Source organism: Biomphalaria glabrata, chromosome 14 (genome assembly GCF_947242115.1).
Source record: "Biomphalaria glabrata chromosome 14, xgBioGlab47.1, whole genome shotgun sequence".
Classification (NCBI taxonomy): Eukaryota; Metazoa; Mollusca; class Gastropoda; family Planorbidae; genus Biomphalaria; species Biomphalaria glabrata.
In genome coordinates, this window is record NC_074724.1 from 5,022,368 (window position 1) to 5,137,712 (window position 115,345).

The 115,345-nt window shown below is 36.1% G+C and overlaps 3 protein-coding genes and 2 long non-coding RNA genes across 9 annotated transcripts; 1 reads left to right on the forward strand and 4 right to left on the reverse strand.

Moving 5' to 3' along the window:
• Positions 1–24,980: 24,980 nt before the first annotated feature.
• On the reverse strand, positions 24,981–37,291 carry LOC106063178 (uncharacterized). The gene is made up of 3 exons (XR_008774896.1): positions 37,117–37,291; positions 25,399–25,895; positions 24,981–25,153 (listed from the first exon to the last, which is right to left on the reverse strand). It is a non-coding gene; the product is annotated as an uncharacterized LOC106063178 (long non-coding RNA).
• Positions 37,292–41,610: 4,319 nt separating this feature from the next.
• LOC106069161 (medium-chain acyl-CoA ligase ACSF2, mitochondrial-like) lies at positions 41,611–60,978 on the reverse strand. Of its 2 annotated transcripts, XM_056010139.1 has the most exons (10): positions 60,824–60,978; positions 58,441–58,764; positions 56,717–56,925; positions 53,560–53,798; positions 50,344–50,585; positions 47,577–47,670; positions 46,270–46,386; positions 45,900–46,144; positions 44,805–44,957; positions 41,611–44,043 (listed from the first exon to the last, which is right to left on the reverse strand). In XM_056010139.1, exons 2-10 carry the CDS (start codon positions 58,735–58,737, stop codon positions 43,945–43,947), a joined length of 1,695 nt encoding a protein of 564 aa, XP_055866114.1. In that variant the 5' UTR covers positions 58,738–58,764; positions 60,824–60,978; the 3' UTR covers positions 41,611–43,944. The 2 variants fall into 2 exon arrangements, with proteins under 2 accessions (XP_055866114.1, XP_055866115.1); XM_056010140.1 differs by lacking the exon at positions 60,824–60,978 and having other exon boundaries at positions 56,717–56,992; positions 58,441–58,549.
• A 2,317-nt stretch (positions 60,979–63,295) lies between these two features.
• Positions 63,296–79,217, reverse strand: LOC106055270 (ankyrin repeat domain-containing protein 17-like). Of its 3 annotated transcripts, XR_008774698.1 has the most exons (5): positions 78,951–79,217; positions 77,057–77,200; positions 74,477–74,558; positions 73,568–73,693; positions 63,296–63,465 (listed from the first exon to the last, which is right to left on the reverse strand). XR_008774698.1 is itself a non-coding variant. In XM_056010136.1 (4 exons), the coding sequence occupies exon 4, from the start codon at positions 73,486–73,488 to the stop codon at positions 71,002–71,004; it is 2,487 nt and encodes an 828-aa protein (XP_055866111.1). In that variant the 5' UTR covers positions 73,489–73,693; positions 74,477–74,558; positions 77,057–77,200; positions 78,951–79,205; the 3' UTR covers positions 68,826–71,001. The 3 variants fall into 3 exon arrangements, 2 of the variants coding, with proteins under 2 accessions (XP_055866111.1, XP_013066913.2); XM_056010136.1 differs by lacking the exon at positions 63,296–63,465 and having other exon boundaries at positions 68,826–73,693; positions 78,951–79,205; XM_013211459.2 differs by lacking the exons at positions 63,296–63,465; positions 74,477–74,558 and having other exon boundaries at positions 68,826–73,693; positions 78,951–79,205.
• A 2,197-nt stretch (positions 79,218–81,414) lies between these two features.
• LOC106055254 (medium-chain acyl-CoA ligase ACSF2, mitochondrial-like) lies at positions 81,415–95,389 on the reverse strand. Of its 2 annotated transcripts, none has more exons than XM_056010138.1 (10): positions 95,068–95,389; positions 92,751–93,055; positions 92,379–92,587; positions 91,095–91,333; positions 89,608–89,855; positions 87,428–87,521; positions 85,556–85,672; positions 84,822–85,066; positions 82,384–82,536; positions 81,415–81,682 (listed from the first exon to the last, which is right to left on the reverse strand). In XM_056010138.1, the coding sequence occupies exons 2-10, from the start codon at positions 93,045–93,047 to the stop codon at positions 81,584–81,586; spliced, it is 1,701 nt and encodes a 566-aa protein (XP_055866113.1). In that variant the 5' UTR covers positions 93,048–93,055; positions 95,068–95,389; the 3' UTR covers positions 81,415–81,583. The 2 variants fall into 2 exon arrangements, with proteins under 2 accessions (XP_055866113.1, XP_055866112.1); XM_056010137.1 differs by having other exon boundaries at positions 92,751–93,074.
• Positions 95,390–99,199: 3,810 nt separating this feature from the next.
• Positions 99,200–103,262, forward strand: LOC129922696 (uncharacterized). Its single transcript, XR_008774601.1, has 2 exons — positions 99,200–102,558; positions 102,596–103,262. It is a non-coding gene; the product is annotated as an uncharacterized LOC129922696 (long non-coding RNA).
• Positions 103,263–115,345: the final 12,083 nt, after the last annotated feature.

Consider the following 115,345-nt stretch of genomic DNA (forward strand, 5'->3'; position numbering starts at 1 on the left):
AGTAACAACAACAACAACAACAACAGCAGCAGCAGCAGCAACAACAGCAACAGCAACAGCAACAACAATAACAACAACAACAATCGGCTAAATGTTTAGGTTAGGTCTGTGTTGCCAACTACATTTTAAAAGACATGATCTGCAAGCGGAAGAACTTGATTTTGCAGTTCACAAAAATGCACAGCAATTATCATACATCTTTGACAATTATAGCTCTTCAACACTTCCTTTATTCTTTACTCCGGATACACCAAAACGCTAGCTATTTATAGTTCTACCACCATAGACAAAATGTTTTCATTATCTACTTATCGCGTCTGTAGGACAACTGTAGGCACTATACTGACATATACTAACAATATTTTTTTGGCGCTCATAACTGGCATAGATGAAAACACCTGGCAACAGAAATGGCTTCCAAAAGAGACGGCTGGAGAACTCTTACAATGACCGTAGGATACACACTTGAGACTCAATCGACAGTTGTTGCCGAAGACAGGAGTAGACGGCGAAAGGAGGACTTAGATCAACCAACAGCAGACAACGGTTTTGTCTGAGTTGGAGGCGTCATATTGTATAGGTCACTGCTAGGGCGTATTGACATGAAATACCGCATTCCCCTTTCTGTCGAAAAGAACCTGTTATAAATGTTTAATGAATGGGGTTATTCCGTATCTCTGACCTACTTTAAGTTAAGTCACGTGGTTATGCCTTCTTGGAATTAGATGTAGACATGGGCGACTGGGTGCAAAAAATAAGCCCTGGCATTACAAACTATCGGACTATATCTTGCTTGACTTGTGATAAGTATCAATTCGTACCTGACATCATAAGTAACGTTTCATAACTCATTAAAAACTGAATTCATGCATGCAGGGCCGGTTTTAGGTCGATTTGACCGATTGCTCCTATTACGTTTGAGTTGCTTCCTATGTATTTTGTATAATAACTATTGGTAGAAAGATCTAATTAATAGTTGCCATTAGTTGAAAAAAAACTTGATAAGAGCCTCGCAATCATCCATTAAATTGGTCCCCGCAATTTGTAAGGCAGAACCCGTGGCCATCGAGACGAATATGATAACTATAATACGTTTTGGTAGCCTAGATGAAATTAAATAACTAATAACGTTATGTGTGAGTACGGCCGCCCAAACGGGGTATCGTTCCCCCTCCCCCAACTGTGTTACAAACAGGCTCCCCTTATTTGAATCTTTCTTCTTGTTGCTACTCTTCTTGGTTATGTCTTTTGCAACAACCAAAAAGAAAACAAAAAACAACAAAACCACTCACCTAATATTAACTCTCGTAACCCAATCTTATTTGTATCACACCATCACGCTAAGAGATCATCACCTCTTTTTACCGTACTGTATTGCACCATCACACTAAGAGATCATCACCTCTTTTTATCTTATTGTATTGCACCATCACACTAATAGGTCATCACCTCTTTTTACCCTATTGTATTACACCATCACACTAAGAGGTCATCACCTCTTTTTACCCTATTGTATTGCACCATCACACTAAGGGGTCATCACCTCTTTTTACCCTATTGTATTGCACCATCACACTAAGAGGTCATCACCTCTTTTTACCCTATTGTATTGCACCATCACACTAAGAGGTCATCACCTCTTTTTACCCTATTGTATTACACCATCACACTAAGAGGTCATCACCTCTTTTTACCCTATTGTATTGCACCATCACACTAAGAGGTCATCACCTCTTTTTACCCTATTGTATTGCACCATCACACTAAGAGGTCATCACCTCTTTTTACCCTATTGTATTGCACCATCACACTACGAGATTATAATATCTTTTCACCTTATTGTATTGCACCATCACACTAAGAGGTCATCACCTCTTTTTACCCTATTGTATTGCACTATCACACTAAGAGATTATCACCTCATTTTACCCTATTGTATTGCACCATCACACTAAGAGGTCATCACCTCTTTTTACCCTATTGTATTGCACCATCACACTAAGAGGTCATCACCTCTTTTTACCCTATTGTATTGCACCATCACACTAAGAGGTCATCACCTCTTTTTACCCTATTGTATTGCACCATCACACTAAGAGGTCATCACCTCTTTTTACCCTATTGTATTACACCATCACACTAAGAGGTCATCACCTCTTTTTACCCTATTGTATTGCACCATCACACTAAGAGGTCATCACCTCTTTTTACCCTATTGTATTGCACCATCACACTAAGAGGTCATCACCTCTTTTTACCCTATTGTATTGCACCATCACACTACGAGATTATAATATCTTTTCACCTTATTGTATTGCACCATCACACTAAGAGGTCATCACCTCTTTTTACCCTATTGTATTGCACCATCACACTAAGAGGTCATCACCTCTTTTTACCCTATTGTATTGCACCATCACACTAAGAGGTCATCACCTCTTTTTACCCTATTGTATCGCACCATCACACTAATTAATGATAAGAATTATTCCGAGGAGGCTCAGTGGAAAGCGTTTGGCTTTTCCGAACCGACAGGCCTCGAGTTCGAATCTCTGTGAATGCTGATTTTTGGGGGGATTTTTAGGACGCTCGTGAGTCTACCCAACTTTAATGGGTACTTGACATTAGTTGGGGATAGTAAAAGGGCTTGGTCCATATTTTCGATGGTCGTAGGCGACCCCTAGCAAATCGTCAATCGATCCCCACGGGGGTCACGATGTATAGATAGAAAAACCCTTGATATATAGAAACGTCTTGAAAAGGAAGATTATTTGGTCCTACTTCCTACGCATGCATGATGTGTGAGCTAGTGTAAGCTTAGTTGTTCATGCTTGTAAGAACAACACTGTTCTCGGAATATGGTTATCGTGGCTGATCAAGGAAATTGTTTTTAAGCTCCACTTTGTCATTTATTTTTTCCTTGTTGATTAAGACAATCAAGATTAAAGATCACTTAGTCATCAGTTGTCCTAGATGTTTCAGATGTTCAGTTTTCGATGAATAAATCGTCGGTGCATTTCTAGAAGGAAAGATTTCCAGATTTCCAAATCTTGTATCTATTTATTTTTTAATCTGGTGCTGCTTCGGTTGTTCCAAATACTACAAAGAAATCTGCAAATTGTTCCATGAATAATGCAATAAAAATAAAATTAGAATCAGTAGTCGGCCAACGACTTCAATGAATTTACTGTAGACTAATTGGTGTTGATATAAAGACATATATGACTACAGATTAGGCCTACTTTGTACGTAATAAATGTATAAAACCTTCAGGATAGAAAGCTCGAAAGTAAAGTAGCAATGATACATAAAACACTGAACCATAATCTTCAAATACAAAAACAAAATTGAATAAAACACTCAGAAAGATACAAAGATAAAAGCACATTTCTCATTCCATATGCTAGGACAAATTTGTACAAATACTCCTTCTTCCATAGTGCTATTAGAGCATGGAATGGGTGGTCTGACCCAGCCAGGATAACCAGTGACGTGGCAGAATTTAAGTCATTGGTTAACATGAATGACTAGATGCATGACGCGTAGGACGTAATCATCATCGTTTTTTAAGTAACGTCTGTATTATATCATATATATTGCAGTGTGGGTGGCATTAATTAAAATAGTGCAGTTTTCTTTATCAAACTTTTAAAAACATTATCTTTTTGGTTGACTGTATCTGAATACTGTTTCCCATGATCAAATATTAAAGTTTCTGAAGCTTTATATGTGCGAATAATTTATAATGTTGATAGATCTGCGTATTACATCCAGTGTTTGCTCATTTCTTTTCTGTCAAATAGCCAATATGGCTAATGTGTGGGGTCTTTTTCGTTTGTTTGTCGCTGACGAAGACCTCGTAGCCCCCTTGCAATATTTTACAGTTTTCGGTAGACTCCCTAATTAGACTATTATACTTTTTAAAGAATTCAATTTCAAATGTTATTTCCACTGATGACTAAGTCATATGTATTTATTATGAAATTTAAATTAAAACAAAGCAAAATAAGGCTAATACAATACCAGACAGAAAAAAAAAAACTACATATAATGGGTTTCAATATTGGTATTTTTTTTTTAAGTTAGGTTTAATAATAAAACATCATAAGTTAGTGATGTCCCTTTTTTTGTTTCATAAGAAGACTGGAAACTTTGTTAAAACCTGTATCTTCCTTTAACTTTGTTGCAATAACTGGCCCATAGGCAATGAAGGAGGAATAAATCCAAATTTAAAATACTCAACACTGTATTGTCTACGTTTGTTGTTGGATTTGACCATGTTTAATGTTGGTTTCAATGTTGTTTCTATGAAGAGAGCTAGCTACTTTATGTCCCAAACGGCTCGGGAAGAACTAAGTTTAACTCTAAGTCTAATTTCAAGCTATTTAAATAAGATAAAAATATAAAATAAAAAAAAAATCAAGGTAAAAATGATGTGTGTAAGAGTCGATCCCTAAAAGGGAAATAATAGTTTGGACGCTGCTTAAATGAGATCCACTATCGTGGACCCCCATTTACAGGTCATAGACCCCCAATTTATTTTTTCACTCTTGAAGACTCCTTGGAAGTCTTTGTAGACCCCTGAGGGTCTATATAGACAACTTTGGGAATCACTGCTCTTGTTCAATATATGGTTACGGGCTGTTGATAACTGCACGCTTCAATCAGTGTGTTCTCGACATCAGCTGCATGGAGAGGGGGGGACTGCTGTGTGGGTGCCATGGCTCCGACCATAACAAATATCCAGGCTTTCATCTTGTTTTTATGATCCATAGTTGTTACTCAACTGAATTAGGCCAGAGTACTGTTAGCTCTAGAGCTTACTTTCCCTAAGTGGGGTATAAGTACCCCCAGTGGTACATAAAACACTGAACCATAATCTTCAAATACAAAAACAAAATATAATAAAACACTCAGAAAGACACAAAGATAAAGGCACATTCCTCGTTCCATAAGCTAGGACACCTTTTTACAAATACTCCTTCTTCCCTAGTGCTATTAGAGTATGGAATGGTTTGCCTGAGCCAGCCAGGAAAACCAACGACAAACGTCTGTATTTTAAAAGATAAGATAAGAAGGTTGTAGGGCTACAGGTGCACCTCACCTATTTATTTTTCCAAATATCCATTTATTTATGTTTAGTTAAACAAAATAGAATATAGAAATAATACATTTTGAATCACATTTGCTATTGTTTCATTTTAGATGTATACAGACTGAAAGGCAACTTGTGTAATTTTGTATTGTGTATCCGGTTATGACAGTACAAAGGTCTGAAATACATCTTGCCTTCTCCCCACTTCACAGGGCCGGTCCTAGCGATTGCGGGGCCCTATGTGAAACTGATTGCGCGGGGCCTAGTTTGTGTCGGAATAAGGATAAAAAGCGAAAATTAAAATTTTGTATAAGAAAAAAATTCGACTTTGAATTTTATTCATTCTTTACTAAGTTAAAAATTGCAATCTGTACTTTACGAACCTTGGAACCAATGACATATTTAAATGCCAGTGGCTATAAAAGTAAATAAAGTATTGGAACTTCCGATTAAGGTAAAATTATTATTATTATTACATTTTATTACATGAAAGCTGACAATGCTTTTTTTTTCTTTTATCGCGCGTAGGATTGGCGTTTTCTGCAATGAATGACACCCACATATGACAATTTTGTCTATTTTTTTGGAGATTTTTATGAGTTTTCAGGAGATTTTAATACATTCAGGAGATTTCCATGAGTTTTTAGTATATTTTTTTGCAATTTAATAATTACACCTTGAATTAGCGCGGGGCCCACTGCGGCCGAATAGGTTGCAGTGGCCTAGGACCGGCCCTGCCACTTCATATGTATGTAAAGTTGCCTCTTCAGCATTTCTTGACATTTAGTCGAAAAAAAAAAAGGTCACAGACTGCAAGACGTAACATGGAACAAAGTTATCTTGATCGAAACGAATGTATCATTCTCATTGATCCAAATCATTTGTATTTATAACTTCAATTTATATTTTATTTGTTTCGTTTTTTTAGCGGCCCCGAAAGGGGAAAAGACGCTATTGGTTTGTGTGAAATGTCTGTCCTTCCGTCTGTCCCGTTTATATCTCGTAAACTAGAAAAGATAGTGAAAATCCGACTTCATAATATTTTAGACCAATCAAAGTCCTGATGCAACGGCTACTTTTTTCTTTTCTGAAAGCGAAAAAAACTAAATTTTTTAAATCACTTATGCCAGCAGGTTTTTCATAAAAATACACCACTTTTACAATTATTCACTATTAATAGTAACAAACGCGGAAGATTCTTTAGTAGGGGACATGACCATTTACCATATTTTTAACACATTTATGCAAATGGTTTTAGATTTTTTGTCAAAATTTGTTTTTTTTTTTTACAATTGTATTGCTAAGCTGAGTATGTTCTGTCATGTTAACTACATTTACACACAAAAAAGTGTACATTTTTTTTAAAAAGAAAAAATCTATTTAGTATGCATGTAAGTTAAGCGTAAAATAAAACAATTAATAAGTAGTTTTTCATATTATCGCGTGGACTGTAGTACAGCATAGCAATCACAATACTTAACTAAAGATTTTTTTTTCTTGTGGATTTGAATAAGGGATTGACCCTTTACAAAACAATTAGATCAATCAGATATATTTATTATAAGACATCAGGTTCACATCTAACTTTACATTCACTTTCACCTATCCTTTGGACCGCTGGAGCACCACACAAGATCTGTCAACCTTCTTTTTCCACTCTTCTCTGTCATTTGTCTTTGATAGAATTTCATTCTGATATTCTTTCTGTAAATATTGAAACCTGCCTTTTTATCTGCCTGGGTGGACCACTTCGGGGGCCGATTTTGAGTTTGTGTTTCACACAAACTGTCTTTGTAACCTTGTTTTTTTGTTTTTTTTTCATTTATTTTGTGTATGTAACTAAAAGAGTAAAACAAACATATTTTGATTGTACTTTAAATTTGAAATAAATCATTTTTGGGTGAGGGAAATGCTACTTAGTGTTACCAAAATCATAGAAGGGGTAGATACAAGTCAAAAACGTGGGAAACACTGCAGCCTTGATACCCGGTACTAAAAGTAAAGCTGATTGATGGGTTAGTGAAAGAAACGAAGTCTTTAAGAACAGGATAAAGGGATTTTTTGTATTTCAAGTCAGGGGGAAAACACACTTCCTGTTTAAACATAAGGGATATTTTTAAAATGATTTCCTGAAATACGTACAACTTGATTTTCAAGTGAAAAATGGTCAACCTACTCATGGCAGAAAAAAAAGCTGAAAGCCTTAGACCTCCGATGCCTTAGACGGATCTTTAAAATAAAGTGGCAAGATAAGATAACCAATGAGGGGGTGCTACGAAGAGCAGGGTGCCAGGACATTCGCTATGTTATCAGCAGCAGACGCCTTGGCTGGCTTGGCCACGTTCGTAGAATGCCAGTAGGTCGACTTCAACGAGACATTCTGTATGGCGATCTAATAGAAGGCAGGAGAGCCGCTGGTGGCCCACTTTTACGTTATACGGATGTATGCAAACGCGACACGAAGCTCTTCAAAATCGGCACTGTTGTGAATAATACTTGATACGCTTTGTGGTGTCAAGGTCAATCAATATAATATACTTTAATTTCCAACAACTTTAATAAACCATCTGTCGAGGGCTTCATTTCTTGATAGCTACATCCCTTAGCTCACTATTACCAAATAAATCAGTCACAGAACCAGACATTCTCATAGATGGCCAGAAATTAACAAACCTCAAAAACTTTGTCTATGTGGAAAGCACCATATTAGCAAACGCCAACCTAGATGATGAGGTTGACTTCCGTGTTGCTCGTGCCAGTGCTGCTTTTGGCAGACTTCAAGGACAAGTGTGACAACGGAGCATATCCACAAAACTGAAAGCCTACAGTGCTGTAGTCCTCCTGTCACTCCTATATGCATCAGAGTCCTGGACACTGTATTCCCGTCACACCAAAAAGCTAAACTCCTTCCACCTACGCTAAGGAGTATCCATAAGGTGTGTTGGTCCGACCACATACCAGACACAGAAATCTTAAAAATGTCCAAACATGTACAGTATCAATGCGACAGTAAAAAGTATATTATATTGATTGACCTTGACACCACAAAGCGTATCAAGTATTAGTCACAACAGTTAAAATGTTAGCACCCATGCAAAGGGGAATAACTGAAGTAACGACATAACATTAATGATGTTTTTTCTCAAAATTCAACGTGTGAGTCAACAAAATAGACGATTTAATAAAGAAATAATTTAGTGAAATCATTTTTGAAACTTTAAATCACTACATTTTAGAACAGTTGACTACGCTACGTCCATAAATAAGCAGAGGAACTCAGTTAACCTGGCCAAAGGGAGGTAATTGAATTTTATGAGCAATATTTATTATCACGAACAGTATGTCAGAAACTTGTGTCTATCAGCATGTCACCAGATAACAGCCTCAAAAGGACATGCACATCTATGGTAAAATAGGTAATTAGACACACTTAACAAAAGTTTGAAGATGAAAAAAAAATCATTGAAGAGTTAGATCCTATATTTTGTATTAGTAATAATGTATATTTTATATAAAAACCACAACATATATTTCCTCATGGATAATAAATCTCATGCATTATAATTTACAAATCCATTGTGTTTGTATTGCTCTTAATATGAAACTAATTTAAAAAAGTCCAAAGCTTTAACACATCTATTGATGTATGGTGGATTGATATTTTGCCTCTTGTTTATGGGTTTCAGTTACTGGGACTATATGGTACTAATTGAACAGGCCTTACTGATGTGTACTATCACATGCACAGATAAAACAATAAAATAAAAACAGAACATGTCATTTTAAATCTCATTTCATTTATTTGTAAAAAAGACAAAGCTTAATCTTAATATATAGTAATTAAGACATACTCTGACAACGTGGTCAACACATGATATTTCAAGCTAAAACATGATCTTTAAAAATGGTTAACACATGATATGTTAGTTAAAACATAATCTTAAAACCTAGTTAACACCTGATATTTTAGTTAAAACATAATCTTAAAACCTAGTTAACACCTGATATTTTAGTCTAGATCTAGACAGCGGAGACACCTTCTAGATATGGAGATACATTAGATTGTTACTGACTTACAAATTGTATTTGATCTACATGTTACTTTATTTTGTTTTTTTAATTACTATTTAAATCAGTAGATCTATTAAATGTAGCCTGAGTAGGTTTAGCTATAAATCCTATAAATGGTAAGATACATAATCTAGATCTGTAACATATACTTTTGATTTTAACCATACAAGTAAGTGATACCAGTCTTCGAGATTCGAACCTGGGACTCCAGGTTCCACTAAGGGCCTCTTTTGAATGAATAGATCTACAATTTTCATACTAACAGATAAGATAATAATAAATAATTTACAAACAAATATTTCAATTCATTTCTTTTATTTCCACAAATAAATGAATACATTATATGATTTGAATAAATATATCTATAGATTAAATTATATAAATATTAGTCATTGGATAGCTTGGATATAATACAGGTACAAAAAAAGCACTGTCTCACATGTACATATATATATAATTTAATTTAACTACTACTATAATTATGAAGGTACACAAGTTATTTATTTAACAGACATTATTTCAAAAATTCTATGTGCAAAATGTGAATGATCCTGAGTAGGTACATCTATTTTAAGTATAGCCCAAGGGGTTTCATGTTGAAAGTGCAAACCAGAGAATACCACTGCAATGTGTAATCAAACCGCTGCAATGTGTAATCAAACCGACAGAAGGGATACCTTCACACTCATTTTAAATAAAGATATCGCCCTGTTTCATGCAATAGCCACCAGCTTATATTTGTGTGTAGGCAGACACCTATATGGTGTGGGAAATGCCTTTGGTGTACAGACTTATAGACTTGTGTATTATCATCTGGAGATGCAAAAAAATGTGTGCCTTGAAGGAGACATGAATTGTGTATATTGTACTACAGTGATATCCTCAACACTATCAACTAGAGAAAGAACTAGTCAGTATGACCAATGAACTGGCCAAGATGAAAGAGCAAGAATCAGTGGCACCTTTAGGTTTGTTTTGTCCTCCCCCCCCCCCTATTGGATGCTCAAGTCCATTGGAAAGACAGACTTAGAACAAAAAATAAAACATTTTTAAGAGAAAAAAAAGGAGGGGGGGGGGGAGGAATTGTAAGACACTTTAGGAACACACTATAGTAGACCGAGTTTGAACGCGACATTTTCTAGTGACGGACATAGGCATTGGGTTAGTGACTGAATCAACTGTGGCCCATTTGGTCTTAACCCTGAGTAATGAGGGGAAGGGAGGGGGGGCTGGACAGGGTTTTTCTATTGAATGCTAGCTAAAAAATACTTACAGTGTTAGGGACCGGGGGGAACTGGGCAATTCGGTCAAGTACATGGTTTAAGAAAAAACAAAACAAAAAAATTTATATTATAAAACAAAACATTTTATCTCCACTCTGTTTTTAAGCGAACATTGGAAAGAAGCAGAGAATTATATACAACTTGATACATTTACGGGACAATGCACACCTAAAAACACAGTGGCTATATGCACTCAGACAGGAGGGACACTTCTAGTATAATATTTGTAAGAAGTAAAATGGTAACATAGTCCAGAGAGAGGAAGGACAGATTTTGTTCTCAAACTATCAAAAGAGTAAACAGGTTTTTAACTTTTTTAAAGTTCACATCTTTTAGTTTTCTGAACTGTCAGATACAAAGACAATTGTGAATGGACAATTCTATCGTTGCCCAACTCATAAGGGCAAAAAGTTATCCATCAGGGAAAGTAGCTTTCTTTCCCAATCTCAACTTTCTCGAAGCGAATTCATATGACTTGTACCAAACAATTTTTTTTCTTAGCAGTTTCAAGTCCGATAAAGGTGGTGGCTTCAACATCTGAATAATCGATCGTCATGGAGAACGGTGAAGGGGGTCGTGAACCAGACGATGATGATGCTCCATTCGATCCAGTTTTATATCAATTAAATAGAGAAATGGACATTCCCCTTTGCCCACTGTAGTTAGTGAGTCTCGTTTAAAACCATAAAACAAATTATGGAAGGCGTAGACGTATACACAACATGCATTAATACCGACTTTGCAAATGGTCCAGTTGTGTCGTCTCTTCCAGGTATAATCACGGCACATTCCTCATCATCATCTGCCGGATTGGTAATACAACCACCAATACCATTACCATCATCACAGTACCATTAACTTGCAGATGCGGAATCCATATCATCTATTGTACCAGCGATTATAGAGAAAGAAATGAATGCACTATTGTGGATGCAGAACCATGACCTAACACAGACATATTGAGCAGACATTCCAGCCCGCACTGTCTGTAACTCCATGCCGCTCAGACCTTTGTGTCATATTTGTTAGCTTTTCCTTATTGTTTTATGGAAAATGCCTTGATGTTATCAATATAATTTATTACAGAAAAAAAATACAGTGTCTTTGAGACATGTCTATTGCAACTTTGGGCAACATGTCCAATTAGATTTTCTGGCCCGAGAAGGAGAGTCTCAGAAAGACAATGCACAGATAAGGAGAGTCTCAGAAAGACAATGCCCAGATAAGGAGAGTCTCAGAAAGACAATGTCCAGATAAGGAGAGTCTCAGTAAGACAATGCCCAGTTAAGGAGAGTCTCAGAAAGACAATGCCCAGATAAGGAGAGTCTCAGAAAGACAATGCCCAGATAAGGAGAGTCTCAGAAAGACAATGCCCAAAGAATTTATTCGTGCTTTTGGCAGGAAAGTGACAGTAATAAATGACTTTTTGAAATTTTCATTGAGAAACCTAGCAGCGTTAAAGCACAGGCAAAAACCTATTCTTCTTATAAGCACAACAACACAATACAATATTTGATTGGTATAACACCTCAAGGTGTTTCATTTTTATCTTGTGGATGGGATGGCCGTACAAGTGACAAACATATTGTTGAAAATTCATCATTAATAGACAATTTGGGGATTTGGTTTTGGCTGACAGAGGATTTGATATTGCAGCAAGCATTTCCTTACAGCATGCAGAAATAAAGATCCCTGCTTATAAATGACTGTTTTGAATTTTTCATTGACAGACCTAGCAGCGTTAAAGCACCTATCCTTCTTATAAGCACAACAACGCAGTAAAATATTTGATTGGTATAACACCTCAAGGTGTTTCATTTTTATCTTGTGGATGGGATGGCCGTACAAGTGACAAACATATTGTTGAAAATTCATCATTTTTAGACAAATAGGGGATTTGGTTTTGGCTGACAGAGGATTTGATATTGCAGCAAGCATTTCATTACAGCATGCAGAAATAAAGATCCCTGCTTATAAATGACTGTTTTGAATTTTTCATTGAGAGACCTAGCAGCGTTAAAGCACATATTCTTCTTATAAGCACAACAACACAGTAAAATATTTGATTGGTATAACACCTCAAGGTGTTTCATTTTTATCTTGTGGATGGGGTAGCCGTACAAGTGACAAACATATTGTTGAAAACTCATCATTTTTAGACAAATAGGGGATTTGGTTTTGGCTGACAGAGGATTTGATATTGCAGCAAGCATTTCCTTACAGCCTGCAGAAATCAAGATCCCTGCTTTTACTAAAGGAAAACAGCAGTTAACTGCCCTGGACGTTGAGCAAACCAGAAAACTTGCCCATCTGCGAATCTACGTGGGACGAGTCATTGGCAATGCTCTACAGAAATATAAGATTTTACAAGACACTGCACCTATTGATTTTCTTTTATGCTAAACAGATGGTGTTCCAACTCTGGATAAAATTGTTCGTGTATGCTTCTGCCTAATCAACCCGTTTACCGTGAACGCATCCCCAGATGAGGATGATGATGTAAGACACGTCAAAACGCTGGAAGAAATGGGTATAGATTTAAATATACTGATGATACCATCTTTGGAGGGTAGCTAATCTTTAGTTAGTGAACGAGAGGAGTCGGCAGCAACAAACTACTACTACTGGAGATGCCACCACCACTGCCGCCACATTCTCCTCCTACAAAAATGAGATTGAAGTGGTTCCGTTTAATGACATTAGGACGAATGAAGACAGCCCTCAAAAAAGAAAAGAAGAAAAAGAAAAACTGTGACGACGGCAGCAGCAGCAACAACAAACTACAGCAACAAATGACACATACGGTGCCTTCATCGCAACAGCAACCACTATGACCACCACCACCACGAGAAGTATTGGTATAAATACGGAACCAAATTATTTATATAAATGTCCAGGAATCCCATCGGATTTATTTGCTACGTTCTATTTCATCGCATTAGACAGGAATCTTTAGGGAGTATTTCTTTTTGCTCTTTTAGTCCTAATAAGGTTCAGTGTAGACCATCCTTGTTTGGTAGGGACTACCAGATCACTTAGAATTTGTTTGTTAAGCCGTATAGTTTTGTTTGTACAACAGTAAGAGTAATTTCTCGTTATATTTACATTGTTGTTTGTGTAAGTCTTGTTATTACATGTTTGTAATTCTCTTGTCACAATTCTTCTATTTATTCATTTCCTTTATAGCGAGACTGTGTTATACATGTTTTTGTGTTCGTCACTTATTCTTTATTTTTTCCTTCTTACTATTATTAATTTAATTCTTTTTTCATTTCATTTTTCTACTGCACATTTGAGATGTTACAATCATAGATTTGAAATATAGTGTACATATATATATATATGTGCTACTACTTGATTAGAGCTTTTTTTTCCTGAGCTCTTGTACTTGGATTATTTATTATTAGCTATGTCAACTCAGCAGCAACTATTGAAACCCATGGACATGAACAATTAACATTCATGAACTCATCAACACTCCATCATTTACAAACGGGCTGGACATAAACGCATCACGAAACAGTAAAATTAAAGCTGAAAATACACATGACTCTAGTACTTAGCAAGCTACACATAGGGCAGCACAAGATAGAATTGTATTTATTATACAATATAGGATACAACACCCATCACTGACATCAGCAGAGCTTTAACTGAAACAGAAATCAGATACTCAGTCATAGAGAAAGAATGCCTAGCCATAGTGTGGGCAGTAATAAAACTAAAAAAGATATCTAATTGGCAAATATTTTGTAATTAAAACTGACCACAAACCATGAATAGCTAACTAAGTCTAAAAGATCAGCAAATAGTAGGATAAACAGACGGATGTTAACTTTGTTGGACAACAAATTCAATATCGTTCTTTTTGTTCAGAGAAAGCAGGATAGAAAAAAGCTGAGAACAGTCCTTATGGCTGCCTCACCAATGGTAATTGTTAAAAATGACAAAGGTGTTAGACTATGTTGCGATCATAGAAAAAGAAGTGAATGCTGAACATTTACCAAACACAGACAGTATATCAAATATGCTAAGTAAGGCTTCCATATTCACTACTATGGACCTTAATAGAGGCTTTTGGCAAATTAAGATGGATGAAATATTTATATGCAGAACCATTACCTAACACACTGTATTAAATATGCTAAGTAAGTCTTCCATATCCATTACTATGGACATTATGGTAACTGCGAAAGGGAAATGTGGAAAAAAAAACCTGCACGTAGAAATGGTGTAGTCAGCCTGTACATAGCCCAATGCTTTGGAGTAACATTTTGACAACTGCAATCATTATTTCTGGATTGTTCCCCATAAACATATACAAATGTCTACTACATCTACCTTTCTATACTGTTTATCCTTTCCACAACTATAGAAGTTTATATACACAACCAGTATGAAAGAATTTTCAGGAAAAAAGCAGAATCATTTAGCATAGCAAGCGTTGAAGACAAGAAGCTTGTGTTATTACAGGAGATGCTCGATATGATTCATCAGGGCACTATGCTGATTCATCAGGGCACTATGCTGATTCATCAGGGCACTATGCTGATTCATCAGGGCACTATGCTGATTCATCAGGACACTATGCTAAGTATGGTAGTTACACATGTATTGACAAAACTGGTTACATATTAGCTTGTTCAATCTAATGAGGTTAAAGGCTCATATCATATGGAACTCGAGGGCTTAAACCACAGACATACTGAGGGCTTAAACCACAGACATACTGAGGGCTTAAACACTGACATACTGAGAGGTAAAACTACTAACATACTGAGGGGTTAAACCACTGACATACTGAGAGGTAAAACTACTGACATACTGAGGGGTAAAACTACTGACATACTTTTCTTGTAAGTATATCTGAAATTGTTAGTGATAAGCATGAGCAGATAAGAAAGTTTTTAAGAGATGCCAGTAATCAAGCACACTTTTCATGTTTGGTACATATCAAAAACATATTTAAAAAAAAAAAGCTTATTAAGATGAGCAAGCAGAAAGGCTGTTCAGTCAGAGGACTGGATTAAATGTCTCACAACTATGGATAGCTTGAGTTGCAATGCTAGTCAAAAGTTCAAATGCCTAAGCTTTCAAAACCACATCAGTAACATTCATGAACATTAAAATGACATTTTGTCCAAAATGTTTGCATGAGCCTATAAATAAATAAAAGGAACAAAAAAAAAAGGAAAAGGGATAATCCGTTTGAAGAACTTGAGGTTATGAAGGCCAAAAAAAAAAGCCAGATTTAAAAGAGATGTGATAAGCCTCACTAACTCTACAGACAAGCTGTCAGAAAAGGCAGAGAACACCAACAGCCACACATTTCTCATAGAGTCTAATGCTTTGCGTCGTTCTGCTAAGCTTAAGAAGAAGCAGATAGGAAAACTCATTGGAAATTGACACCGAAATGAGAGAGTTAAGTGGACTTTGAAGACCCCCACCCCCCGAAAAACAAGAGAGGAAACCACTAGATATTGAGGTAGTTTTATCCTCAGTGAGTAAGGAGGTATATTGAGTATTTATTCAGCAGTTTAATTCTAGTCCAGAGAGAGGAGGGACATATATTTTTCTAGTATATTATTTGTAACAAGTAAGTGGTAACTTAGTCCAGAGAGAGGAACGACATATTTTTTCTCAAACTATCAGAGAGTGAACAGGGTTTTAACTTTTATAAAATCAAAATCTTTTATTTTATTTTTCTGAACTGTCAGATAAAAAGACAATTGTGAATCGGCTATTCTATCGTTGCCCAACTTATAAGGGCAAAAACGTTATCTCTCAGGGAAAGTAGCTTTCTTTCACAATCTCAACTTTCTTTAAGCGAATTTATATGGTTTGTTTATTTTTGGTGCAAGTCCAGCCCCAACATGATGGTGCTGGGGACTTTGAAATTTTCCAGTGCACTGTGGAGGACTGGTTTGATTACTTTAAGAGACATTTGTAGAAGATATCTTACTCTCGATCCGGTTTGTATTGGCGGAGTTGGACATATTGTAGAAATAGAAGAGTCTATTGTGGCCAAAAGGAAAAATCACGTTGGTCGTCATATGCCTCCAAAATGGGTCTTTGGGGGCATCGATACGACCACAAACAAAGGTTTCAATGGTATTTGTTGAGGATCGTTCAGCTAATACTATGCTCCGCATTACTCAGCAGTGAGTACATGGAACCTCTAACAATGATCCATCCGAATGCATGGGCAGCCTATAATGGAATCACTTATTTGCCCGCCCCCCGTATCAACACAACATCATCAACCACACAACAAATTTTGTTAATCCGCAAATCAGTGCTACCACTAACCACGTTAAAAGAACGTAAAAGTCAATGAAACAGAAATTGAAACGGATGAGTGGTAATCTGATGACCTGCTGCAGAGTCATATCGATGAATCTCTGTGGAAAATAACGAAGGGGCAGTACAGGTGATGATGCACTTAAAAACATCCTTTTCGACATAGCTACTTTCTATACATTACACCGTACCATAACGTAATTCATGATTCTGTAAACTGTTATTTTATTTTGCTTCTTGATATTGATTACAAAGACTTTCATAATTCATTTAATTCATTTAATTTTTTTTTAATTGTACGACAATCTTTATTGACTGACTGACAATCTTTATTGACTGACGATGTCTCTAGTGATTTAATAGGAAGTGTTGCTAGAGCAGAGTGATTTAATAGGAAGTGTTGCTAGAGCAGAGTGATTTAATAAGAAGGGTTGCTAGAGCAGAGTGATTTAATAGGAAGTGTTGCTAGAGCAGAGTGATTTAATAAGAAAAGTTGCTAGAGCAGAGTGATTTATAAGAAGGGTTGCTAGAGCAGAGTGATTTAATAGGAAGGGTTGCTAGAGCAAGAGTGATTTAATAAGAAGTGTTGCTAGAGCAGAGTGATTTAATAAGAAGGGTTGCTAGAGCAGAGCTATTTAATAAGAAGGGTTGCTAGAGCAGAGTGATTTAATAAGAAGGGTTGCTAGAGCAGAGTGATTTAATAGGAAGGGTTGCTAGAGCAGAGTGATTTAATAAGAAGGGTTGCTAGAGCATGATTTAATAAGAAGGGTTGCTAGAGCAGAGTGATTTATAAGAAGGGTTGCTAGAGCAAGAGTGATTTAATAGGAAGTGTTGCTAGAGCAGAGTGATTTAATTTAATGAGAAGTGTTGCTAAACCAGTGATTTCCAGATTCCATAAATTCAATATCAAAGAAGAAACATTAGAAAATTATTTGACTCAATTTGAGCACATTGTATCAACATATAGCTTAAACAATGAGGATATGGCAAAACATCTTCTAGCCAATCTATTAGGGGAGCCCTTAAATATAATAAGTACACTCACAGCTGAACAGAAAAAGGACTATACAGCTGTTAAGACTAGACTTTTAGAGCACTTTGGAAAGATTGAGGATTTCTATAGGAAACTTTTTAAAAACATTAAGCTAAATAAAGATAGAGATTTCAAAACATGCTTAAATGGCTGGAATTAGCAAAATGTGACATAAAGGATCCAAATTAAATTCTAGACATGATTTTAATAGATAATGTACTGACTAATGTAACAGACTTAGTATTTACCTTCGTAAAACAAAAGAAAAAACAGAATCTAATCTTATTACAAATCTAAATCTTTTCAAGGATAGTCATCCTGGTCATACCATGGATAATAGAGAGATCCATCAATTAGCAGCAACTGTAAATACATCTAACAACAATAACAATGACAAATTTAGATTCTCTAACACAAAAACTTGTTTTAATTGTGGTAAGAAGGCCCATGTCAAAAATCAATGCAGACAAACTAATACTAGCAACAACTTTAGATATAGAAGCTATACTAACTACCACAACCCTATCAACTACAACCAAAATAACTATCACAATCCTAGCAACTATAACCAAAATAACAATCACTATAGAAATTACAGATCAAACGAGAGTGCAAGCCCCAGAGAAAGAAGAAGCCTTAGAAATTATAACTTTCAATACAATAATTATAGTAACAATAGACAGTCAAGGGGAGATACATATAATCATCAGTCTAACTACAATTCTAACTATCAAAATAGAAATAGAGGCAATAGTAATAATGGCAATAACAACAATGTCCAAAGGGAAGAGAATGTTGCTTACTTACAAGCAGAAATGACAAGAGTAAATGTTTTTCCTTATTACGTGAATTCTGTAGAAATTAAGGCGATGCCCGCTGGTTGATGAAACTCCTCAGGCCCAACCTTACCGCCGCCTACCACCTTCTGAGTTTCAAGCTGTGAAGGAACATATAGAAAAACTGGCCTCCTGACCTGCTAACAGAAAACTGGTGTCAGAAGTGGGATTCTATGTTCAATCACGTCAGTGAAACCCAAGTCATCATCTGACCAGGCAAATACATCTCGGAAATTGCTAAGTAAGGACGCCATTTCAGAGCGTTCCCCTTCAGCTAGCGCCTCTGAGAAGACATCTGCTCGAAAAACTGAATGATGTTTCAGAGACCACTTTTTTGGTTCTCAGGGACACAGCCATTAGGTGGGCAGAGGATGACCACCACACCCCCCAGCCCACCACAACCAAGTTGGTCTGCCAAGAAACCAAAGTAGAAGGTCAGTTGGCGGCACTCACCAGACAAGTGGAGGAACTGTCGTCTCAGCTTCTACGGCTACAGGCAGCTAAAACACAGAGGGCAGGTTGCCATTTATGTGGGAGCCTGAACCATCTAGCTAGAGACTGTCGTCAAAAAGGCAAACCACGGGCCAACAGTGGACGTAGCAGCTCCATGCAATGTTTTAACTGTGGCAGCCCAAATCACTTCGCCAGGGCTTGCCCAAAAAACGCCAACCCACAGTAGTCAGGAGTCGAGCTACTGAGGGGCTGATCATAGACTCAGGCCTAGATAAAATTGCTAGAACCTGCCCTATGGTCGAGGTTTTTATAGAAGGAATACCCGTGCTTGCCATGGTAGACACGGGATCACAGGTTAGCACAATTAAATGTGACCATAAACTATAGTTAGAACTTAAGAGAAAAGAACTAAAGAAAAACAGAATAAATAGATGGTCACTCATTTTATCTGATTACAAGTTTGACATACAGAGTATACCTGGTCATGAAAACATATTAGCTGATTTTTTGTCAAGACATGTAGAGCATGAAACAGACACAACTGAGAACAACTTGATGACCATTGGATCTGCACAACTAACACACCGCGTGGGTCTCGAGGACCTATAGAGGCTGGAGACGAGAGCCACACGGTAATGCCACTCTACATCGGAAGACTCTCAAGTCTAATGCGTTTAGGAACTTGTGCTAGTCAAAGCGGCCTCCTACACGAGGGCTGGCGTGTTTTGTTGCCTGAACGTAGATCTCAGCAGCTCTCCACACATTCCCATTGAAGGTGAGTCACTCATCACCCTCGACTATAACTGAAGGCATTCCAGGCTGAAGTCCCAGGACCGTCTGCACCCACTGCAGGAATAAGTCCACTGCGTCGCATCCTCATTTTCATCACACTAGTACCTGCCCACCCGCAGGACATCAAATGACTGGCTACCAGCACAGCGGAGCCCCAACTCGCCCCACCACGAAGGGGAACCTTGGATACAGATAAATGAGAGACAGTGGAATAACCAAACCATACTCGAGTTTTATGAGCAACATCCCAGTGATGATATTATCATCAAAGGTTATCCTAAGTAATATTGTACACCCCCTCCCCCCGCTCCTCATCGATTGTATTTCTTCTTAGTTATTCTTTATTAAATATTTGTTTCTTCCTCGAAATTGTTAAGCTTTGGTTCTTGCTTGTGCCTGTCAGCGTGCCTATACAATACCAACAAATTATTTATTGTGTTGTGGCCCTAAGAATTTCCCCGTAGGAGTCACAGGCCATCATCCCCACGGGAAGTGTAAACTGAACGATCGGCTGGCATATTCCACCACAACGCGGGTAAACTGGGGGCCTGTTGGGGATCACAAGACCCTTATTTATTCAGTATAGGTACAAGGCAAAAAGCGGAACGTTTACAAATTTCCACCCACTATACCCTATATATATTGATAACAAAGATCTAAATATTGCTCAGTATAGTCTGATTATGTCACTTGCTGTGTAGTAAATTGTATTAATTATATATTTGTTGTAACACACTTATTTAATAACACAGGTGAAGACATAATTAATTAGTATTTGGTTAGCCTCTCACCCACAAACATGGCTGAAAGCACTAGATCGAAAGCCGAATCAGCTAAATCTACAAAAGTTCGCAATCTCAATGAATTGGCAGACCAAATAGGTATCAGGCATGACCTTAGAAGGGCTTGATGAAGGTGTCAGAAGGGTATGGGATGTCCTAACGGTTGGAGGGCGTCTCCTACGATTCGGAGTGAACGTTACTTTGCAATGGATGCCCGCCCATTGTGGGGTGGTCAGCCACGACTTGGCTGACCAGCTCGCGAAAACCGCAACGGAGTGTACGAGCCCTAGTCGACAAACGCATGTTGACAATTTGGCACGATGGCTGGGATTCTTCGGACAAGGGACATGAGCTTTACTGGGCAATGAGTAGACCAGACAAAAGAGATGCATGGTGGCAACTTAATCGTGTGGAACAGGCGGTCCTAGCCCAGTTTCGGGTCGGACACTGCCCAATTGGTGCTTACCTCGGACGGTGGAAGGAGAATTACGACACACAGTGTCGCCATTGCATGGAGGACGACGAAAAAATAGACCACATTCTTTACGAATGCAGAGATTGGGACAAGGATTAGATAGAGAGATGACTGGTTCATGGCCGACACAGAGGCTGTCCTTGTACGGGGACAAGGCAACCTTAAGACTCACTGCTCGCTTCCTCTCACATGCTCTAAGGGAGTAATTCCCAGCATGTTGTTTGTTATCAATGGGGTTTCTGAATCGGTATCAGGCCTAACGACAGTCCAACATTCATCCTAGCTAAATTTGAGGAGTGGGAAAAATTTGAGAGGGAAAAAGAAAAAATAGATAGCGAAAGGGAAAAGGAAGCTCATGCGTTCCGTATGAAAGAAAAGGAAGTAGAATTAGAATCCCGCACCACAAACGCTGCTAATCAACCCCCCCCCCCAATTGCCACACCCCTTACTTTAACCTACTTACTTTCGACAAAATGAAAGAAAGTATTGAGACTTTTTTAGAATGGTTCCAAAACGTAGCTAGCAACAACCAGCTACCAATGGGCAAATGGTCATTTAGAGTGTCACAAGCTCTGCGGGGTAAGGCCTATGAGGTGTATGCTAAGCTCCCCTCACCCAGTAAAAACGGCTACTCCGCGCTCAAGAACGCACTGCTAGTCCAGTTCGACTTGACTGCCAGCTCCTATCACAAGAAGTTTAGGAACTCTCGCCTTGAAAGGTGTGAGATGTATTCCAGTCTCTTCAATAGACTAGAGAAATACTTGGACAAATGGTTATCCTTGAGTCCCTTCACACAAAATTATGAAGGCCTAAAGGACCTCATACTGGTAGAACAACTCCGTGAATGTATGACCCCTGATCTTCATAGATGAAATACTAAAAGTATTTTAAACCAGTGATAAGTTTTTGTTGTTTTTTTATTTGTACACTAGCCCTCAGAAGCCCATTGGGTCACGGGTGACCCACTCAGTAAACCTTATTTTATTATACTTTAAAGATCATATTTTATGGGTTTTTTTACCACCACGACCCAGAGTGGCCTATGAGGAATAAAAGGGACGCTACTACGATAATTTGAGTTTTTATTTTCATAGTTATTCTCCTTGAGCAAGTTGGCATGCTTACATGTCTGCCAGCTTACCTTACGATCACAATTTTTGAAATACAAACAATTTTGCAAGTCAAAGGTAAGTAAAATGTTTTTATATTTAGTTTTTCAATATCTAAAGAAACTATAAAACTTGTAATTTAAAAATCGTGTTTTATTTTCATGCTTTGTTGTATTAGCGGTTTAAAAATGAGTGTACCACCGGTGACCCATTTGTATCCAACGAAAATAGACTAGCAGATCTAGATCTAATGATATAGTATCATATAGACCTAGTATAGAATCTAATTTTCTTTGTAATTATTATTGAGTTAAATAATTCATGTAATATAGATCTAATTAAATCTAGTTTATTCTAGATCTAGTACTGTTTGTTTGTTGATTTTACATACAAATGTGTCTACTAATGAATAATAAATTTAAAATTATCTACATTTTGTTACTCTACAGAACCAGAATGGCAAGATCAAGAAAGTACACAGCTGAACAGGTTTTAGACATTCTAGAATTTATAGATCCAAATGAAAGTGATATTGATAATGATTCTACTGATGATGAAGACTATGTCCCAGACCCTCTACAAACTGGTAGATCTAGACAAGATTCTAGTTTCTCAGAGTCAGATGATGATCAACATCAGATACAACCATCGACATCAACTGCACAATCCGTACCCTCTGGCACAAATAAGAAAAATACCTATTTATGGACAAAAAATGTCTTAAATCCTACAGACTCAGTTTTCAGAGGAAAATATCTAGAACTACCTGATAATTTTCAAATGCCATCACCATTAGAATTTTTCAAACAATATTTAACTGATGATATGCTTGATCTTCTGGTTGCCAATACCAATCAATACAGTATGGAGAAATCAGGAAAACCAATTAACACCTCCAACAAAGAATTGGAACAGGTAATTGGCATGTTTCTCAAAATGGGCCTAGCCAAAATGCCTGGCGTGAGATGCTACTGGGAGACTGACTCTCGTTATGCCCCTGTTGCAGACGTCATGAGTAGGAATAGATTTCAGATGATTCTTTCCTCATTACACTTTGTTGAGGGGAAGAAATGAGATTAGCTATGCAGTGGTCGGGATAACAAAACTTTTTTTTTTAAGTTTCAAAAATGCATTGGGCTAAAAATTTGGGCTAACACAGAAACTAAACACTAATAATAAAAAGAAATGTATACAGCGCGAATTTACAACATTAAAGTCTGTACGTCTTGCAGTATAAAAAAATGGTGTAACATTTACAGAGCAAAATAGGAGCTTAAAAAATAACTAAGATACCAGAAACCATGCCTGCAGTCTTAATATGTTGAATTACTGCAAAGTTGAGCTGATGAGTTGAAGTTCTTGTTCTTGACTTGCTCAAGGGGAATAAATTAACTGGAGTTCACTATCTGTATCTTCTTTTGTTCTGTGTACAAAAAAAAAAGTTTGGTTAAAAAAAGTTTACACATACCACTAAATACAAAATACATAATTTATATCAGTCAAAGAAAAATGCATACTGTTATCATATTGACCTAGGATATGAGCAATACAGTACAAAAACGTAACTTATGCAATCAATTGAAGAAAGGAGACACAGGTAAGACCAAGATCTGACAATTAAACATGTTATGTACACCCATTTTAACTCGCTATAATCTATCTATATGAAGTATATGATACCTTGGTGAGTTAAAATACAAGGTTGCATTCTATAGTAAAATATGTTTCTACTTTAGCGTGTGATAATTGGTTAAGAATAAATGATCTTGAATACACTTCATGGTGTTAAGTTTCTACCTATTGATGTCAACAAGCAATAATATTTTGTTTTTACTGCTCTAATAATAAAGCTAAGATTTTTCAAACAATTAAACAATAGAACAAAGATCTCTAATAAGAGATTTGTTCCTGTGACTGAAGCGGATTTAGCTCATTGTATTTTTACAAAATAATACAACAGGACAGCCAGTAGTTTCTATCTAGAACAAAAAACAATTTCTAAAAGATTATATGAGACCATTTTTAAGGTAAGAAAATTTAATTTTGTCCAAGGTTTAAATTATTAAACATTTGATATTTACTATGTAAAATGCTTATCATACTAAATGATGGGGACCTATAAGAATTGTGTGGCCTCAGGCGTGTTATGTGCGAATAACCTTCACCAGATTTACCTTTCTAAGTCACTAAAATTCATGTACTTTTCACTGGTATGTGCCAACTATATTCGTTATATATAGCATAGATCTAGATCATTTGAAATAGTAGGCCAACACTGTCATGCAGTTTAAGTCACTTTTACAATAAGTGGTCTTAACACGAGGAAGGGGTGTAGGCTATATTCAATTTTAAGCGTAGACTACAATAATAAACTACAAAATAGATCCCCAGAGTGTCTTCAGTTGAAACAATGAGAGGAAAGCAACATTTTTTGGCAGCCTGCATAAAAAAATTTCATGTGAATGCTGGCTCCAGCAGATGCGAGACTAGTCAGCTCACGAACACAGCCAATCATGTTTTATCATAATGCCTAAATGCGCTACTTTTTCAGATTTTTTTTTTTGCAAGAAAAAAAGTGAAAGTATTTATTAATAAAACATTGGATAAAAATTTGAAGAGTGTGGTCAAAAGTTTAGGAGAATCTTGGCAAATTTAAGAAGACTTCATTTTTAGGAGATTTTAGGAGCACTACTAACCCTGAAAAAAGAGCAATATTAAAAAACTATAGGAACAACATACCAACCTACTTACTTTTTGCTGTTTTTAAGCCATTTTAAATTTGTTAGTTTCAACCAATGACCAGCACATACAGTCAGCCATCCAATGTCCAAGCTGTCAAGAAGAGTTACAGACACACAGACATTGCTACCTTTCAACAAGGAAGGTGAAGATTCATTTGCTTGAAAGTCTTTAAAATTTTCAAACTGAAGAGGAAAAAACAAATGGTTCAGTTAATATATAATATTTTAAACTGACATGTAAACAGCAAACTTAACATTACCTTTCTTCTAAAGTTCTGTAGTATTTTTTTTTGTGCAAATCCTATTTTCAACTAAAATGAAAGTCTTTAATGATTCAAATGCTACCAACAAAGTACTAAAATTAAATGGCTACAAAAAATATTAGATTTAAAAACTAAGAATCACATTAGAATTCATTAGATACTTACTTTGGATCTGAACAGGCTGGTGAAATTCTGTACAGCTGAATATATTCCAAAGCAGATAGAGATATCTAACCTGGTCTCATATTAAATTTCATTTCACCTTTCAAACTAGCTTGCACAAGAAGAGCTTAGTTTCCAATAATGTACATACTGAATCACACTGTGTGTACATGTCAGTGTAAAGCAAGGTGCTTGATCCATTATTTGAAAATCATATATCCTTAAAAACTAATTTCATTCCATTTTCATTTAAATTGCCCCCCCCCCCTAGCAGAAGTCAACAGGGTACAACAGAAGCCAGGACTCAACAGTCATACGAAAGCTTGAAATCACTTTAACATGTAGGTACCTAGGGTGGTCAATTTCATTCCTGAGCAGTGTGGTCTTTTCATCCAAGTGAGTGATGTTGAACTTCATAATGCAGTACAGGCAAAAGATGTGAAATTATTGCAGGGACCGCCATGCTTTTATTCTATTCTTTGTTTCTAAAGCTGAATTTTCTGTAGAATAGAAAAAAAAAGTTTTACTTAAATGCTTTAAATGGTTGAAGTTTTAGTTAATATACAAAATACTAAACAGAAGTAGAAGACTTTTAGAAAGCCCTAATCTTCTTGACTTCAACCTCTTAATAATCAAGTCAAAAGAAAGACTTAGTTATACCAGACGTTATATAGTTATAGACTAGTGGTTCCCAAACTTTTTTGTCTTGTCATAGTTTCTGATTTTCCGTAGACCCCCTGCTTAACTTGTATTGCATTATTGCAAATCAATCAACATTTTTTAAAACTAATTTCTAACTGTAGTGAGTCTAAGAGTGAAAAGGCAATTTAAAGCGACATTTGAAGTTCTACAGATGTCATTTTTATTGATAAAATTTACATTTAAACCAATTAAAATAATACTTATTTCTGGAATCATCAAACACACTGGAAATGTTGGGGTTTTTTTTTGTAGGCTCACCATCCGTTGCTACGGACATTATGTTTCATATAGGAATTTGTTTTTCCATGAAACAAATATTAATTAAGTGCTTTAGGGATTCTTGTAAATGTTTTCACAAAGAGCAGTTTCTCTTGTATTTCTTGATCTTTGATGTGTGGCTCTAATATTAGGTACGCAGAACTGTATTCACTAACAGGAGAAGGGGCGAAGGTGAGTAACTGGTGCCAAAACCAGTACGCTCTGGACAGGCGGGACTCATTAGCCTTGGCTTTCTACCCAACCAGCAGAAGGATAACTGAATTCAAACCTCTGCTGAGTCTGCTGCCTTGCAGCTATACTCAAACATGGGAAAGGTTTTCTGAGTCAATCCTAAGGAAAAATAAGGAGCCAGCAACCCTTAGGTAGTTTGCAGCAAACAGCACTACATTCTGTCAGAGCCTTCTAGACCGCTGATTCCAAACTGTATATGTCGTTTGCAAAGAATTACATAAGAAAATTCATAATAACAGATGTAGGTTTGTGTAATACAAGTTTTTAAAACTACAAGGGCAGGTAAAATCAGTGTTTTACCTATAGCGTTTTCCGAGATATTGTAAGATGCTCACAAACCATCATCTTCTCTATATGATGTCAAAGACGAAGACAGATTTTGTGGGTCTGTTCTGAACTTTATCTTTTTATCACAGTGGCATCGTCTTCAATTATCCTCCAGCGTTATTAGTTTCATATAGTCATTAAAGACACTTAGGCAACCGCTTGTTTGACAAGGAAGGAATGAATCCCAATTTTAAATAATCAATGGTGTACAATTTACATTTCTTTTTGTTAAACATAACTTACACCTAAACAAAATTAAGATATTTAAAGAAATATTGAAATTAAATGCAACAATTTTTTATTTGAATAGCAGTATAAATATTTAAAGGATTAATTTAAATGTACATTTATATACTAGTGTAGGAAATAATTACATTAATGGGAATGAAAATTAAAGTCACAAAAGAAATGAAATGCATTATCGTAGACCCCCACGGACATCTCATAGACCCCCCAATTTATTTTTCACTTTCATAGACCCCTGGGACTTGGAAGTCTTAGACCACTTTGGGAATCACTGTTATAGACTAATAGTACTAACACTACTAACTAGATCTAATCTATGTCTCTATGTATGTCTATTAGAGACAAAATCTATAGAATAGAGATATAAAATTAATAGATCTATAGATCTACATATATACAACTTGACTTTACTTAGGCACTCAGCCATACTGTCCATCTGTGAGTATTTATAGTTAATTATAGTATACAAACACTTTTTCCACACACTGTGACACACATACTCATGGATACTGTGTGTCTGTGGTGTCACTCACTGTCAGTGTAATGAATTTTTAGATGTCTATCTTATCTAGCATTGCACAGAATGTGACAAAATATTTTATACAGAATGTGACAAAATATTTTATAGTTTTACCTTGAACTTAGACTTAAGTTGAACTGTTCAGACTTGTCGACCGTAATGTCAGACTCAGCTTCAAGTCAGTTGTCAGACTCAGCTTCAAGTCAGTCAAAGTCAAGTATCATATGATAATAATGATATTCATAGAACCTTTACTGCCAATACAATACTGGTCTTTTACTTTACCTTGCCTTCTGTCTCAGTCGACTCAGTACTCTCGGTCTCAGTCAGGGCAGTCACAGTCACTGAGTCAGGTCTACAACACTGTCTCAGTCAACTCAGTGTCTGAGTCAGTTCACATTGATTAGACTTACAGTAACTTATGTTTATCGAACAAGTTAAGCTCATTCGCCGACATTTTTTATGTTTGAATTTGTGTATCTCCGTAAAAATTAGACCTAGAAAAAAACTGATTGTATCTGTGAACTCCTCATCCATTTTTCTTAAAAAGTAGACATGTTTTATTCTATTACTACTCATAGTTAAACTTATATTTGATGTTAAAATGGGTCAGGTTGATGATTTCAAAAGCTTAAATTATCGAACACTTTTTTACCTTTATCTTATCTTATCGAACATATTAATAACTTATCGAACACACGAGAAGTATGGTGTTTTAAAAGTGTTATAATCTTAAAATTTTGTGAAAAGTATGGTGTTTCAAAAGTGTTATAATCTATATTTTTTTTTATTGATATCATTTTCTTTTTACGCCATGTCAAGAAAGACAGATTTTTAGTCATTTTCAAATGGTCCACATCGAAGGAATCTATCACTGATCAGCTCTGCTTAGAAACTGACGGTGCTAAGCCCAGTAACGCATAACCGTAGTACTTATTTAGGTCTAAGCTATTTTGAGACATAAGGCCATTAATAAATTAAATCCAGATATTATTTATTTGAGGGAGGGTAAAACTTTACATCGCAGGACCCTAGTTTTTCAGGTCAATTATTTGGCAGCTGTCTATCCGCACGTATGATGACGTACTGACGTGACCTCACCTGCTCGCGCGCAGAGCGCGCCAGGTCACTGCCCTCTCTCTCTCTCTCTTCTTTTAGTACGTTAAATCATAGATCTATGTAATATAGATTTAGATTTTTTTGTACAATTTATTCTTGGAATAACTATTAATCTTTAGATGGTATTTTATGTTTTTAATTGGGGAATTTTTATTAATATATTATTAATTAATTACAGACCTACGTATCTTTGCTAAAAAAATAATATTATAAATCTAATCGTGATAAATCTAATCGTGTGTTAACTGTTTTGTTTCTTTTAAATACGTATTGAAATACATTTTTTTCTGCTCTCGTTTTTTTTTTTTTAGAGTATGTAATCTTATTTTTCTACTTTAAAAATAATTATAATTATTAAATATGCAAGCAAAAAATGTGTATTTTGTATATTTTTATGTTTGCGGAAATATAGGCACAGGGTTGACGTACTGCCGTAAATCCATAACTGGATTTTTATATTACGAGTACGCTACAAATGGACATTTTGTTAACCATGACGAAGTTGCCGACCGTAATATGTCTCCTTCTGTCTTGAAAGACAAAGGATGTAAATAATGTACTCACATGAAAAACTAGTTTGTGTTTCTTTTTGAGTCCACGAACAATCGGATCCTACTAAGTAAGCCGATTCCGAAGCGGCAAAGTTAGCCACTGTTCGTATGTCTGAATGCTCCTGTTTTAGGGCTATCTAACAGGGCTGCTTTTTTGTGCATCCCCTTTTTTATGGCAACTTCATTTCTTTCGCTATCGGCGAGGTTCGTACCAGCACGCTCAGTTTGTCCTGTTGTCCATCCTGCGCGATGTTCTCAAACTATTTGTTTATACCTGTAGTCGTCAAGATAGGGACGGCCCAGGAATATATGGTGCCGCAATTTGGAAGCAGATGTCAAGCAGATGGGCAAGACGTGGGGACAGTTGGAGAGAGTCTAACTTGACTCGCTGATTCTTAAGATGAAGGTTTATGTTTCTCATCTTTGCTGCCACTTGCAGTTTTCTCAGTCTCGTAAATGGTCCTGACGTTCCTTGTACTGATGATGGTGAAGGTCGGATAATCCTGGCGCCGAACAGCTGGAGATCCATCTTCTTCCAGGTCCGCTGTTTGGTTTTTCAAGTTCTTTATTGTTTAGGTCAAGTGACCCTAGCATCATATAAGTAGATAAAATTTTTACGGAATAGGCTACTTCCAAATATTTGAGATTTTCTCTACTCCTCGACTAAGCTAAGCCGAAATAAACTAAGATACACGTCCAAAAATCTCTATAAAATGTTTACAAAGCTGTGCGTTTTCTAGTTTGTGAACCTAGTATAAAATGCAAAGGTTTATAGACGCCTACTAAATTAGGTAACTTTTGGTGTGCTTGGAGTGAATGGAAAAATTCAAATCCAGCAGTGCGCGGGGACCTGGGCGGGTGTCTTGTGGGGGGGGGGCCTGAGCCGTAAGGGTAAACTACAGGGTGCGTCAAAAAAATTGTTCAAAGTTCCTCTAGTCCTGTAGCCCAGATGGCCCGCTCTGAGTCAATCGGCTGGTCGAGCTGAGCTACCAGCATAGGTCATCGACCTAAAGGGTCAATCAGGGAGCTGCTGTATCCAGTTTCAAAGCTCCTGATTTGAAACACGATCCTCCAAGAATGACACATTATGGTATAATGCTGTCTAAGCGGGCTCAGAGGGCACTTATAGGATGAGAAGCGCATGGACCACGGATAATAACAGCCTCATTCCATTCAGTGAAGAAGAGGATTCACTTAGATATTGTCTTAACAACAAATGACAGTGAAGAGGAAGAGAAGGATAATATTTACAACAGACTGACTATCATCATACTCGACAGACTTAAAAAGAGAAAGATAGGGACGGCCCAGGAATATATGGCGCCGCAATTTGGAAGCAGATGTCAAGCAGATGGGCAAGACGTGGGGACAGTTGGAGAGACACGCCCAGAACCGAGACGCCTTGAAGAAGCTGGCTGGTGGCCTATGTCCCATAAGGGACCACAGGCAGAGATGTGATGATGATGACCAACCATGTACATCTAATAATAGGCTTGCAATTCTTCAAGCTCCCATACAGGTTAAGTGACTGCAGACAAACTATCCCGCAGCTCTCTGAGCTGCATACACTCTTGCAAGAGACGCGCCACTGTCTCCACCGACTCTCCACAGTGTCGGCAACGGGCATCAAAATTTGGCCGGAACCTGGCAAAGTAAGCACCAACAGGGCAGTGCCCCGTTTTACACTCAGACGTAGGGCCTGGGGTGCTTGCCCCATTAGCTACACCCTATGGCCGCTATTGCTTCTTATCTCTCTTCCATTTTCTGCTTAGCTCTATTTTAAGAAAAACTTTCTTTTGGAAAATTTAGAATTTATACAAAATTATTCAGTATAAGAGTAAAAATTGAGATGAGTTCTGAACCCTAATATTCTTTATCTAGTCGCCTATTTGCAACCTTTACTCAATCTGATATTTTCTATTGTAATTATACATTTGGGACTATCACTCACAATTTATGCTTGAATCCTAAAAATGCCAAAAATTTAGAGTATAATCTAATTGGTCCACTTAATTTCTCCTCCCACATTTTTTTTTTGTTTAGAGCTTGGAATTATAGTTCTGTAACAAAACAAAGTTACAAACAGGCCTGTTGAACAAAATGTATCTCTTACAAATGAGATTATTACTTAGGTGTCTGTGAGGGTGGGTCGGGGTTGGTAGGTGGTGGGGGGGGCTCCATTCTGTCTAGCGCTATGTCATGTCCAATGGGGAGAAATGGAGGAAAGGAACGACGTAGGTATTAAGAGGATTGACCTTAATTACTGGATGGCATAGATATGTTAAAAAAAAAGTGGACAAGATTAGAGGGCGATAGCCACATAGCCGTAAGGAAAGAGCAAACATTCGCATGTATGTAAATAGAATGTATATACGGCGTACCGGCACCTTTTTCAATTTTGGGAAAAAATATTACTTCTCTTGTATTTTAACGTTTATTATTAATTTATTAGTGAGTACCGGCACCTATTTCTTTAGAAAAAAAAAGCACCGAATAGAAGTAAGTATGATGCTGATACCATCCCCTTACCAGGCTAATTGACCCCACTTTTTATTTGGGGGGGGGGTCAATATGTCCGTGTTTTATGGCCTACCGTCTAGCGAGTTTGATAGCAGACTTGAGAAGAACTATTGCGCCGGAGAACAGAGATCCTTTACGTTGGTTACGGTAAGACACAACGCCGACGGGGCAGTAAAGTACGCGTAGCAAATAAATGGGAAATGGTGAAAATGTTTCAAATAACTATACAAATGGGATTTTTATATAGTTTATTTCAATAAACACACTTTTTATTTAATTATTCTAATAATTAGCTAGATAAATAAACAAAATCTACGTATCTCTCTTTCTATGCATCCATTTATCTATCCTCTCTCTAACTTATCTCTCTCTCTCTCTATCCCTCTCTATCTATCTATCCTTTCTCTATCTATCTATCCTTTCTCTATCTATCCCTCCCTCTCTCTCTCTACCTATCTATCCTCTCTCTGTCTAACTTATCTCTATCTATCTATCCCTCTCTCTCTCTCTACCTATCTATCCTCTCTCTGTCTAACTTATCTCTCTCTATCTATCCATCTCTCTCTCTCTATCTATCCCTCTCTCTCTCTACCTATCTATCCTCTCTCTGTCTAACTTATCTCTATCTATCTATCCCTCTCTCTCTCTCTACCTATCTATCCTCTCTCTGTCTAACTTATCTCTCTCTATCTATCCATCTCTCTCTCTCTATCTATCCCTCTCTCTCTCTACCTATCTATCCTCTCTCTGTCTAACTTATCTCTATCTATCTATCCCTCTCTCTCTCTCTACCTATCTATCCTCTCTCTGTCTAACTTATCTCTCTCTATCTATCCATCTCTCTCTCTATCTATCCATCTCTCTCTCTATCTATCTATCCTCTCTCTGTCTAACTTATCTCTCTCAATCTATCTATCCTTTCTCTAACTATCCCTCTCTCTACCTATCTATCCTCTCTCTGTCTAACTTATCTCTCTCAATCTATCTATCCTTTCTCTATCTATCCCTCTCTCTACCTATCTATCCTCTCTCTGTCTAACTTATCTCTCTCTCTATCTATTTATCTCTCTATCCATCTATCTATCTATCCTTTATCTCTCTACCTCATCTCTGTCTATATATCTAAAATGTTTCTTTTTAAAAGCTATACAGTTGAAGATACATGAATCTTTTTAAGTAATAAATGTAGGTTTACATACTCAATACATACAATACATCATGAGCCCGCAGGCCATATAAGACAGATGGACATGTTGCGTAACTCCCTCGCCACATGCTAGACTGTCAACATCCACCCATCCCTTCCTATCACACCCCCTGCTGTTTTTTCATGTAACCCTCACTTAAATGGTCAAATCAATCACACACATTTGGATAACCCACGACAGATTTGCATGATTGGTTTGTTTGTCTTAAGTCACGTGTCCACGTTTTAGTTAGGGCAGTTTATTATCAAGCTATCCAACAGTGAACATCGCATCGTCGCTTTCAATTTTTTATTCCTGATTGATTCGGATACAAAACCCAGTGTGAGTTTCAATCTTTTCAATTCTTTAGTTGTCTCATATAGTTTCATGTCATGACATAATAGATTCCGTTAGCTTATCTGCTTCTCACTTTCCCAACTGATTATTTTTTTCATAGTTTCCTATTCACTTAATGCTTACTTTATTACATTGGAAGTTACAACTTACGTCACTTGACTTTGTCTCTATAAATATTTCTTTGATCATAAATTGGTACCTAGCTGTAATTCACTTAAACATCAGTGTAGAAAATGGGGAGACATATGATATCATTATCTATTAATACAGTTGATATCAATTCACTTCACTGGTTTTATGTAAAAGCCTTAGAGTTGCTTCTAGTCTCACTCTAGTGTAGCTGAAATAAGTATTTAATTTAATTATGACATTTGCGAAGTCTATGTGGACATAAAAGTAGTCGCTATAGTTTAAATATATCATTCTTCATACATACAATTAATGATGTAGCTCGAAACTATGTCTATCCCAAATTAATACCGAGCGCTCATTTATTATCGGTTCCCGAAGACAAAAGTGGACATCATGGTCATGGTAATCTATGTATCTTTCTTTACACAAAAGCCTCTATACAATTAATATTTGAGCGTTGTATGTTTTACGGTGGATTTCACAACTTGAAATAATTTAAAAAAAACATTTGTAGAGATCTGGCAGAAATAAGACCACTGTTCAATGAAACTGGATTTTTTTTAGTTGTGGGGTAAATTTTTAGCGTGTTATTTCCACTGTGACTCCAGTGTAGGCCTACTTTCTTAAATTTTATGCTTGAGAGCCACACGTTAGAACTGAATCACAAATATTCTTATATTTGAACATCTTCTAGTTTAGGCTTAGCTTTCATCTCTTTTTTTTTTATATCTATATTCGTTTATACGGTTTAAATGCAACTGCAACTTATTTCATTTACATCAGCACTGAGCCTTTGTATTGTATAGCATATGTCTCCTCTACCGGCTTTAAATATAAAAAAAAACAAAAAGTTACATTTTAGTTAAAATGCCGGTAACTCCTCCGTTGTCTGGTTCCAAGTCCAGAATGTGAAAGGAGGAGGGGCGAGCATATGTTAGGCTACACACTACTCTTCATAAACATCTAGCGGTATACCCATCTAGCTACTGTTATTGAAAATGCGTGGATTTCAGATAAATATCTGTACTTATAAGGAAACCCATTCAGTTTAATTTAATTTGAAAATAAAATAAAGAATATGTTGCACATATACGAAACCCAATATGATTGGTTTACTTCATAGACTATGGTTTACTTTAAATTTAAAGTAAAATTACATTAAATCAATAAATTAAAAAATAATAATTTAGGTCTGTAAAACATTACAAATGAAAAAAAAAATAGTGTCAGCAAAAATATATAAATATAGGCCTATAACCCGTACATATATAGGATAACGGTACCATACATTTGTGACACAAACAAAAAAAAAAACAAATTAAAAAAATAAAGATTAATTCATTCTCATTATTTATTTTTTATAGCCTTTTAAATATTTTTTTTATTACATAATATAGATCCAGAGTTTTCATATCATTAGCGAATGACTAGATCTATCACGAACTATTAGGCCTACATGATACTACCGACACCGTCTAGCCGGTAGTGACCTTGTGACCTGATTACCGTAGCGATAGACAGCGCGGTGCTGCCACTTGCGTAACATTCTTCATAAGGGTCCTGCGATGTAAAGTTTTACCTGAGGGAGAGCCTAATAAGCTTTGGTAGCCAATAGATAATCCCGCCCTCCCCAAGTCATTGCAGGACACAACAGTTTACTTGGTTGACCTAAAAACAAAACATACGGTACGCGGCCCTACGTAACTAGCCGCCGATCTAGCACGCTCAGTGTATGTAACAGCCCAAAAGTCAGTGCTAGATATTTTTCGATCTGGGCGGGGAAGGGGGGGTGGGGGTGCTGAAAAGCTATGGTAGCTTGCAAGCTGTGTTACCTATAGATGTAGATAAATCCGCCCTCCCTAAACCACCTGGTTGACCAAAAAAAAAAACAAAAAAAAAACCACCGTATTTTAGAGCACGCTTAGTATTTGTCACATACACACACAAACAACATATCTATATATACTACGTATCTATCATGCCTAGTGTTTGTGACCTAATTAGCGGCTTGACCGTAGGTACTCGACTGATGGCTCCTCCCCCTTTCCCCTCAACATTGTCTTACTACAACTTGAACAATGTTTTGGGGCCGTGTTGATGGCCTGGTTTACACCTGTGTGTTACGCTATCACTGACCATTTTTTTGTTGTTGTTGTTGTGTGTTAGTCTGGTGGCTGCGTTTGGATTGAGTCTTGATATTTACGTTGTTACTTTGCACTGAAAAAGTGTGAATGTTGGAGAGTGGAAGCGCGGGTAAGGGGGTGTAGGCAGAATAAGAGAGTGGTTAAATGTGTTATTGTTATTATTTTGTGTATTTGTGATGTTTCAAAGGAGTGTCTTTGTAGCGCATTATGAGCTTTATCATACTTTATGGCAAAAATATATATATATATATCTAGATCGAGAAGCACAACTGACTCTTGTATTTGAGGCTGACGTCAAATTCTAATGGTCGATCAATTATTGATGATCTCTGGATACAGTGTCTTGACTGTTTCTCTCCCCCACCCCCCGACCTTTTTTTTTTTTACCTGCCCAAGACATTTTTATTTCAAAATACCATATATCTGCATTATATACCTCCCCCTTTGCCCTTTCGTTTTATTAATATCTCTTCACATCAAGCACATGCGCTAGGTATTGGTTTATAACACATAATTCAGAAGTTAATAGAATGGGGCAAATTCAGAAGTTAATAGAATGGGGCATCTGAAAAAGAAACAACAACTGGATACATTCCACTCTGTTCCTTACAGGCAGTCATGCACAGTTGCTATTAGCATCAAGCTATAATATATGTGTCATAAAATCAAGCTTTTAAAATGGGTACAATTAGTGCATATCGATGTAAATCTATTTACTTAAAAAAATATAGCACATTTACGGTAAACCACAAATAGCTGATACAAATTGTAACATATGATTAATTTATATCTGTACTTTGCATTACATTATTTTAAAAAATAACAATTAAAAAATATATAATTTAAATATTTTGTCTTCTTTGGGTTATATCCCTTTGATGTTTATTTTTAACATTAAAATGGCGTTCGATATCTTACGAAGCTGAGATTGCTTATATAAAAACTGCTATTATCGAACACCCCCTTTTTAAACGTCAATTTTCATGTTTAGGTAACAAAGGACACTTTCAAATAAATAGTTGTAAATATTTCTCAGCCTAATTAGAAGCGTATTATATAGTTTTTTTGAGCTGAAGCATCATTAGCATTAAAAAATACCCTTAACCCGAGACTCACTCCACTCTTCCCAAGAGTTCAAAAAATGTGAAATTTTTATACCAATATTACCAATGCACTTTGAATATTAGTAAAAAAAAGATCCTCGGGTGAAAATGAAACTAATTATAACTTAACTATAAAGAAATGGACGATGCACAATAAGAATGGACTAGTTTCTTTATAATCATCGAAATAAAGGAGAATTTTAAAAAATACAATGGGGTGTTCGATAAGTACCTTAAAACGAAGGTGTTCGATAGATGTAAGTTACTCTAGATTTTAGATCTAGAATCTAGCTCTGATCTTACCTTCTAACTTATACACATCTAGATCAAATTAGAATCAAGATCTATTCATTCTAAATCTAAAAAGTAAAAGCTGATGCGGGGATTAGATCTAACTCGGGGATTAGATCTAGATCCTATTCTAGGCTAAGCTCAAATAACTCTGAGAGCACAGTCACAGTACACATCGCACGCTTCGACCGAGCACATTTTTTTAAAGTCAATCAGTGCGCATGTGTCAGAAATTATCCCAGGCGTATTTCGCATTTTTTTAACAGAAAGGAAGAAAATAAATAAATAATGTTCTCGAACGAAAATCATAGTTACACCAAAAATTAAATAATTACTTAATTAATAAAACAAAGGCTTTATGAAAATTCTCACACTAGAACTTATATGTTGACTTATCTGTCCGATGTTGTTCTCTATCGAGGCAGAAAAGAGATGAGCTACGCTGGTGTAAAAGCGCGGGAAATCGCATATTAAATTAAAGTGTGCTGGTTGTTGATCTTGTTAGGTTGGAGGGTACCTGGCATGTAAATAAGTTTGTTTTCGATCTGCAGACGGGTGTTTTTGTCATTGCATTGTTGTATGGCAGTGACGAGGAGATCAGTGTTACCTCTATGATGTACAAAAACAATATAGATGAAAAATTTGAACAACATTCACTCACAAAACACATACACATTCACAACTTTATGAAAAGTAAATAGTCAGCCTACTCATTTTATTGACCATTTTTACTGAATCCTGTATCTGCTATATATATCTTTGTACATACACTTATTGTTTCAAGGTCAAGTTTGAAATAATTAAAACTCTAGAAAAGCATATCAACACTTTGTTACTTCAATGATTATTAAAGAGTTTGAACCATAGTTACGGCACCTCCGAACCTGCATATATATCATCAACATCATCAAATCAAATAAACAAACATAATAAACACGTGACGGGGTGGGGGGTGTTAAAGGAATACTAGAATTCACGGTCCAAAAAGTCTGGGACGTGGAACAAATCAAAGAGCATAGCCAGGGCTCTATTCGCAAAATAAGTTATTCATTAATTAATTCATGTATCACTAACTCTCTGGGACTCTCAAACGGATAAAAAAGAACCTTTCTTAAAAAGTTATCCCTTCCCTTTTCAGTTATCATTATGAATTTTAAAAAAATTATAGAAATTAATAAACGGTTTTGATAGATTCGCAATTTATCGCGGATAGTCGAGAAAAAAAATCAAGCCTTAAACTTTGTATTTTTTTTCACCAAATAGCTGCAGTATAGTTGTTTTTTTTTTAAATAATATAATACAGTATAATATAATATACAGTATAATTCTTTAATATGCCTACAAACGTATAAAAAGTATGTTAGACTAAATCTAAATAACAATGGTTTAAATACTGGTCATTCAAATTTAGATAGAGCCCTTCCTAAAGCATTCACAATGATATATAATAAATTAAATAAATACTTTTTTTTACAAAGCTCATATCAACTCTTTCAGTCTGTCTGGTAAAAGTGTATAAACGTTATTTCTCCCTCACCCATTTCTAGATCAAGTTGAAACTTCGCACAATTACTCACTGAGATAGAAAATACATGATGTTTAAGAAAAAAATAATAACCTATTATCTTTGAAGTAGGGCTGTCCTTAATGTTTTCGCGTAAGAATGTTACCGAAAGACCGGCAAAATGAGGGGATGTCCTCTTTTTTTTTTTTTTTTTTGGTCTTGTCCTTAGCCTACCATTACAGGCAAGACATAGAATTATCTACCCTTGCTAAGCTCATATCATGCTGTTTACGCATCTCCTTCAATTTAAGACGTGAACTAGTAATGCTTGTTAAACAAATTAAAATTCATAGAAACTAGATCTATGATTAATTTGTTTTGATTATAAAGCCTTTATGCGCATTTTTGAGAATACAATACACAACCAGCGATGACTTCGTGCGTAGAGGTCTGGACTAGCTCTAGAACACAGACCTATATATTGTGATCAAGAAAATGCCCGTTCTTTTTGTAAATTAGAAATTCAAAATCTTTAACTTCACTGTATCCAGCACCAATGCATTCACAATTCCTATCACTTTTGCATCGGGTAAATACGTTTTTTTTTTACAAAACTTATATCAACTCACTCTGTCTGTCTGGTAAAAGTGTGTAAACGTTATTTCTCCCTCACTCATTCTTTGATCAGGCTGAAACTTCGCACAATTATTCACTGAGATAGAAAATACATGAAGCAATACAAAAAAGTAACCAATTAGACAATTACTTATTTAATGCTTATTTAAATTAGAAACTCACAATTCTTAAAATCCATTGGCACTAATGGTTACCGGTATATAAATTAGGAGTTTTGTTCAATCTATATTAGATGATTGTGGAACACTAATAGATGCTAAGACACGCAAGAAAGATTTCTTTACTCAACAGGTGAAACTAATTCCTAGCTTTCGCTAGTTCCATGTAACCTACACACAACCTGCCTGGTTGTTATCAGCAGGGGCGTAGCTAGGAATTTTTCATAGTTTAGGGGCCAGGAGGATCTTGACCTCTTTGGGGGTGCTTAATTTTGAGTAATATTTAATTTTGAGTAGTAGCCTATAAAAAACACTCATTTCGGGGCCCCTCTCAAGTAAGGGCCAGAGGGAATTTTTAAATTCTCTGCTTCTTCTTCTCTTTCTAGATCAGCTCGTACACCTCGTCTTAATTAAGTTTAATTTGAAATTTATACGACACTATAATGATGTCTGGGGGCTAATGAATAACTGGGACCTGTTATTATTCTTTTAAGTATATACTTTGGTTCTACTTGATAACCAAACGTATTGAGAAAATTGTATTTTGCAAGTAAAGGTTTGGAAGAATATTCCCTGCTTAGAATTAGCGTTAAGTAGAGTTTCTGTTTACGCTTGTTGTAATGCCATTTTTCAAGTTGTTGTTTTTTTCTACAGTTTGTTTTTCTGTCTTCTTCTTAAACTGTCAGGTAGAGTTGAGCCTTCGGCTCTTGAAACTCTAGACCAGCAAAAGTGAACAAGAGCTCCCTCTCTACGGCCTGAATGAGAAATGAGAACAGTGTACACTGTTCTGTCTGACGGGTGGGTCAGACTCGTGGCAAGAGACCGCGTACACTAAGATCCCTGCCATTTTCCTTTTCTATACCAGGCTAACTGTGCTGGACACACCATTATGTAACGGCCCCTTGAGGAACAGTGCCTGGATTGTGACAAGGTTGTGGGAACTTTTTTACAACTCCGCACAGTGCAATGAGGATGCTCTCGCACCCCCTTAGGCTGCCGCACCCCCACGGGAGTCTTGTTTTGCTAGCATTTGCTGTGGTACGGGTGAATTGGCTGTTTAGCAGGTGGACGCTACACATGATGTATTTTCAGACTGTCACTCCCGAGTCTTGCGCCCATTGTCTTGGGGCCTTCGTGTATCTATGGCTTGATGGTAACGTTGTTTTCTTCAGCGCGTGTGTTTTATTTTGTCTAATGTTTAGGTAAGGAGTACGATGTCGTGAGATAAGGTGTAAGTTTTCTTGTTTTTATTTTTGATAGGGAACTTGTAGGGAATTCATGGAGGTAGGATAGGAAGAGGTGGACATTATTGTTAAAGCATAATTACTGCACTGGGCAGAAATGCTTATACTAGGTTTTTGAGCCCAGACAGGGGCGCGTTGTTGTTTGGAGATGGTAGAAGGGGGTTGGACCTTTATGTTCGCGTTTGGCGTTGTCATCCATATTTTTTTTTCTTTTTAGCGCGTTAAGCTTGGTATAGGGTTAGCCAGGTGAGTAGTACGGTTAGCCAGTTATTTTCTTTGCCATTTTTGGTGTTTTGAGAGGTGGGATAGGGGGTCTGAGAGTCAGACAATGGCGTTGGGTCGTTGGGTCATATGGCGTTGGGTCGTTGGGTCATATGGCGTTGGGTCGTTGGGTCATATGACGTTGGGTCGTTGGGTCATATGGCGTTGGGTCGTTGGGTCATATGGCGTTGGGTCATATGCAGTTGGGTCGTTGGGTCATGTAGTGTCTATCCCACCCATGTAGTTTAGTGATGCCTATCAGGGCTAGGAGATGTTAGTGCAAATTTTGTCATGCGAGAAGGCAGTGACATTTTTTTTCTCCTTCTTAGTTACTGTTACTTTAGGTCGAGCGTTTTTTTTTTACCTGGTGTGTCCTTGTTGTATGGATCTCTGGTAGTGAAGTCACAGGGTGACATAGTTTTTTTCGTTTTTTTTTCGTTGCGCCAAGAGTTTTTTTTTTCAGTGGTTCTCGAGTTTTGTTGGGCCTGGTTTCAGTTTTTTGTATGCAGTGTTTTGGTGTTTGTTGATGTTTTGAATGTTAATGGTTGTCTTGTAAATTCAATGTTTACTATTTTGTAAAGTAATTTCTTTAGTATTGTCAACGTAGTAGTCTTTCCACAATGTAGATCTAAATAACATGATTATTAGTCATATTTGAAGTAGGATAGGATACTGAATCATTAAATCAAAAACAATCAAAAGGGACAAGTATGAAATAGATATTTAAAAAAACTCGAATCGATACGAACCAAAATAGAAAATAATTCATTAATAATAATCAAAACATATGAATTTTTAAAATAAAAATACAAATAATAAATTAATTTTAAATTCACTTTTTTTGAATAGTCAACCTTAACATAAAATGCAGTGTAAATAAATAAATAAAAAACCACTATGACTAGTTGTATAGGCGTACATAACATTTTTTACAGAGACTAAAGATCAACTCAACAGATCATTCTTATCGTCCGACTTTGTAGCGTGGCAAACATGTTTGTTAAAGTAGAATTTTGAGGTTTTAAAAAAGGTGAATGTTTTGATTTTTTTCTTACATAATTTTAGTTGGAATCCATTGAATATTTATTTTTATTAGATTATTTTTCTACCATATATGATAATAGGGAAATAGGCCACCCGATTTTTTTTGTTTATGTATATAGGGAGGGGTAAGGTCCCATAATTATTTCTAGAACCCGGGCCCTTAGGTACCTTGCTATGTCTTTGGTCAGAAAATTTTTACCAGGATTTGAGCCCTCAACCCCTCATCAATTGCTTTACCACTCAACCACCAAGGCCCCTCTGCTCAGAATTACGCCGTCTATTTTTTTTTTATCAAGGCATAAAAAAGTGTGTCGTAATGTCAGTCATAATGTATGTTTAATAAAGTATATCATAATAAAGTGTGCCATAATAAAGTAGGTCATAATAAATTGATGTTATAATAAAATATATCAAAATAAAGTAGGTTATTATAAAATATATCAAAATAAAATAGGTCATAATAAAGTGGTTCATAATAAAGTAGGTCATAATAAAGTGGGTCGTAATAAATAGGTCATAATAAAGTGGGTCGTAATAAAGTAGGTCATAATAAAGTATGTCATAAAGTATCTTAATCTTAATCTTAAATGTTTATGTTAAAGACGTTACTTCAAAAAAAAGAAGATGATTACGTCCTACGCGTCATGCATTTAGTCATGCATTTAGTCATGCATATTAACCAATGACCTAAACTCCGCCAAGTCAATGTAGTTTTACTACCATTAGGTATAAATACAAACAAAGCATGTACGTGAATGCAAAGTTTAAAGGCACTTTTGGGACATATATTTAATATCAACAAAATACAATAAAATGAATTGTTACAGTTTCGAAGCTACAACGATCAAAGAGATTCGGTGAACTGTTGAAACACATCAACAGATACACATCAACAGATACACATAGAGACACATCAACAGATACACATAGACACATCAACAGATACACATAGATATCTACTACAGAGGTGAAACAATTTGCTCTTTCTATTTAATTTTAACAACTAATAAAACTCTTCACACGTATAGACACATTTTGTTTTGCTTTGAACAACGAAACTATTGTTACGTATATAAAAACAAGCAAAGTAAAAAAAAATTAGTTATAAAAAGAGCTTACCTAAAGGAAAGAAAGATTGCGTGACGAAAAAACGGTCATTTTAAAACAAAATTACATGTATAAATATATACACAGCAACATAAAAAGTATCTGTTATTTTCCATAATTTTGCTCTCGGGGTAAAAAGCCTAATGGAGGGGCTCTTTGCCCCAGGTGTGGGGTAAAGAGACCCTTTTTTTAACTTCTTACATTTTATGCAATATTTTTTAAATGTCTTGACACAAAATCATTTTTAAAACTAATTTGTAAAGTAGACATGAGTAGACTACTTGAAACATAATTTAAGGTACAAACATATTAATAACCTAGCTTTAACAGTCCATAGAAGCTTAGAGGGGGCTTTTTGCCTTACGTTACCCTATTGTGTCACTTGGTTAAATAAATTCATGCGTAGCCTACATTAGGCATTGCACTTGAGCATTTGTGTACATTTTGTGACTGTACCAGTTAACAACCACAAACTGGATTCGAGTAGTGCTTTCCTGCTCAGTAGAATTTATCGAACCAAAAAAAAAAAAAGTTATTATTACTGGCAAAAAGACTTTAAAAATTATAGTGGAACTAAGAAGAAAATACATGGCCAATGAACGCAATGTACAAAGGCATCTTTTGTTCTATGCACTTTTCCTGAAGTTGGCGGATGGAGAAAATTATGTGGATCTCCCTGGTACTACTAATAAAAAGAAACCACAATTATTTATATTTATTTATTACTAAAGAATCTTATTTTATATGCATTTTAAAAAGACATTTTTTATAACAAAAATATGTTTTATTAATATTCATGCATATTAAGGAAGTTAGTAATGTTTACGTACATGCAGAGCAGAACCACTGGAGACGTTACTCATTCGTCTCCATCAAACTTTATGTTCTACACTTTTTGATAACCAAACTGTTCTTCAGCCAAACGTTTTAATGTGAGTCTGTCTGGTTTGCTTGTTTTTAACTCTGGAAAGTCTTCTTTGAATATCTGTAATGGAATAAAAAAAATAAATTGAGATTTTTTTTTTAATGCTCCCCACATAAGGAAAAAGACGCATTTTTTGTGTGTGCTGTCTGTCTAGTTTAGTTCTCGAAAACTAGAAAACGTATAGAACATCCGATTTTGTGGTTTGCTAACTTTAGATGCAACAAGAACTTTTGATCTTCCAAAATTTAAAAAAAAAAATTCTTTTACTTTTAAAATTAATTAGTCAATTGTTTGTTGTTTTTTTCTCTAAAGAAATACAATTTTAAAAACAATACTTCTAAGACTTGAATGTTTTTTCTGGCTAGAAATGATCTATAGGCGAGTGCGTTGGCTGAGTGCTTAAGTGTTTGGCTTCCGAACCTGGGGTCCTAGGTTCGATTCTCATTGAAGACTGGGATATAGAATTTCGGGATTTTTAGGACGCCCTTGAGTCCACCGAACTCTAATGAGTACCTGACTTTTGTTGGGGAAAGTAAAGGCGGTTAGTCTTTGTGCTGGTCACATGACACCCTGCTCTTTAACATCATACCAATAGATCGCTAGGTCTGAAAGGGAAACTTTACTTATTTTTTAATGATCTATAGAAAACATTTCTTACCCTAAATTTGACCATTAAAAAAATATTTTTGAAAGCAAGTTACCAAGTAGAATGCAGGCCTTGGTGTGTACGCAGACACGAGATTTGGTAGAAAACATTGCTTAATGAAACATTTCTTACCCTAAATTTGACCATTAAAAAAATATTTTTGAAAGCAAGTTACCAAGTAGAATGCAGGCCTGGGTGTGTATGCAGACACGAGATTTGGTAGAAAACGTTGCTCACAGAAAGATTTGATCTCTTCAACACCGACTGTACTTGTGGAAGACAGCTTCACGCATGCGCAGATGTTATGATACAGGACTGGGTCGGAAACCTTATAATGATTATAAAAAAATGTCATTAAAAATTGTCAAATAATTATATTAAGTTGAGCGGCAAAAATGATTTTTTTAGTGTATGGCGTTTTGAATAATGAAAAAAAAATTTGCTACAGGATTTAAAGTAAAATTTGGAATGTGTTTACGATTTTTTTTGCTTATGAAATTGTTAATATTATAATATTTCTGCAGTAATCAATAACGATACTCTAAAATTGCTCCCGAATGTTAAAAAATAATTGATAGTTAATTATTAAAATGATCTAGATCTTTTGTTGTCAATATTTTTACACTAAATGTTATTCACAGTAATCTGCTTTGGTTGACACTTTGATTTTTAAGTTCCTGTTTACGAACGTATATATGAAGTGGTGGCGACGCAATGGAACCTATACAAAAACGTAAGAAAAGGAATACATGATGATTTGGGTCGATTTTGTAGTAAATAGATACAATAAACAATGTCAGTGTTGCCAACTAAAGAGTAAACATTACTTTGTTCTACAAACAAAAGGTTATAGAAATTTGATTCTTAAGTACTGAAAATACACACACACACATCATTATATAGTTGATTGAAATACTTCCCTTATCAAAACTTCTATGTAATGCTATTGTGGAGAGCTTGTAGAACGAATAGTAGAAAGCTTGTAGAAGTTGGAGTTGTACAGAGAATAGAGTTGGAGTTGCACTGCAAAGCTTTTGTACAATAAATATATTGAAAGTGCTACAAAGTAGACTTATCCTTGCATAGAGATTATCAACAGTTAAAAGAACACGCATCATTACAGTTATTTTATATGTTCCTTCTCTATTCCCATGTTCGCCGCTAGATAGGAGATAAGTAACACTTATTATTTATGAAATTTTTTTTTGAAATAAAAAAGCTTATTAAAACTATGATTACGGCGCCAGATGTTTACAAAAGATCTACTCACGGGTACAACGCAGGCTAGAATCACATCCGGATGTAAAGAGATTTGATCCTCCAGCCAACCAGGATACACAACAGCAGCTCCGTAGGTGATGGTGTCTTTGTTTCTGCCCAAAACAAACACATTCCCTTCGTCGTCAAGGTAACCGCAATCCTCCAAATTAAACCAACCATCTTCTGTGAATGCCTTCAACGTGTCCGGGTCTGGATGTTCCAACTTGTTGTAATAACCACTGAATACTCTTTCCCCTTTCAAATAGTTTAAGGAGGAAAATACAGTAAGGTCTATGCTATGTAGCTTTGCTATCTAAAGAAGGTATTTACTGTATTTTTTAAATTGAAAACAAATTTGACAATCACAATATGATAGTTACCTTTCACTTGAATAGTTCCAACTTCCTTGGGTTTACATAATCCATTTTGGTCGCCAACGACACGTAGCATGTTCCCTTTTGAAGGTTTGCCACAGTTATAAGACTCGAAGTTGTCTTCTACAAAAGAAGGTAAAAGTAAAACTGAGACTAATTCTACTTTTATTCTAGCATGCCGCTCAATAGATATTCACATATATTATAATGGATACATAAAGACACTAGCCTAGGACAAATACATGCTATTTTGGACGATAGTTAGGCCTACAGAGCCTATGTTGATATATATATATATATCATATAGCAATATAGGAAGTGTTCATAAGTGTTTAAGTATTTTAAAAGGCTTATAATAATGTATGTTTTGTGCACATTTTAACACTGCACATTTCTCAGTTCTTTCATTTTTTTAAAAACTAAATAGCATTTTTTAGTTGGCAATTCTTATCTTACAAGTAAGCGTCCTTGATATTACTTCGAATGTCTTGGTTTTTCTTTAGGTTACCTTTATTTACTGTACATTTATCGATATCGCTTCTGTTCTTTTTCAATGTTACTGTATGTTATGGCTTAAAGAATGTAAATCAAAATTTAAATGCAAACAAAAAGAAGACCACTATATTTAGGATGATTCGTGCCAACCCCAGAGTATCTAACAATACACATTCAATAGACAAGGAAAAAAATAGTATATTTTTTAAACTTAAGAAAACAACAAAACTTTAATTAATTGTACCTGCATCAATTAGTTTGAATCATTAATATCATTAAATTTGTGCGATTAGAAATATTTTGAACAATTGTTTTTGTGAAGTGTAATTTTGAGCCTTTACCTTCCCCTTACTCTATGATCGAATCACTTGAAAGAAGGGGGTATCTCTTTAAATGTTACCGTGATTGATTTTTAAATGCATTTATAAATTAAATTCGAATTCGAACTCGACGGTTCAAACCTCCTCTAGCCAACAGACTAACCACTGTGCCAGGGCAGTGCTTATGAAACGAGAATGTCTGATAGTTATCTATTGTTAGTTTCAAACTTTCTCTCTACAAAGTATAAGGGGAGTAATTCAGTTTATACCATCACATAAGTCAAGTACAATTTCTTTCCTTTGTTCGATACCGAACAAATTTATTACTTACCAATAGTTAATATCTAATTGGTTAATTTTTGAAATTGATTATTGTTTTGTCAGGTATAAGAAATAAGTGTGCCAAATTTCAGTTTGATCCAAGGTTGGGTGTGGGAGAAATAACGTGTACAAACTTTTTACCAGACAGAGTGAGTTGATAAAAGCTTTGCTATATACCTTGCACGGTTATCCCTGCGATTGAAGACACCTCAGTTGAACCGTAAGCTACAACTACACTCTCTGATAACAGAAACATTTTCTTCACTTGTTCCTGTCACATATAAATGATAAATTTAAACAAAAATCGGAACATTTTTACGCCGTCCCCATTACCCCTAGCCACGAAAACAAAAATCGTTGTAAAACCAATGTATCAATCTACTCAGAGTATATAAAATGTTTATGATAGGCCTTATAAATTCAGTCATATATGACTGTGCGCAAAATGTTCCTGAACCTCTATTTATTGAACAAACGATCAGTCTATTACTGGGAAACCCGCTGACGTTTACTGCACAATCTAATGATTGTGTAGACCTCTAGCCAAATTTAAATTCATTTTTTTTTCGTTTGCTTTTCTGTTGTTTTTTTGGCCCCCATGAAGAGTTGGCAAGCTTATTAGGATAACCTCTTGTATATTAATATCCAATGGTGTGAATTTGATTTTTGCGAGAGTGTGTTTGTGTCGTGGTTCATTCTTGAAGCTGTATTCTTAGGTACCTATCCTGGGAAGTAATGTTTATGTGTGTTTGAGGGGAGAGACGGGGCGAAATGGCATGAGTTAGAGAACCAGCAAGAGAGCAGAGGCTGTAGGACCGGATCTAGATTTGATAAGATCCTAAGCTATTAAAGATATTCTGACATCTAATTGATCCTAATCCTCCCTCTTAGCCCCCCCCCCCAACACACTCACTGGGTACGCCTATGTATACATCAGATTTTTTTTAAGCTTTGTTAAAATTGCATCGCCGGAACACTTTTGGTAGGGGGCCTCGTAGAAATGGGCCTTAAACTATAGCTTTCTTTGCTTCTGCGATTGTGGTGCCAATGGTACTGACGAAGATTAATTTTCTTTCGCTCTTTAGATTTTTTAAAACTGTAATAAAAGCGGTTGACACGTTTTTCCATCTAACCCAGGAGTGGGCAAATTACGACCCGCGGGCCACATGCGGCCCGCCTGGGTGTTTTATGCGGCCCGCGGACACCTACAGAAATCAGGTGTTCCCATGGTTTATATATATATATATAATGTAAAAAAAATTAAAATATGTAATTGTAAATATCTACAGAAATAACTGAAACTTCTTATTCTTATCAATTATGATGAAAGGCTAAAAAAGGATTGTCTCTATATGTCATTTTAAAAAGTTTTAAATAAACGAAGATTACTCCTATTGGGAATATTTTGAAACATTCAGTTCAAGACACAAACTCAAACCAGTATTTATTCAATGCTTTAAAGAACTGTGTTGAAAGTGTTGAGTTGGCTTGGAGCAAGAGGGCGAGTGTAACAACTAATGGGGCCCGTGCTTTTAAATTAGAAAAACAGGGGATTTAAAAAAAAATAATTAATGAACAATAGCCTAACCATTAACTCTAAACGGAAAAGTTTTCACAAAGCTGCATTGAATATGAAACATATTATTGGCTTATTAACTTCAGTGATCAAACTTATCATAGCTGGATTTCTTAACCACAGGCAGTTCCGAGATGTACTTAGAAAACATTCCGATGTTCAGTACCACAGCAGTATCAACTGCCTCGGCATGTGCAAGATATTGAGAGGATATGGAAGCTCAAGGAAGACAGTGTTATGCTCCATGAAGAACATTGACTGTGACTATGTTATTATAATAATACTTCTAAAGAAGAGTGAAAGACAGATCATATTTTTCATTGCAAATAATGCAAAGGGGTGTTTGCACATGAAATGTATGTGTATGTTAAATCTTTTCATTTCTCCAGGCAAGCAAGCGAAGTCAGTTTTTATCATTTTCCTTTGCTGAAATGTGAACCCATTTTTTGTGAAATGGTTGGAAAAGTAGAAAACTTATTTTGATTTTTTCATTGAGGAATTTCAAAGACATCAAGAACTTGGAACCAGTTTTCAATAGCTCAGTTCACCATTTAACGAAGAAGCTGATTCAGCTCCAGAGGACAGTCAATTTTTTCCGTGGGAGTTTCTTGGGTACCAGAAGTTGCATATCCACACTTTGAAAACTTTGCTTCTAAATATTTACATTACTTGGGTCCACATACATCTGAGAACAATTGTTTTGTTCTTGAAAATGAAAAAGTGTAAGAACAGATCAATGCTGACTGACTGTAATTTGACAGCAGTCACCAGGATAACAACTAGTAAGCTAGTTCCACAGTTTATGAACATTATATATATATACCCATAAAGTGTTGGAAGGCTACCAGAAGGATTGTAAAAAGGGAGATATTAATTGTGCTGTTTTTTTATGCCAATTCAGAAATCCATTGTATGCTTGAAAAAAAAACAACACTTGTAAATAAAACGTTCTTACATGAGTTTGTCCCAGGGTGAGGAAAAGGAAATATTCGAAGTATTTTTCTTTATATATTAAGTCTCATTTTAAAGTACTTATAAATTATGCAATTTTTAATTATTAGTTTTTGTTTTTCAATCCTACGTTGTTTAACTTATTCTAGATATTTTCAACTCTTTTCCTTCTAATTGACGGCACCATCGTTGATTTGACCTCATAAAATTAAATTAATATTTAAATTTTTAAAAACTTGGATTTGTGTTATATAAAAAGAGCATGCATTTCCCTTTAATTCTATACCAAATACAACATTTTCTGATAACAAACAACAAAGCTATTGAAGCCCAATCATAACATGGTAGTTATGAGCAAATAGAAGAATTCCTTCAAAACGTGGACAAATAATTACGGAGAGAAAGAGTTAAAACTACCTTTGTCATTGGCTGGCCTATGACTATTAAATATTTCAACTTTTTGGGGAACACTCCACCGGAACTTGTGATGTGAGTAATTCTTTTCTCTACTTCAAGAGGGGCCATGATAGCGAACGTGCAGTCTTCGTTAGTGACTGCGTCCCAAAAATCTTGAGAGGCCGTGGACTCATCCAGTGTATAGCTGTCTTTTAAGACTTTGGTTACCACGGTAGAGGAAAAGGAAAACCCCCCTATCAAACCTGAAAAAAAAAATTAAATATCGCAATAAGATTGAGTTATATAAATTATTTCATTTTATCACACAAAGTTTCATTTAATATATCACTTTCTCTTCTATAATACAAAAATATACTCAAAAAAAAAAAAAAAAAAAAAGACAATCGAATCAACTTTTGTTGGACATAATTCTTATTGGATTGGATTATTATTATAGATTCTATAAAGCGCTACTCTTCCGCTTACAGCCTGCTCAGATCGCATTTCTGGACCAGTTGGGGGGGGGGGGGGAAGGAGGGGGTATCTGGAAGAAGGTTTTTCGTGCTGCCTTTAGGTGCCTAACCTCGTGTCCCCTTCATTGGTAGCCAAGACAAGTCCTCATTTTCCTGTCTGCCTTTGAAAGTATTTCTCCCAACGGTTTAGCGTGGACAGGGAGCCATCACTTACGTTCGATTGTTCCACAATGGCAGCGACCATCACTATGATTGGGTCGTGCCTCATATGTCATGCTCGTAGAGCCACCAGACGTCCTGCAAAAGGAGGCCATAGCAACCTTTTCTGGGCTCGTGTCCTCCATCCGGCCGGCATTAGCCTAAAGTAAGAAAATGTCCGCTTTTTTTTACTGTATTTTACTGCAATGGCAGAAAACTAGAATGCACCCTTCGAGGAATTTCATTCTCTCGCTAGATGTTTCTAAATACATTCAAAGACACTACAGTTGATGAGCTATTGTCTTGCTTACAGTAACGGTGTTCCATTGCTTGACCAGTACCTACTGTGAGTCTGTAAGTTCAAGATATCTCATTATTACCATAACAGAAAGATAACACGTTTTTTGTAAAGCATCTTCATGAACAGTGCTGTACGTATATACAAAGCTCTTATAGTGAAACTTGTTATTCAGGGGTTCTCAAAATATGTGAATTTTTTTCCTTTCATTCCAGGGTATAGTGCCAAATTTGAGAAAGTATGTTTACACAGTGAACATAAGAGACAAATGTTCTGCCTCAGTGAGAGCTATTCTTCCCACGAAGGGCAATTTAATGAAAATTTCATGCAAGAAGATCCACGCATATGATGAAAATTAATTTCTTCTGAGAAATATGAAATTTAATAAAGTTGCATTACATCCTAAGTGGCTGAGCGGTAAAACGCTTGGCTTCCAAACCGGGGGTCCCGGGTTCCAATCCAGGTGAAGACTGGGATTTTTAATTTTGGGATCTTTGGTCGCCTCTGAGTCCACCCAGCAATAATGGATACCTGACAGTAGTTGGGGAAAAGTAAAGGCGGTTTCGTCTTTGTGCTGGCCACATGACACCATCGTTAACGGTAGGCCAAAGAAACGGAGGACCTTTACATCATCTGCACTATAGACCACAAGGTCTGAACTGGGAACTCTACTTTACATCCTATTATTTACTATGTTTAATCAAAGAAAAATATGTTCAGTTTTTTTTTTATAAGTTTACTTTTTTTTTCTCCCTTTTAAGGCCTTGTCTTCCTTTTTGTTCCTTTTTGGGAATGTAGATTTCTGATAACTCTAAAAGGGGGAGTGTGGAAATGACCTGACATCGAACTCATGACTCTAGCCTCCTCAAGCAGACATTCTAACCACTCCGCTAGTGAGGTGTGTATAAAAAATAGAAGATTGGATAGTTATCTTGTGCTTGTTTCAAACTTACTTTAGAGCGGTGACCTATAAAGGGAACTAATTCATCTTATACGATCACTTCAGTCAAGTACAATTTCTTTCCAATGTTCGAATTACAAAACAAAACAAAAATAATTATCAATAATCAATTAACTAATTAATTTATTTCAACTTTGATTGATCCGTGATTTGGAGAAATAACGTGTACAAACTTCAACCAGACAGACAGAGTGAGTGGATAGAAACTTTGACCAGACAGACAGAGTGAGTGGATAGAAACTTCGACCAGACAGACAGAGTGAGTGGATAGAAACTTCGACCAGACAGACAGAGTGAGTGGATAGAAACTTTGACCAGACAGACAGAGTGAGTGGATAGAAACTTCGACCAGACAGACAGAGTGAGTGGATACAAACTTTGACCAGACAGACAAAGTGAGTGGATAGAAACTTTGACCAGACAGACAGAGTGAGTGGATACAAACTTTGACCAGACAAACAGAGTGAGTGGATACAAACTTTGACCAGACAAACAGAGTGAGTGGATACAAACTTTGACCAGACAAACAGAGTGAGTGGATACAAACTTTGACCAAACAAACAGAGTGAGTGGATACAAACTTTGACCAGACAAACAGAGTGAGTGGATACAAACTTTGACCAGACAGACAGAGTGAGTGGATACAAACTTTGACCAGACAGACAGAGTGAGTGGATACAAACTTTGACCAGACCGACAGAGTGAGTGGATACAAACTTTGACCAGACAAACAGAGTGAGTGGATACAAACTTTGACCAGACAAACAGAGTGAGTGGATACAAACTTTGACCAGACAAACAGAGTGAGTGGATACAAACTTTGACCAGACAAACAGAGTGAGTGGATACAAACTTTGACCAGACAAACACAGTGAGTGGATACAAACTTTGACCAGACAGACAGAGTGAGTGGATACAAACTTTGACCAGACCGACAGAGTGAGTGGATACAAACTTTGACCAGACAGACAGAGTGAGTGGATACAAACTTTGACGAGACAGACAGAGTGAGTGGATACAAACTTTGACCAGACCGACAGAGTGAGTGGATACAGACTTTGACCAGACAGACAGAGTGAGTGAGTGGATACAAACTTTGACCAGACCGACAGAGTGAGTGAGTGGATACAAACTTTGACCAGACCGACAGAGTGAGTGGATACAAACTTTGACCAGACCGACAGAGTGAGTGGATACAAACTTTTTTACCAGACAAACAGAGTGAGTGGATTTAAATTTTGACCAGACAGACAGAGTGAGTCGATACAAACTTTGTAAAAAGCAGTAGACGAGAACACCCTGCGTACCTAACAGTCTATCGCTGTACATTGTAATCTTGACGCTCTGCCCGTACGTTTTCCTGTACCAGGCCACGTCTCGCATCAGTAGACAGTTCACTGTATCAGCGTGCGTCCTCGGCACAAGTTTGGAATAGCCAGTGGAGCCGGACGTACAGAAGATAACGGCCAAGTCGGATGGGCTGACTTTGTCAACAAACATTTCCTCGTCGCTGTAGGTCAAGTCTTCCAAAAAAGGTATTTTTGGACTGGAAGAAGAAATATTATATAAAAGAAATAAATCAGGCCCGTCATTATGAATCATTTCCACCCATTGAACTGCATGGAAACTTCAACATAGAAACCATTCATTTGTGAGATTTAATACATTTTAAATGAGATTGTGAAAACAAAATTTAACCCATTAGAAACATAAAGACAAATATATTATCTAAAGGAAAGAACCTCTAATTATTGCCATTTATCAGAAAATTACAGGGTTTAGCTCCCTTTTGGCTAAATATAACAAAATTAATAACTTTGTACTAAATGACTATGAATAATTAAGCATAATTTTAACCTGATCCAAGAATGTGACGTCGGAGAAAAACAAAACGTGTCAAAACTTAATAAGGGGATTAAGTCCGTATATACATCAACATCTCTCATTAAGTAGCATTTATTCCCCTTATTTTGATATCAAACCAAATAATTTATCATCAACTATTAATTAACTAATCAGTTAATTTTTTTCATTAATTCATGTCTTGTCAAGTTCAACGAATAATTGTTCAAAGTTTTAACTTGACCCGAGAATGGGAAATAGGAGATGAAACGAGTTCAAACTTTTTACCAGACAGACAGACAGACAGACAGAGTGACTGGATATAAGCTTTGTGAAAATGGGATGTGGTGGCAGAGTGGTAAAGCGCTAGGCTAAAGGACCCAGGGATCTTGAGTTAGAATTGTTGATGAAGGTTGGCATTAGATTCGTATTTCTTTTTTAGGAAATCCCTGAATCCCCTCTAATTGGTATCTAACTTACGTTAGGTAGGTAAAGGCTTTTGGCCGCTGTACTGTCCACATGATGTCCTTGGAAACCGCCGATTAAATAAAAAGATGACTTTACATCTTTGCCATAGATCGCAAGGTATTTTTCAACCTTACAAACTAATACAAATGTATATCGGCTAGACACACAGTGGGAAGTCAATAATTCTCTTCATAGAGAGATTCAATTTTTAGCGGGGAAAAGACACTATTATTTTTGTGTGACCTGTCTGTTCGTCCGTCCTGTTTATATCTTAAAAAACTAGAAGAGAAAATGAAAATCGTACATCATGATATTTAGATTATTCAAAGTTCTGATGCAACGGCTACTTTTTTCTTTTCCGAAAGTGAACAATCTAATTTTAAAAATTATATATGCAAGCAGATTTTTTTTAAAATTACACCACTTTTCAATGAAAAACTTCAGGGGAGGTAACTTTTTTTTTAAAGGTCAAGAGACCTTATCTTCTGACAGCTTAAAGGTGCGGATTTATTTATTATGTAAACAACAGTATCACATTTAGAAATGAATCATATACGAACAGCATAGTACACCATTACCCGGTAACAAAAAGCCTACTATTCATGATCATAACATTGGCCTAGGTCTAGTGTAAATTCATACGAGTTCTAGTCTAGATATAGTAGAATCTATATCAAGACTTTATATCTAGTTCTAGATATAGATCTAGAATTAGATTTAGCTACACTTGAATCTAGATTTAGATCTAAAACTAGGTCTAGATCTAGCTAGATCTATGTCTAGTTTGTATGACAAATGACAATGGAGATATTAATTTTTATTTTGCGAGGAGAATGTCTGTTCCAAGTAGACCTACTCCAAGTCTTTCAAGTCATTTCTAGCTAGCTCACTACCTAATTTAAGTAGGTCTAGAGTTTTTTTTCTTGCTGCCAATTTATCTATTTTTGTAAGAAGAATAAATCTAATTTAGTTTTTCTTTATTGCATGTAACATGTTATTAATTTTGTATGGATGAATGTATGGATAAGGTTAATAATTATTATTAAAAATATATAAGTGTACGCTAAATGAATATATGGAGATGTTGTGGCTGAGTGGTAAAGCACTTGGAACCAGATGTCCCGTGTTCGAATCCTGGTGAACACTCTAGGTAGACCACTTCGGGGGCCGATTTTATGTTTGTGTTTCGACACAAACTGTCTTTGTAACTTTGTTAACTTAATTAAGGATTGAGGTACGGGAAACATTTATATACATGTAGTTTTAGGTTTACGACTCAGGCTACCTAATTAATTGTTTCTCTAAATTCCCATTCTCGGATCAAAACCTCCTACAAGAAAGCAATTGGTGGGTGTGGGCGGGGTTTAAACCTGGGATCATCGTGAAGACAGCACGAAGCACACATTATACGACAAGGTAGCTATATGGAAAAAAAAAGATGTGTTGACCTTGACATTATTTTATGTCTCGTGACACATACTGGTGACAATGTTTGGATTATTCCGATCTTCAATTACAAGAAAAAAATATTTAATAAATCCTTTAAAAAAGTTTATCTAAGGGGATGAACTCTGCACATACAATTATATCACCCTTTTTTCGATGTCAAACATAAGAATAAGGTACCAATTAATTATAGACTAATTGTTTAATTCTTTAATTGATTTATGTTTTGTTAGATACAATAAATAATTGTTTAAGGTTTCACCTTGCCCCAAGCATGGGTGCGGGAGGAATAATGCTTGCAATCATTTAAGGGGACAAAACCCGACATATTTAATCATATCTGTGAATACTAAAGAATTAATTTCCCTTGGTGGTATCAAAAAATGCAATTACAAACCAGTAATTAATTGACTAATTGGTTAATTTTCTTATTGATTTTCGTATATTTTCTACGCCAACGGATAACTGTGCAAAGTTTTAACGTTTTAAATTCATCCGAGAATGGGTCACATATGGCTGTGAAGGAACTAACGTGTTTACAACTTTTTACTAGACAGACAGACAGACAGATATAAGCTTTGTAAAAAGGGAGTCGACTATATATACTATATAGTGCAAACTTTTTATTTCAATTTGACGTTAGACAAAAAAAAAGGACACTATTAAACAATATTAAGTGACATCAACTCTACACATTGTTTAGCGTACCCAGTCCAGTATCTGGTCACGACGATCGATGACGTCATCTCGGGCGTGTGGTCAATGGAGATTCTGGTGATGAAGTCATCAGTGTCCCCGGCAATGTAAGGCTTAAGGAGTTGCCAGGTTGGACATTGCTTGTTATCAGACATGATTACACATTTACAGCCGCTCTTTCTTGCTGTGTGGTACAGATCAGAGCCATCTACCAACAAGTGCTACAACAGAGGAAAATATTTCCATGCGCTATGAAGGGCGGATTTTCATAAGGAGTGTTTGGTGTATCTGGTGTATAGAAAACATAAATATTTTATAAAACAAAATATATATATATTGCACTTCTTAACACTGCAGTATAACATCTATCTATCTATCTATCTATCTATCTATCTATCTATCTATCTATCTATCTATCTATCTATCTATCTATCTATCTATCTATCTATCTATCCATCCATCCATCCATCCATCCATCCATCCATCCATCCATCCATCCATCTATCTATCTATCTATCTATCTATTTATCATGGGCTACCGGAGGGGGGTTAACTTGCACCACCCTGGATTCTGAGTAGCCAAATTCTTGCCATTTTTTGGCACCATCCAATCAATTAACTTCTAAGTAGCAACTGAACAAGTAGTGCTTCCACTGGCTAATGTAGTAGTAGAAATAAGTAGATTAACGTATGGAATGGATGTCCAACCATGTACGTGCACGCCTTTGAATTCTGAGTAGCCACGTTTTAGCCATTTTAAAATATTTTATAATAAAATACATCTTCCAGATCTTTTTTTTTATTACGTAGATGTAGATTTAGTCAGAATCCAGGGGTGGGGGGTGGGGGGGGGGGTTGCAAGTGCTCCACCTTTATACCCCCCCCTGCGGGTGCCCATGCATTATTGATTCAAGAGTTTAATACGTTAATGTTCAGGAAAATTTTGCGCATCATCTTCTAAGTCTAAATCTAAAGGACTATCATTAGAAAATTATAAAGTGTAGTAACTTCACAAGTGGTGCTTCCACTGAGGTACAGTTGTAAAGATATGCTATAATTGTAACTAGAATAGGCAAATCTGTAATACATGTCCGACCATGTATGATTTATTCTAGACTTGCAATTCTTTGCTCTATAAAAGGATGTCACATATTCTATAGCATGTTAGTCGTGACGATTTGTTTATATTTGCACATAGCTATAGTTATTATGAATGCCACAAGGTCGACTTTCATAAGACATTCTGTATGGTGATTTAACAGAAGGCAGGAGATCCGCTGGTCGTCCACTGCTAAGGTATACTGATGTATGCAAACGCGACATATAGCTCTTCTAAATTGGCACTAACAGCTGGGAAAAAGTGGCACTGGATAGATTCACACGAAGAGCGAGCATTAATGGAAGGTCCTGGATTGCAGATGCCATACACAATAGTAGCAGAAAGAAGGGTGAAAGTACAAAGGATTGGCCACTTTAGTCACACAAGAAGTTGCAAATGGGAAAAAAAATCTATCTATCTATTTATCTATTTATCTATCTATTTATCTATTTATCTATCTATCTATCTATCTATCTATCTATCTATCTATCTATCTATCTATCTATCTATCTATCTATCTATCTACATACCTACCTATCTATCTATCTATCTATCTATCTATCTATCTATCTATCTATCTATCTATCTATCTATCTATCTATCTATCTATCTATCTATCTATCTAACCTATAACTACCTGTAGGTTCATTGTAATACATCCAGCCAGAATAATTCCCAAGTCAGTGATAACTCTTTCCGGGCTGTTTGGCAACGTGTTTGCGATGACGTCCTGACGTTGAAAACCATGACGACGCAATCTGTCTGCGAAGCGTCCAGCCAGCTTGTAAAGAGTAAAAGCTGTATAGGAATCTCTCTGGCCTTTGTGGTAAAATACGAACAGCTCTTTACCAGGAAACATCTCAGCTAAAGACACTGTGCACTTATTGACAGTGTCGCGAGGCTCCCACACGGGGACTTGGTCAGCTGAGTTCATTGTTGTATATGACAATATTCAAGTTTACTGAAACGGTAGCGAAACGCAAATAAGAGATCTAAATATCATTTAATTATTGAAGTAAGCCAACAGATGTACAAAATAAAAGTATCAAAAATGGATGGCTGTCTGAACAGTCGTTCGGTCATCTCTATTGTCCGAGCTCAAATGTTGCACTCTCTCAGCCCCCGTCGTCCTTCTGGAGGTTTGGACTAGGAAGTAGATTATCCTCCACTCGAAGAAACATGTAAAACATCATAATCATGTGTAACATTTTCATTTTACAAACAATTAGAAAGATTAACGACTATGGCTCATCTCACTTCTAAAAACAGCAGTTATCCCCCTTTTTTTTTTCACACGCAGCTCAATTTTTCTTAGCAAGGGCAGGTACGCGATACAGTTTGGGAGCAGCGGCGTAGTTGGGTCTGCCAAGGTGTAGCACCGTGTGCTGCAAGCTGTTTGATGGTCATCGCCTTCTGATTTTTCCTCAGGGTTGATTCGTGAAACCTTGTTCATGCTGGATACAACCCCAAGGCAGCAGATGTTTTTATTCAGAGTTTTCCTTCTCTTGTGTGGGTAGCCAGCCAGCCAAGGCTAACGAGTCCCTCCTGCCTGAAGCTCTCGGGTTTTGGCACCAGTTACTCGCCTTTGCCCGGTTCATATATAGACCTATGTTTTTGTGTCCTTCCCCGTAAGACAAATTTAGTTTTTGATGGAAAAAAAGTAGTGTGTATATTGACCAAAAGACATCTCTATGCAAGTAGTTTTAAATCAGATTTTATACAAATGTAAAGTGTCATCCCCAAGGGCTCGTGTTGGCCCCAATTAGGAATGAGCAATGAGCCCAAATGATAGAAACTCCTACAAGCCATGGCTGTTAAGTCACTGACTGTGGGCCTCTAATGGTCTTGGACCAGAGTTTATTGAACCCCTTCGCGCCATGGATGTTACACCAACTCGCTGGACTCAATATCTAAGCCACACGTGGAGGCGAGAAATTGGACGGGTTGTCAGAGGCTATTTGAGACGCATGCTATTGGAAGCATTTTATAATTAGTGGGTTGCTATAAGATCTAATAACAACATTGCGAAATGAAAATGTTAAGTAGCAAAATATTCAAAAACTACTTTTTAAAAACGTTTTAAGGGTAACAGCTCCATATTTATAAGCGTAGTTCTCAATACTGTAAGAGTTATTTTCTTTTTCGATATCAAACTCAAATGAAATAATAACTACTATTTAATATTAGCTATTCTGTTATCGTCTTTCGTGAATTTTCGTATGTTATCCACATATATATATGTCTATGGTTATCCATTACTGATTCAAGAGTTTAATAAATTAATGTTCAGGTAAATTTTGCGCATCAAAGTCTAGACTGCAGCGGTTCTCAACCTTTTAAGCTCGGCGACCCCCTTTATACAATCCCCACTCTGCGGCGACCCCCATCCACACAGCAATAGAAGAATAGACAAAAACAATCCATATTTTCGATGGTCTTAGGCGACCCCTGGCAAAACGTCAATCAACCCCTAAGGGGGTCGCGACCTACAGGTTGAGAACCCCTGGTCCAGAGTCTAGCTCTATAGGCCTATCATTGGAATATTATAAAGTAACGTAGATCTATCTATACATTCACTTAACCAGGATTCTTTGTCAGGGGGGAAAGGTTGGGTTAAAAATGTTCATTCATTCATTAGTTAAGAGAAAAAAAAATCGTTCGATAAGTTTAACTCTTTCTCCCCCAATCGACGATGCCATCGTTAATTTGACCACATTAAATTAAATTAATATTTAATTTGTAAAACTTTTTTTTTATGTTATATAGAAGGTGCATGCATTCCCCTTTAACCCTACACCAAAAAAAAACATTTTCTGATCACAGCGAACAAAGCTATTAAAGCTTAATCATAATATGGTAGTGAAATAGTAATGAGCAAAATGAAGAATTGCGTCTGAATATGCAAAAATAATTAAGGAGGGAAAGAGTTAAAAGTTGTATAAAGGAGCTTTTGTCTTTTTTTAAAAAGTATTTTTAAAATATTTGTCTTATTTAAATTATTATTTTATTTCAACGTTTACCTTTCGTCCAGATTTAGCAATAACTTTAGATTTTTTTTGTGCCAAAACAAAGTCTACAATTGTTTTTTTTTTTCATCTAGTTTGCAACGCTGGGATGTGATGGAAGAATGATCTACCGCTAACTACTGTCAAACACAATACTAGTAATTGTACTAATGCTTTGGACTACAATAATATAGCCTACACACAGCAAACCTAGTCTAGAAATGCCTAAGATTTATCTGATAACATATATTAAGTGTTTGCATAAGTAGGCCTACAGGCACTTGTGCATTAAAATGGTATTTTTTATAACTCCACCCGTTATACATACCTAAACATTTGTATATGTTTTGCACAGAATATGGTCGAGGCTATCAGAGGGAGATGTATATTTAGTAAGAAAAAAAGATATTCACTAACGTAACATTATACATCCTATTATGTATTATCATGCATGTCTGTAGTAGAGAGGAAATTGTGTAGGCTTACTAATTAGATAGCACATCTGGTACATTGTGATTAAAGGCATATGGCTCGACCTCCGCATGAGAGGAGGAATTCATGACGATGGCTTAAGGAGTCGTGTCTCGCGGAAACGGATGTGACTAAATGAGTTGGGGCCTCCAGACAGAATCCCTCATCCTGGCCATGACAGAGCCTGCGATGCCGCTCATTCAAAACTGTATCTGCACTGGCCGTTCCTTTGGATACATCAGCTGTGTGGAGAGGGGGGACTGATGTGTGGACGACTTCGTTCCGACCATAACTAATGCCCAGGCTAAACGAAATAAACCTAAGTCCTTCCTGACTGAAGGAGGCTAACTATTTCTTAAAACGCTTTAGTAGTGAAAACTTTATAAGTTGACTTTGAAGGAGGCTATTTCTCTTTAGTACCGTAGTAAGAACTTTATAAGTTGACTATTATGTCCGTCTTGGCTTTATCGTATTCACCAAAGATATGTTACGGACTATTAAGTGACAATTTATACCTAAAACACATAAACAATCTAATCACAAACTTAGGTACGCATGATATTATCTAATCATACATTTTAATGAGAGAAAACTAAATATGATTTTTAGTCTGTTACTAGTTTATCATAAAGGTATTTTTTAATTACCGTACTCAATAATAATTGACATTTTTCTGGGTAGTAAGACATGCTCAAATTTAATTCCGGTTTCTGCAATTCGTCTAATTCTGTTTAATGACTTGTCAGTAACGGGACCTAGTCGTATTTTTATTGATTCATACATAATACACATCTGCAAAATCCAGACTTATGTTCCTTAACTAATATAACTAGGTAGCGTAGATTATGTAGTGCAAATTAGAAACAGTAGCTGGCCCAACACTGTTTCTTAAGGTATCTCGAGTTTAATTTTTGTTATTAGCAGCCATTTATCATTTCAGTTTGTTCTCCGTTGTTATAATGGATTAGTAATGTTATAAAAACAAAGTACCGTAAAAAAAAAAAAGGTCTCTATAGAAAGTTTTTTCTGTTGATATTGAATAGAAGCTTAATTAGGTCTACTAAAAACCAATACAAGAATTCTCAGCATTTTTTAAAAATAGAAATGGAATATGAACGTTGTTGGTTTCTTTTCATCGAATATACTAGCTAAACTAATGCAGCTTGTCTTCGAGTCCGAAGATTAATGACTAATGATTAACTATTTCACATGGCTACTTGGCAGCAGCTGCGACCTACACATCAGGTAGCAGTTCTACTCATAAAATAACTAGATCGATTCTCTAAGCTAATTAAAAAGTCCAATAACACATACATAGTAACAGAAATAATGACAAGTTCAAAACGTGAATATCTTTTAAACATTTATTTGACTTTAATCATACTTATACAACACTCAAAGTGTGAAACATTTAAAAAAAAACTTTGTCACAATCCAAATGATAAACATAGAAGGAAAATGATTTAAAAGTACAATCCAAAATGATAAGCAAACTACGATTGATTTGATTGGAACCTACAATCCAAATGATACAAAGTAATTGATTGGATAGTACATCCCTAATGTAGAGACTTGATTTTTTATTTAAAAAAAAAAGGGAAAATTTACTGTGTTTGGGATTATGCACTATATCATGATTAGCACAGTTATAAAAAAAAGCGTAAGCATGTATTTAATCATTGTCTTCAACATCATTGTACAATAGTGAAGGTTATTTTTAAAAATACTCGTTACATGAAGTTTGTTACCATTTCATAGAAATAAATATCAATAAAATAGTAAATGCGTTTTCCACAAAAAATAGACAATATATATTTTGATACTGCTCATATTATTCATTAATTTATTTATTTACATTTATTTTATTTTATTTACATAACAGATAATACCACAGTAAACAAAGGTAATTAAATATTACTCATTGTGATCATACTAATTAAGTTTTGCACTCATTGCTATGATTTTATTCATTTTATTTTAAATAACAACTGTTTGGATTTGTTAATCTATTTTGGCTATTTTTTATAAGATTAAATAAATCTGTTCCAGTGTCACTGAAGAACTTTGAAGGAAGATAATGACAACACCACATCATGCCTCTTCGACTTGATGGATGCCCTGATGGAAACACTTCTTGGTGCTTTACCTCTGGCTCCATCTCATAAAGGTAAAAGTAACAGCTTCATCTCTAAAAATGGAGCTGACAATATAAAAACCCATATATGAACGCCTAACTTCCGACATTCTGCTGGAAATGTGTTTGCAGAGAATGACCCAAAATGTCAATGAGTGCATTACTGCCAGGATATGGGCAAGATGGCAGAAACAAATATTTTGGGGGAAAAAAAGAGTGGAGATAGGTACAGCTTTAGCTGTCCCTGAATTTAATTTGAGAGCTTGGGTTTGAAATTATTCCTGACTACTATTGGTTGCTCCATTAGCCTTGTGTCTATTCAGAAAGACAAGAGGTACAGCTTTAGCTGTCTCTAAATTTAATTTGAGAGCTTGGGTTTGAAATTATTCCTGACTACTATTGGTTGATCCATTAGCCTTGTGTCTATTCAGAAAGACAAGAGGTACAGCTTTAGCTGTCTCTAAATTTAATTTGAGAGCTTGGGTTTGAAATTATTCCTGACTACTATTGGCTGCTCCATTAGCCTTGTGTCTATTCAGAAAGACAAGAGGTACAGCTTTAGCTGTCTCTAAATTTAATTTGAGAGCTTGGGTTTGAAATTATTCCTGACTACTATTGGCTGATCCATTAGCCTTGTGTCTATTCAGAAAGATAAGAGGTACAATTTTGTTATTTTCTGCCATCACAATGCCGCCACTTTGTCCACACCGCTCTGATATTTCTTGTAGTTCTAGAAATCAGATTTGTGAGCTAAAAATTTAAAACTAATACTAGATCTACTATTACATTTCTTATTTAATAAGTAAATCTATCGTCTATAAAACTCAATTCCAACTTTTTAACTTTTGATCTGGGGGGGGGGGGCGGGTCTCTTCTAGCTTAGCTAGCGAGACGCTCTCCTTACTTGTTCCATGTCAACAATGTTAGGTCAAAACGCCATAAAAAAAAAATCATAACTTTCTCACTTTTAAACATACACTGTAGGGAGGTGAAATAATTTTATCTTTAAAAAAAACAACAACAATTTTTCATTAGTACATCATTAAAATACTTTAAAAGTTCAAGTTTAAATTAATTAAAACTCTAGAAAAGCATATCAACACTTTGTTACTTCATTGATTACTAAAGTGTTTGAACCATAGTTACGGCACTTCCGAACCTGCATAGGCCTATATATCATCAACATCATCAAATCAAATAAACATTATAAACACGTGACAGGGAGGTTAAAGGAATACTAGAATTTACGGTCCAAAAGTCTGGGACTTGGAACAAGTCAAAGAGCATATAGTTGGAGGGACGGGCAGCCAGGGCAAATAATTTATTCATTTATTCATCAATTAATTCATGTATCACGAAATCTCTGGGACTCTCAAACTGATAAGAAAAAACCTTTCTTGGAAGTTATCTCTTCCTTTTTCAGTTATCATAATAAATAAAATAAAAATTATAATAATTAATAAACAGTTTTGAAAGATTCGCAATCTAATCTAAGTTGCGAAAAAAAATCAAGTCTTAAACTTTGCAATTTTTGTTTCGATATTTTCACCAAATAGCTGCAGTATAATACAATACAGTATAATATAATACAGTATAATACAATCCTTATAATATAATATAAAACGGACACTTTGTTAGCATATCCACAACCTTTATGTCCTAGTGAGGGGGATGCACCTTTTTGTCTGGCTTGGTAGTACCTGCCAGGATGGATGAGCTCCTCCAGTATAGCTCTGAGGGTCATTGAGGCACGCAAGCTGTCTTAGGCGGCAGGGTATGCGCACCAGGTGACACGTAGCAATCTATGATTGTTGGTAATTACTTGGAAAGCAATCAGTAAATCTAGATAACTAATGGGGACATTGCCTTCCCCCAACGTCAGCGCTTCAGGCTAAGGTCTGAACCAGACACGCAGATACGCCACACATAGTTTGGTTAACGAGACTGGCCAAGGGCTGGTAGGTAGCAAGCAAGACTTTCAACAGAATCCTGCTTAAAAGGGAGCATCTGGTGAAAACTTGATGGAAGAACAGGCCCGAACCAGGCAAGCAAAATTATGTGCAACACTCAGAACAATTGCGTAATTCGGTGTCGAAAGGCAATCTCTTGCTCAAAATTTGTTGACTTTGTTGAATTTGTTGACTTTGAAAAAAGCCATTGAAATTTGAAAGTATCGTCAGTGAAACTATCTGAGCAGTAATGGGGTACTACGGCATCAGGTCCGGCTTTAGACATAGGCAAACTATGCAGCCGCTTAGTGACCTAGTGCTTCCTATTGGTAAGGGCATCGTACAGGACTAGAAAAAAAGTTTTAGAGAAAACATTGGGTAACGTGTAACACATGGCTTTATTCAACTCACGTGTAACACACATGGCTTTATTCAACTCACGTGTAACACACATGGCTTTATTCAACTCACGTGTAACACACATGGCTTTATTCGACAAGATTGCAGTAGACAGGGAACGAGTACAAACACATCTCACACGACATTGCTTAACTACTATGAACACACACTGGACACGACCTTCTGACACCGCTGGACACACGCATAAAAGAAACAACTCAGTTACACTACAATCATCCCGCCTAGAAGTTATAGGAACATAAACATGTAAATAACAGAAAATAAACAATGGAGTCCTGTCCACAAAAAAAAGAAGTAATTTCGGTACACAGTAGGGTAAAAGCTGGATATAATTTTACTTTAAGCCCATGCGTGAGGTTGCGGGACAAGTTTTCCGACAAAATGAATGGACCTCATTCACCAACCGTAAACAAACAACATTTAGCCACGTGGTGCTCTATCTCTTCTATATAATTTATGATCTAATGTTTAATTCATGATGGTTGTCACGTGATAGTTTTTTTCGTTGTTTTATCAATAAGATCACGTGACTAAATGTTGTTTGTTTACGATTGGTTAATGAGGTCCATTACGCATACCAAGGGTTGCGATGACATGGAGGCCATGACGAGGACAGCTCAAACAGGGAGCGTCGTCGTATAACTTGGCGAAACACTTTTATGGAGGACCTAAGAGCAGTGGAAAAGGTCTTCAGACATTGGCAGTGGCAGATTTTATGGAGACAGTTTGCCACCCAATGCGCTGAACGTCGCGAAAGGATCTAAGTTTAAGTAAGTCTGTAGGACGAAGGACAAGACAAAAGAGGACATCCCCTCATTTTGCCTGTCTTTCGGTAACATTCTTACGCGAAAACACTAAGGGCAGTCCTACTTGAAAGATAATATGTTATTTAATTTTTTTTTAACATTGAATGTCAGTTTACTAGATTAATACTCAAGTATATAGGTCCATTAATGCAAATAGAAAAGATTTTTTTCTGGAAAGAAAAAAAATCCCTCTCAGCGCCCCAAACCCTTCTATTCTCAATGCGAAGATAGCACGCCGCACCCCACATCGCAGCATTTGAACGCGGTCACTCCAGCAATCAGTTTGAGACAACGAATAATAGAGCAAGGGAGAGAGAACTCTTAAATGACAACCTCAATATTCATAAACAAGACAGATTTATCTACCCTTGCTAAGCTCATATCATGCTGTTTACGCATCTCCTTAAATTTAAGACGTGAACTATTAATGCTTGTTAAAGAAATGAAAATTCATAGAAACTAGATCATGATTAATTTGTTTTGATTATAAAGCCTTTATATGCATTTTTGACAGCACACTATATATCTCACGATGACTTCTGACACCGTGCGCCTGGACTAGCTCCAGAACACAGACCTATATATTGATATCTAGAAAATGCGCGTTCCTTTTGTAAATTAGAAATTCAAAATCTTTAAATTTACTGTATCCAGCACCAATGCATATTTAAATTAGAAACTTACAATTCTTAAAATCTATTGGACCTGGCACTAGTGATTATATAAATCAGAAGTTTTGTTGAATCTATATAAGATGAATGTAAAACTCCAATAGATGCTAAGACAAGCAAGAAAGATTTCTCTACTCCAATAGATGCTAAGACAAGCAAGAAAGATTTCTCTACTCCAATAGATGCTAAGACAAGCAAGAAAGATTTCTCTACTCCAATAGATGCTAAGACAAGCAAGAAAGATTTCTCTACTCCAATAGATGCTAAGACAAGCAAGAAAGATTTCTCTACTCCAATAGATGCTAAGACAAGCAAGAAAGATTTCTCTACTCCAATAGATGCTAAGACAAGCAAGAAAGATTTCTCTACTCAACCTTTTTTTTTTTACCTTTACTCATCCATTAGTCTGTTGGACCGTTGGGGCACCAAGCAAGACTCGTCGACCGTCTTTCTCCATTCCTCCCTGTCTTTTGCCTTGTTTAGAACCTCTATCAATGGTAGGCCCGTCCATTCTTTTATGTTGCTCTCCCATCGCTTTCTCTGTCTGCCTCTTCTTCTTTTTCCTGGTACTGTTCTCAACAGCCGAAACTAGCTCTATGTAACGTGCACACAACCTGCCTGCTTGTTACCGGCAGGGGCGTAGCTAGGAATTTTTCATAGTTTGGGGGCCCGGAGGGCTTGACCTCCTTGGAGGCCCTGCATTTTGAGCAGGCCTAATATTTAATTATTAATATATAAAAACATCGAATCCACCATAGGATGATCTATTAACATCTGGCAGGAATAAGATGACAAATAGAACAGAAACCGATCTTCCTTTAATCAATACACGATCGATATGAAAGTACATCATTAAAATATAATAAATAATAAGGCTTGTCTTCGAGTTCGAAGGTTAATGAGGAATGCGGTATTTCCCGTGGCTACGCAGCCCCAGCTGTGACCTATATATTTTGCCGCTCTAACGCAGGCATAACTATTGTCTGTCGGTAATCTGTCCTCGGCAGCGGATTTTCTTTTGGACTCAAATGTATGATTGAAATATATATATATATATATATATATATATATATATATATATATATATATATATATATATATATATATATATATATATATATATATATATATCACATAAATATAGGCCTACAGATTTAATATTGTTATTCTCCTTTGTCAATACACTTCCCTTCTTTGTTTAATTAAATGATTCATACTTATTTTATAACTGTTTGGTTTTGTTCTTATTGTTAGCTAGAAATGTGCCTATTCAATGAAATGTAAAATATGAGTGGAGACAGTGCATAGAATTAACGAGCCCAATATGTGAAAACCTTCCCACTTACATATGGAGTAAAAAAAAATATGTATTCATCTTTGTTTCTTTCTGGGTATTTTATTACGTTTTTGTTTTTGTATTTGTAAGTTAAATTTAATTTTGTTCAAGAAGTAAATAGTTTCATTCAATAATTGATTAATATAACTAATTTAATTAACAATCTTTAAAAAAATAGGAACAAAAAGTTTAATCTACTATCTATGAAGAATCAAGAATAACGACTTAACAACAAGAAGATTGTTTTATTTCCCCAGTTCTTTAACTCTTAAAGTGCTGAGCTTTTTTACAATGAGTGCATACAAAATGGAATTACAATTCTAGTGTTTAGACTAGTTTAGAGGCTAAGCTACCAAACGCGTCTAAAGGGTTAATAAATGAGAAAGAACATATAAAAGGTAAAAAAAAACACACAGACAAATATGTAAACAACAAGTAGGCCTAGATCATATATACATGCAGTAATAGAATTCTATACTTAGGTCTATAAATTTAATGTAAACTATGAGTTCGTCACTAATTACTTTTGATGGCCAAAATGATAAATGTATTACAGAGTAAATGCAAGTACTACGCTGCAAATACATTAATGAATACATTGAACGAGTTTTCAGGGTTTTTTTTTCACTGGTGTTGGACGGGAGTTATAAACCATTGATAAAATAACAGGCCGACATCTCATTTTGTAAGTTTAATTGCTAATACATAACAGCAACAGGAAAATATAAAAAAAATATAATGGCAAAACGCACAAGTATGGAATCGATATTTATAAAAACTATAATCGATACTAACCGAAATACAAAACAATTCAATCAATAGTAATCAAAACATATGATAATTTTAAAAAAATACAAATAATAAATGAATTTTAAATTCGCTCTTTTGAGTAATCTTAACATAAAATGCAGTGTCAATACATGTAAAAAACTATGACTAGGTGAATGTTTTGATTTTTTTCTTACACAATTTACTTAGAATCCATTAAATATTTTTTTTCATTAGATTATATTACTACCATTTATGATAATACCTGATTTATTTTGGTTTATATATATAGGGGTAAGTTACCCCATAGTTATATTCTAGAACCGGCCCTTAGGTAGTCCACCTTGCAAGTTCTCTGGTCAGAACATTTTCAACAGGATTTGAGCCCTCAACCCCTCAACAAGTGCTTTACCACTTAACCAGAAAGGTCCCACTGCTCAGAATTACGCCGTCTATTTTTTTTTTATCAAGGCATAAAAAAGTATGCCGTAATGTCAGTCATAATGTATGTTATATTAAAGTATATAATAATAGGGTGTGCTATAACAAAGTAGGTCATAATAAAGTAATGTTATAATAAAGTATATCAAAATAAAGTCGGTCATAATAAAGTAGGGCATAATAAAGTGGGTCGTAATAAAGTAGGTCATATTAAAGTATGTCACAAAGTATGTCATAACAAAGTATTTTATAATAAAGTGTGACATAGTTTTGCTACCATTAGGTAGTGATTAATGACAACAAAGCATGTAGGCGGATGTAAGGTTTAAAGGCACTTTTCTAACATAACTTTTAACATCAACAAAATACATTAAAATGAATTGTTACAGTTTCGTATAACTCGAAACTACAAAGATTTAAGAGATCCTGTGAATTATTGAAACATATTTTGAGTATAGATTTCGTTACCTTATCAAGAGATACACACAGATCTACTACAGAATTGAAACAATTGCTCCCTCTAACTGTTCACACGTATAGACACATTTTTTGTTTGTTTTTGCTTTGAACAACTAAACTATTGTTACAAATATAAAAACAAGCAAAAACAAAACCAAAAAAAAAAAAAAAACACTTTTAAAAAAAGCTTATCCAAGGGAAAAAACTCTATATTTGCATATTTATATCAAATATCAATATCAAATAAAATGAATTAATTATCACTATTTAATTAACTAAAGAGGTTCTAAACAAGGCAAAAGACAGGGAGGAATGGAGAAAGACGGTCGACGAGTCTTGTTGGTACCCCAACGGTCCAACAGACTAAGGGATAGGTGAAGGTAAGGTAATTTAATTAATAAATGGTTAATTTTTTTTTTATTGATCCATGTTTTGTTAGGAACAATGAATATCTGAGCAAAGTTTTAGCTGGACCCAAGAAAGGAAAGTGGAAGAACTAACGGGTTCAAAATTAGTACAAGACAGACAGACAGACAGACAGACATAGATGTTTGATATAAGCTTTGTAATAATTTCTTGTATTGATGGCTTTTTTTTTAAAAGGCTAACACGCATCTAAACACACGCACATCAACATCGAGAAAAAAAAAAGAATTCGTTTCGAAATCATAAACATTGAGTTATAATACTACATGCACATCTAATGCCCAATTTTTTTTTCATAATGTGATTCATTGCTTATTTTTGAGAACTTTTATATCTGATTTTAATGAACTTAGTTTTCCGTACTGCAGCTAAGTTTACCCAACACTTAATAATCGAGCTCAGCTTCTCTGTAGGGCTTACACAAGGTGATCTATGTTCCTCTCCATTAGGCTGTGTAGTGTTTGATACCCTTTTAGTATCTAGCTCTAGTTCATCCTTATACGTTTCAGAAATCAATTGTCTTTCCTCATCCTGTAACTCTTCGCAGCGCAAAATATCGGCAGATGTCTCAATAGCTTTAGCTATCAGTTGAACTATTTCTTCATGCCTGTACTTTTCAGCTTTCTCTAGAGCAGTTTCTCCCTTGTTGTCAGTCAGATAAACGTTTGCTCCGTAGTTTAGTAACATCTCTACTAGCTCAGCATCTCCTTTGCTGACTACTCTCATCAAGGCAGTCCTTCCTTTGGCGTCTTGACCATCAATATTTATATTAGTGCTACTGTTTATTAGAGCCACAGCCATGTCCCGGTGCCCAAGCCCTAGTGCTATCATCAAGCAAGTCTCACCATCGGAGTAAGCGAGGTCAAGGTCAGCGCCATTCTCCACTAATTCTTCAATTATGCTGTTAAGTTTTTCCTTGACGGCGATCACTATCGCCGTCTCATTGTCACAGTTGCGTAAGTTAACATTGGCCTGACTACTTATTAGAGCTGAAGCCGTGTCTAAGTGTCCGCTTTTCAGAGCCAACATTAGAGCTGTGTTACCTTTTGCGTTCTGGTGATCCTTATTGGCTCCTTTTTCGAGGAGCCATTGAACGGATTCCAGCTTTCCATTCTTTGCTGCCAAAGTTAAAGCTGAGTCGTATTCATGATTGCAGTCATTGACATTGGCATTTCTGCCAACTAAGAACGTCATATTGCTCGTTTTCCCGCCGGAAGCTGCAAGCATGAGTGGTGTTCCTAGTTTTGATTGGCACTTGTTAATATCAAAGTTGTTAAATGTCACAATTTTTTGAAGAATGTCCTTATTGTCACACAAGGAGGCTAGCAGTACAGCTGTCATTCCGTCTGTATTTTCCAGTTCAAGATTTGAGCCTTTACAAATTAAAAAAATGGCTACGTCTTTCATTTCATTCTTAATCGACCACATAAGTGCCGTGTTTTTCTTCACACAAGCCATGTCTAGAACTGCTCCCTCTTTCAAGAGCAATTTGACTGTTTCTAGATGTCCGTTGAAAGCTGCTTTCATCAAAGGGGTTTGATTAACTGCATCGTATTGGTTTATAGAAACCTTCTTTTGTAATAAAAACTTGATGATATCATTAAAACCCAGTTCTGCGGCTCTCATTAAAACAGTAAGACACTGCGCATGTTTGGTGTTAACGTCAGCGCCACACTTCACTAAAGCTTTCACTGTGTCCAATGATCCACTCTCCACGGCGTAGAGCAAGGCAGTGTTCTGCTTTTCATCCTTCACAAACAGTTCAGCCTTCAAGTCGATTAGACTCTTAACCACTTCTACGTGACCTTTTATTGCGGCTAGCATCAATGCGGTTTTCCCAGAAAGGTTTCGGTGGTTAATGTTGGCCTTGTTCTTGCAGAGTAGTGATACATTGTCTTTGTGTCCACAGTCAGCAGCGTGCAGCAATGCCGTGTTCCCATCCTCGTCTTGATCGTCAATATTATCCATATTTTTCAGGAGGGCTTTCAAAGGAGCCTTCCCTTTCTTTTGAGACGCCAACATCAAAGCCGAGATACCTCTTGGGTTCTTGATGTTGACATCAGCCCCGATCTCGAGAAAGTATTCTATGACTTCCGTGTTAGAGTTTAAGGTGGCTAACATCAAAGGGGTGTTTCCCTCATAATCGACCTCATTATAGTTGCATTTTTTTGTAGTTAAAAATTCGACTATTTTTTTGTCCCCAGCCAATGCTCCCTTCATTAGAACTGATTGTCCTAGTTTGTCTTTAATGGAGACGCTAGCGTGACAATCGATCAGTCTGATTACAATATTCAAATGTTTTCCGCCGATAGCCCACATCAGCGCAGTCAGTCCATCAAGATCTTGCGCGTCGATATCGACGCCACCATTCAAAAGCTCTTCAACAGTCTTCGGGTGACCGTTGCTTGCGGCTAACATCAGCAATGAGACACGCCTGTCGCCAAGCCTCGCAGAAATGACGCTAGTAGCATCTAACAATAATGAGATGGTCACTGCTTTTGAGTGTCCTTTCCTGGACATACTATTCAAGCACGCTTTCCTCGTAAATATAAATTTAGATATAGAAAAAATTAACTTCAGGGGTAACAAATCAAATATTTCCTTGATCATTTTCTGGCTCGCTAAGGCTGAAGACCTGCTGACAGTATTGACATCCATACATTGCACGGAACTATTCCCTTCCCTATCGCTCATTTTATAAGTGTATCTTATTAGGAATATTATGGTTTCAAAATGTATAGTAAATCTGTTTTTAAATAATAAAAAATAATGTACTAAATTATAAAAAATATAAAGCATGCACACAATATTAACAAGATGTTTACTTTAACATTTTACTTTTTCATCCTAATAATTCATATGTTTTTATAGATTTAACCTGTAAAATTGAATGTATCAGGTTCTATCTGTAATGTCCACACTTCATTACTGTATGATCAGAAGTAGATGTTGATGACAGAGGTCTGTGATGCGGACGCATTCATTCTGACATCAAAACTAAATTCTGAAGAAAAACGAAAAAAAAAAATTCTATTTCTTATAAGATTCGAAACCAATGCATTCTTAAATTTATATTTTAACAAGAAAAACATTTAAAAAATACTTTAAAAAAACACAAACAAAACTTATACGATGTGTAATTGAATCAATTAGTTTTGATCATCCATGTCATTAAATTTGTTATAGATTTAGATCAACAACAACAAAATCTGTGCGAAATATTTTTACCAATTGTTTTTGTTTAGCTCTTGCTACAAGAGACGAAAAAACATTGGCCAACGAGTTAAATGATTTTTATTGTCGCTTCGACACGAAAGATTTTAATTATCTAAGACTCAAAGCCCTTGAGGATGTCAATGTTAACAACTGCTTAGAATTAGCGATTACTAGAGAGCAAGTTTGTAACATTTTCAAAAACGTCAACCCAAAGCTGGTAGGCCTGATGGAATAAAAGGGCGAATCTTAAAAGAATGTGCTGAACAACTAGCTGAACCTTTCCAAGATATTTTTTCTACTTCATTACTAAACCATGAGATACCACCTGTGTGGAAGTCATCTATAATTGTACCTGTGCCAAAGGTTTCCAAACCGAAGGAAATGAATGACTATAGACCTGTTTCACTTACTTCCATTGTGTCTAAATGTTTAGAAAAATTGGTTACAATGTTTCTTCTGAATGATCTTTGTAATAAGTTAGACCCTTTACAATTTGCTAACCAAAAGGGTAAAGGTGTAGACGATGCCATCCTAAATATTTTCAACTGTGTCTACAAACATCTGGACTTACCGAACACTTATGTAAGATTGTTCTTTATTGATTTCTCATCAGCTTTTAACAGTATACAACTTCATTTACTCATTGAAGAATACTGTAAAGATAATTTTTATTATTAAATGTAAAAAAAACAAAGAAATGATAATCGATTTTCGTAGGGACAAGAAGGAAAATGATATTGTTTCTGTAGCTGGAGAGACTATTGAAATTGTGCAAACCTTTAAATACCCTGGTACTATCCTAGACAAAAAAGGGCAGCAAAGATTACGATTACTAAGAAAACTGTCCTCGTTTAATGTTAGCGAAAAGGCCTTGGCTATGTTTTATCACGCTCACATCTGCAATATTTTAAGATTCAATATCACTGCCTGGTATGGCAATCTGAGCATTAAAAATAAAAATAAACTTAATAGAATCCTAAATGCTGCTGGCAAAATCATTGGCAAAAAAACAAACCCCATTTGGGCAGTTGTTTGAGACAAACATCTATAAAAAAAAAATTAACAAGATCCTCGAAATAAACAATCACCCTTTGTGTCAGGATTTTGTGATTTTACCATCACAAAAGAGATACAAGACACCGATAGCAAAGACAGACTCAAACACTCTTTTGTTCCCCTGGCAATCAAATCATTAAATAAGAACAATCTGATATAAACTTTGTCACATGTAAATTATGAGTGAGTCTGGTGTGAATGTACACTTTGGTTTCTTATAGTTACAATGTTTTTTGTTTGGTGTAATGCACAAATAGTAAGACAAATTTCCTTACGGATAATAAAGATTATTATTATTATTATTTTTATTTCCTGCTCCTAGTTTTCTCACTAAGCTATGATCCTATCACTTATCTGGACCAGTTGGGAACATGGGGGGGGGGGGGAGAGAGTGAGAGAAAGAATGTAAATTTTACCGTAATCGCTTTTTAAAAGCATTAAAAAAAAAAACGACCTGAATTGGATCACGTGACTCACGCCTCCTCGAGCCTCCCCTGCTTGTAAAGTGAGTTTAAAAATAGAAAATTGTATAGTATTCTAATGTTTGTTTAAAACTCAGGCCTACTTCAAAGCGGCGACCTGTAAAGGGGACTAGTTTAGCTTATATCACCACTTCAGTCAAGAACTATTTCTTACCCTTGTTAGAGACACCAAAAAAAATAATTAATTACCAATAGTTAATTTACTAATTCTTTTTTTTTTTAAATTGATGCTTATGTTGTCAGGTAAAAGAAATAATTTTGCGAAATTTCAGCTTGATCCGAGATTGGGTGTGGGAGAAATAATGTGAACAAACCTTTTTACCAGACAGATAGATAGAGTGAGTTGATATAAGCTTTGTAAAAAAAAATCTATTCCTTATAATCCCATACGGTATCGTTCCTATGGAGAAATCAGCTACGTGAGGAAGGGGTTAAAGGCTGCGTGGGCGACATCGCTCCGACTATACTAATGCCCATCTATTCATCTAACGACTGATTTTGCGACTGTGGGAGGCCGTTTAGAAGTGTCTAACGAAAGGAAGGAGGAATTAATAGACGATGTATAAACAGCTATAATCAAAGAGTTAGACATGTACTTCATCTATCAAGTCACAGGTAGTAATGTCTTAAGTTCTACTTGCCTTACTTAACACTAGAACACACCACCAACACACTTCCCAGTGTCGCCCCAGGTCTTCCAAACAGTTCACTGTTGTCACACAGGACAGCACTTAGCCCCAGACTGTCCAGACTAGCATAACCTGCAGATCCCTTCAACAACAGTCCTTTACTGTAGAATCCACATGCCTTCTCTTAGTCGTGTTGAATAGCGCTTTGATGCGCCGCTACGTGACGTTTTGGCGACGCCGTTTAGGCGACGGGACGTTTTGGCGCGAGCCGTTTTGGCGACGGGACGTTTTGGCGCGAGATATCATTTGACGATACTTTAATAAGCACGTAGCTTTTTTTTAATGAACCCTTGAATTCCAGCGACTAAGGCAAATAACCATGGTGTCTATGTATATGCAATTTAAAGTATTTTGAGAAACATGGTACATGTATTATATTTTTACTTATATTAGCAAGTGTTTGGTATGTATAGCTGGAGATACCGTACAGTCATTAAGTAAACCAATGTTAATGTAAACAAATAATTGCATCAATTTTTAGTCTTTCATCGTTTCATTTTGTTTTTTAATTTTTAAAGTAATATATTAAAAAACTTTTTTGAAAATAAAGTGTGCCTCTTAATAAACACATATACGCAAGCCAAAACGTCCTGCTTCGTTGATGCGCACCATCAGTGTCGCAGCGGGAGCGGAGTTACAACAATATTTGTCTTTATTTATTGATAGTTAAGCATGAAATCAAATCAACATCAACTTTTACTCTTTCTTTCTTTGTTCGGTTGGTGACCAAAAAGTAAAAAAAAAAAAGCACTCTTGCAATGGAAATGTCATAGACATTCGGAGTGATTCGGTAGATGCGTATACTAAATTGCCAATACAAAACCAACACTCTGGAACTTATAAAAATGTCAACTACGCCTAAGGTGTTTTCTTAATACATATCCTAAAGAATATTTATTTTAATTACACACTTTTCAAACGTACCTCTTCTTATTGTGTTCTTTGTCATTTAAACTTATTTCATGCATCCCATTCAGTGTCTTTTTTTTTCTATTTCACCATCAATCCTAGGATAGGTGATATGACGTCATATCAGATCTACCCCAAGGCGTCATATCTGACAACATCCTGTATAATGATCAGAAGAAAAAATAATTACGACAGAAATAATCAATTTTTTACAATTTATAAAAATAATTTCACATTGAATCATCAAGATCTGTGTTTCCCAAACCGTTCCTCGGAATCCTAAAGTTCCGTGAGGCCTGACTTGGTGTTCCACGAACTACTGGAATAATCAACTACTAGTCTACTAAACCTACACGTGAGTTAAGCTCTAAGTAAATACCGACAAAAATGACCCTGACTCTAATTCTAAACAAAAATACCAAAAAATATCAACAATTAAATGATTATATCACCTATAATAATTGAAAAACTGTCATGGAATCCCCATATTGATGAAGCTATCAAAAAATCAGACAAAGCATTAGGATTTATTAAAAGAAATTTCTATAAATCAAATAAGAACATAAAACTAAAATGTTATTTAACCTTGGTTAGGCCAATAATAGAATATGTATCCTCTGTTTGGGACCCCTCAACTTAAGAAAACATTAAGAAACTAGAACAGACACAAAATAGAGCAGTGAGATTCATAACAAACGAATATTCACATTTGACTAGAGTAACACCTTTAGTAAAATCACTAAATTTAGAAAGCCTTCAGGACAGAAGGCTCAAAAGTAAAGTAGCAATTATACATAAAACACTGAACCATAATCTTCAAATACAAAAACAAAATTTAATAACATACTCTGAAAGACACAAAGATAAAGGTACATTCCTCATCCCATATGCTAGGACAAATGTGTACAAATGCTCCTTCTTCCCTAGTGCTATTAGAGCATGGAATGGGTTGCCTGAGCTAGCCAGGAAAACCAGTGACTAGGCAGAGTTTAAGTCATTGGTTAATATGCATGACTAAATGCATGACGCGTAGGACGTAATCATCTTCTTTTTTGAATTAACGTCTGTATTATATAAGATAAGAAGATGGTCAAGTTTTCTGAAGGTACCAAACTATTTCAAAACAAGCTACCGTTATTGTAATTTATTTTCTTGTAACCCAGTGATACCCAACCCAGTTCGACCTGAAGGCCATTTTAAATTCTGACATTCTTGTGGCGGGCCACATAATCGAAAGGGTACGAAAAAACGAAATGAAAACGATCTGAAACATTTTTTTAGAACCCTGTTTTATCTAGTTCTTACATTACTTAATGATATAATGGAAGTTTATTACATTATTTGTTACGTGTCAAAAAATGGCTTAATTTTTCTTTTAAAAATATGAGCAGCATTGTAACTAGTTTTACCAATGACTCATTTTCTCGCCTCTTTTTAGTAAATATTCCTCTCAACCCCACCAATCTCTAGGCTTCTTTTAACAATCTTTTATTTGCTGCTCAAACCAAAAATGTTGTTATATTTGTTTTATAATGTTGCTTGTTTAAACAGCCACTTTCTTAACAAACGCTGGCTATCCGTTCAGTTTTCCTGGAAAATTCTAAATTCAGAGTCCACTTGTAGTTTCTTTGGCTCTTCCATCTCGTAACATTCAAAAGTTCAAAAGTCATGGTACCTCCATTAAAGAAACAGCGAGGGCCTAAACGTAAAGAAATCTACATTTGTCCAATTACATCTACATCATATCTACATTTTTTAAAAGTTTTATACTTGAAAAAAAAACTTAATTTAGAATATGGATTAATTATTATTCTTTATTTCAATAATAGAAACATTTCAACCTAAAAAATAATTAGTGTTACGTTTCGGAAAAAGTTAGGGAAAAACTGATGCAGGTCATATAACCTACCTTCTGCGTCTCCTTTGCTTCTGGAAATCATTTTGTTCACTCAAAAATCTATCTGTTGAGCAACAGAGCTTCAGATGTATTCCTTATGTTAAGAATAAAGAGTTCTTAACACAGATTCTTCATATGATTATTATATTCAGATGATCCTAGCGGAAACTTGTATAATATTGTGTTAAGACACTGCTGGCTTTGTTTTTTATTCCGCCATCACCTGTCTTGAATTGCTCAAAAACAAACTATTCAACTCCGGGAAATCCTGAAATGAGCTCGTCTCCTGGAATTCCCCGTTGAGAAGCCACGCATACTAGATGAGTAGAACTCTGAGAGGGGTAACATTTACTTAGGTAGCTTTTAAATGTATGGAGCTACATGTGTTGACTGCTAGCAATATAGCGTGCAAGGGATATGTGATAGCAAAGGTATATGTGATAGCAAGGGATATGTGATAGCAAAGGAATATGTGATAGCAAAGGGATATGTGATAGCAAAGGGATATGTGATAGCAAAGGATTATGTGATAGCAAGGGATATGTGACAGCAAAGGGATATGTGAAAGCAAGAGATATGTGATAGTAAGGAATATCCAGGATATGTGATAGTAAGGAATATGTGATAGTAAGGGATATGTGATAGTAAGGGATATGTGATAGCAAGGGATATGTGATAGCAAGGGATATGTGATAGTAAGGAATATCCAGGATATGTGATAGCAAGGGATATGTGATAGCAAGGGATATGTGACAAGGGATATTTGATAGTAACAGATATGTGATAGCAAGGAATATCACGGATATGTGATAGCAAGTGATAAGTGATAGTAAGGGATATGTGATAGAAACAGATATGTGATTGCAAGGGATATGTGATAGTAACAGATATGTGATTGCAAGGGATATGTGATAGTAAAGAATATCACTGATATGTGATAGTAAAGGATATGTGATAGTAAGGGATATGTGATAGCAAGGGATATGTGATAGCAAGGGATATGTGATAGCAAGGGATATGTGATAGTAAGGGATATGTGATAGTAAGGGATATGTGATAGTAAGGGATATGTGATAGTAAGGGATATGTGATAGTAAGGGATATGTGATAGTAAGGGATATGTGATAGTAAGGGATATGTGATAGTAAGGGGTATGTGATAGTAAGGGGTATGCGATAGAGGGCGGATTAAATCAGATCAGAGGCTTCGTAAGGCCAACGGCCTAGTGTTTCGAGGCGCATCTGAGGTTTGAATTTCTATTATTCCCCTGAAAAGTTAGATGGAGTAACCAAACACACTTGATGATTGGCTGATTGCTCTACGAGGTTAGTTTCAAATGTGTATATGTCACTTTGTAAAATAATGTCATACGTACACTAGGACAATCTGCATTGCACTTGAGCATTTGTGTTCACACATTTTTGTACATTTGTGTACATTTTATGACTGAATCAGTTAACAACCACAAAATGGATTCGTAAAGTGCTTTCCTGGCCAGTGGAATTTATCGAGCAAAAAAAAAAAAAGTAACCAGGACTGGCAAAAGACTTCAAAAATTAAAGTGTAGCCATGAAGAATAGAGAGGGCGCGGTGGCCGAGTGGTTAAGCGCTTGGATTCCGAACCTGGGGTGCTGGGTTCAAATCTCGGTGAAGACTGGGATTTTGAATGTTTATTTTATTGTTGCTTTTTTTAGGACGCCCCTGATTGGTACCTAACTTAAGTTGGGGGACGTAAAGGCGGTTGGTCGCTGTGCTGGCCACAAGACACCCTGCTTGTAAACCGTTGGCCAAAGAAACTGATGACCTTAAAATCATCTGCCTTATAGATAGCAAGGTCTGAAAGGGAAACTTTACTTACTTTTTAGTTCCCAAACAAGAATGTTTGCCTAAAGTAGGGCGAAGTAATTTTACGATGTTGGTCTGAATTAAAAACTAATGAAAAATCTCAATAACAAAGCATAGCATTCACAAGTTACAGTGCAGTGAAAAAGCCGGACATTTTGACCCTTTATGCTAATGCCGGCCGGCCGGAGACGCAGCCATAAAAAGGAGGACATGTCCTCCTTTTGCCGGACGTCTGGTTACCCTTGATATGGATATAGAGACAAGGGGTACGCTTTGAATACTTACCTGGGTCCCTAGAAAGAACATAATAAACAGTATCGCTTGTTTCTCTCTTTAGAAACATGGTGGTTGAGTTGTAATGCGCTTAGCTCCCGAACCGTGGCGTTCCGGGTTAGAATCTTGTTGACGACTGGGATTTTGAATTTCAGGATTTTCAGGACACCCCTAAGTCCACCCAACTCTCATGTGTACCGGAAATTAGTTGGAGAAAGTAAATGCGGTTGGTCATTGTGCTGGCCACATGACACCCTCGTTAATCGTCAACCATAGAAACATGTGCTCATATACAACTAGGGCGTGATGGGACGAGCACAACAGCAAAATAAAATAAAAATAAGAATAAGAAAAAGCAATTATTTAAATTTATTTATTACCAAAGAATCTTATTTTATATGCATTTTCTTAAAAGACAATTTCGTAAAATAATTATATTCATGTAAAAAAAAGACAAGTTATTTGCACATCAAATGCATGCAGAGCAGAACCACTGGAGACGGTACTCAATCATCAAACTTTATGTTCTACTCTTTTTTATAACCAAACTGTTCCTCAGCCAAACGTTTTAACGTGAGTCTGTCTGGTTTGCCTGTTTTTAACTCTGGAAAGTCTTCTTTGAATATCTGTAATGGAATAAAAAAAAAAAAATGAGATTTTTAAAGGCTTCCCCCATAAGGGAAAAGCAGCAATTATTTTTGTACTGTCCGTTCGTTATTCGTTTGTAACATTTATCTCTCGAAAACTAGAAAACTTATATAAAATCCGATTTCGTAGTTTGCTAAGTTTAGATGAAAGAAACTTTTGGTATTCTGAAATGAAAAAAATCTTTTATTTTTACAATTAATTAGTCAAGTTTTTTTTTCTCCAAAGAAATACAACAATTTAAAAAACAATAATTACAAGACTATTAATATGTTTTCTGGCTAGTAATGATCTAAAGGTGTGCGCGGTGACTGATTGGTTAAGCTCTTGGCTTTCGAACCTGGTGTCTTGGGTTCGAATCTCGGCGTAGACAGGGATTTTCATTTCGGGATTTTTAGGGCACCCCTGAGTCCACCCAGCTCTAATGGGTACCTGACTTAAATTTAGTTGAGGAAAGTAAAGGCGGTTGGTCGTTGTGCTGGCCACATGACACCCTGCTAGTTTACCGTTGGCTAAAGAAACAGATGACTTTATCATCATCCATATAGCCCGCAAGGTCTGAAAGGGAAACATAACTTTATTTTCAATGATCTATGGAAAACATTGCTTGATGAAACATTTCGTTCCCTAAATTTGACCATTTCAAAAACAATATTTGTTGTTTATTTTGAAAGCAAGTTACCAAGTAGAATGCAGGCCTAGGTGTGTATGCAGACACGAGATTTGGTAGAAAACGTTGATCACAGAAAGATTTGATCTCTTCAACACCGACTGTACTTGTGGAAGACAGCTTCACGCATGCGCAGATGTTATGAAACAGGACTGGGTCGGAAACCTTATACATGGAGAAAAAAAAAGTCATTTTAAAATTGTCAAAAAAAATATGTTAGTCCTAAGTGGACAGGCGAAAACTGATCTTCTTAGAGAGTATCTCGTTCTGAACAATGAACAAAGTATAATTTGCTCCAGGATTCCAAGTATCATTTGGAATGTGTTTCAGACGTTTCGTTATGATAGTGTTACTATGACATTATTTCTGCAGTATTTCACAACGAGACTCTATAATTGCTCACGAATGTTAAAAAAATAATTGCAATGTTAATGACTTAAACGATCTAAATCTATTGCTGTTGTTTTTTTTTTGTACACTAAATGTTAATCACGGTAATCTGCTTTGGTTGAGACTTTGATAAGTTCCTGTTTACAAACTATGAGCAATCAAATGCAGTAAGAGAGAAAAAAAAGAAGAAGCGATATGAAGTGGTGGCGATGTAATGGAAATACAAAAACGTGACAAAATGAAAACAGGAAGATTTGGAACGATTTTATAGTAAATAGGTCTATTAAACAATGTCAGGGAAGCTACAATAACATGTCAATGCTGCCAATTAAACTTCCTTTGTGCTAGAAACAAAAGATTATAGAAATTTGATTCTACACTAATGAAAATTGTACATCATGTAGTTGAATGAAATATTTCCCTTATCAAAACTTCTGTGTAATGTTACTGGAGAGACGAGAGTGCGCATGCGTCAAAGTCTGGATGAGAGAAAAATGTTTGTTGATACGATACGGGTGGGTCACTGTGAGACGCGAGGCCATCAAAGTGTCTACATAGATGTGAAAACCACGGGTGGAGAAAAAAGGATTTTAAGGCCTGATTTTTGTTAATGTTAGTGAGAACTTGTAGCTTGTAGAGAGAGTTGGTTAGAACTTGGAGCTTGTAGAGAGAGTTGGTTAGAGCTTGGAGCTTGTAGAGAGAGTTGGTTAGAACTTGGAGCTTGTAGAGAGAGTTGGTTAGAACTTGGAGCTTGTAGAGAGAGTTGGTTAGAATTTGGAGCTAGTAGAGAGAGTTGGTTAGAACTTGGAGCTTGTAGAGAGAGTTGGTTAGAACTTGGAGCTTGTAGAGAGAGTTGGTTAGGATTTGGAGAGCTTGTAGAGAGAGTTGGTTAGAGCTTGGAGCTTGTAGAGAGAGTTGGTTAGAACTTGGAGCTTGTAGAGAGAGTTGGTTAGAACTTGGAGCTTGTAGAGAGAGTTGGTTAGAACTTGGAGCTTGTAGAGAGAGTTGGTTAGAACTTGGAACTTGTAGAGAGAGTTGGTTAGAACTTGGAGCTTGTAGAGAGAGTTGGTTAGAACTTGGAGCTTGTAGAGAGAGTTGGTTAGAACTTGGAGCTAGTAGAGAGAGTTGGTTAGAACTTGGAGCTTGTAGAGAGAGTTGGTTAGAACTTGGAGCTTGTAGAGAGAGTTGGTTAGGATTTGGAGAGCTTGTAGAGAGAGTTGGTTAGAGCTTGGAGCTTGTAGAGAGAGTTGGTTAGAACTTGGAGCTTGTAGAGAGAGTTGGTTAGAACTTGGAGCTTGTAGAGAGAGTTGGTTAGAACTTGGAGCTTGTAGAGAGAGTTGGTTAGAACTTGGAACTTGTAGAGAGAGTTGGTTAGAACTTGGAGCTTGTAGAGAGAGTTGGTTAGAACTTGGAGCTTGTAGAGAGAGTTGGTTAGAACTTGGAGCTAGTAGAGAGAGTTGGTTAGAACTTGGAGCTTGTAGAGAGAGTTGGTTAGAACTTGGAGCTTGTAGAGAGAGTTGGTTAGGATTTGGAGAGCTTGTAGAGAGAGTTGGTTAGAGCTTGGAGCTTGTAGAGAGAGTTGGTTAGAACTTGGAGCTTGTAGAGAGAGTTGGTTAGAACTTGGAGCTTGTAGAGAGAGTTGGTTAGAACTTGGAGCTTGTAGAGAGAGTTGGTTAGAACTTGGAACTTGTAGAGAGAGTTGGTTAGAACTTGGAGCTTGTAGAGAGAGTTGGTTAGAATTTGGAGAGCTTGTAGAACGAATAGTAGAAAGTTTGTAGAAGTTGTACAGAGAATAGAGATGGAGTTGTATTACAAAGTTTTATATATTAAATATATATTGAAACTGCTAAAATGTACACTTGTGCTTGCATAGAAATTATTAACAATTAAAAAGAACACAGATCATTATAGTTATATTATGTGTTCCTTACTCTTTATATATTGTACATTTAGATAGGAGATATGTAGCACTTATTATTTATGATTTTTTTTTATAAAAAGAAGCTTATTAAAATATGATTACGGCGCCATATTTCGATGTTTACAAAAGATCTACTCACGGGTACAACGCAGGCTAGAATCACATCCGGATGTAAAGAGATTTGATCCTCCAGCCAACCAGGATACACAACAGCAGCTCCGTAGGTGATTGTCTCTTTGTTTCTACCCAAAACAAACACATTCCCTTCGTCGTCAAGGTAACCGCAATCCTCCAAATTAAACCAACCATCTTCCGTGAATGCCTTCAACGTGTCCGGATCTGGATGTTCCAACTTGTTGTAATAACCACTGAATACTCTTTCCCCTTTAAAACATTTTAAAGAGAAATTTATTTTTTTTCAACTTTATTATCCAAAAAAATACATTGCAAAAAAAAAACAACTAATTTTATGGTTTCACAATAACAAATGTAAAAACTTTGTTCAGAAATTGTTCATAGTTCTTGCTTTCATTTGATTGTCCTTTTTCCTGCCCTAGTCGCATGATAGTCCGCATACATTTTAAGCCATACAATGCACATAGGCTTACTTCTCACAAGCAATGCCTGATCTCAGAAGTTTTGAAGGTCAATGTCTTTATTTACTAGTAAAGTCTAACAGTTCTGGGACACATACACACACAGACGTTTTTATGGATGGTGTGTTGTCATTCTGAAACTGTGGGGGAGGCTTGTGTATACAATATCCTACGGAAGCCCAAAGGTTCCAAGAAGTAACCTACGTATGTGCCATCAATAGAATGCGTTTACTGTATTTTTTTAAATTGAAAATAAATGTGATAATAATATAATTACCTTTCACTTGTATAGTTCCAACTTCCTTGGGTTTACATAATCCATTTTGGTCGCCAACGACACGTAGCATGTTCCCTTTTGAAGGTTTGCCACAGTTAAAAGACTCGTAGTTGTCTTCTACATAAGAAGGTAAAAGTAAAACTGAGACTAATTCTACTTTTATTCTAGCATGCCGCTCAGTACCGCCATCTTTCTCAATTTGAGGAAAAATTATTCTTATATATATATATATAATAGTCGACCGGCGGAGTAGCATACGCCTCTATTTTGCAGGGCCAGGCTTAGTCCGCTGCAGCCTATGCTACCGCAGTGGGCCCCGCACTTTCATAGGACCCGCACTTTCATAAGAACCGCTATAATTCAAGGTGTATAAATTATTAAATTAAACCATTTTATAACTTAAAACAGATTTTCCGCGCCCTCCCGTCGATTTACCAGGAACTCCTGGAAATCTCCCGAAATCGCAAAATATACGAAAAGGTCCTTACAATATACGGAAATATATACACAAAAATTGTCATTTTGGGGTGTCATTCAATATGGAAAATGCCAATCTTACGCGCGGCATTATGCATCAGCCGTAATTGTGTAATCTGGTGAAAAAAGCTTCTTGCGCCTCAAACTAATGAAGACTTACTTGCAGTCAACAATTCTCAAAGATAGATTGAAACATTTGGTAATTCTTGCTATTGAGCGTCATCTATGTAGGAAATAGAATTTTTATGATATAGGCCCTACAGTATCACTTCGCTACACGCAAGGCTCGTAAAGTAGTTCTGTATGTAGTAAAGAATGAATAAAATGCATAGACGAATTTATTTTCTAATACAATCTCTTAAATTTCACTTATTATCCGCTTCCCTACCCAAACTTGGCCCCGCGAAATCCGTTTCACATAATCCGTAGCGAGCTGTGAAAACGTTTTCTCCCCCCCCCCTTTTTTTTTTCTTGTTTTTTCGTGGGATGACTATATGCAGAAATAAGAGAGTGATCTTTCCTTTGCTTCTTGCTTCTTGTCCAAGCTCTATAGGAGGTTTTTATAGGAAGTGTTGTTAAGTGCTTAAGTATTTTGAAAGGCTTATAATTATTTATGCTTTGTGCACATTTTAACACTGCACATTTCTCAGTTCTTTCATTTTTTTAAAAACTAAATAGCACTTTTAAGTTGGCAATATTTATTAAGTAAGCGTCCTTGATATTACTTTCAAATGTCTTGTTTTTGTTTTTATAGGTTACCTTGTATTAACTCCACATTTATCAATATTGCTTCTGTTCTTTTTCAATGTTACTGTATTAAAGAATGTGAATTAAAATTGAAATGAAAACAAAAAAAAAATCACTATTTTTAGGATGAATCATGGAAATCCAAATATCTAAAAATACACATTAAATAGACAAAGGAACAGGGAAGATATATTTTTTTTAACTTAAAAAGAAACACAAAGCTTTAATGGATTTATAAAGAAAAGTGAACGATCTGAATTCGAACTCGACTGTTCAAACCTACCCAAACCAACACACTAACCACTGTGCCAGGGAAGTGCTTATGAAACGAGAACGTTTTATAGTTATCTATTGTTAGTTTCAACATTCCTCTCTACGAAGTACAAAGGGGACTCATTCAACTTATACCACCACATAAGTCAAGTACAATTTCTTTCCCTTTTTTCGATACCACAAGAAATCTATTACTTACCAATAGTTAATTAACTAATTGGTTAATTTTTTTAATTGATTCTTGTTTTGTCAGGTAAAAGAAATAATTGTGCCAAATTTCAGCTTGATCCAAGATTGGATGTGGGAGAAATAACGTGTACAAACTTTATAACAGACAGAGTGAGTTGCTAAAAGCTTTGCAAAAAGACTATATACCTTGCACGGTTATCCCTGCGATTGAAGACACCTCAGTTGAACCGTAAGCTACAACTACACTCTCTGATAACAGAAACATTTTTTTCACTTGTTCCTGTCAGATATAAATGATAAATTTAAATAAAAACGGAACATTTTTACGCTGTCCCCATTACCCCTAGCCACGAAACAAAAAATCGTTGTAAAACCAATGTATCAATCTACTCAGAGTATATAAAATGTTTATGATAGTCTTTATAAATTCAGTCATTTTATCTTATCTTATGTAATACAGACTGTGACTATGCGCAAAATGTTACAGAACCTCTATTTATTTAACAAACGATCAATCTATTACTGGGAAACCCGCTGACGTTTACTGCACAATCTAATGATTGTCTAGACCTCTAGCCAAATTTCAATTCATTTTTTTTTCTTATACTTTGAATATTATTTCAGTCAGAAACTAGATTTGTCCCAGTGTGGCTAATTAGCTAGTAAGTCTTTTCCCAATGATCTACATCAACTATCAAATTTCTATGAAAATTATTAGAGCCGTTTCTGGAAAATCCAGGATTTTATTATTATTATGATTATTATTTGCTTTTCTGTTGTTTTTTGACCCCCATGAAGAATAGCAAGCTTGTTACGATAACCTCTTGTAAACAAAATCTTCAATGTTATGAATTTGATTATGGCGCGAGTGCGTGTATGTCATTGTACATGCTATAAGATGTATTCTTAAGTACCTATCCTGGGCGATAATGTTTATGTGTGTTTGGGGGTGGGCAGGGCGAAATGGCCAGAGTTAGAGAACCAACAAGAGAGCAGAGGCTGTAGGACAGGATTTAGACTTGATAAGATCCTAAGCTTTTAAAGATATTCTGACATCTAATTGATCCTAATCCTCCCTCTTAGTCCCAGCTCCACACACTCACTGGGTACGCCTATGTATACATCAGATATTTCTTTTAGCTTTGTTAAGAATGGTTTAAAGCATCTCGGGAACATTTTTGGTGGGGGCCTTATAGAAAACGGGCCCTAAACTATAGTCTGCTTTGCTTTTACGCACACGAGTATGATGGCACTGTCGAAACTTATTTTCTTTTATTATTTAGATTTTTTAAAACTGTAATAAAAGCGGTTGACAGGTTTTTCCATGTATCCTATAACAAAAGAACCAATATATATATATATATATATATTTGAACATGAATTTAATAGTAAAAGCATCACATTATCTCATTCTGATTTTCTATAGTAAAGGTGGATGGTCAAATAAAAATATTGTTTTGTCGTCTTCAAAAACATAGATTATAATAAGACAAAGTGAGAAAATGAGGTTGTCATGAAATATACATTGTATGTCCCTCTAATATCAGCAATAATGCGAGCATATTAAGAGGAAATCCATGTTAAAATTAAACTTTTGGACACTTATTAAAAGAATAATAAATCTTTTTTTTTCTTATCAATTACCCTGATTCGAATCTCGTGTAGACTGGGAATTTGAATTTCGGGATTTTAAGGGCGGCCATGAGTCCACCCAACTCTAATGAGTACCTGACTTAAGTTGGAAAAAGTAGAAGGCTGTTGGTCATTGTGCTGGCCACATGACACCCTTGTTAACCGTTTGCCAAAGTAACAGATGACCATCTGCCCTATAGATCGCGATGGGAGAGAATACATTAAAGAATGGACAGGCCTGTCATTGATAGAGATTATAGTCAAGGCAAAAGACAGAGAAGAATGGGAAAAGACGGTTGAAAGATCATGAGTGGTGACCCAACAGTTTGACAGACAGGTGAAGGTTTTTGGAACACGAACTGAAGGTGAATGCTCACCACGCAAACTGGAGTTTTTACTGTGTGGGGAAGAAGCTAGTTACTTTTTCTTCTTTTCTAGCTCATGAAGAGTTGGCAAGCTACAAGAAGGATTTGTAAAAAGGGAGATATTAATTGTGCTGTTTTTTTTTATGCCAATTCAGAAATCCACTGCATGCTTGAAAAAAAACAACACTTGTAAATAAAACGTTCTTACATGTGTTTGTCCCAGGGTGAGGAAAAGGAAATATTCGAAAGATTTTTCTTTATATATTAAGTCTCACTTTAAAGTATTTATAAATTATGCAATTTTTAATTATTAGTTTTTGTTTTTCAATCCTACGTTGTTAAACTTATTTTAGATATTTTTAAAACTACCTTTGTATTTGGCTGGCCTATGACTATTATATATTTCAACTTTTTGGGGAATACTCCACCGGAACTTGTGATGTGAGTAATTCTTTTCTCTACTTCAAGAGGGGCCATGATAGCGAACGTGCAGTCTTCGTTAGTGACTGCGTCCCAAAAATCTTGAGAGGTCGTGGACTCATCCAGTGTATAGCTGTCTTTTAAGACTCTGGTAACAGCAGCCACGGTAGAGTAAAAGGAGAACCCACCAATCCAACCTGAAAAAAAAAATAATTAAATATCTCAAAAAGATTTATTAAACAATGTTCTTTTAATATTTCATTTTGAGAAGAGAAGACCTGTTTGTAAAATGTTTTACATGTTTCGGATGTTCCTTCAGAGTTGAAAATAATTACTTCCTAGTCCGAACCTCCCGCAGGACGACGGGGGATGGGAGCGGGCAGGGTTTGAACCCGGGATCATCGATAAATCTGAACTACAGTCCATGGCGCTAACCGCACGACCAGGCAGCTATCTCCTCTATAACACACTTATTTACTCAAAACAAATAAAAACATAAATCATATAACTTTCGAAAAGTCCATGAGAATATCGGTTTTCTCATTTTTCTGTCCACCATTGCAAGTATTTCTCCTAACGGTTTAGCGTGGACAGGGTGTCTTCACTCCTGCCCGATTGTTCCACTACGATTGGATCGTGCCTCACAAATCACGCATGAACAGTGCTGTGCGTATATACAAAGCTGTTCTTTTTTACTCAGGGCTCCTTAAAATGTGTGAAGTGCCAAGTTTGAGAACATTATTTCGCACAGTGGTAACAGAGAGAGCTCTTCTTCTCACGAAATACAATTTGTTGAAAATTTCATGCAAGAAGATCCACGACTGTGATGAAAATGAATTTCTTCTGAGAAATACGAGGTCTAATAGAGTTGCGTCACAACCTATTATTAACTAGATCTATATGTTTAATCAAAGAAAAATATGTACAGTTTTTTTTTATTTATTTTACTTTATGTTTTGTCCTCCTATATAAGGCTTTGTCTTCCTTTATGTCCTCTGGGTATGTAGGTTCTGATAACCTAAAAGGGGGAGGGGGGACGACCTGAAATCGTGACTCAATCTTCATCAAGCAGACATTCTAACCACTCTGTTAGTGAGGTGTGTATGAAAATAGAAGATTGGATAGTTATCTATTGTTTGTTTTAAACTTGCTTTAAAGCGACCTATAAAGGGGACTAATTCAGTCAAGTACAATTTCTTTACCTTGTTCCTCGACGTAAAATAATTCATTTTCAATAGTCAATAAACTAAGTGTTTACTTTTTTAAAAATTGATTCTTTTGTTGTCAGATAAAAGAAATAATTGTGCAAAATTTCAGTTTGATCTGTGATAGGGTGTCGGAGAAATAACGTGTACAAACTTTTTACCAAACAGACAGACAGAACGAGCTGATATAACATTTTGTAAAAATTAGGTAGAAGAGAACACCCTGCGCACCTAAAAGCCTATCGCTGTACATTGTAATCTTGACGGTCTGCCCGTAAGTTTTCCTGTACCAGGCCACGTCTCGCATCAGTAGACAGTTCACTGTATCAGCGTGCGTCCTCGGCACAAGTTTGGAATAGCCAGTGGAGCCGGACGTACAGAAGATAACGGCCAGGTCAGATGGGCTGACTTTGTCAACAAACACTTCCTCGTCGCTGTTGGTCAAGTCTTCCAGCAAAGGTTTCCTTGGACTGAAAGAAGAAATATTATATATAGTTATTATGAACCATTTCCACCCATTTAACAGCATGGAAACTACAACATATAAACCATTCATTTGTGAGATTTAATACATTTAGAATTTAATTATAATTTTTAAAAAATTTAACCCATTAGAAACGTAATTAATATTAATTCCAATAAAGTAAAAGAGTTTATCTAAGGGAAAGAATATCTAATTACTGCAATTTATCTGAAAATTACAGGGTTTAGCTTCCTTTCAGCTATAAAAAATAAAAATTAATTGATTATTACTAAATGATTATGAATAATTATGCAAAATTTTAACTTGATTCGAGAATGACACGTGAGATAAAACAACGTGTCAAAACTTAACAAGGGAATTAAGTCCGCATATACAACCACATCAATTGATTTATGTTTTGTTAGATACAAAAAATAATGGACCTCATTCACCAATTGTAAATAAGCAACATTTAGCCGCGTGGTTCTCAATCTCTTCTAAACAAATTACGTTATCCATAAAACCTGTCACGTGATACGTTTTGTTCCATTGTTCTATCAATATCATCACGTGGCTAAATGTTGTTTTTTTATGATTGGTGAATGAAGTCCATTGTTTACGGTTTCAACTTGGGTGCTAGAGAAATAATGCGTGCACTCATTTAAAGGGACAAAACCCGACATATTTAACCATATCTGTGAATACTAAAGGATGAATTTCCCTTGTTGGTATCAAAAAAGCAATAAACAACCAGTAATTAATTGACTAATTGATACATTTTCTTATTGATTTTGCTATATTGTCTATAGGGATAATTGTCCAAAGGTTCAACGTTTTAAATTGACCCGAGAATGGGTCACATATTGGTGTGAAGGAACTAACGTGTTTACAACTTATTACTAGACAGACAGAGAGATATAAGCTTTGTAAAAATGAGTCGACTATATATAATTTATAATGCAAACTTTCTATTTCAATTTGACGTTAGACAAAAAAAAGGACACTATTAAACAATATTAAGTGACATCAACTCTACACATCGTTTAGCGTACCCTGTCCTGTTTCTGGTCACGACGATCGATGACGTCATCTCAGGCGTGTGGTCAATGGAAATGCTAGTGATGAAGTTATCAGTGTCCCCGGCAATGTAAGGCTTAAGGAGTTGCCAGGTGGGACATTGCTCGTTATCAGACATGATTACACACTTACAGCCGCTCTTTCTTGCTGTGTGGTACAGATCGGAGCCATCTACCAACAAGTGCTACAGCAAAGGGCGGATTTTCATGTCTTATTAGTGTTATTAATGCTACATTAAACTTTGCTTTCTATCCATCTATCTATCTATCTATCTATCTATCTATCTATCTATCTATCTATCTATCTATCTATCTATCTATCTATCTATCTATCTAATCTATTACTACCTGTAGGTTCATTGTAATACATCCAGCCAGAATAATTCCCAAGTCAGTGATAACTCTTTCCGGGCTGTTTGGCAACGTGTTTGCGATGACGTCCTGACGTTGAAAACCATGGCGACGCAATCTGTCTGCGAAGCGTCCAGCCAGCGTGTAAAGAGTTAAAGCTGTATAGGAATCTCTCTGGCCTTTGTGATAAAATACGAACAGCTCTTTATCAGGGAACATCTCAGCTAAAGACACTGTGCACTCATTGACAGTGTCGCGAGGCTCCCACACGGGGACTTGTTCAGTTGAGTTCATTGTTGTATATGACAATATTCCAGGTGACTGAAATGATAGCGAAACGCAATAAAAAGAGATCTATTTAATATTAAGTTACTATTAAATAACACACATTGACAAGTGTCGTAAGTTGTAAATATCAAACTAAAAAAATGTAATTTCGTTTCAGACCTTGCGATCTATAGGGCAGATGATGTATATGGTCATCCTTTTCTGTGGCCCACGGTAAACGAGGGAGTCGTGTGGCCAGCACAACGACAAGAGAGTTTACATGGACTCAGAGGTGCCCTAAGGATCCAAAAATTAAAAATCGTAGATGTACACACACACACACACACACAAATCAATAATGGATGGCTGCCTGAACAGTCGTTCGGTCATCTCTATTGTCCGGGCTCATACCCTGCACTCTGTCATCCCCAGTCGTCCTGCGGGAGGTTTTGGACTAGGAAGTAAATTATCTTCCACTTAAAGAAACATCCAAAACATGTAAAACATTTACAAACAGTTAAGAAGGCGCAACGACTATGGTTCATCACATTTCTAAAAACAGCAGTTATTCCCCCTTTCCCCCCCCCCCCCCCACGCAGCTCATGTTTGGGATCAGCGGTGTCGTTGGATCTGCCAAGGTGTAGCACCGTGTGCTGCAAGCTGTTCGATGGTCATCGCCTTCTGATTTTGCCTCAGAGTTGACTCTTTAAACCTTTTCCATGTTGGATACAACAACAAATCATCAGCAGAAGTTTGCATTCAGAGTTTTCCTTCTCTTGTGTGGGTAGCCAGCAAGGGCTAACGAGCCCCCCCCCCCCTCCTACAGTCTGAAGCTGAAGGGTTTATGCGCCAGTTTCTCGACTTTTGCCACTTCTCCTGTCAGTGATAACAGTTCCGCTGGACTAGTCGCGTAACAAGGTCCCCGTGGGCCCGGGTTCATAAATATATTGCCGTGTCCCTCCGCGTATTTAAAAAAAAATTAGTCTGTATACTGACCAAAAAAGCATCTCAATGCCAGTAGTTCGAAATCGGCTTTTACAAAAGTGCAAAGTGTCAGCCCCAAGTGTTGGCCCCAATTAGGAAAGAGCAATGAGCCCAAATGATAGAAACTCCCACTAGCCATGGCTGTTAAGTCACTGGCTGTGGGCCCCTAATGGTTTTAGACCAGGGTTCATTAAACCCCTTCGCGCAATGGATGCTACGCCACCTCTCTGGACCCATCAGTAGCTAAGCCACACATGAAGGTCAGGAATTAAACAGGTTGTCAGAGGCTATTTGAGACGCATGTTATTGGAGACATTTTACAATGTAGTGTAGCGCTTAGACCCATTAGAATAACAACATAGTAGGATGAAAATGTTAAGTAGCAAAATATTATTAAATAATTAAAAAAAATATTTAAGATGAATAACTCCACATCTATAATCATAGCTCTCAATACTGCAAGAATTATTTCCTTTTTTCGATATCAAACGAAGTTAAATAATTAACACTATTAAATTAACTATTCTGTTAATAATTTTCCAATGTAATGCATTATTGATTCAAGAGTTAAATGAATTAATGTTCAGGTACATTTTGCGCATCGTCTTCTTAGTCTAGATCAGCGATTCTCAACCTTTTAAGCACGGCGACCCCTTTTTACAATCTCCCACTCTGCCGCGACCCCACGTCACACACACACACATACAGCAAAAGAAGAATAGACAATAACAATCCATATTTTTGATGGTCTTAGGCGACCCCTGGCATATCGTCAATCGACCCCCAAGGGGGTCGCGAACCACAGGTTGAGATCCCCTGGTCTAGATGTAAAGGCTTATTCGAATATTACAAAGTGCCGTAGATCTATCCCTACATTTCCTTAACCAGGAATCTTTGTCAGGGGGAAGAAGGTGGGTAAACAAAATTCAATTTTTTTTTATCAAGCATTCATTGGTTAATAAGAGAAAAAAATCGCTCTATAAGTTTTAAAGTTGTTTGGAGGAGGTATTGTCTATTTTAAATATCTTTCTTATTTAAATCATTATTTTATTTCAACGTTTACCTTTCGTCCAGATTTAGCAATAACTTAAGAATTTTTGTGCCAAAACAAAGTCTACAATATTTTTTTTCATCTAGTCTTGGCACGCTTGATATGATGAAAGAATGATCTACAGCTCCTACTGTCAAACACAATACTAGTTATGATACTAGTGCTTTGGACTACAGTAATATACACACAGCAAACCTAGTCTAGAAACGCTTAACATTTATCTGATAACATGTATTAAGTGTTTGCATAATAAGCACAGGCACTTGGTGCGCTTAAATGGTATCTGTATTTATAACTGCACCCGTTATACATACATAAATATTTGTATATATTTTGCACAGAGTGTGGTGGAGGCTGGGACAGTTAGACATAGTAAGAAAAAAAAAGAGAAATTCATTGACGTAATATTATAAATCCTATTATGTATTATCATGCATGTCTGTATTAGAAAGGAAATTGCGTAGGCTTAATAATTAGACATCTGGCATCTTGTGATCAAAGGCATAAGGAGCATCCCCCTTTGGGCCCGGCCTCCGCATGAGAGGAGGAACCAATGACAATGGCTCAAGGAGTCGTGTCTCTTAGAAACGAATGCGCTTAAGTGAGTTGATGGGGCCTTCAGACAGAATCCCTCATCCTGGCCACATGATAAAAACCCTCCCCTGGTCAAAGTGTCATAAAAGTGTGTATGCTCTATCCTTAAGGACACCTCACTGAGGCACCATGTGTTAGTGGCGGTACAGAGTAGCCTATATTTAAGCAGTTGGACTGGAAAAGAGATGCTGAAATGGATGCGATTAAATGAGCGTCCACTTGATAAGGGCCCTTTAAAAGAGCAAATCTCTCTTTCTCTTCCTAGTCACATGGAGAAAGCCTTATATTTGCCTTAACATTTTAGGCGCGGTGGCTGAGTAGTTAAGAGCTTGGCTTCCGAACCTGGGGTCCTGGGTTCGAATCTCGGTCAAGCCTGGGATTATGAATTTCGAGATTTTTAGGGCGCCCCTGAGTCCACCCAACTCTAAGTTATTTCCCTTATTCGCTATCAAACATAATAATTAATTACCAATAATTAATTGACTAATTTAATATTTTTATTAATTGATTCATGTTTTGTTTGGTACAAAAAAATGAATGTTTAAACTTGAAAGTATTAAATTGATCGAAGAATGCGTGAGGGAGAAATAGCGTTAACACTTGTTTAAGGGGACTAAATACAACAGTAGTAGTTTCCCTTGTTGCTATTAAAAAAAAATAATGAATTACCAGTAATTAATTGTCTAATTGGTTACTTTTTTTTTATTAATTCATGTCTTGTCTAAGCCAATGAATAATTGTGCGAAGCTGGACACAGCCACTGATGTAGCGTTTCTGCACCCCCAGAAGAGGGGGTCGAGACACGCCAACTCTTCGCTAACATATGTCATTAATCAATCGACCAATGCCCCTTATTTGAATGCTAGCTCTGACATCCTATGTAAAACTAATTTGCTCGGAACCATCACGTCTGCATGGCTCGTCGTCTGCTAACCTTTTCGACCTGTTTGCACCAATACGCTACCATCACATTAATCTTGCCCGTAAAAAGCAAAGTCTCATTGTTACACAATGTGAACCTTGTGGTGTCAAGGCCTTATTTATGAGTACTGTACTTTATTATTAACCTTAATGTACGACATTCTGTTAGGTCTAAATGACAGACTGGACTCTTTATTTTTTGTTACGTTTCATCCGTTCTTTCAGTATTGAAGATTATTACATTCTAGCCCAGCGGTTCTCAGCATTTATAGTTCCAGGACCCCTTTTTACAATTCCCTCTCTATGCGGCAAAATCCAACCGTTCATAAGTTTAATGAACTGTGCTTTTAATGTTTTAAATAATTAAATACATAAAGAAGTAAACAGGCCTTCGCACAGGACGCAAAGAAATTTTTTTTTTTTATATAGAAACAATGGACCTCATTCACCAATCGTAAACAAGGATAACTCCCTCCGTCCGAGTTGCAAAAATAAAAGAGTGATCTTTCCATTGTGTCCAAACTCTTGAACGTGCTCTGTCGCCTCGATAGTTACTACAGAGTAGATTACTCCCCCCCCCCCCCCTCCTTTTTTTTTTAACGTGAGGTAGAAATAAAAAAAAAAAAAAAAAAGACTCACGTGCTTCCCTATCTCCTCTATGCAACTTTCGACCTAATTCGAATCAAACAAGGAAATATCAACTGTTTGTTTTTTTCGTTATTTTATCCATGGACATCATGTGACAATTCGCTTTGGTGATTTAGGTCGACTGTGAAACATTGATCAGATCTCAAACATAACATAACTATATGGCTCTATGCCTACTAGCCTAGCTCTAAGTCTCTATAATTCAAGTCTTAATCTACTTTATTCACTACATATGTTAGAAGACCTTTTTTTTTTCTTTTAATAAAATGTCGAAACGTTTTTTCGTGATTCGGTGATCACGACTCGTCCATAAAACACAATCGTGCTTTCGGCGCTTGGATTGACCTGAAAAATCGGTTTATGGCATATGCACCGAAACCTCCGCGACTATGCCCAAAAAACATGAGAAAAACTTCGGGAGACAACCCAGGAGGGTTAGGGTCACACAGTGCCTGGAGGGGTAGGGTCACACAGTGCCTGGAGGGGTAGGGTCACACAGTGCCTGGAGGGGTAGGGTCACACAGTGCCTGGAGGGTTAGGGTCACACAGTGCCTAGCAAAGCCTGTGATGCCGCTGATTCAAAACTATCTGCACTGGCCGTTTCTTTGGATACACCAGCTTTGTGGAGAGGGGGGGGGGACTTGTGCGGACGACTTCTTTCTGACCATAATTAATGCCCAAGCTAAACGAAATGAACCTAAGTCGTTCACGACTGATGGAGACTATTAATTAGAACACTTTATTAGAACTTTATAAGTTGATTGTTATGTCCGTCTTGAGCGTGATCGTATTCACCAAAGATATGTTACGGATTCTTAAGTGACAAATGTATACCTAAAACACATAAACTGTCTCGTCACGAGCTTAGGCATGCATGTGATATTATCTAGTTGTACATTTTAATGAGACAAAACTAAATATGATCTTTAGCCTGTGCAACTGATTTATCATAAAGTTTTCAAGTATAATAATATTTGACATTTTTCTGGGTAGAAAGACATGCTCCAATTTGATTCCCATTTCTGCTATTCCGTCTAGTTCTCTTTGATGAATTGTCTGTAACGGGACCTGGTGGTGTTTTTCTTGATTCATACATAATACACATCTGCAAAATCCAGACTTTTGTTGGTTGACTAATATAACTAAATGCCGTAGATCATGTAGTGCAAATTAGAAACAGTAGCTGGCCCAACACTGTTTCTTAAGGTACCTCGAGTTTACTTTAATGTTTTGTTATTGGCAGCCATTTATCATTTCAGTTTGTTCTCCGTTTGTCACAGTCTCAGTTGACATTGCATGTTAAATGTTCACCTTGGGTTAAGAGGTTAAAAGACACGTGAAACTCCTGGTCTATAAACAGGAAGTAGTAGGACTAAAATTGACTTCAGGAGTTCAGTCAAAGGCAGTCAAGTGGTATCCTTTGGACAAGGCAGTCAAGTAGTATCTTTTGGTAGTGACTTAAGTAATTTTGAGTTAAGTAGTCTTCTGAGACAGTAGCCTACACTTATTTTGATAGTTTATCTTTAGAGTCAAGTAATAACCTTGAAGTTTATTGTTACCCGCTGTGATGCAGGTGTGATTTGACAAGATTTACTACATTGGATTTGGATTTATTTTACCGCTGTTATGCGGACGTGATTGTATTCTATGCATTGGATCATTTAGTAACTACCATGAAGTGTGCACCATATTGTTTTATGAAATAAATATTTCTTGTCTGCCAAAATCGGACTCACTCAATCTTTACCATTTGTGTTTGTTACGTGTGAAGTGTGACTCCAAGAAGCAAGAACCCAGCAGTCGACGCATTCGCGACACATTAGCAGTGACCAGTCTAATGTGTAATAGTAATACAGCATCCTTCAACACCACACCATATAAATATCATCTTCTACACTGTTGTTATAATGGATTAGTGATTTTCTACAAGATAAACTTATAAAAACAAAGTACCGTAAAAAAAAAAAAAAAGTCGGAAACGTTTTTCTGTGTATATTGAATAGAAGCTTAATTAGGCCTACTAAAAACCAATAAATGAATTCTCAGCAATGTTTTGAAAAAATATGAATCAATTATGGACATAGTTGGTTCATTTTCATCGAATATACTAGCTGAACTAATGCAGCTTGTCTTCGAGGCTGAAGATTAATGAGGAGTGCAGTATTTCACATGGCTACTTGGCAGCAGCTACGACCTACACATCAGGCAGCAGTTCTAATCATTGATTCTCTAAGAGACGAATTAAAAGGCCAACAAGACATACACAGCATTAACAGAAATAATGACAAGTTCAAAACGTGAATAGTTTGTAAACATTTATTTGACTTCAATCATACTTATACAGAACAAAATACAAGACTCAAAGCATGAAAAATTTAAACAAAATAAAATTGTCAGAATCCAAACATAGAAAGAATAATTTGATTTAATGCAATCCAAAATGATAAATATACAACTGATTTGATTGGAAAGTACAATGATACACTATGATTGATTTGATTGGATAGTATATTCCTAATTTTTTTTTTTAAAAAGGGAAAAATTACTGTGTTTATGATTATGCACATATCATGATTATACAAAAAAAAAAAAGCGTAAGCATGTATTTAACCGTTATCTTCATAATCATTGTAAAATAGTGAAAGTTATTTTTCAAAAGACTTTTTACATGGTGTTTGTTATTATTTCATACAAAAAAATAACAATAGAATAGTAAATGTGTTTTTCACAAAAATTAAGACTATATATTTTGATACTACTAATATTATTCATTAGTTCATAATATCAAACAGTTATAACAGATAATACCATAGTAAACAAAGGTTATTAAATATTACTCATTGTGATCATACCAATGAAGTTTTGCACTCGTTGCTATGATTTCATTTATTACTTTTTAATAAAAATAACACTTTGGATTTTTTTGTTTTTAAATTGTGCCTACTGTTAGTTTGGCTAGATAAGTTTAAATCTTGCTCCAGTGTCACTATTAGAATGCTGTTGCAATCAAATGTTCAGTAACTGAAGAAGACAATGACAACACCAGATCATGTCTCTTCCACTTGATGGAGGCCCTGATGGAAACACTTCTTGGTGCTTTTATCAGAGACCTCTGGCTCAATCTCAAAAAGGTCAAAGTAAGCAGCTTCAACCCAAAAACAAAAAACGTAGCTGACAAAATAAAACCAATCTATGAACGGCTAACTTCTGACAGTCTACTGGAAAGGTGTTTGCAGGGAATGACCCAAAATGCTAATGGGCAAGATTGTCAAAAAAAAAATTTTTTGGGGGGAAAAAGGGGCGGAGATAGGTACAGCTTTCACTCTCTGAATTTCATTTTGAGAGCTTGGGTTTCAAATGATTTTGTACTAATATTGGTTGCTCCATTAGCCTTGTGTCTATTCAGAAAGGTAAAAAAAAGATAACAAACGTATTGTAGTCTTTAGAGGCTAAAAGAAGGAGAAAAGAAATTGCAACAGCTCAAATAATTGCTCAGCAGGGATACATGAGGTTAGAAGATGGTAGAAGAGAGAGTGGGAAATTTTGGGGGCAAAGGAAGGTTTTTTTTTTTTATTTAAATTACTATACAACTCTCAAGTAACTTGTATTTTTGAATAGTTCACTTATTTATTTAGTTCATTTATTGATTTATAGATCTGATATTGTTACTAATATTTAAAAATAAAAAAAATATCAGTTAATCTTTAAGTAATTTAGAACAGCAAAATTTTTAAAATCTGGTTAAAGATAATATTAAACTGCATATTACTATGATTGGTAAATATTTGTAGGCTACCAAGAAGATTAACTTTTTATTTGATTTTTTTAACCCTGTTCCCGCCCTAACATCATGGTATCAATAGTTATTTTATGTTTGACTGCAATAATAGTTTCTTTTACTTTGTTATGTGAAAGCAAATGACATGTTTTTAAAAACTAATGTCACTTGTCAAATTTAGCTGTTGTAAAAAAATAAATATTTTGTATTCTATTGCATTCTTTTTTGCGTTTTGTTTTTCAATTGTGTGAATTTAATGAGTTTGTAAGTTTAAAGTAACTCTAAAACTACCTGTCAAGATACAAACTTTGACATCTTCACAACATATATATCTCTCTACAATTCCATCAAATGGTATTTTATATTTAGAAAAACAAAAAAGATTTGGGGAAAAGAATGAAAATATAAATAATAGTATAAATACAACAAATAGATTTCATTTCTGAACCCATTTCACTTACATTCTATCACATTGCAAAGTAAAGTATAAATAACATAACATTACTAAGGATATTTTAATCCCAACAAACATTTTTGTAGAAAACTATATTTAACATAAACCTTCAAAATATGCCAATTTGATACTATCTTTAGCATCAAAATACATTTTTTTCCAAAAAATACAAAAATAGTGATTTTAAAAAAGCAGTTTAAAAAAAATAGACATTTTGACTATTTGTTCCCCCTTCAAGAAGTTGTTTCCCAATAGTTCTTTGATATATACTGTACATTTGGAAGTAAATAATTTTTAAAAAATGTTGGTCACAATGTTTCTTCAAATTAATATACAAATTAATTTCTAGAAGTGTCAAAAGATTGCAAACCTTAGCAGCTTTGTGTCACTGGATGTGACCCAACTACTAAATGGTAGTAGCAGTAGCATTGTTTGAATCCAAGTTGTGAAAGAAAACTAAATGCTAATCAAGACAGAGTTACAAACAACAAGTTGTCAGGATAAACTACTAAGTGTAGCGACATTTCAATTCATTCACACACAAAAGATGAGACCCCAAAAAATTGTTTAACAAAAGCAGAAATTGAACATGAAATTAAAAAAAACAACAAAAAAAAAAAAACACCAATGATCTATTCCATTATTATTAAGATGAGGTGTTTTCTAACTACTTTTTCTACATACATTATTGTTTTCTTTCAAATGAACATTTGCACTAACTAACAAACTCCTTCCCACCCCATACAAGTCACATCAAGACCAAAAATAAATAACTAAATAAAAAGATATGAGCAAGTAGAACTTTGTTTTCCTTTCATGTTGCAAACAAAAAGAGAATGATGGTAAGAGAAACAAAATAAAACAAAAAAGCTTCTTATAGAGGATGATCAAATAATCCCAATGAAAATGTTAATTCAAACCAAAAAAAATAATAATTAGATAGCAAGTGTATCTCATGCTGGAATCATGACTCATTTGAATATCAATACTACTTTACGCAGCAATACTTGAAACAAATGTCTCTAATACCAGTCATTGACTGCAGAGTGAAGAAACTATTTCTACAAGGAAATATATTTTCATTATAATAGGTGTACTGTTTATTAGTGTGTTAGCACTCTAGAATTGAATAATCCTTTATCTAGTTGTTAGCAATATTTTGGTTATTTGTTCAATTAGAGTGACAATCTAAGTTAGTAGATGGGGCTGTCAGAGTCAGCAACAGTCTGAGTCGGTAGATGGTAGTCTGTCGAGCCCTATTTTTTCCAATAACAACTTTGAGTCAGTAGATGGTAGTCTTGAGTCTGTGACAGTGGAGAGGGACAGAGTAGATGCTAGCGACAGTGGCAAAGATCAATTAGCAAGACGATGAGTGACATACAGCGATTGGCATCAGATGACATAGACTCCTTTTAATGAGGTCTGCGGTGCTGGGCCCAGTGCATGGAGGAGGGAGTAGCCGTGGTGGTCATATTGGCATGGGCGACTAATTGCTGTTATGCTGATTATGTCCTTTATTATTTATCTCTAGTATCATAACAGATACAATAGTTGAATTATAAACATGGAGCAGAAATTAGAAGTTGAATAAAAAGAAGTGAAAGAAAGAATGGAATTAAAAAACAAAAGCTACAAGTGAAAGAAAAGGAATTAAAGCTCATTTGGATTCACTTAACCAATGAGGGCAATAATTATCAGCAGATTTTTAAAAACAATAATAGTGTCAAGAAACATTCTTTAAAGCACCTTCATGCAAAAACCTGGATTATTTTCTTGCGTAGGTCGAAATACCAGGAGGGCGGTGGCTGGAGGGTCAATCAGGGAGCTGCGCCCGATGCAGCAGCTGACTGAGTATAGCACCTGTGTAGCCCTGGCGGGCTCATTCTGGACACCCGAATGGCCCGTCCCCTTGTTGGACTCGATGGCGGGTGGGGAGCACAGGTGCCGAACTAACAAGAAAATATATACGGATAAAAAAACAACCAATAAACTACTTGCCCCAGATTTAAGTCTGGGCAAGAGACGCCGTATTGAGGCTAAAAAGGAGGAGGCCACAAAAAGCATTTTTGGTGGTCAGGTGCACAGAGGTGCCGAACTAATAAGAACACCTATGGATAAGAAAACAAAAAAAAACTACTTGCCCCAGACCTATGTCTGGGCAAGAGACGCCGTATTGAGGCTAAAAAGGAGGAGGCCACAAAAAGCTGTACTACCTGGCCATCATTTTTGGTGGTCAGGTGCACAGAGGTGCCGAACTAATAAGAACACCTATGGATAAGAAAACAAAAAAAAACATACTTGCCCCAGACCTATGTCTGGGCAAGAGACGTCGAATTGATGATAAAAAAGAGGAGGTCCCAAAAAGATGTGTTACCTGGCCGTCATTTCTGGTGGTTAAGTGCACAGAGGAGGGGAAACGTCTGACAAAGCTGAGCCCTTTCCTTATCTATAAGGGACTCAAGTCAGTAGTGGGAAAGCCCAAGAGTGTGTCTAAGCTACACAAATCAATGGAACTTCTTGTAGAAGTAGATAGCAAGATACACTATGATGGGCTTTTAGGATGTAGAAGAAGCTGTGATCTCCAAGTGGAAGTCGTGCCACACAAGAGTCTGAACACCAGCAGAGGTGTAATCAGCTCTAGAGACCTGCTGGAATGTTCCGAGAAGGAAATAGTGGAGGGAATTGAAGGAGTCACCCATGCCCGGCGCATTACCAGGCGCAGGGATGGTGAGGAGGTCGAAACTGCCACTAATATCCTTACATTCGGTACTAGGACACCGCCTGAGTATGTGAAGGCAGGATACCTACGAGTGCCAGTGAGGTGCTTCAGTGGTATTAGAAGTAGGCCTAAAAGATTAACGGTAGCACGATAGCCCAGCCTACTCAATTGTTTTTAACAATAGAAAGCTCCAGTGATAGTGTTGGTGAAGATGATTCGACATATTTGACAGAAAATCATGGTGTAGATGATAACACTGGGAAGAAGAAAAGAGCTAGATATGATGATACTGTTGTTGACTCAGATTCTGACAGTGACAGTGAAACTAACAATGATGGGACTGGTATTATTGCTGCTGAAACTGTCTGTTGTATAGTTAGCTATCGCCTATATATATATATATATATATAGATCTAGATAGATCAGTTGGTTTGATGAGTTAGTTATATTACTAATATTAGTGCTTTGGCTTATAGTAATTTACAGATAAAAGGGCTGATTAGTTGTTTGGTTTATTTTGTTTTCTACATATATTTTTATTGATTTATTTTTCTCCTGTAAATAAAGTATTGTATTTTTGCATTTATTGTCAATTGAATTCGGGGCTACTAGATCTATTGGTTTTGTTTATTTTTCTAATAAAGTGTATATAAGTTTGTTTTATAAATTTAGTTGGTTGTTCTTTTAGTTAGCTAGATTAGTTTAGTCTAATTGTTCTGAGTGACTCTAGCCCTTTGGTCACAGACTGAGGTGTCACAGATGTAACCCACCCAGAAGCGCTACCATCTACCTACTGTTAATAAATTAAGTTGAGCAGAAAAAGGTCCAGCGCCTCCTGACCTGCTCACATATATATGCTGACAGAATCATTTCTCAATAATGTTAAATTTCCTGTTCAAATGATTTCATTTAGGAATGAAAATTACTACTATGATGCAACATTTAACAAATTAATGGATTATTGCCAAATGATTTGAGTTCCCACACATTTTAAAATGAAGCAAAAAATGTAGGAAAAGTAACAAGAGATCAATTTTTTCCCCTCCATTCACAAGGGCAGAATCAACACTTCAAAAATGTATGGTTTGCCAGTATACTGGCTTTTGGGGGGTGGATTCTAAAATTAGTCCATTTCTTGTAGTTTTTAAAGTTATTTCTAAAAACAAAAAATAGTAAAACAAAAAAACTTCTTTTATGCGAGTTTATGCAATAACCTGGATTTTTTTGTTTTAATAATATTTTAATTAGTGTGTTGCTTAGCAAACATAAACAAAACATGGATGCTATGCCTGGATGCAGTGGTGTTAGCGGTAGGCCTAAAAGATTGACGGTAGCACAAGCTACTCAATTGTTTTTAGCTTTAGAAAATTCTAGTGATTGTGAGGATACGAAACTTGAATGCAAAAGTTCATTTGAGTTTTTCCCACCAAACAGTGAGAAACTTTAATTTTTAACTTAATTATTTTCATGTCCACCCATACTTAATTTCTTATAGGATTTATCTCCCCTCGCACTGTTTCTCACGGGACGAATCTCGGCGTAAAAGATTAACTAGCTTCTCTAGGGCTAACGTTTAAATTTTGACCGCTGGACTGGTGACCCACACACACAATAGTCACTGCACCTGCGCTACACGCAGCGGACTAATAACTTTTCACACCTATTTCTCTCTCTCTCTCTCTCTCCCCCCCCCCCCGGCTGAATACGCATCGCTCTGAGAATAGCGCTGCACTCGGGCCAGACAAATGCATATTCGCCTAGGACTTTACTATCACGGTAGGCGACGAGTATTGACCATAAATCGATACATGTAAGAAAATCAGCTAGCTATCTCCCCACCCGTTAAACAAAATGCCCCAACTATATATATAGAGAGACCAAAGCATTCTAAGTTAGGCCCGCTAGGATTCATACAGTTTCCTCTGTTAGGAAGTTTAGTTGTGAGGTTCATTAGGGACAAACGGGTGAGTGTAAAAATTTTACTATACTTATTTTATCTTATAGGAATGTGTGAGTACACATTAGTACACAACCACGTTCCCCGTCATTACATTATGACTTTATTATCTATGTACCTTGTACTATTTTATGTCGATGTTATATCTTCATATAGTATTATTAGTGCCGCTATGGTTGTCTACCTTTGAAACCATAGTTATTATATTTGATTTGTTATGGTTCATCCATTCCTGTATTTTAGTGATTGATGTAAACAATAACCTTTCGTGAATATAAGTACTGTCTAAGAACTTAGATCACAGTACTCTAAACTTACAGAGCCCATGTGAAATTAATCATTTCACATTTCTATTATATCCCTCATACATATTATTATGTCTCACACGCTTGTGAACTTATAGTTCCTAAGATGAGTTTCATTTTGATTAATTATATCAAATCCTTATACTGTATCTCGATCCCTAGTATTTTACTTTCATCTTATCCTTTAGTGCTCATTCCCCATTGTACTATGACTGATTGCTTATCGTCGTAATCAAATTTAATGGATGAATCTTGACTAGTATCATCCTACGTTGTATCATGACACATTTAGTGTGGTTATCTTACTTGTATCTTTTTGTCATTGAGTTATATGCATGCTTTAAGATTTTATACTTAATTGTCTTAAATGCATTATTGGGATTGATACCAATGCCTACAACTGATTGATTGCAAGGCATATGGGAATCCCTACTCAATGTCTTTAGGAGGTTCCTAATTGTCTGTCTTATCCCCAGCCTGGTTGCTACCCCCGATTGCTACAACTACCAGATCTCCTCCCAAAGCTGTAACCGGAGCAGACTACACCAGATACCCCCCCCCCCAATAATATTCCTGTTAGCAAGAAGGAATTGCCTACTGTCCTTGGCCTTATCATATTGCCCAGTGTCCACAGTGCCTTATACTGCCCAGTATCATCAGCCCAGTACCCGGCCTAAACTGTCCGCTGCCCAATAGCTATTGCCTAATGCTGACAGATTAGAGCAACCTTCGCAGCAGAAGATAAACTGGTGTTGAGTTAGCACGGCTCTCTACGAGCTAGAGATCACAGCTGAGAGTTCACCCCACTCCTACTTAGTCTGCAGCACCAACCCTCTCTACTGCTAAACAGGCAGCGGCCTCACCCTAGAGCCAGTTTGCCTACAGCATAGAGAACATCCCGAGCCGACGTCCTAAGACAGAGCCGGATGACATATCCTTCTGAGTGCCAGTCCTACGACCGCCAGAAGACGACCCACGGCTAGCAGCTAAGAAAATAAGTAGCAGACATAGGAACATTCTTCTCCTCCAATCACTCAATAATTATCAATCCATGATGAGCAGTTATGTTAGATATTAGCACCTTCATTTCATTTCTTAATTATAATTTTACTTGATCATTTATCTTTTGTAAACTTTCACTTATTAAATTATTTTTATTTATAAACGCATAATATTGGTCTGTTCTTACTGTTAGTTGTGGTGTGCCTGTACAAAATCTTATATGTGAGCGGGATAAAAATAATATAATTTCCCCTAGACTTAAACAAACAAGCCAATTATCAACTAATTTAACATCTCGTCACAGTGATAGTGAAGATGATTCGACATATTTGACAGAAAATCATGGTGTAGATGATAACATTGTGAAGAAGAAAAGTGCTAGATATGATGATACTGTGATTGACTCAGATTCTGACAGTGACAGTGGTACTAACAATGATGGGACTAGTATTATTGCTACAATTACAGAACCAGATGATTTTAGACCTAGATCTAGTGGTAAAAATGATGGGTGGCAATGGGAGAGGGTTGCTGACAATTGTCCTGTCAGTACTGCCAATACATTTAGAATGTCCCAGCCTTCTAAAAGTGGAGTCAATTCTGAGTTAGATTTGACAAGAGATTCTACACCATTTGATGTTTTTACCAGGCTAGTAGATGGTTGTATCATGACCTTTTTAGTTGATAGCATAAATGATTATGCTAAAATTGTGATTCAAAAACACAATCCTCCTACTGTCAGGTCCACTTTTAATAATTGGACAGACACAAATGTTGCAGAAATGTACAAGTTTCTCACAGTTTTTATTTCGATAGGTCTACAAAACAAAAAGTCTGTCAGGGACTTTTGGTCTAATAAAGACATATATTATCAGCCATGGTTTAATACCCTGTTTACAAGAGCTAGATTTGAGCTCTTGTTCTTTAGCATGATGCATGTACTGTATTTTAACAATCCAAAACAAGTAACCTCGGAAATTTGTCTTTTATGACAAACAATACCTTTGTCATACCAGACAATTTTTTTTTTTAATCATGAAAAAGTGACAACAAATTTAGAGAAGGAGACAAAGAAAGAATAAATAGAGAGAGAAAGTTTAGAGAAAAAGACAATAAATGTAGAGAAAGTTTAGAGAGAGATAATGTTGTGCATAAATGCAAGCAACAGAGCCCCATTTCGCCTGAAAAGGGGTAGGGGGGGTTCCGACAAACCTAAAAAAAAGCCCGCAATCATGATGCCTCAAACTGCCACGACAAAAATGAAACATTAAACGCTATATTTGCAATAGATATTTGAATAGGCAGCCCTGAAGAAAATAAGTTTCAAATAAGTAGCTATTTAATTTTTCTTTTTCAAAATATCTGAGCATTTTATTTTTTTTAAATTTCAAATTCAGATGAGATAGCAAATGGTTGGAGACGTTGGGTAAAACTAAAAGCATGCCTATGAAATCAAAGAGTGTGCATTTTGGTAGAAAACAAATATCAGTGCACACGGTGGTATGTTTTTACCATTGTGATGATCAAGTGGTCAGACACAGCTTCTGTTTTTTTTTAAGTGATGACATCTGCCATGATCATCATGCAGTAAAAAAACATTCACCATGAAGGCATTACAAGGTAAATTAAAATAGCTTTCACTTTAGCCTTAAGCATTGTAAACTTTAAATTAGACCTTTAAAAACTAAAACTGAACAACAGCCATCATGAAATTGCTCTGGCTATTTATTCTGATAATTACTAAATACACACTAATTGAACACAGATCTAGATCAGTCAACACTAAACTTAAAAAGGAAACAGTCATTACCAATCATCACACTATAGATCAATGCAACTTCAAAAATAATCTAACATACACATCCATAAAATTAAAGAAGATTACCCATCACAAATGGAAGCTCTCAAAAACAGACAAAATAGATACCTATCACACCTAATATTAATAGCAGGAGATGTAGAATCAAACCCAGGATTTAGATCTAAAGATAGATGCTAAATCTGTAAAAAAGTATGCACGAATAAACAGAAAGCCAATCATTGTGACACCTGTGATGAAATATACCACGCATTATAAATACACCTTTGTATTATGCATTTGGGAACAAAGACGCATTGTGGCAATGTGTACCTTGTGGTGATTTAAGAATATATCTTGACAATTCTTCTTTCCATCAGGGAAAAGGCACATCCTGTAACTTTAGCAATATGCTAGGGTGAGTCGGATGGCGAGACAGGGGTCTTATCAGGCTTTCAAAAGAGCTGTCCATGAGGGAAAATCTTTTAGAGATGCAAAGGATATGGTTGACCAGCTTTCAAAAGAGCTGTCCATGAGGCAAAATCAGCCAACAAAAACCTCTCATTTGTTAATTCATTTTACCAGGGACTTTTACTTCAAAATATTCCAACATCACATTGATAAAAGTAGAATTGTAAGATCAAATAGTGTTGTTACGAAAAATCATTATAGCTTATGTAAGCAAGATTTAGTATTGGAAGTAGAAAACATATGAGTGAGCTAATAAAATTTTCATTTAAGAGCTTGACAAAATGTTGACCAAGCATGACTGAGTCAATCTCGCCAAAATGTAGTTTAGATTCAATAACACTAAAGTTCTGTGGCTTGACCCCCCCCACCCCAAAACATTTACTTTATACGTTTGTGATAGAGTCATGGACTACAGAGGTGACGAGGACGCCAACACGTTCCATGCAAAACAAATCCTTGGAAATAACAAAAATAATTGAAAATATTGTTTTCTGCAGAAAACGTAGCGAAACAAACAAATACAAACACGTACAATCAAATTTGGGCTCCTAGATGTATTTATATTAAATCTATGTATGACATTCATCTTGGCTACGTCACTAGGAACACTTAAGTGAATGTCGCCAATTTGTTTGCCCGAGCGGTTTCACAAAATGTCAAGTGTGCGCATTTAGGTAAAAACCAAATATCAGTGCACCCGGAGGTGATCAATTGGTCAGACACAGCATCATTTTTTTAAGTGATGACATCTGCCATGATCATCATGCGGTAAAAACATTCACCATGAAAGTATTAGAGTTGGTTAAAGAAAAATTTGGGCTCCAGATGTATTTATATTAAATCTTTATATGGCATTCATCTTGGCTACGTCGACTAGGAACACTTAAGTGAATGTCGCCAATTTGTTTGCCTGAGTGGTTTCACAAAATGTTTTAATAGTTTTTGTGTTCCAGATAAATATGTAAACGATGGGGCTGAGGACTGTCCTTATGGTGAGAACCGAAAAGCAGCCTATGCCTCTGAAATCATCAGTGCGCATTCAGGTAAAAACCAAATATCAGTGCACCCGGAGGTGATCAATTGGTCAGACACAGCATCATTTTTTTAAGTAATGACATCTGCCATGATCATCATGCGGTAAAAACATTCACCATGAAGGCATTAGAGTTGGTTAACTCTTTCAGCCTGTTTTGCCAGTATACTGGCAACAGCTATACCTCATAGCCTGGTTTGCCAGTATACTGGCTTTTGGGGGGTGGCTTCTAAAATTAGTCCGCTTCTTGTAGTTAAGAGTTTTTAAAATTATTTCTAAAAACAAAAATAGTAAAAAGAAACGAAACCTTCCTTTTTTAAGCGTCTTTATGCAATAACCTGGATTGTTTTTTTGTTTTAATATTATTTTAATTAGTGTGTTGCTTAGTAAACATAAACAAACATGGATGCTATGCCTGGATGCAGTGGTGTTAGTGGTAGGCCTAAAAGATTGACGGTAGCACAAGCTACTCAATTGTTTTTAGCTTTAGAAAGTTCTAGTGATAGTGATAGTGAAGATGATTCGACATATTTGACAGAAAATCATGGTGTAGATGATAACATTGTGAAGAAGAAAAGTGCTAGATATGATGATACTGTGGTTGACTCAGATTCTGACAATGACAGTGGTACTAACAATGATGGGACTGGTATTATTGTTACAATTACAGAACGAGATGATTTTAGACCTAGAACTAGTGGTAATAATGATAGGTTGCAATGGGAGAGGGTTGCTGACAATTGTCCTGTCAGTACTGCCAATACATTTAGAATGTCCCAGCCTTCTAAAAGTGGAGTCAATTCTGAGTTAGATTTGACAACAGATTCTACACCATTTGATGTTTTTACCAGGCTAGTAGATGGTTGTATCATGACCTTTTTAGTTGATAGCATAAATGATTATGCTAAAATTGTGATTCAAAAACACAATCCTCCTACTGTCAGGTCCACTTTTAATAATTGGACAGACACAAATGTTGCAGAAATGTACAAGTTTCTCGCAGTTTTTATTTCGATAGGTCTACAAAACAAAATCTTTTAGAGATGCAAAGGATATGGTTGACCAGCTTTAAAAAGAGCTGTCCATGAGGCAAAATCAGCCAACAAAAACCACTGTGTTCCACCTCTCACAGTTATTTGTTACTTCATTTTACCAGGGACTTTTTACTTCTAAATATTCCAACATCATATTGATAAAAGTAGAATTGTAAGATCAAATAGTGTTGTTACGAAAAATCATTATAGCTTATGTAAGCAAGATTTAGTATTGGAAGTAGAAAACATATGAGTGAGCTAATAAAATCTTCATTTAAGAGCTTGACAAAATGTTGGCCAAGCATGACTGAGTCAATCTCGCCAAAATGTAGTTTAGATTCAATAACACTAAAGTTCCGTGGCTCGTCCCCCCCCCAAAACACTTACTTTATCACGTTTGTGATAGAGTCATGGACTACAGACGAGGACGCCAACACGTTCCATGCAAAACAAATCCTTGGGAATAACAAAAATAATTAAAAATATTGTTTTCTGCAGAAAACGTAGCAAAACAAACAAATACAAACACGTACAATCAAATTTGGGCTCATAGATGTATTTATATTAAATCTATGTATGACATTCATCTTGGCTACGTCACTAGGAACACTTCAGTGAATGTCGTCAATTTGTTTGCCCGAGCGGTTTCACAAAATGTCAAGAGTGCGCATCTAGGTAAAAACCAAATATCAGTGCAGCCGGAGGTGATCAATTGGTCAGACACAGCATCAATTTTTTAAGTGATGACATCTGCCATGATCATCATGCGGTAAAAACATTCACCATGAAGGTATTAGAGTTGGTTAAAGAAAAATTTGGGCTCCAGATGTATTTATATTAAATCTATGTATGGCATTCATCTTGGCTACATCGACTAGGAACACTTAAGTGAATGTCGCCAATTTGTTTGCTCGAGTGGTTTCACAAAATGTTTTAATAGTTTTTGTGTTCCAGATAAATATGTAAACGATGGGGCTGAGGACTGTCCTTATGGTGAGAACCGAAAAGCAGCCTATGCCTCTGAAATCATCGGTGCGCATTCAGGTAAAAACCAAATATCAGTGCAGCCGGAGGTGATCAATTGGTCAGACACAGCATCATTTTTTTAAGTGATGACATCTGCCATGATCATCATGCGGTAAAAACATTCACCATGAAGGCATTAGAGTTGGTTAACTCTTTCAGCCTGTTTTGCCAGTATACTTGCAACAGCTATACCTCATAGCCTGGTTTGCCAGTATACTGGCTTTTGGGGGGTGGCTTCTAAAATTAGTCCGCTTCTTGTAGTTAGAGTTTTTAAAATTATTTCTAAAAACAAAAATAGTAAAAAGAAACGAAACCTTCCTTTTTTAAGCGTCTTTATGCAATAACCTGGATTGTTTTTTTTGTTTTAATATTATTTTAATTAGTGTGTTGCTTAGCAAACATAAACAAACATGGATGCTATGCCTGGATGCAGTGGTGTTAGTGGTAGGCCTAAAAGATTGACGGTAGCACAAGCTACTCAATTGTTTTTAGCTTTAGAAAGTTCTAGTGATAGTGATAGTGAAGATGATTCGACATATTTGACAGAAAATCATGGTGTAGATGATAACATTGTGAAGAAGAAAAGTGCTAGATATGATGATACTGTGGTTGACTCAGATTCTGACAATGACAGTGGTACTAACAATGATGGGACTGGTATTATTGTTACAATTACAGAACGAGATGATTTTAGACCTAGAACTAGTGGTAATAATGATAGGTTGCAATGGGAGAGGGTTGCTGACAATTGTCCTGTCAGTACTGCCAATACATTTAGAATGTCCCAGCCTTCTAAAAGTGGAGTCAATTCTGAGTTAGATTTGACAACAGATTCTACACCATTTGATGTTTTTACCAGGCTAGTAGATGGTTGTATCATGACCTTTTTAGTTGATAGCATAAATGATTATGCTAAAATTGTGATTCAAAAACACAATCCTCCTACTGTCAGGTCCACTTTTAATAATTGGACAGACACAAATGTTGCAGAAATGTACAAGTTTCTCGCAGTTTTTATTTCGATAGGTCTACAAAACAAAATCTTTTAGAGATGCAAAGGATATGGTTGACCAGCTTTAAAAAGAGCTGTCCATGAGGCAAAATCAGCCAACAAAAACCACTGTGTTCCACCTCTCACAGTTATTTGTTACTTCATTTTACCAGGGACTTTTTACTTCTAAATATTCCAACATCATATTGATAAAAGTAGAATTGTAAGATCAAATAGTGTTGTTACGAAAAATCATTATAGCTTATGTAAGCAAGATTTAGTATTGGAAGTAGAAAACATATGAGTGAGCTAATAAAATCTTCATTTAAGAGCTTGACAAAATGTTGGCCAAGCATGACTGAGTCAATCTCGCCAAAATGTAGTTTAGATTCAATAACACTAAAGTTCCGTGGCTCGTCCCCCCCCCAAAACACTTACTTTATCACGTTTGTGATAGAGTCATGGACTACAGACGAGGACGCCAACACGTTCCATGCAAAACAAATCCTTGGGAATAACAAAAATAATTAAAAATATTGTTTTCTGCAGAAAACGTAGCAAAACAAACAAATACAAACACGTACAATCAAATTTGGGCTCATAGATGTATTTATATTAAATCTATGTATGACATTCATCTTGGCTACGTCACTAGGAACACTTCAGTGAATGTCGTCAATTTGTTTGCCCGAGCGGTTTCACAAAATGTCAAGAGTGCGCATCTAGGTAAAAACCAAATATCAGTGCAGCCGGAGGTGATCAATTGGTCAGACACAGCATCAATTTTTTAAGTGATGACATCTGCCATGATCATCATGCGGTAAAAACATTCACCATGAAGGTATTAGAGTTGGTTAAAGAAAAATTTGGGCTCCAGATGTATTTATATTAAATCTATGTATGGCATTCATCTTGGCTACATCGACTAGGAACACTTAAGTGAATGTCGCCAATTTGTTTGCTCGAGTGGTTTCACAAAATGTTTTAATAGTTTTTGTGTTCCAGATAAATATGTAAACGATGGGGCTGAGGACTGTCCTTATGGTGAGAACCGAAAAGCAGCCTATGCCTCTGAAATCATCGGTGCGCATTCAGGTAAAAACCAAATATCAGTGCAGCCGGAGGTGATCAATTGGTCAGACACAGCATCATTTTTTTAAGTGATGACATCTGCCATGATCATCATGCGGTAAAAACATTCACCATGAAGGCATTAGAGTTGGTTAACTCTTTCAGCCTGTTTTGCCAGTATACTTGCAACAGCTATACCTCATAGCCTGGTTTGCCAGTATACTGGCTTTTGAGGGGTGGCTTCTAAAATTAGTCCGCTTCTTGTAGTTAGAGTTTTTAAAATTATTTCTAAAAACAAAAATAGTAAAAAGAAACAAAACCTTCCTTTTTTAAGCGTCTTTATGCAATAACCTGGATTGTTTTTTTTGTTTTAATATTATTTTAATTAGTGTGTTGCTTAGCAAACATAAACAAACATGGATGCTATGCCTGGATGCAGTGGTGTTAGTGGTAGGCCTAAAAGATTGACGGTAGCACAAGCTACTCAA

Excerpts from the sequence above, each read along its gene's own strand:
- LOC106069161 (XM_056010139.1), bottom strand. The coding sequence starts at position 58,737 with ATGAACTCAGCTGACCAAGTCCCCGTGTGGGAGCCTCGCGACACTGTC. Across the intron at positions 47,671-50,343 it reads TAGGCCAGCCAATGACAAAG|GAACAAGTGAAGAAAATGTT; the intron begins GTAGTTTTAACT and ends TATATGTGACAG. Across the intron at positions 46,145-46,269 it reads TGGAACTATTCAAGTGAAAG|GGGAAAGAGTATTCAGTGGT; the intron begins GTAACTATCATA and ends ACTATTTGAAAG.
- LOC106055270 (XM_013211459.2), bottom strand. The coding sequence starts at position 73,488 with ATGCTTTATATTTTTTATAATTTAGTACATTATTTTTTATTATTTAAA.
- LOC106055254 (XM_056010138.1), bottom strand. The coding sequence starts at position 93,047 with ATGAACTCAACTGAACAAGTCCCCGTGTGGGAGCCTCGCGACACTGTC. Across the intron at positions 91,334-92,378 it reads GTGACCAGAAACAGGACAGG|TCCAAGGAAACCTTTGCTGG; the intron begins GTACGCTAAACG and ends TTCTTCTTTCAG. Across the intron at positions 87,522-89,607 it reads TAGGCCAGCCAAATACAAAG|GAACAAGTGAAAAAAATGTT; the intron begins GTAGTTTTAAAA and ends TATATCTGACAG.